We start from the raw sequence: 144,179 nt of genomic DNA, 5'->3' as shown, positions 1-144,179 counted from the left end.
TTTTAGGCCCTTAAGCGCTGTAGGTGGTGTTCTCTGTAAGGGTGCAATTTGGATTGGCCCAAGCATTTTTCACTGCTTTGGGCTTGGGCCCATTCAAATTTTGACAAAAAGCCTAACCTAATCCCGCTCAAGTTGCACCCCATCTATTTGTGACCAAATGAAAGTGGGCAAAAATTTGAAGTTCTGAACTACAGAAATGTGTTAGTAGATCGTAGCTCTTAGGATATAATGAGATGGTTTGGAAGAACAATATGAGCTCTTTTGGTGTTATAGGCATGCAATAAGAGGAGCATGAAGTTTTACTGGGGAGATGGGGGCAACATTATTTAGATCAACAGGTCCGCCAGTACTCTGGTTGACTTATTGGAAAGCTGTGATTTTTGGTAGAGGTAAAGGCGGCAGTCTGTATGCTATTCTGTCCTGGTTAATGGGGTGGTCAAGGATTTCTTTTGGCTAAGGGATTAAGAAAAGGATGCCCTCTCTTTCTTTTTCATTTTACCCTTAAATTGGATGTGTTTGGTAGGTTAGTTACAAAGGCTGACAATCATGGTTTGACTAGAGGATGGATGATTGAGACAGGGAAACAATGGTAACCCGCTTGTAGTTTCCAGATGATAATATTATTTTGTGAGGTTATGGGGGGGAAGTTAGGGCAAGAAATATGAAAGTCATAGTAAAGTGTTTTGAAAAGATTGCCAACCTGAAAGTTAATAAGAGTTGCACAGAAAGAATAAATTTGGAAGTGGAAGAACGGATAGGTACACATCAATCTTGGGGTGTATGAGAAGAATTCCGATTAGTTGAATGCACTAGCTGTGTAGCGGGATGTGGAATCAATGATAACGCTCCACACCAGTGATAAATTACATGGGGTCCACAGTAAAAGGTTGAATGGTTGTGCCCATGTATTTTATGACTGGTGTGGAGCGTTATTATTTGTTCCACACTTTCAGCTAAACCTATCTCATATGAGAATGGACTGGCCAATGAGGTACCTTGGGCTGCCCTTACCAGTTAATCCAAAATCTAGTGGGTTTTGGTATCCTGTTATTGATTGTTTCACAAAGAATTTTTTTTTTTGGAAGATAACGCGATATCACCTTAGGTGGAAAAATGAGCCCATAAAGTCAACCTTAGCAAACGTACTTGTTTTTCTTGTCTGTCTTTAAGATTCCATTGTTGTTGGTCAAAAGATTGGAGAAAAGCATGAGTGACTCTCTCTGTGAATCAGAACATGCTAAAGGGGGATCTCCTAATTAACTAGGCTATGGTGTATAAGAGGAAGGAGCTGGGAGGCTTGTGTCTAGGACTCTGGGTAAACTAAGAGTAAATAACATTGCTTTATTTGGTAAATGGCTTTGGAGGCTTCTTTTAGACTAGGATAAATTGTGACACAGGGTGAGGAGCATTTATTGTAGACATCCAAATGGCTAGGGCACTGGCTCTTTGGTGAGAATCGTGAGATTTATATTGGTTCCCCCTCCCCCCTGCAAAGCTATTCTTGTCAATCTTCTTTTTTGTCTCACATCAAGTATGACCTTTTCTCTAATGACAAGGTTAAGTTGTGGGAAGATATCTGGTGGGGTGATGCTTCCTTGAAAGATGTTTTCCTTTGTTTGTACCCCCTTTTTTTATGAGTAATAGTGAAGTTTTTTTAATTCAGAATCTGTTTTAGATTTTTCATCTTATACAACAATCCTTGGAGAGGCATGATCTGCAGCCTCTCCCAATAGATTACAAAGAAACTAGGAATAAAGTACAGAAATCACAGCGGAGCCCTAAGCAATTCTTCCATATTTGCCCCTTGCTTGGCTTACACATCAGCCAAAGCATTTGCTGATCTCCCACCCACTGTATAGAAACCAATATATTCCTTGTCAGCCAATTAAACTTCTTATTTTCATTCTTGTAGCACCATATAGTATCCTTGGAGTTTTTCAACCGGCTCACCACCACCTTGGAATCCCCTTCAATACTTATTTGCTCTACCCCCAATTGGTTTGCAAATTGCACCCCTTGTACAACAGCTAATAATTCTGCCCTTACAGAATCTTCGAATGCTTGAGGACCCGAGTAAAGCAGAACCTCTCCAAACTCATTTCTCAAAACCCCCCATTCTAGATAACCCTGGATTGCCCAAGCTATTCCCATCAAAATTCAGCTTCAGTGTACCTTCAGTGTACCTTCAGATGGGGGAAACCACCTTGTAACTACCCTATTCTTAATGGAAGAACACCCTGTTATTGCTGACCAGTTTCTCCAAAAGTTATTAAAGGAGAATTGGTGGAAAATTTCCAATGTCTTCAACCAATGTATTGCCTTAATCAACGCATGGTCCTTCAATTCCTTGCTGCTCTTTTCCTTCTTGAGAGATCCTAGCATCCCTTTCTTCCCATGATGTCCAAATAAAGGCTGCGCGAGCAGATCTCCAGCTATACTGAAACAATGAGAGTAGGCAAATCCATGACTCTGTAGAGAACAGACAAGATATTAGTAGATGGTAACAATCCTCCCCGTGAGCACTACAAAGGGTACACCAATTGGAAGAAATACGAAGGAAGGGTCTTCTCTTTTGTAAATTATCTAAAGTGTTTACTTTCCCATAGTACATTTCCCAACAAAAAGCCATAACCTATGGGGGGAACTCGCTTGCACCAAATTTCCTTTGAGGGAAAAACCTATTGAATAGAAGACTGAGAACTGGACTTAAAGTAAGAGGCACAAGTAAAAGTCCCTTTGGGCCTAGGAGCCAACATCCTTTTGTCTGGCTTGGAGGGATCCAAACAAACTTGACTAAGGAGGCATAGCAAATTAGATAGAGAGTCGATTTCAGCATCCCTTAGCCCCCTACAAAACCCAAAATCCCAATTTGGAGCCAAGGGTGTCCCCGAGGGTGAGATCCTTTAAAGGGCTATTTCCCACCCAAATGTCCTCCCAAAACCATATAGAATTACCCGAACAAACTTCATACTTGACAAACCTGAGAAATTGAGGAAGAGTGTTGTGAGTGGCCTTCCAAGGTGCTGCCGGATTAGCTCGCCTTTATACAACCTTGTCCCATCCATTCTCTTAGCTGCCATGAATGCTTCCCACCACTTCATGCCAAAATCTCTTGCCCTCCAACAGCCAATGCCACAACCATTTTCCCAACAATGCTAGATTTTTTTTGAACCATCCTCCCTATCCCCAAACCCCTCTCTTCTTTACTTCTACACAAAATTTCCCACTTAACCAAATGATCATTTTTTCCTTGTCTAAGTTCTCAAAGGAAATAGCTCATTAGCTTCTCCAGCTTCCTAGCTTCCCTAGGTGGTATCCTAAAATAGACAGACAAGAGGTAATTGGGTAAGTTCACCAATGTAGCTCTTATTAATGTGATCCTACCACCCAAAGAGATGTAATTCTTTTTCCATGAAGTTAATCTCTTCTCAAACTTTTCTAGCACTGGAGTTCAAAAACCTACTTTCCCTATATGATTTGCTCCTAACAAAGCCTTCCTTCTGTTTTAGTTCCTCCAATCCAGTACAAATCAGTTTCCAGATTCTATCCTCCTCACTTGTCCCCTTACTACTTCTACCACCTTCTCTCCAATCCAGTACAAATCTTTTTGGCTTCCCAGAAGTGGTTGGCTCTTTTTACTATAATTTTCCTTCCCATTTGAACTATCCAAACCCGGGTAGCTATGTAAGGCTTCTTCTTCCTCCTTCTCACCTCCCTCCATATGAGCCTCCTTCCACAACCATACTTCGATGGAGGAGGCTAGCCAAACAGACACAATACTCCCATCAGATCTTAGCTCTATATTTCGTGGGATATCTTCAGGCTTCACTCCACTTAGCAGAACCACCACAGAGTGAAGATCACCCTAGAAAGCTCCTTCTAAGCATCCTCCACACATCAAAGCTATAGACTCAGCCATTTATTGCTTCCACAGATGGAATGACAAGCCTATTACACACACCAAAACACCATCTTTGACAAAGAAGTCCTTGGAATTATATGTTGGATCCATTTAAATACTGTGAAGGATCCAGTCTCAGACTGAATATTGAGAGCAGATATTTCCACTTAATTTTCTACCAGGTCTAAGAGGGTTTTACATTTATCAAAGGGGGTTACTGTGAATAGCCCTTTCAACTTCCATCTTATGGAGTAAACAGCAACCCTCCTTCAATCACTAACCTGTTCCTTGGCTTGAATTACTATCTTACTGTCCCAATCTTCTCTCTTTGAATTAAAAATTTACTTGCTAATATCTGCACTTTTGCTGCTTGAATGTGTTCCATTTTTCCCTTTTTGGTTACATGTGCACTCCATTTGATGTGGTCAACGCCATTTAATCTACCCATCAAGGAGAGGAGGGAAGCTGCTTTGTTGATGCACAAGAGCAGCCTTGCATTGAACCATTTGGGAAGAAAGGAACGGAAGACTGTTTAGTGGCATGGAAAGGTCTAGAAGTGCTATTGCAGGAAACACCATATTAAAGTTGGCTTCTTGGGTCAAAGCAGTTAGGGACTTTGACTTTTTCTCCATTGATGATATTATTTGTGGCTGGTATTGGGTGGTGAATTCTGCAACATTAAGAACTCTTGCTGTCTCAAATTGGACACCACTAGAAAGGAATATGATAACTCTGAATTTTGATTGATGTAGTCAGGATTGGCAATCTGGGCCATCAAGTGTTGGTGGGACCTTTAGGGATTGTAATGGGTTCATACTGGTCATATGTGCAAGAAAAGTAAGAAGGCTTTAAACCATCCTTTCCTAATGTATCACATAACTACAGATATTTGTAGCTCCCTGCCCCCCACTTTCAAGGCAGCCCAGCAGATTTTCACATTATGGCCCCATGATTAAAGGTTGATCTTGTATGAGTATCTTTCTGGTGTATCATTGTAGTTGCAGTTTGTTGGGCGTGGGGTTGAAGGGAAGAATTGTAGGATCCTTGATGGGAGATAAGGGCCCTAAATGTTGTTTATTTGTCGCTCTGGGATCTCTTCTCCTTACTTGAGTTTTCTTTCTACTAGATTTTGAATTGGTGGACAGCCTATCTTTTGGGAGGGAGCTTTAGAATTTTTGAGGGTTGTGAATGATACTGTACAAATCTGGATTTTTTTAGATACTTTGTTCTCCTTTTATCCAAAAGGTATTTTCTTTAGCAGAATATTGGGTAATGCCTTTTTTCTCTGCTGAGCAACTGTATTTTTTTTGTCCTAGTATTTCTTTTTGATCTGTTATTTTTTTCTTGGTCTTTGTTTTTTGATCAGTTAATTTTTCGTCATTGTTCCTGAAGAAATTTTGAATGCCTTCTATTGAATATGTTTATAATTCGAACATACAATTCAATAAAATCTGTTGGGCAGATATTTTTGAACTTCTCTACTTTTCATATTCCAACTGCAGTAGGTGTGAAACAATTTTCCATGGCTCTGGCAGGAGTTATCAAATTCTAGAGTGTCAGCAAAATATTCTGGATGCAAGTTGGCCTCGGAGAGTTATGGGGATCTTCCAGTTGGTTACAGACCTGTTCGTGTTGATTGGAAAGATCTTGATAAATGCAGTGTCTGCCACATGGATGAGGTTGTAGCACAGTTCTTGGTGGTCTTTTACTTGTTTTCAATATTTGTCAGTTGCTTTACAAAAAACTGTTATTTTTTTGATAAATACAAAATAATTGTTATTTCTTTGCTTCCAGTGTACATCTTGATGTGTTTGTGTGCCTTTGTTTTAATGTTTGTTCTATTTTGGAGCTCATTTTTATGGACAGAATCGTGCTGATTAAATGTTTTTCTTTGCTCCTTCAGGAATATGAGAATAACTTGTTCCTGCAGTGTGATAAATGCCGAATGATGGTAAAATTCATGGCTTCTTTGACATGATTTTGATTTTTGAACTGACATATGCACCAAATGGGATATTCTACTGTTTCAGCGAATTGAAATATGAAATCTGTCATTGATCTAGTGTGTTTCATGATTTTATTTGTTTTCTTAGCTAAGTTGCTTTCTTTGTTCTTGCACAACAATGTTGTAGCTGCTTTATCTTTCTGGAGAATGGAATATCTATTTCAGTTTCTTATAATCTGTAAATAAATTTTTTCAGGTCCATGCTAGATGCTATGGTGAATTAGAACCTGTTGATGGTGTACTATGGTTATGCAACTTATGTCGGCCAGGGGCACCCAAATGTCCTCCACCATGTTGCCTTTGTCCTGTCATAGGTATTTGATCTCAAACACATTTATTCAGTTGTCAAGTGATCGTTTGTTGAGTCATTGGATCTGTACTTGGCTTTCTTCTAGGTGGTGCTATGAAGCCTACAACTGATGGACGCTGGGCACATCTGGCATGTGCTATGTGGATACCTGGTCTGTTGGCTTAAAATTTAAAATTTGGTGTTAATTTGTAATAATGGTCATATATATGGTTGGATGACTCATTCAATGTTCTGCAGAGACTTGCTTATCGGATATTAAGAGAATGGAACCCATTGATGGGCTGAACAGAATCAATAAGGTATCCCCTTGGTTATTTTTATTATGTTTGAGGCCCTCCTATTATCTTTGGTGATGCTTTTACTTTTTGGGGAATCTTAGGTCTTATGATAATCATTTTCATTCTTCACTATAAACTGTGAGAACCACAACATAAGACAATTCTTTCACTAATTCCTTTCTTTTGCCTCAAAAGTTAAATCCTTGTGTTTCCTGAACATAGGACCGCTGGAAGCTTTTATGTAGCATTTGTGGTGTTTCTTATGGTGCTTGCATTCAGGTAAGCTTTTAATTACTATACTTGCTATTATAACATTGACATGTTTTTGTTGCGATAGTATTTGAAGCCCCCTCATTGGTAATGCCATACTTTTCTATGATTATTACATTTGCTTATGTGGCAGGTTTTCTTACCTCCTTGTGATAAAGAAATTACTTTTCTAAATTTTTGTGGTCAATGTATATATTTTAAAAAGATGATATTGCAGAGTTTCTCATTGTTTCCAATTTAGTTGCACAATTAGTTTTGGTGAATTAGTCCCATTTTGTTCCCCTTCTAGAATTATTTTATGCATTGGTATGGAAGTAGATGAGGGAAACCATAAAAAACCATAAAATAAACTTTGATGGCCATAGTCTTGGCAATCCAGGGCCCTCCGGTATAGGGGGAGTCTTCAGAAATGAGAGGGGCAGATCGTGGCTTTTTTTTTTTTTTCTGGTCCTATTGGAGTAGGGAATTCTGTTAATGTGGTAAGTCCAAGCAGCTCCACAAGGAGTAGAAATTGCTAAAGAGTTGTATTTTCAACAATTGTTAATTGAAGGGGACTCAAAACTGGTAATCGGGTGGTTGCAAGAATCGGAGTGAGCAGCTCGGTCCTATGGGGGGCTTTGAGAAGGTTTAAATGGTTAACCACAAATGTAACAATTGGAATTCAATGGGAAAGCAACCCAAGAGCTGAATGGAAAGGGATGGGATTAAAATCCGGAATCAAGAAGTTGAACGCTTTGCAGTTCGGGAAGGTTGAAGAGAGGAAGCAATCTTTGATACACCAAATTGAGGAATTAGATAAAAAGGAGAGGGGTACCTCTGGGGAAAGAGAAAGAAACATTATGGCCCTTGAGGAAGCAACTAGAAGATGTTCTCTACAAGGAGGAAATAAGTTGGAGATAGAAGTCAAGGCATAAGTCGATTAAGGAGGGGGATAGAAATACAAAATTTTTGCATGCTTTGGCTGTTGGAAGGAAGAGGAGGAATGATATCTAAAGATTGGTAGTTGATGGTGTTTCCTTAACACATCAGAATGAGATAGCAGGGGCTCTTAAAGTACATTTTAGAACAATCTACAGAAGACCTTTGAGGGAAAGAGTTTGGCTTGAGGGGCTTGATCGGTTGAGGATCTTAGGTGAAGTGAAGATCTGGTTCGAGAGGAGATTTGAGCAAGGGGAAATTTGGGAGGCTATCTTCTCCATGCATAGATGCAAAGCTCTAGGACCTGATGGCTTCACAATGGCATTCTACCAAGATTGCTGGGACATTTTGGAAGATCTGTTGGGAGTGTTTGAAGAGATTTATGAAAGAGGAGTAATTAATCCAGACTTTAGCCTTTAATCCAACCTTCATTGCTTTGGTGCCAAAGAAAAGTGATGTAGCACATCCTCGTGATTTTAGACCCATTAACTTGGCGGCTAGTCTCTATAAAATTATAGCTAAGGTCTTATCTTTGAGGATTAGGGTTGCTCTCCTAATTGCTAATGAATATGTGGGGGATTTCAAAAGATTTGGGAAGGAAGGCTTTATTTGTAAGTTGGGTTTGGAGAAAGCTTATGTTGTGGTGGATTGGTCCTTTTTGTTTGGATGTTTTGAGGAAATTTTGGATTTGGGGAGAGATGGTGTAAATGGATAAGAGGATGTTTTAAGACCTGCCATTACTCCTTGTTGGTGAATGGAACTGTGGTGGACTTCTTCCCAACCTTAAGAGGGATTAGACAAGGAGGTCCCCTATCTCCCTTTCTTTTCACTCTAATTGTTGAGGTCCTCGGAATGCTTATTACTAGGGTGGATTCACATGAGTTGTTGTGGGGATGGAAGGTTGGTCGGGGTAGTGTTCCAATTACTCATTTGCAATTTGTAGACAATACTTTGCTTTTTTGTGAAGGAGTAAATATAAGCTGGGTTAGGAATCTCAAGTAGACAGTACAAATTTTTGAGCCAATTTCAAATCTCAAGGTGAACTTTGACAAGGGTTGCATTGTGGGTATTAATTTGGAAGAAGGGGAGATGTTGGAGTATGTAAATATCTTGGGATGTGGGGTGTCACAATGGCCACTGAAGTATTCAGGGCTTCCTTTGGGGGATAATTCAAGAAAGAGTAGTTTTTGGTACCCTATGGCAGAAAGATTTGTTAAGTGACTTGCATGTTGGAAGAACAGCTATTTGTCTTTACGGGGGGGGATCACATTGATAAGAGCTACTCCTGCCACTTTGCCTGTCTATTTTATGTTTGTCTTTATGCCGGTGAGTGTAAGTAAAAAAATGGAAAAGTTGATGAGGGACTTCTTTTGGGAACCAGGGGAGGAGAAAAAAGACCATAGAGTTTGCTGGAAAATGGTGAGTAGAAGCAAGAAGTTTGGTGGGTTGGGACTATGCAATTTACAAAAGAGGAATGCATCTTTGCTGGGAAAGGAGGTTTGGAGGTTTCCTATGGATAAGGACAAGCTTTGGCTAAGATAGTGATTGTCATTCATTGGGTAAAATCTACGAAGATGTTTGCTGATTTCTCAGCAGGTTATATTATGAACAAATGGAAGGAAGCGGCTAGTTCTGATTGCCACAAACCAAATATAAGCTCTGCTTGGTCTCCTCCAATGGTTGACTACATCAAGTTGAACTTTGATGGGAGTAATGCAGGGAATCCAGTTCCATCTGGTATTGGAGGGGTGTTTAGGGACAGTGAAGGTAAGACCATTGGTCTATATTCAGGCACAATTGAAATAAGTCACTCCCTAAGGGTTGAGGTTATTGCTGTCATGGAAGGATTGCAAAAGGCAAAAGATCTGAATGTGAGAATGCTGATTGTAGAAGGTGATTCAAAGCTGGTATTGGAGTGGTTGCATAAGGAAGATAAAGGTTTCTGGACTTTCAATAATGAAAAAAAAGAGATTCAAGTGGATGACTCAAGATATGGAAGTGCAGTTCAGTTGGGTTAAAAGGGCAGTAAATGGTCTTGCTGATGTCTTAGCAAAACAAGGGGTGGGGAGGAACCACTTGTTTTGGGCTCAATTGTAACTGTTATTGATAAAAAAAGGAGATCTGCAAATGGGTTATTTGATTGTCGAGCTAAGCAAGGGGTGCATAACAATCAGTTATTTTGGGGTCATATGTAATTCTTATTTTGTTTTATGCTGCATCTCTCACCTTTTTGTGGGAAGCAGTCATGTTGTACTCTTATTATTGTTCTTTAATAAAATTTCTATTACCTATAAAAAAAATAATGAAACTATAAAATAGGGTCAAACAGTGCAAAATATGTGACATCATAAAAAATTCTTGTAAAGATCCTTATTATTAAAAAGGGATCTTCAGTCAGATATGTGGGCAGTATTAGAGTCTGATTTGGGAAGAGTGAATGCTGTTTCTGGGTTGTTTTGCATTTGAAAAATGAACGTTGTTTCTGAGTTGTTTTTTCTTAAGATAGAGAGAAATCCCCATTTGTAAGTTTGTGCTGTAAGTAGGTTTCAGGTACACCATCCATATTTCATTTACAGTTTTCATCCATAAATAATTTCTGGTAATATGTGGCTGTGTAGAGTTTATCGGCGATCAGCCACAACATTACCATATAATTCTTGTGTTCATATTAGGTATGAGGGTGCAGGGCATCAAGTTCCATTACACTCCCTGTGATGGAAACCAATTTTCCTCTTCCACCAATGCTAATCCTCATAAATTCAGCCCATTCTAAATAATTTGTTTCCATGTAAGCCTAAGTGTAGTGATAATACTCGTATTTTTGAGGTCTCCAGTACCTTCCAGCAAGGTCTCGAACTCCAACTTGTTCTTCTGAGCACTTCTAATAGGATCCATCTCTTTCAATTCACAAAGATGGCTTCAAAAGTTCAAATGATGTCAAAGAACAATATTGGAGTGAATTCTTGATCTACAGTGAAAAACCTAGCGGAGGAATGGATATACATTGCAAGAGAGGGAAGATCTTTTCAGAAACAGGTAAGAAATAAAAAAATTCAAATCCTTTGGGAGCACCAAATCCTGACTGGAAATCCAATTCTTTTCAGTTGATCTTGTGGTTTTGTCCTCAGAAAGACACATGGAAATATATAAAAGAAAGGCAAATTCCTTTTGGCCCATCTCTTACCATTAAACCATAGTGACCGACATAGGCACTTCTAGATGCAATGTATAAATGTGTCAATAAAACAAGAATAAAAGAAATATTTAAAGACTAAGATACTTGAACATGCAATAAATATGATATTACCATTGGACACCCAAAATATATTATTTCTCTGTTGCAGTTTTCTTGCACTAACAGAAAATCCCAGATGTTCTAGCAACGCCTAGGGCTGACCATGTTAATTGAATTGATCAAGGGGTTTACGTCCGACCTTCCACTTTTATTTAGTTCATCTACCAAGGTTCCTTTCACTTGCTGACTATGCTGAGTGAGGCCAAACCTTGTTTCCAGCAATCTTTCTTCATTTGTAGATCAATTGGCTTCCTTAGAAGTTAGAAGAATCCACCTTCAAGTTAAGGATTATCCTTGTCCAACCTTGAACAAGTTGTTGCATCATATATATATATATTTTATCAGCAATTGGTAATGATTTCATTGATGATGGAACAATATGAAAGTGATCATCGAGCCTTTAGGAAATTCCTCATCTGGGAGAATGCTGGAGATACCTTAGAATGACGATGGTCTAATCTGGAGCATAGTTTTCAAGGTGCCAAGGCGAGGCTAGGCGACTGGGGGGCGCCTAGTCACCTAGGCGATGAATTTTTTTATGTTAAAAAATAGATCCTAGGGTAGTTCCCTAGGTACCATAACCATATTTCTTTAATAATTATTCATGGTTTTCATAAGAAAAGTATAAATTTCATATTAAAGTATAGAAAATCAACATATTCATGAGAATAAAAGGAAGGAGGAAAATAAAATTCAAAAAAATATAGGGGCTGAACCCTTATTTTTGTTATAGGAAAAGAAGAAAATAAAAAGTATTGGTAGTAGTAGTAGTAGTAGAAGAAGAAGAAGAAGAAGAAGAAGAATATATGGAAGAGGAAAATGTGCTGATTAGATAAAATTTTTAGTTCTTCCTTATTGGTTCAGGTTTTTAAGTCTTTGAGGGTTCAATACAGCATTTAGCAATGTTTGTGTTGATTAAACCCTAATAAATAAGAAATTAGTATATAGACACACAAAATGATTATTTTAGTTTAATAATATCTATTTTATAATTATAATCTCAAAAAAGAATGAATAAAAAAGTATTTTAAAGTAGGAAGTAGAAAACTGTTAGGCGATTGGGCGAGGTGAGCCTCAAAGGGTGCCTTGTTGCCTAGGCGTCGCCTTGACAACTATGATCCGGATGGTGAGTACATAAACTGGAATGCTAAGTGCTGAAAAGGGGAAAGAGATGATGCTCATCACAGTGTAATCTTGAGTTGAGTAATAGTCAGATGAACAGGTTTACCTCCTAATCTTGCTTTAACTGTAAGATTGTCAGCTTCCCTTGATCCACCTCTACTTTGGTTTTCACCCACTGGAGTATTGATACTGAATTAGAACTAGACAATGATATATGATCAAATGGGGAAGAAATATCTTCAGGATTGGAGGCAAAGCTGAATTTAGAGACCACTTCTGGTTCTTGGCCTTCAATTAGGTCATTGATAATCATAATTTTCATTGTTGAGTGACTACTTTTAGTAGTGCTTATGAGTCATTTGAGGCATGGTTCAAAGTATTGATACAGTGATACTCTGGATATGCAACAATTGTGTATCCGGAGTTTTCAAGATTTGATGCAGTTTTTTAATTTTTTTACTAGGATATGTTAACAGATGGATATATTAGGATGTTTAATAATGTTTTAAATCTATGATTTGAGGCATAAGCTTCCGGATCCTCCCTGGAGGTAAGGCATACCCGTTGTGCAAGTAAGTATTGGATGTGTGACATGCTTATGAGTGTGTGTAGTGGAAGTAGACCTCAACTGGGTCTCTTTTGTTTGATGCCTTTAGAGAGTTGCCTGAGCTTCATGCTCATATCAAATGGCTCTAAGAGCAATAAGAAATTTTAATAAACATGTTAAATAGTGATTGCTTCTCTTTCTTTCTTTTCCTTTTCCCTGTCATGCTTTTAATCTTCCTAGTCCAATGAGGTCATGTAATTTTATCTTGTTTTGACATAAAATAAAAAAATTCGTATATTTATTTATATTGATTATGTATTGCCATAGTTAGCTGATCCCATGTAAGTTTGAACAAGGCTTAGTTTAGTTGTATGTATTGCAGTCTTGCTCATGGGACTTTGGCATGGCAAGGCAAATGCTTCACCTCATGTCTTGCATTTTAGAAGTATTTGTTTTTAATGAAATGTATGTACTCCCTGGGTTTTAATGGAATACCTCCTCTGCTTTGTTTTTTAAAATGTTGTTTAGTTAATGTCACTTGTTCATTAGATGCCTGTGAAGAATGCACCAACTGATTAATAAATTTCTTTAAATTATCAAAAAAAAAAAAAGAATGCACCAACTGATTGGTATCTCTATTGAACTGATCGATAGATCAGTAATGCCACTACTTTACTGACCTTCAGATCAGTTGGTATGCCTATGAACTTTCACTGAGTGTGCTAATATATGTTTATCTGTATTCCATAATGAAATGCATGTTATACAAGTGCTTGCGAGTGCTTGGATTCATGCTTATTCTATAGATTCCTATCTCTGTATCCTATTATTTTAGCTTATATGTCTTGCTAGTCTGATTTATTTGTTATTTCATTTCCCTTTGACAATGAATTTACAATGGGCAACTTGCGTACAGTGTTCAAACAGTACTTGTCGTGTAGCATATCATCCTCTTTGTGCACGTGCTGCTGGTCTTTGTGTTGAGGTATCTCCTTGTCCTCTTTGCACCTCTTCTGTCTTTGAGATATCTGCGTTCTGTTGTCTGTTTTTTATTCCTTTCTCATATATTTCTCCCTCTCTTCACTTTTATGTAGTGGCTTTTTTACTTCATCTGTGATTTTATGACTCATGTATCATTATGTGTTTCATCTTTAGTTATCGATTTATTTATTAGTAATATATTTATTTTTAGCTTGAGGATGAGGACAGACTCCATCTAATGTCTATGGATGAAGATGATGATGATCAGTGCATTCGTCTGCTTTCCTTCTGCAAAAGGCACAGACAGCCATCCAATGAACGCTCACCTGGAGATGAGCAAATAGGGCCAATTGCCCGATGCTGTTCAGACTACATTCCTCCATCTAATCCATCTGGTTGTGCTCGTAGTGGTAAGCAATTGCATTTTCATTTCTTTCCTCCTATTGATGTAATATGGCTAAGCAAGCAATTACTCTACTTTTTATTCACCATCTACCATGATGTTATTTTTTAAATTCTAACTTAACACATTTTTTTGGGTAATTTCTCTTGCATTTATTAATCATAATAATTGGTTCTAGCAATGACAACTTGATATCTGGCCGGGATGCATGGATGGTTTATGCATTACCATCACCTATTTCTTTTGTTTAACTATTCTATATTATGTTTTACATCTTTATTTTGTATTGTTGATCAGAACCTTACGATTTTTTTGGGAGGAGGGGACGGAAAGAGCCTGAAGTCCTTGCTGCTGCATCCTTGAAGCGGTTATATGTAGAGAATAGGCCATACTTGATTAGTGGCTATTGCCAAAATGGTTCTTTGGGAAATGTGCCCTCTTCCAGTGAACCTGTGGTCTCAAGATTATCTTCTAGTTTTCAAAAGTTGAAAACTTCTGAACTTGAGACTGCAAAGAATATACTTTCTATGGCCGAGAAGTACAAACACATGAAGGAAACTTTCAAAAAGAGACTAGCATTTGGTGAGCATTCATATCTTATTGCTTATGTAGTTGAAATTTAAAATCTGCAATTTCTATTTGTGCTTTTCTGTGTGTGCTTTGACATGCTAAAACCAAACCCCTCTCTTCCTTGGTCAACCATGAAATTACTAATTGAAGATCCATCAAAGTTTCTGTTTATATTCCCTTCTGCTGGAGGTATACAAGCTTGGATTTGTGTGCGTGTGTTGGGGGGGGGGGTATGAACCAGCCACAGCCTACCATTCCCTATGAACAAGTTCATTATTACTCCTTTAGATTCCTAGAAACAAAATTAAGGGGTGGGATGAGGAAGGGGGAGAAGCGGAGGGACTGGACAAAATTGAGTGAACTCGGGGTTGGTGGGAAGACGGGGAGAGGGGGAGGAAGATGAGGTTTCTAGCTGGATTGTGAGGGGTTTGAGAGAAGGTAGGAGGAAGCAGAATAGGTGGAGCATTGAATTTTTGATTGCAGGAATGGGCATTTTGATGGCAGTTTGGGATCTCTGTCTTCCTGAGTTTGTTCAAGTGAATGAGTCTGATCTGTTTGAGAATTTCTGGAGGCCTTTGGAGTTGAATCCTTGTAATTTGATTCTTTTCAGTGTCATTTCTGTTTTGTAGTTGGTTTGTCAACTAGACAACCATCTTCTTGAGATGTTCGGACTTTTTTCAGTTTAATGAATTTTCCTTTGACCTTTCAAAAAAAAATTATTATTCCTTTAGATTCCTCTTTTGTTGAAATTTGATAAGTCATTCTTACTGCTAGAGGCCAATCAAATTACTAACTTCCCTTTTCTATTTTGTATTTAGTGGTATAAAATTTGAAGGAAGATACCTCCATTTTAATGTCAGTGTAATAGTGTTTTTTTCAATAGTGTAATAGAGTTTTTGATAGTAAATAAAAATAACTAAGAAAAAAAAAAGAAATGGACTGCAATAGCCTCATTATAAGATATCGGCTAAGAAAAGGGAAAGATGAGTCCCTTCATCTACACCCAAACAGAAAAATAATCCACTCATTCAACCTCAACAATTCAATTGGAGAAACCATAACAAGAAAGCTATGACCATGGCTGGACGCCACAAACCAAAAACCTAGACCCTCCCAATTCATCTGCTAACATAGTTTTCAAGGTGACAAGGTGAAGCTAGGCGACAAGAGAGCACCTTGTCACCTAGTGGCCTAGGTGGGTGCCTAGGCAATGTTTTTTTTTTTTTAATTATAAATCCTAGGATAATTCCCTAGGTTTTGTAGTAATAAGTAGTAATCTTTAACTAAAAATTACCATAATCCTCCTGATGTATAAATCGCATATTTAAGAGAAGAAAAATAAGAGGAAAGAAAATGTACAAACATAAGGGCTGAGTACTTATCAAAAAAAAAAGAATAAACATAAGGGCTGAGTCCTTGTTTTAATCCTAGGAAGAAGTGCTATTGATTGTTCATGTGTGTCAATTGGATAAAATCTTGTAGTTATTTCTTATCAATTCAGATTTTAAGGTCTTAAAAGGGTTCAGGACTATGTCATTGACTTGTGTGCCGATTGAACCAAACAGCTAAGAAAATAATAAAAAGAAACTAGTATAAGAATAATAATATTAATACTATAAACCCACAAAAAAATTGTACTACTATTAATCTTTGTCAAAAAAATTGTACTACTATTAATATCATAAAATAAAAATATAAAAATATTATGTGGTGCCTTACTGGTGATTTAAATGGCGTGCTTGGGTGCTTAGGTGAGGCACATTTTAATGTATGTGCCTTGCCTAGGCCCCATGCAATGCACTTTCAAAAGGTGCATGCCTGGTGCGCCTTGCGCTTCAGCCTAGGCATGCACCTTTTTTATGTTTTGCACTTTTGTTCTTTTTTGAACCTAGAGGCTGGGCTGGGGGCCTAGACCCCCAGCCAAACTCTCGAAACTCCGAGAACCTCCTATTTTCTAATGTTTGCCTTGAGGGGCTTGATACAAAAGCAGCTCGTAGAATCAAGAATGCAAGATGTTTTATATCACGTTAGCTATTTGAAATAATGCAATTGAGGAAAAAAAACAATTTGTGTGGTTTACATGCTTGAAAATGCTTCATATGTTTGTTTTTTTTTTAGATTTTCATTTGAATACGCTTTACAAGTTATGTTTATTTATTTTAATTTTAGATAATAGGTTTTTTAAAATATTTATTTAAAACTTTAAGGCTATATTTTTTTTTAATATTATGTTTAATATATTTTTAAAATTTTGTTGCTTTTTTTATTATTTTTTTCAATGTTTTGGAATTTTGGTATTTTGTGCCTTGCTTTGAAAAGGTGCCCGCCTCACCTTGCTCCTTGTGCCTCGGGCAGAAATTGCCCCTTGCGCTTTTAAAACACTGTCTTACATATAAATACGTAGGCCTTTGGGCAAGGCTACCCTCCAAAAGCACCTTTTCGCCTAGTGCTACCTTGACAACTATGTCTGCTAATACATCCTTTACCTCTTCACTGCAAAAACTCACTTTATAATCTTAAACACCCCTCTTCTACATATGCGATCTCCACCTCTGTGTTTGTTTATTTGAGGAAATATGGGTAGCTATATTTTCTTCACCTGAAATGACCCAAGCAACTTTTGGTTACTAGTTTTAAACATGTCAGATGGTCCTACTGAGACCTGAGACCTGTTGAGTCTCTCTGGGTGAAAGCATTAGGTCTAATTTTCTTCTGACAAAACACAAAGGGAGAGCAATTCCATTTTCTATAAACAGGGCATGCCCCCCTAATCATGAGATACGAAATACATGCTAAAGAAAAAAAAGGAAGAAAAGGCAGTAATACTCCATGTTTTGACTTTTACAAATAATGATTTCTTTGTCTTTTAACTAGCAACGTGGTGTGCCAAGATTATCAGTCAAAACAAAACCCTCATTCAAGAGGGCTTCTCCTTCAGACACATGGCTAGCCTCCTATTCAGAAAAATTGGTAAATAAATTTTAGTGGTGATTAAAAGGTTACCTCATATCCATTGTAACAATTCAAATTTAATGTAGTTTCCGAACTCAAATGAAAGGCCCAACACGAAGGCTTTCAGTATTGATATGGGACTCATTCTTTTAGATAAAGTGACAGATAAAATTTAATTTAATCTCCTAAATCAAATAGAAAATATTACCTAAAGTTACCACATTGATAGTGGGTCCAAAACAAAATATGTAAAATGGTTGTCCCTTACTCATTACAGGGTGGCCATGAGTTGGTTTTATTGATAGCTGTTCTATGTCAGATGAGGTGCATTGTGTTAAGTTCCTTCCAACTCTACTTATTATTTTGAATGTAAGATGATATCATGATTTCTTCTTAAGTACTATATCCAATGTATTGAAGGTCATTAAATATAAAAAATGTAACCGAGGTCATTTCATGGCATGTGACATTTTCCATATTCATCTATCTTAGCTTGTCAAATTTGTAAGCTTTAATTATCAATGTGCATAGGGAAATCTGGAATCCATGGGTTTGGGATTTTTGCGAAGCAGCCACATAGAGCAGGGGACATGGTAAACTGGTTTGATCGTTTACATTTTATTTGTTTTTTTTTTTGTTTCATATGCTTCAGATTGCAACTATTCATATACCTATATTTTTATACGTTGTAGGTGGTTGAATATACAGGCGAGCTTGTTAGGCCCCCTATTGCAGACAGAAGGGAACATTTATTTTACAATTCATTAGTGGTAAGTTGTAATGCCCCTTTGTGATAAATACTTTTAAGGCAGTACTTGGTTCAAGGTCTAGAAATTTAAATGAAAAACAACAGGTCTCCAGATTCCATGCAAGAGGAGGATTCCAATTGGTTACTTCCCAAGGGATTTAGAATTCTACTCGAGAGAATTGCAAAATTATTACTTTAAAGATTTCAAATCTGCCAAATTCTTGTAATTTTTGCTTTAAAATGCAGCAATTTCTGGGTTCCATTCTCATCTAATAACTGCAAGTAAAGGAAATGGAATCTTTTTTTTTTTTTTTTATAATTAACAGTATAAATTTCATTGAAAATGCAGCAAGGATAAAAGTACAACCCTGGTTCAAGGTTCAAAATTTTGTCCTTTATCGGTGACCCACTGATACACAAAATTAGTGTTTTGGGATTTTGACCCTTTTTTTCAAAAAAAAAAACAAAAAAAGAAATGGGTGGCCGCAAAGTTCAAAATACCGATACACTCCTTGTGCTGTATCGGGGTGTATCAAAAACTTGAACCTTGCTTTGGTTGTCCCAAGGGGAGACATACAGGTAGAAATAAATCAGAAACTATTGCAAATTACACCTTCTGTATTACAGATTGCAAGCTAGTCCTGGGCAACCCCAGACTAAACAATCCTTCCGAACCCCAGCCTTAGCCAAAGTATCAGCCAGCATGTTGGCACTCCTAGGCACTCACTTGAATGTGTTAAAGGCAGCACCTAGAGATTGAATCAACATGACAAGTGTTCTGAGTTTCCTCGGGAATTGATCTTGACTTCTCATCCATCTCAACACTGTTTGACAGTAAGCCTCTACTTCCATGTTGTTTATCTGTTGAAAACATTCTGTTTCTGAACCTGGTGCCAAAAACTCCCAACCTAAACACAGATTTATATTCTTGAAAGCAATCTTTGAGTCATTTTATGACCTCTATATTTTCCTTGAAAAAAAATTACAATGCCAATGATGGAATAATGCACATGAATGGGCAAGGAAGACAGGTGACAATCCTCAAAAGAGCTACATAAATACACCATTTTTTTTTCTTAAACCACCAGAGTGTACCAAGGATGAAGCAGCTTTCCTAGATTGCAAGGAACACAATCCAAAGGGCCTAGATTAACAATCAGAAGAAGCTAGATAAATGAAGTTGACCAAGAATGCCTTGCCAACTTTTGGAACATGAGGTATGCATACCTGAGTGAGGAAGGGAAATGGATGCTGATAGTAGATCTTCCATCTGTACAATATATACTTTAGAGCCTCAAACTCCTAATGGGAATCAATTGTAATTAAGAAACTGAGTGTGACTATATTGATATACTTGAATGGATCTGTGGATGTACTTAAATTTTGCAGAGTGGAAGTTCTAGTTGAAATTGAATAGATAGTACTATCAGCATCATATGGTCTTGGTGAATTGAACTTGGCTGCATGGCAAACTAAGGCAAAGTTTGGATAAGCTTTTCTAAATTTAAAGTACTAGTGCATTTTTAAAGTAAAGCTCAGTTAAAAGCACTTATTGCATTTGGATAAGCATGCTTTCAAACGTAAGATAGTAATAAATATAAATTTGGGTCTAGTTGGTCATGTGTGTCTCACATGACTCTTCTTTTTCATTTCTTTGACTATTCTCTTGCTCATCAGGCCCGTAACTGCACGACAAACTTGTGGATGCCATGTCACATAGTTGCACCCTATGTGGCATACATAGATGCCGCATGCAACCTCGTAAGTGATGTGGCATATTGAGTGTACAAAAATGATGCCATATGTGTCATGTGGCATATTTGATGCAGGCATGTGTAAGGAGTCAAGTTCCATTTAGGCTCTTGTTCTGCTTTTTTAAGGTAGATCTATAAGGATATGGTTGCCACTATGGATGGCTTATCCATATCAGGACTCGGGGGTTAACTAGAAAAAAAAGTATAGGGTGCTCATTGCAATATGTAGCTTCTATACCTGCATACTTGTATGGTTTTTTGCTTGTTTGATTTTTGATCTAATGCCTGTCTTGTACGTCTTACTTTTGTAATTTGTCCATACAATACCACTCAAAAGGTAAATGAAAAGAGAAAAGGAGAAGAAATTGGAGCAGCTATTATGCATGGAATTTAAATACTTATAAACTTTCCGTTTTAAATGTTTTGTCCAGTGAATCCGTTGATTAAAAGCTATGAGCTTTAACTGGTATAATTAAACCCTTTTTGGGCCTACATTTTGTTATAGAAAAAAATGTAAAACACATCAAAACTAGTTGCTTACTGGCTCTTTTCTTATACAGGGTGCTGGGACATACATGTTCCGGATAGATGATGAGCGTGTCATTGATGCTACTAGAGCTGGGAGCATAGCTCATTTAATCAACCATTCATGTGAGGTATATATGACATGCAAAATCTTGTTGCTTAGTTATTTATTATTGTAGAGAAGATGGGCCGAATGGCCCATAGGCTGTTTATCCTTTTTTATCTTCTTATGTTATGTCTTTTTAATTTTCTACCCAACTAGAGGCTTCTCTGTAAATTACTAAAGTTTAACTTAATGAAATAGAATTAAGGGAGTAAGAGAAGAGATTATGTTCGAAAATCTCTTTCTCTGAACCCAAGGTGCTGCCACCTTCTTCTTCTCTCCTCTTGAACTCTGGTTTCTGCTACTTTCTTTTGAAATTTTGCAACTTTCTAAACAGTCCTTTCTTCTCAAAAGGCTGTGTATGGAGAACTGAATCGTATGAATAGTTGAAGAAACCTATTTCAGCTCAGTTGTTAGTGGTTTCTGGAGAGAAGGGGACTAGTTTTGTCGTCCTCTTGACAGATTCAAGTGTGTTGCCCAAAACCCTAATTTTCTAGAGAAATCTAATTGCGGGCCCCACAGGGAGTTTGACCTGGGCGCTCAGTGACTGAAGGCCTTGTCATTCTTCTTCTTGAAGATGGAATCAAGTGGATTGGTGTTCTGTGAAGTCTACAAGGAGCGGCTGAGTTTTCTCTATTTCTCCCAGCTTCCGGGTGTGACGCAGGTTATTGGTACGGTTGCGTAGAGGTTGACTCACAACACAGTTTTTGTTTTGTCTTCATTTGTTGTTATTCGAAGTTGTTTGAAGTCATTTTTGATGTATTTAAGAAGATGAACTCCTCAGACTTTGAAAACAAGCATGTTGCTGAATCCGGACAATTTCCGGGAGCCTCTGTAGACTCTCTACTGGCTGTGACCACAATCAAGTTGGATGGAATTGATTATCTGGCTTGGTTACAATCAGTAAAAATTCATATTTATAGTAAAGGCAAATGGGGTTTTATCTCTCGGATCCAAAAGGCTCCTTCGGAAGATGATCCATCATATGAAAAGGGGATGCAAGAAAATTATACTGTTATTGGGTGGCTTGTGAACTCAATGCAACCACTGATTAGTCAGCACTATTTGTGGATGAATTCAGCCAATGAAATTTGGGATAGTGTTGCTTAAACATATTCCCAAAAATTAAATGTGGCCAGGGTTTACAAGTTGAGAAGTGATGTGAAGAATTTGAGACAGGGTGGGGAACCATTAGCTGTATACTTCTCAACACTGAAGTCTTTATGGCAAGAAATAGATTTGATAGAAGCTGTAGCATGGGACACCACTAAGGATGCTGAGACCTACAAAAAACTGGTTGAGAGAAACAGGGTGTTTGAGTTCTTGTGTCAAGACTGTTGGAACAGACCAACAGAAGGCAGTTAATCAGTTTTACAAGAGGAGGCCACATTAGCACAACTAACCATCCACTTGTAACAATTGTAACAATCAAGATTGTAACACTATATGTAGTAGAGCAGAAAAGGAATAGGAGATTGACTCTTTCAGCATTAAAACTCTCCCCCCCTCTCTCTCTTTCTCTCTCCTTCCAAGAATTCAGGAGGTTGGCCCTTCGAAGAGTCCTGGGTTAGGCAGGTTCCTAACAATTTGGTATCAGAGCCAGCTTGACCAACACAAGAAACACGTCAGTAGACATCCGAGTGGATCAGATCGAGGTCGAGATCCATCGAATGTCTTCAGATCCCAAAGAAATGAACGAAGGCTTCACTGCTCTCCTCCTTCGACAGGGGCGGCAACAAGAATAGCCAAAATCGACTTCCCCATCTTCTCAGGCTGCGGCCCAACTCCCTGGATTCTGAGAGCCGAAAGGTATTTCGATTACCATGAAACATTGGAGCAAGATAGGGTAGCTCTGGCTTCTGCGCATCTTGAAGGGGAAGCCATCCTCTGGTTTCAATGGTACCGAAGGGGGCACCCTCGTCAAACCTGGACAAACTTCACAGACGCCATGACTGTCCGTTTTGGATCATCTGGGTTCGAAGATCTTGATGAAAATTTGGCAAAGTTGTGGCAGGTGGGATCAGTAAAGGAATACCAAATGGAGTTCGAAAGGCTGGCTGTGAGAGTCCAAGGGTGGACGGAGAAGGCATTGATGGGAAGCTTTGTCGGCGGCCTAAAAGAAGAACTGCGAATGGAAGTGAAAGCGATGCAGCCCACTTCGGTCATCAATGCGGTAGCACTAGCAAGATTGTACGAGGACAAGTTCAGTCGAGCAAGAAAGGTGCAGCGACCATGGGGTCCAGGAGCAAGAAGGGAGCAAGAAAGGACGACAACACCAAACAAGGAGGAAGGAGTATTGGGCCTAGGCCCACTGGTTCCTTTCAAACGGCTGACCTGGGCAGAGATGCAAGCACGTAGAGACAAAGGTCTCTGTTACAACTGCGAAGAGAAATTTGGGCCGGACCATCACTGCAAGAAACAACAAGCGTTTCTCCTCCAAACAGATGCTGATGAGGAAGACGACATCACCAGTTGCGGAGAATCTAACCCAAGGTGGGAAATACAATCCAATGGCACGCCTGAAATATCCTTAGGGTCATCAGTTTGCGGTGGACCTATATCCTCTCCATCTCAGTGGAGCAGACGTGGTGCTAGGCATTCAATGGTTAAGACAGCTAGGACCCGTGGTCTGTGACTGGGCCCGTCTCACCATGGACTTCACATCAGGAAACTCTACAGTCCATCTACAGGGGCAAACATGCAAGGGCCCTAGGTCCATCAGTCTTGCAACACTGACAAAGCAAAGAGGAGATCCAGATCAGTCCATATTCATGCACGTGGACTCAAATTGGACCAGGCCATCCTTAGCTAACAACAGCTCAGATGGGCCTAGAGACTTCCAAAGCCGCCTACAACAACTCCTTCAGCACTATGGCAACGTGTTCAAAGAACCCCAAGGACTGCCGCCACGCCGGAAGCATGACCACCGCATTCCCGTCATGCCGGGATCAGCCCCGGCCAATATAAGACCCTACGATGCCCTTACTTTTAAAAATTTGAAATCGAGAAGCAAGTTCAAGATATGCTTAAGCAAGGGATAATATAGCCTAGTCACAACCCATTCTCTTCACCGGTACTATTAGTCATGAAAAAAGATGGGACGTGGTGGTTCTGTATTGATTATAGAGCCCTTAACAACATCACCATTAAAGACCGATTTCCGATACCAGTCATTGATGAGCTGCTTGATGAACTCAGTCAAGCCACCATATTCTCAAAACTGGATTTACGAGCTGGGTATCATCAAATAAGGGTACATAACGAGGATGTTCACAAAACAACTTTCAGGACACATGATGGCCACTATGAGTTCTGGGTCATGCCATTTGGGCTAACCAATTCTCCAGCCACATTTCCAGAATTGATGAATGACATATTCCGGCCATATTTACGTAAGTTCATCCTTGTTTTCTTTGATGACATATTGGTCTATAGCCCCAATTGGTAGGAACATCTGAACCATCTACAGGTCACCCTTGCAACACTTGAGGCCCACCAGTTGTTCGCTAAAGAGTCCAAGTGCTCCTTTGGACAAAATCAAGTTCACTACTTAGGACATGTAGAAAAGGGGACTGTAGCGGCTGACCCAGATAAAATCTCCAGTATACTGGGCTGGCCGCAGCCCAAATGTGTGAAAGAATTGAGGGCCTTCTTGGGCCTGTCTAGGTACTATCGCCGCTTCATCAAAAACTACGGCCTAATAGCTACCCCATTGACCCAATTGCTGAAACAAGACGCTTTTAACTGGTCAAGCCAGGCCCAACAAGCTTTTGAGCAACTGAAACAGACAGTTGCGAGCCCTCCAACATTAGCACTGCCCAATTTCACAAAATATTTCATCATTGAGTGTGATGCCTCCGGTCAAGGCGTTGGGGCTGTTCTCATGCAAGAAGGGCGACCACTAGCCTTTTTCAGCAAGGTCTTAACATCACAAAAGTGGGCCAAATCAGTTTATGAGCGAGAATTAATAGCAATAGTCTTAGCAGTCCAACGTTGGCGATCCTACTTGATCGGTAGACGGTTCACAATTCGGACCGACCATCAAAGTCTGAAGTTCTTATTGGATCAATCGGTTCTATCCCCGGAACAACAATACTGGATATCCAAGCTACTGGGGTACGACTACAGAATTGAATACAAAGCAGGGGTTGCTAACCGAGTGGCGGACGCCCTCTCACGGCACCCACAGTCATTTCAATTACTAGTATCTTCCCCAACTTCTCCACTCCTAGATCTATTGCGAAAAGAAGCCCAATCCCATAAGGAGTTACAGCAGTTGAAGGCCCAAGTATTGGCAAATCCCTCACTACACCCCGGGTACACAATTAAGAATGATCTACTCTTCTTCAAGGGACGCCTAGAAATTCCGGCAGCCTCTGCTCATCTCAGGAAGTTCCTGGAATTATTCCATGCCTCACTCACAGGTGGCCACATCGGCATCCTACGAACACAAAAGCGCATCGCCACACAATTTCATTGGTAAGACATGCGTACATCTATCCAGAACTTCATAGCCGGGTGTGCAGTATGCCAACAAAACAAGTCAGCCACTACAACACCAGCAGGCCTCTTGCAACCACTCCCAATACCAACCCAAGTTTGGGATGATATATTAATGGATTTCATCACGAGATTGGCCATTTCTACCGGCAAAACAGTTATCCTTGTGGTAGTGGTTTGATTGACGAAATACAGTCATTTCCTTCCTCGATCACACCCATTTACAACCGCCACAGTTGCTGAATTATTCCTCCGGGAAATTGTGCGCCTACATGGGCTCCCCAGCTCAACTGTATCAGACAGGGACCCTATCTTGATGAGCCGTTTCTGGGCTGAGCTCTTCCGCCTACACGGGGTTAAACTGTTCAAGTCAACTAGCTACCACCCCCAATCTGATGGACAGACAGAGGCGGTTAACAAGAGTTTCGAAACATATCTGAGATGCTTCGTAGGAGATCGACCAAGACAATGGGTGAAGTGGATCCACTGGGCCGAATGGTGGTACAACACCACTTTCCATAGCGCCGCGGGATGACACCCTTTAGAGCTTTATATGGTCGGGACCCACCCCCTCTACTTCTTTATGAAATAGGAACCACCACAGTAGCGACCGTTGAAGAACAGCTAACGCAACGAGATGAGGTGCCAAGGGAACTGAGACATCATCTCTTACAGGCACAACAATGGATGAACCACACCTATGATAAACACCGCAAGAATATCCAATATGAAGTAGGTGACTGTGTATTTCTCAAATTACAACCTTTCAGGCAGATTTCAGTTGCAAGCCGACAGTGGAACAAACTCGGCCCGCACTATTTTGGCCCATTTAAAATCCTGGAGAGAATAGGATCAGTGGCCTACAAACTGGACCTTCCGGCAACATCCAAACTGCACTCTGTATTCCATATCTCCTTACTAAAGAAAGGGCCGAAGTCAGGAGTCATTACAAGTACGACCCTTCCCATATTTTCAGAAGAAGGACAAGTGCAGACTGAGCCAACCCGCATCATTGATTTCAGATGGGTGCGCCGGGGTGGCAGAGTCATACCAGAAGCATTAGTTGTTTGGTCTAACCTTCTGGAAGAGGATGCAACATGAGAATCCTACTTAGATCCACAATCAAATTTTCCTACATTAGACCTTGAGGGCAAGGTCGCTCTAAAGGAAGGGGGGATTGTCAAGACTGTTGGAACAGACCAACAGAAGGCAGTTAATCAATTTTACAAGAGGAGGCCACATCAACACAACTAACCATCCACTTGTAACATCTGCCATCCACTTGTAACAACTGCCATCCAATTGTTACTCACATGGCAGTAGTAGAGCAGATTCTGTGTTATTTGAAGGTCTCCCCTGGGAAGGGAATTCTATGTGATAAGCATGGGCATATGAAACTTGAAGCCTACACAGATGCTGTTTGGGCCGGAAACATTGATGACAGAAGATCTACCTCTGTGTACTGTAGCTTGGTGGTAGGTAATATTGTGTCTTGGAGAAGCAAGAAACAATCAGTTGTTGCTTGATCTTCAGCCGAAGCAGAATACAGAGACATGGCTCATGGAGTTTTTGAACTATTGTGGCTTAGATCCTTGATGGAGGAATTGGGTATTGAGCATGATAAGCCAATGATGTTATACTGTGATAATTAGGCCGCCATCAACATTGCTCACAACCCAGTGCAACATGACAAAACTAAGTGTATTGAAATTGACAGACACTTCATTTGAGAAAGAGTGGCTTCTAGAGAAGTGTGTCTACCTTTCATCACCTCTGAAGGACAGTTAGCTAATTTCCTCACCAAGGGCATTCCCAAGGCTAAACTTCAGCATGATACTGGCAAGCTTGGCATGATTGACATTTATGCTCAGCTTGAGGGGGAGTGTAGAGAAGATGGGCCGAATGGCCTATAGGCTGTTTGAGGGGGAGTGTAGAGAAGTGTGTCTTTTTAATTTTCTGCCCAACTAGGGGCTTCTCTGTAAATTACTAATGTTTAACTTAATGAAATAGAATTAAGGGAGTAAGAGGAGATTATGTTCGAAAATCTCTTTCTGAACCCAAGTTGCTGCCACCTTCTTCTTCTCTCCTCTTGAACTCTGATTTCTGATACTTTCTTTTGAATTTTTGCAACTTTCTAAACAGTCCATTCTTCTCAAAAGGCTGTTTTTCTTCTATTATAACCACTTGTTTGGAATTTATATGGAAACAAGACATCTTAAACATGGTTTAGATAAGGTAATATATTTTTCCATTCTCGTACAGTATATGGTAATTGATTTATGCCATCAAGTATCATCTTGGTTACCCAATTTGGCATTCTATTTTTTTTTTAAATTAAAAATATTTTATTCAAGAGAAAAAAAATAGGGAAATAGATAAGGTTTGCATTTTAGCTTCATGGGTTATGATAAATAGATGTTGAAGATGATCTCAAGTGGTGATTGGGTGGATGAGGGATTTGAAATCCGGTTAGGGGTGACCATATGTAGCCCAACCTGGCCCAGCTCGGAAATTTTCATGCTTGGGTCTCTAGCTGTCTAGGTTTGTTCAATGCTTTAAAAGGTGTTTGAGGCGTATGCTTAGAGCCGTGCCTTTTGTCGAGGTGCACTCAAAATGCCCTGAGGCGTATGTTGGAGGTGTGGCGGATGGCTCTGAGGTATATGCCTAAAATGCATGAGGTGTATGCCTTCAACACCTTTTGGATGAAGCGTATAACTTTGGTGCACCTTATTATGTCTCTTGCATACCTCAAGAAAGAAAGAAAAAAAAAAGAAAGAAAGAAGGAAATGAAAGGAAAGAAAGAAGGAAGATACGAGGAGTATGCCTCATGCCCTCATGCATGAGGTGTATGCCTCAAACACCTTTTACTTGAGGTGTATTGCCTTTGGTCTGCCTTTTGCATGAGGTGCACAGCTTGGTATGCCTCATGTGCACACCTGGGCCCAGGCTTAGCCTGGCTCACAAATATATTTATATGTCGCAATTTCTATGTTGCCGGAAGGGTATGGTACTGGAAGAACTTTGACCAATCAGAACCTTTTTCTTTAAGTTATGTTTATGACTTATGTAGTAGGTAGTGGGCTTTAGTTATGGGCCTGTTTTTTTTTTTTTTGTTTTTTTTCTGTCTTTAGTGATGGGTGCCTTACTAAGGGCATTCATGTAATTGTCTTTATTTTTTACAACAGAAGAATAAAAGAGATCATTGGGGGGCTCATGAGAGGTTTGGAACTCTCTTTCCTTCCTTTTCTTCCATCTTCTTCCTCCTTTACTTTTATCTCTCCCATCTTTTTCAATCTTCTTCTTCTTCTCTTCTGTTTTTCTTTTCTTTATTTCAGATTATTGCAAGTGTGTTTCACAACTATTAGTTACCACTTTTTTTTTTGATAAAATAAAATAAAAATTTTATTAAAAGAAAACAAAAATACAATCTGAGAAGGTGTTGAGGCAACACCTTGATTAATTCAAACACAATGCAAACAAAATAAAACTAAACAACACTAATTTTCCAAATTACAACTTGAAAACCCAAACGCTTTCCAAAGACCATCCCCAATGCCTCCTTTCTTGATTTGAGCAACATCAATTATCACAACCCTGAATCAAAGATCTCCAGTATTGTATCTTGCAGCTGCACCATATCTGGAACTAAACTTACTCATCACTCTCTTTACTAAAACCTTTCTTCATCCATGTCTCAGACCCTTGATCATAACAAGACAGCAATCTCCTTTCGGAATTCAACCTCTGGCACCTTTCTTTTCTTTTACTTCTAATAGCCCCGTCACTCTTCTTCTACTATATCATCTTCCCTTTCTTCTCCTTCCTCCCGCTCTCTCCCCTCCTGCAAGACCTTTTTCTTGTTTCTTTCTTATCTCCTGCTCCTTTTGAACTGTTCAATTGCCCTCTTTACCACTATCTCCTCTCCTAAGAAAAATAAACCAAGTGATTTTCCCACCTCCACTTGTCTTTCCACTAGCTTCTCAATATCTACCCTTTTCTCCTAGATCCCTCCTCCTTTGAAACCTTCACCCCCTCAAGACCCTTGGCAATCACTCCTTCCTCCCTTAACTCCACTTCCAAGATCTGCCCCCCCTTTCACCCTCCACTTCTTCATTTTCCTGAAATATAATTCTTCTCTTTCTATTATAGAACTACTATTGCTTCTTGCTTCTTTTTTTCACGTTAGAAAGTTTTCTCATGACTTTGTCTCCCCTCCCTAACTTTTCTTCATCGCTGAAACCCTGTTTCTCCATTTCCTTGTTACATCATCCACTGCTTTTGAAGAAAAAAAAAAAAGTTCTAACTCACCTCAGTATTTAGGCTAGCAACAACCTCTATAGTTCTTGACCCAATCAGTCCATTCACTGAGCTTTCTTATGCCGCACCGGAGACGTCCTCAACCTCAATCAGGATTCTTGCCTCATCCTACTTCTCCCAAGACCTGTTCTTATCATCCTACTTCTCCCAATAGCTATTACCTATTTCTTCAAAGGAGGATACTCAACACATGCAAGGGGATGCCGATTACCCCAATCCACACTTCCCATCTCCATTGAACTTCAGACATTTCTCCTGCTGCTGGGAACCACCAATCAAGCCTCCGGTCAAGGCATCTCTTTTTTGTTTTCTCATTTTCCAAAGCCCACCCTACTCCTTGCCTATTGTGTAACATGAAGAGCAGCGGACATCCATTTAGCTTTCTCTCCCCCATAACCCATTCCTTTCCCCACTCACCTCCATTTCTCTCCTAGCTACTCTACCAACCAGGCTTTCATACGTCACCCTCATTCTTTATTCCAACTTGCTGATCCCCTGACATCATCGTTCACCACCACCTCCATCTCAGACTCTATGGAATTTGGGGAGTGGGATTACGGCTTGCATGCTCCCTAAGGCACTTTGGATAAGAGTCACCTTGCCTCCTATTAGTTACCACTTCCTATGATACCAGTTGATTGGTTATCAGTGTTTTAGGGTGTCATGCCTTTTTGGTCCAGCCGCACACACACACACACACACACATATATACACACACACACACACATATATATATATATATATATATATATATATATATATATATATATATATATATGGCTGTAACCCTTGTTTAGATGTGCTAATCCCACTTTGGTCCGGCCCAGAACCACCCCTAAATCAAGTTAATGGTTGAACATTCATTCTCCTCATTTCATCATTCCTAGTTGTCAAGGACTCAAGGCACTATGTTATGTCTAGGTGACAGGGGAGTTCCTTGTTGCCTGGTCTATGACAGGGGAGTGCCTTATTTCTTATGGAATTAGTTTGTTTTTCTAGTTAATATTATTAGGTTGAAACATTAATAGTGGCTAAGGCATGGATGGCGATCTAACATGAAACATTAATAGTGATCTAGCATGAAAGAATCAAACATTAAACGAAGAATTAAAACAATATTAGAAAGCTTGTAGGAAAAGGGAACCAGGGCGTGGAGCTCTATTTTATTAATGCAGTAGGTGATTTCAAAGATTGATGGTGATTACAAAGGATTAAAGAAAAATAAGCTTTTAAGACCACTGAAAGGAAGTCAGCAAAGTTCCGGGCTCATCTGGTATAGGAGGTGTTTTCAGAGATAATGAAGGCATGATAATGGCTCTGTATTCAGGTCCAGTAGGAGTTGGAGATTCCTTAAGAGTGGAAATCTTGGCACTACATCAAGGTGTAAAACTGGCCAAACAATTGGGGCTACAGCAGATTGAGATAGAGGGAGACTCCAAGTTGGTAATTGGGTGGATGCAATCAGGGCAGCTGGGATTTGGCAATATAGACAGGTGATAAGGGAAATTCTTAGCATAACAAGGGAGGTGGGTGTTTGTTTCAAGTGGGTAAGGAGATCAGCAAATGGTTTTGCTGACGCCCTAGCAAAACAAGGGACTGTATGGGAGAGACTTTATTGGGCAGTGCTTTAATGTTTGATGTTTATTGGATGAACCTTTTCTAATATGGGTTGACTTCTGTATTTCTGTTTAATTTATCTCTAATGAAAGTTATCGTTTCTGATTAAAGAAAACATCTTTCAAACCTTGTTTTTGTTTCCACTCAAGAAGAGGAGAAGATTCTAAGATGTACTAGAGCAGACATCTTTCGTTGGTTTAGGAAAAAATGCTAGATTTCAAAGAGACAAAAAAAAGAAGAATTTTCAGTGATTACTGACAGACAAAGGAAGCTGTGATTGAGAAGAATAGTATCAAGGTTGCACATTAGGTAAAAAGTAAAAGCTTGTAGATCTTCACCCCTTTTTTATTGAGTACATCATGAGAGGCTGGCAAATTATTGTGAACTGTGTGTTTAGGGTGTGGACCCCCATCCAATGTAATCAAATTTAATTTTGATGGCTGTAGTTTGGGGAATCTAGGAATGTCAGATATAGGTGAAGTTTTGAAAGACAACAATGAGCATGCATTAGCCATATGCTTTGGGCTGTAGGAGTGGGCAACTCAATAAGGGAAGAACTATTATCTCTATTACAAGGTCTGATATTGGGAAGGTCCCTCCACTTAGCAACTTCTGGTAGGTGGCTCCATAGTGGTTATAGTGGTGGTGGCTTCAAAACATCCTAGGTCATTCACAACATCACCATATGAAAAGTAAAGCAGCTTGCTGAAAGATTAGGTACGACCTTCCATTGGTGTCTACAATCAACTAATAGATAGGCTAGCTGATGAAGTAGCCAAACAACAAGCAGAAAGGGTTCATCTCTTTTGGGAAAATATCCCATGGGGTTTTGGCTGTTAAATGGGAAGGGATGTAAAAGATGAGATTTGGGATAGACGACCAAAACCCCATGGGATATTGATAAGGACGGGTTTTATTGAAAATATATAATTCTATATAGAGGAATTGATAAGGACGGGTTTTATTGATTACCTACCTTGGTGGGATAGGCCAACTTATAGGGGTCCCATGTGCTTTGGTAATTTTGATTGTTTGGTTCTGTGGCCTGGTTTCAATTCTGTGTTTTAAAAGCGGCCAATTTTTGCCTGAGGCGTGCGCCTTTTTGAAGCAAGGCACAAAAATGCAAAAAAATGCTAAAAAATCAAATGAAAATACATATTTTAAAAAACCTATTATCTAAAATTAAAATACATAAAAATAACATGTAAAGCGCATTCAAATGAAAATTTAAAAATACATAAACATAACATTCCTGATTCTACGAGCCACCTTTGTTCCATGCTCCTCGAGGCAAGCCCAAACAAGTCCATGTTAGGGTCTTAAATTCTTAGTTCTTGCACAAAGGCAAGGCGAATACCCTAAAATGTGCCTCGCGTGTGCACCTAGGCACACCTTTTAAATCACTGTTCCAGTTAGCTTAATAATTCAAACAAGACTAACAGCTTTGAATTTACTTTTAATAATTCCTATTTTTCAGAATTTTGCATCAATTACCCAAAAAGAACAAGGGAGAATTAAAAGAATATCATAGTCCCAGGATTTCAATTACCCTGCCCTGGCAATCCATTTAGCTTTAGAACTTAAAGATTTCAGGACTACACCCCACAAAAATTGGGAAACAAGGGCTACAACCCAGAAAATATTTGCCAAAAGACTTCAAGGAGAAAGAATATAAAGGATATCATTTGCCAAAAGACACCAATCCATGTATGTGTTTTGCTACTTGAGCATTGTTAAGGTATGCATTGTGCTAATTTATGTTTCTGTTTTTCCTTTATTTGTGCAGCCAAACTGTTACTCAAGAGTAATAAGTGTCCATGGTGATGAGCATATAATAATATTTGCAAAAAGGGATATTAATCGATGGGAGGAACTGACATATGATTACAGGTTCCTACCAAGTTCTAATACTCTATTTTATGGAGCATCTTGTTTTTGGAAATACAATTCAAGATGGGGTCTGGAGCATGCCTTACTTGCCACCTGTTGTATGTTGAATGGTCAGGACTCAGCATTGAATAGGTCCCAGCTTAATTATTGGCCTAAGTCAAAAATTGGCATAACCAGATCGGAGAGAAGTTTCTCTCCGTTCTGATTAAATTCATTAATTTCAGATTGTCACAATCATCTCTGATTGCTGAATTTTGAGCCAACTAATCTACTAGGTAAGGTCCATCAATGGCAGATCCTGATCTTTGTAACATAGGCTGGAATGTTTTGCTGTCACAATCCCATCTATGGATCTTGTGTTCTCACACCCAAGATTTAATTTACATTTTGTTCAATTGTTTGTTGGTACTAAACTTTCTTGTGTTGTATCTGAAGATTCTTTTCGATTGATGAACAACTGGCCTGCTATTGTGGCTTCCCAAGATGTCGTGGCATAGTCAATGACACTGAAGCAGAGGAGCAAATGGCAAAGCTATGTGTACCTCGTAATGAATTGATCGATTGGTCGGGAGAATAAAAGTAAGCTAATACAAATTTATCTGTGTTTTTATTTTCTTGATTTTTGTTCAGTGTCTCATACAGTCTGGTCATTGTTTTTTATTTTTGGTTTGTCTGTTTACTGGTGAAAACTAGTTAACTAACACAAAATATGAGGAGGAATGATATAACAACTACAAATACAAATACTAAGCCATTGTGATGGGGGTGGGCCTTGGCGGGAGCCTCCTGCACTGGTTGCCCTTTTAAATACAAATACTAAGCCATCTGAGGTAATGACATTGCACAGTCGTGGGCCCAAATCAGAATTGTTTATTTTGTTTTTATCTAATATGAAAGCAATAGTTTTTAATATGCTTTTTTATGTTCTGTTTGTTTTAGGAAATGAAAACTTGCGTCTTGGTTAATCATGTTTTTTGAATTATATTTGTTATTTCTGCAGGTATGTATGTATGCATGTTATTTGGGCTTTCTAATTGGGTTAAGCCCAATAGAATGGCCCAAACAATATTAGAAACCACACCAGACCATTTTATTGTGGTTTGGTTTCTATACTAAAATGGTGTCTTTTCTGAGAATTTCTCAGACTGTAACTTTCTGGTGTGCTTTGAGATCTTCTCAAACCAGACCAGACCGGACCGTCAGCACCCATGGACCCTAGTAGTAGTGTCATGAGGCATGAGGTATGTGCCTCGGAGGCATCCATCTCCAGTGTTTGCTTCGTGACATTTTGTGTGTGCCTCACCTGGATGCATGTCTCTAACCGTACACTTAAAGGCCCTTTTAAGACATTGGAGGAAAGATGGAAATGCATGTGTTAGAATCTTTAATTGTTACTGTAAATGTTGAGGGATTTGTGCATATTTATTGATTAATTTGTTTAGCTAGGGAATGGGGACCAGAACACCTGTTGGGACCCTTTAGAGTGGTGTTTTTTGATAGATAATGATAATGAAAATTTTATTAAATAAAGAACTAAGTATTCATCATACAATTCCCCCCAAAGAGGCGCGAGGTGCAGTCTCCAAACTACATCATAAAGCTTACAATTGAGCCTAAAAGAGCTGATTCCTATGTACTCCTTGTTTAGCTAGAAGGTCTGCCAGCCCATTTGCCAATCTTCTTTCCCATTGAACTGTGACTGAAATATTTGAAGTCAGCCACTTAAATCTTCTCAAAGCCCCCCTGTACGGCGAGGCTGCCGTCTCAGGTTCTTTTAGCCATCCAATAACCAATTTGGAATCACCTTCAATCATTAAATGCTCCACTGCCAACTCTCTTGCATATTCTGCTCCTTGTAACACAGCTTGGAGTTCTGCATTTACAAGTCATCATTTCTGAAGACTCCCTCTATTCCAGATGGTCCCGGGTTGCCCAAACTACTGCCATCAAAATTTAGTTTAATGACGCCTGCATCAGGAGGCTTCCAATCCACCACTGGCTTGCTTCTGATTGCAGAACTTTTAGCTTCTTGTTCCCAATTTCTCCTTGTGTCATTGAAAGTGTAGGTGGAAAACAGATCCAAGGATTTTACCCAACTTATGGTCCTACATAAGATACTTTCTAACACACATGTTTGATCCCTCTCCTTGTCATTAAAGATTCTAGCATTTCGTTCCTCCCGCACAGTCCACACCAAAGCAGCTCTAACTCACCTCCACAAAACTCTTCCTCTTCTCTTTGGCCACCTGAAAGTTGTAGGATCAAAAAGATTGTAAATCTGCACCGGTTCTGTCCACCTGCACCCAAAAAGATCAAAAAGCTTTTCCCAATGGCCTACAACAAAAGGGCAAGTGATTAGTATATGGTAGCAACTTTCCTCGTGAGCTTTGCATAGGGTGCACCAGTTAGGAGAGATACAAAGACTAGGTCTTCTTTGTTGCAAAACATCCAAAGTGTTGATTTTCTCGAGGGAGACTTCCCAACAAAGGGCTCCAACTTTAGGAGGGACAGGTTTGGACCAAACTTCCTTATTATGAAAAGGTTGAGGCAATGGAGAGGAGCACAAGGAAGCAAAGAAGGAGGCACAAGAAAAAGAACCCAAAGGTAATGGCTTCCAAATATGGGAGTCTACAAAAGGAGGGTCCAAGCAAACAGAATCAATAGTTTTGAGGAGCAAAGCAGCCTGGTCAAGCTCAGAATCTCTCAAACCTCTTCTAAAATCCAGATTCCAGTTTATGCCAGAAGAAAAGGATGATGATACAAACCTTTGAATTGGCTCGTTTTTAAAACACGAGATGGAATACAAGGAGGGAAAGAGGTCCTTGAGGGCACAATCACCAATCCAAACATCCTCCCAAAATAAAACCCTATCTCCACTACTAACATCATACCTGATCAGGTTCAGGAAAACGGGAAGAATACTATGAATAGCCTTCCATGGGGATTTCAGCATAGCACGCCGAGATACACCAGCATCCCGTCCATTGTCTGCAACACCATTCACACTCCTTACCACTTTATGCCAAAGTCTCTCCCTTTTTAGAGGCCACCTCCATAGCCATTTACCTAATAATGTTGTATTTTTCTTCCTTAGATTGCCTAATCCCAATCCCCCCTGCTCTTTCCTCCTACACACTATTTCCCACCTAACCACATGATCCTTCCTCCCTTCCTCTGACTCCCACAAGAAATCCCTCATGACTTTCTCTACCTTCAAAATCACCTTTTGTGGCATTCTAAAGACAGATAGAAGGTAAGTTGGCAAGTTCGCAAGAGTAGCTCTAATTAAAGTGATCCGACCTCCAAGGGAAATTTAGTTTCTCTTCCAAACTGCCAGCTTCTTTGTGCATTTTTCTACGATCGAATTCCAAAATCTTCCTTCTCTTGGATTATCTCCTAGAGGCATACCCAAGTACTTCAAGGGCCAGCTAGATATAAGGCAACCTAAGGACTCTGCTACCTCACTCAATTCCTCCATCTCCAAATTTACCCCTACTACACAACTCTTTTCAACATTGACCTTCATGTTCGGCACACATTCAAACAACTTTATTACTCCTTTCAAGTTTCTAGCCTTTGAAGGATCTCCAGACTCACAAAAAATGATTGTGTCATCCGCAAATTGCAAGTGTGACACCACAATACCCTCTCTTCCTACACTCCATCCTCTAAACATATCGAACCCATCAGCTCTCGAAATGAGCCTACTAAATACATCAGCTACCAAGGTGAAAAGGAAAGGAGAAAGAGGATCCCCTTGTCTCAACCCTCTAGAGGCTGGAAAGAAGTCTCTAACCACTCCGTTAACTAAAACTGAAAAATGACAAGTTTTTAAACAAGCCTCAATCCAGCCACACCATTTCTCTCCAAACCCAAAATTCCTCAGCTTCCAATAGAAAAGACCAATCGACCATGTCATACGCTTTCTCCAAGTCCAATTTACATGCAAAACCCTTCTTCTCCCTTCTCTTGAAGTCCTCCACATATTCGTTTGCTATCAAGATTTGATCTATGATCTGTCTACCTTGAATAAAGGGCCCTCGTGATTGGCTTATTAAAGTTGGCAGGGCTGATTTTAACCTTAACGACAACACTTTGGCCAAAATTTTATAAATGCTAGTCACTTTCGGTTGAACAACCTCTCCCTTTTTAGGGATCAAAGCCAGGAAGGTGGAGTTGATCCCTGGACTTATAAAGTGGGACTCTGCAAACTCCTCAAATACTACCAACTAACCTAACTTGATGATATCTCGACAATCTTGAAAGAAAGCCATAGTGAAACCGTCAGGTCCAAGAGCTTTAGATCTACCCATTGAAAACACGACTCCCTTTATTTCTTCCAATTCAAACTCCTTTTCCAATTGACTTGCCACCTCCTAGTCCAATCTAGGCCACTCTAACCCATCCACTCTAAGCCTCACATCCCCCTGTCTTTTGTAAACTACCTTGAAATGATTCGTGAAGACATTAGCAATCTCCTCTTGATCATACACTACTTCACCATTAATCTCTAACTTCTACACGAAGTTTTTTCTCCTCCTTCCATTAGCGATTGCGTGGAAAAATTTAGTTTTACCATTCCCTTCCTTAATCCATTGATGCCTTGATTTTTGTCTCCAACACATCTCTTCCCTTAGCACTATCTCTTCCAATTCCTTCTTCAGATTCCATCTTAAGGTCCTTTCTTCTTCTGAGATTGAGTTGTGTCCTTTTTCATCCAAAAGTTCAATTTGGGAAATAACACTTAATTTCTTCTCCTCCACTCTCTTGAAATGCTCCCTATTCCACTCTTTAATCTTACATTTTAGCCTTTGAATTTTCTTGTGAAATTTGACACCCCTCCCAAGGGTACCCACCACTCTTTGACCTTTTGGGTAAAGTCTGGATGTGTTAACCACATATTTTCAAATCTGAAAGGTTTAGGCCCACTCAGGAAATTCCTAGTTCCAATGCTTATCGGCCAATGGTCTGAAGTGACTCTTGGCAAGTCCCTAGCTGATAGACCTAACCAATGCTCTCCCCAATCTGAAATAAAGATGAACCTATCCAACTTAGAGCATCTCGGGTTAGATTGTAGGTTGGACCAAGTGAAAACAACTTGTTGGAGGGGGATTTCTAACAAACCACACTCATTAATAAACTCATTGAATTTCCTCATCTAATTGTGATCGCTTGATTGGGGTTATTGGTCTCATTTGTAAACCTAATCACGTTAAAATCTCCACCTAAACACCATGGACCCTCCCACAAACCCCTTATATCATAGAGCTCTTCCCACATTTCGCCTCTCTCCATATCTATTCAGGCCATAGACATTCGTCATCACTCAGTTAAACTCTTCTCTCACACCCTTAAATTTCAAAGAAACTGTAAATCGACCTATTAGCTCTTCCATTGGCTTCACTACCTCTTTCCTCCACAAAGTCACTAAACCTCCTGAAGCCCCGCAGGACGGCAGAAAAAACCACCCTACTCCTCTAGAACACCACACACTTCTTATCCCAAACTGCCACTTTTGTTTCTTGAAGCAAGACTATATCCGAGTTTTCCTTTCTAATCAAATCCTTGATTACCCTCCTTTTCCTAGCACTACCCAACCCTCTAACATTCCAGCTCAGTATCTTCATTGGATTACTTAAATTTCCACCCTAGACACCACCATCCCTTACTTGGTTCCTTTCCTTCTTTCCCCCCTTGTACTGAATTCTAAGTCTGCTGCCACATTTGATTTTAATCTTTCTACCTCCGAAAGCTTCCTCTTTCTTGGACGATCTTTTTCCTTCTTTCCCTTCTTTTTGGAATACGCTATGACACTCACTACTTTCAATTTCAGGCCCATCTCTTCAGCCACTTGTTTCATCGGTTGCTTCCCCATTCCCTCACCCTCATTCCTTTCCTTCCCTTTTCTCTGGCTAGCCTCCTATAGATTCAAGTCTTCTTCAATGTATCCAACTTCTGCATCCCTCCTAGTCAGCTCCTCAAAGGAATCACAGATTAAATCCCTGATTTTATCACCTTGTGCCTTTCATTCAGCTTCCATACTCCCTCCATTAAACCCTTCTTCCTTATCTCTAACCGGAACCTGCTGGATTGTGGCAGACAATGGAAGGGTCTAGATGAAATCTGTTGCACTCAAAGAAGGCCCATTAGTATTCTTAAAATCATAGACTAACATACCTGGGGAGGATGGTTTTGTTGAGGGACTTCCAAAGAAAGTTTTTGTCTTGGGACTAAACCTACAAGAATCGGTTTCCGGAGGTTCGGTGTTAGACTGAAGTTGAATGGGTGGCTGAACTTGAGAAATCGGTGCCCCCTTACTAGTTACACCCATACTTTGTTTAGAAGAACAGTTAGAAACCAAAACCGCAACACCCTGCACCTGTTGAGACCTTGAGATAGCTTCTGGATCCCCCGGGCAGTGTCCAATACCCTAGCTGGTTGGCATATCTTCTTCCCTTCCCACCTCGAAGGCGGCGTCAGAGGTGATGATAACAATCTCACCGTCATCTTTTTTGCCTTCGTCTTCCTCCAAGAAAAGCAGCTCTGTGTCAAAACTTTCATCCCCTCGAAACCCAAGGGATTTCTCTGGCCGAACACTCCCAATACTTGAAGTTTCAGATTCGTCAAACTTAGAATCTTCCTCACTGAGTTCCAGAAAATCGTCCTCCTTTGCTACACCCTCTGTTAAACCAGCTCTCTTCTTTCTTGGATTACGTCTTTCCGGCGAGCCTAGCTCCGGCGCTAACACAGGTCTCCACTGCAACGAGCTGAAACTCCCAGGACCTCCCCTCCCTGCGTCCCTTCGTATTAGAGAAGATGATGGACCAAAATTAGAGTCCATCATCTGTCCCTTTAGTTGGCCCACGTGACCACTTAAGTGGTCACATGACTTAATTTTATGTGGGCTGGCTGGGCCAGACCCAAACACTCCTTTAAGGACCTGTTGACAATCAGCCTTGTGGATGACTCGGCCCATCCCAACTGCCCTCTTCTGGGCTGCAGTAATCCCTTGTGCCCACGTGGGCCCACCCCACCTGCCCGCTTTAGGCCCATTAGAACAACTTTCCCTGTGGCTAAGACAAGTTCCTTTCTACTTGTGCCCACGTGTCCCTCTACTCTTACCATCTTACCCCCTTGCTTTTTTAAAGAATGTTTCAGTCCTTTCTCTCCACCTTGACTAGAACCACTCTTATTTGGTGAAACCTGTCGAATAGCCTTCTCCCCGCTCCCTCTTTTTGTCAGAACCTGAGCATAAGACCTATGGCTCACGACCCTTTCCTCTTCTCCTAATGGCTCTTTCCCCTTGGTTGCTGGTAACTTTCCTTTTGAGTTATCCTTTCCCAAGAATACCATTTTAGTGTAAGTGTCAGCCAGATTTGAATACACCAATCCCTCACTTCCACATTGCCTTTCTTCTTCAACCTTCTCATCCTCTTTCCTTCTCCCCTCACTCCACAAGGCAACTTCAATGGCTGTAACCAGCCAGGCTACATAGAACACTCCATCAACCATCAGCTTTACTGAACGAGGGATATCTTCTAGATGCACATTACTCGAGCAATCTGCAGCTGAATGGAGGTCTTCCACAAAGGAACCTTCCTGTCTTGCCTTACACAGAGCAACTATGGAATCAAACACCTCTGAGGTCCAAAGATGAAATGGCAGACCCAATATCCGAACTATTACTTTGTCCCTTGCATGCAGATCCTTAGAGTTTGAATGAGGGGTCCATTTTGTGATAGGTACAGAAGCTGAGTGCAATTTACAACACAAAGCATATAGTTGTAACTCCTCTCCAACTACCTCAAGCAAGGCCTTACAAGACTTAAAGGGGGTTAAGATGATAGTACAGTGGTGTTTTAGTCTTTTATTGAGTGGTGTTTTTAGTCTTTTATTGAGTTTTTTATGTTAGCCACCCTATAAGGGCATATTGGTCTTTGTAAGTGTATATAACAATAAGGGGGTGGCCACATCTGATTGCTTTCTCATTCTTTTCTCCATTCTTCTTCTCTCTTTTCACAATAACCTCTTATTTTCATCTTTCTCTATAGTTTGTGTCTGCAGATTTCTACTTGGTATCAAAGAAGGATTTGAGCTTTTCTGTGCCTTCCATCATGCAGCCCTAGATCAGCTGGCTGCATGATGAGTTAGAGGGCTGATCAAAGACCTTAAAAGTAGGGGTGTACAATTGGTCGGTTCAGTTTGGTTAGAACCGAGGACCTAACCAACTATTCGGTTTTACCATTTTCTCTAACCAAACCGAACTGAACTAGAGTTCAGAATTGAACGAAAATCGAATTCAGTTCGGTTTTCGGTTCAGTTGGGCCCTAATTCTACACTAATGAAAAACATTGATCAACAACTAATAAATAATTTATATTTAATAAATGTTATTAATTAATAGTTAAAATGGCCCCAAAACCCAATGGTTTTAATTAATTGACTATTATTATTAATTAAAAGTTAGAATGCCCCAAAGCCCAATGGTTTTTATTAATTAGCTATTATTAATTAAAAGCTATGCCCAAAGCCCTATGCCAATGGGGAATTGGTGAATTTGTCATTTTTCAAAAACAATTAATAATCAATGAACAATTAATGATTACTCTAGGTTTTAATTGACAATTATTAATTAAAAGTTGTTCACAAACAATTAAAGCCCAACGGGAAATTGTCAAATTGGTCATTGGGAAATATAATAATTAATTAGCAGAAAGTATTAAATAGATCACATTAAATATTTAATATGCTTCATTAAATAAACACTAATTTGGTTTTTGGTTTGGTTCGGTTGAAAATCTCAACCAAACTGAACCAAAACCGAAAACCAATTTAAAAAAAAAAAAACTGAACCAAACCGATATCCGAATTAATTGAACCGAACTTGCTTATTCGATTTGGTTCGGTTTTTGGTTTTCGGTTTATTGACCGAATTTGAACACCCCTACTCAAAAGTGCCTAGCTTTTGGATTTTCTTGTGGATCTAGAACCCCTTGTAGTAGATCTAGGGTTGATCACCAAATCATTGTGGACTCTTCTGGAGCTCTTACCCAAGCCAAATTGGAGTCCATTGCAATGGCAGCAATTAGAATTGAGTTGGAGAAGTACGAATAGCTTATCAGTAAAAGGATTTAGTTGGTTCTAGTTCTTTAGGCAGGCAACATAGTGCAAGAAACCCACGAGCCAATCACCCCTACTTTGCTCAGATAGGTAGTTCATATGCGGTTCCAAATTATGCATCCACCTTAGGTAAGGAGGGACCTCCTTGGATTATAAACTCAAGAGCATCTAAGCACATGCCTAATATGTCTACCCATTTCAATTTTTACCAGTTGTGTTTTGGTAGAGACAAAGTCTCTACAATAGATGGTTTTCATATTCCCATTTTTGGGAAAGGGACAATTAGGGTGACTGGTTGCATTGCTTTGTCCTTTGTCTTACATGTTCCTAGACTTGATACTAATCTTCTTTCTGTGAGTAGTTGACAAAGAATTTGAACTATTCAGTGGCTTTCCTTCGTGGTAATTGTGTTTTGCAAGATCTAGAGTCAAAGAGGATAATTCTGGATGAGTTTTTGAGACATCAGAGCCACCATGTTAGTAGTAGTAGTTGTGGATCTAAGTCAGTGAGTCAGATTATGCTTTGACATAATCATTTCGGTCATCTTTCTTTCAATTCATTGAGTTGATTCTTTCCAAAATTGTTTGAGTTTGTTTAGTTTTCTAGTATGGAGTCGAAATGCTGTCATTTGCGAAAGCTTTGTAGACATTCTTTTAAACCAAGTAATAAAAGAAGTTCTGTATTGGATATTGTTCACATTGATGTATGGGGACCTTATCATATTTTTCCATGGGTGGTTACTGGTACTTTCTTTTGTTTGTGGATGATTACAGTTGGTATTATTTGATATATTTGATGAGATCGCGTGATGATGTATCTATTTTGGTGTAGAAGTTCTAGCATATGGTTCTCACACAGTTTCGAGTGAGGACTAAGATTTTTAGATCAGACAATGTCAGAGAATATTTTGAGGAGGATTTGGCCACATTTTTTGAAGCATGGGGTGATTCATTAGAGTAGTTGTGCTTATACACTATAGCAGAATGGGGTAGCAAAGAGGAAAAATAGATACATTGTGGTGGTGGCAAGAAATCTTATGGTGTGTGCTTCAGTTCCTATTCGGTTTTGGGGAGATGTAGTTCTCATGGTTGTGTCCATGATCAATTGTGTACCTTCATGTATCCTAGGGTTTAAGGTGCCATTTAGTCTTCTATTTCTAGATGGGGAGATATTCCATATACCTTTGAGAGTTTTTTGGTGTATTTGTTTTGTTCACATTCTTGGTCCTCATCGTAGGAAATTGGATCCTAAGGCCAAGAAACGTGTTTTTCTTGGGGATGCTCAAAACTAGAGGGGGTATTGTTGTTATGATGCAGTGTCGGGGAGCGGGTTAGCCACTATGGGTGTTAACTTTTTTGAGTTTACATTCTTTTTCTCTGGTGGTTCTCCTCGAGGGGAGTGTTTTGGGGAGGAAAACTCACAGTTTGTTCCTCTTCTTGGTCTTTTATTTGGTCCATTAGCTCCACCATCAGTTCTATCTGTTGCTCCACCATTAGCTCTTCCCATCCAATTGCCTGTTCCACTACAACTTGCCTCACAATTTTTTCCAGTGCTAGTGCAAGAGGTTTGGCTCCACATATGCTCCAGTAGAACCTAAATCACCCTCCATTGGTCCATCTGAGATTCTAGGTTTGGCTGATAAAGTTCCAGGTATTTACCTTTAAGCCTGTTATTCCCTATGATTCCATTGATGATGTTTTTGTTCCTGAAATTGATGCTACAACTGATCTTGATCTTTCTATTGCGATCTACAATGGAATGAGAAAGTTTATAACCCATTGCATTTCACACCATCTCTTCTACAGTGCCCTTTCACCTTTCTATTGTGCTTTCTTTCCTTTTGAGTTTATACCCATGAATGTTAGTGAGGCTCTCTCTAAACCTGAGTGGAGAACAACTATGATGGAAGAAATGAGACTTTGATTAAGAACCGGACATAGGAGGTAGTTAATGTTCTTGCAACAAAGGAGACAATGGGTGTAGATTGGTGTTCACTATGAAGTACAAGATCGATGGCAGCATAGAAAGATACAATGCAAGCTTGGTGTAAAAGGGTATATACAAACCTATGGAATTAGATTATCTGGTGACCTTTGCACCAGTAGCTAGGATGAGCTCAATTCGGATCCTCTTGTCTTTAGCAACTACTTACTCATGGTTGCTCTTCCATCTTGAAGTTAAAAATGCATTCCTTAATGGTGATTTGCAGGAGTTATATATGGACAATCCAAATGGTTTCTATGAAAATGTTGGTGAGGGAAAAGCTTGCAGGTTGAAGTAGTCTTTATATGGTTTGAAACAATCACTTAGGGCATGGTTTGACAAGTTTAGGGGGACATTGGTCCGTTTTGAATACACATACCCAGTAGATCACTCTCTTTGTGAAGAGGAGAGAATCACTTGTGACAGTACTACTTGTGTATGTGGATGATATAGTTGTTAAAAGGGATGGTTTGAGGGAGATCAATGCACTCAAAAAGTGACTACAATAGGAATTTGAGATTAAGGATGTAGGTGAACTAAAATATTTTATGGGGATTGAGGTTACAAGATCCAAGCATAGGGTATTCATCTCTTAGAGGAAGTATGTATTGGACCTACTACAGGAAGCTAGGAAGTTAGGAGTTAAACCGGCCAATACTCCTATTGATCCAAACCACATAATTAATGCTCTGGATGGTGAGTTGATTAAGGATGTGAGGAGATATCAGAGGATGATAGGCCGGCTACTGTACTTGTGGATGAGATGCCTAGACATTTCCTATGCTGTGAGTCAGTTATGTATGCTCCTTGGGTTCACCACTAGGATGCCATTCATAAGATACTTGCATACCTAAAGAAACATCTTGGCAGAGAAATTTTATTCACAGATCATGGAAATTTGAAACCGGAGTCATATACAGATGTAGATTGGGCAGGTTGCCTCGATGATAGGAGATCCACATCAAGGGTATGTACCTTTGTGGGGGAAATCTGGTTTCATGAAAAAGTAAAAAAAATAGTTAGTGGTAGCAAGGTCAAGTGTTGAAGCCAAATATAGATTAGGAGATTATGATAGATGTAGTGGAGCTCATGATGTTGTATTGTGATAATCAAGCTCCAATCAATATTGCCCACAATCCAGTTCAGCATGGTAGGACAAAACACATTGAAGTTGATAAACACTTCATAAGAGAAAGGGCGATAGATGGAGAAGTCATCTTGCCTTATGTCACCACTAAGTTACAGTTGGCTGATGTCTTCACCAAAGGGGTCACAAAGAACAAGTTTGAACATGACCTACGTAAGCTAGGGGATATTTGACTTTTACTCCCAATTTGAGGGGGACTGTTGAGGAATTTGTGCAGGTTCGTTGGTTAATTTGTTTATTATTTGTTTAGTTGGGGAGTGGGGATGACAGTACACTTGTTGGGACCGAGTGATGTTTTTAATTCTTTTAGAGTTTTCTTGTGTTAGCCACCCTACAAGGGCATATTGGTATCTTTGTGCATATTTTTTACTTAAAGTATAAATAACAAAGGGGAGGGGGGTATCCAGATCTGATTGCTCTCTCATTCTTTTCTCCATTTTTTTCTCTTTGTTCTTCTCTTTTATCACAAAACCTTTTCTTTTCTTAATCTTTCTCTATAATTTTTGTTTCTACAAATTTCTACTATAAACAATCAACTTTTCCATATGATATTTTCTTGATTGTCTAAGAAATAGTGAGAAATGTTCAACAACCCAACCTCCCATCTATGGGGAAAAGAACAAGAAAAAATGTCTTCATCTTTGATATTGCTAACAATTATATGATTCAATGGACTAGTATATTTGCTATTTTTTATATTTCCAGTGTCGTTATTGCTTTTAGTTGTCTAACAAGAAATCATTAGAATTTTTTGTTGTATCATTCAAGTCAAATTTTATGGGAATCGAAGCTTAGAACGTTTTTAGAGGTTCGAACGTGGGGGTGGGGGATAGAATGTTGGAGGTGAACATAGTTGTCAAGGTCATGCCTAGGCGACAAGACACCCTTGGAGTCTCGCCTCGCCTAATTGCCAAGTAATTTTCTATAGCGTATTATAACAAACTTTTATATTCTTAATTTTTTTATTTTGTAATTAAAAAATTGACATTTTTAAACTAAAATATTCATTTTGTGTGTTTATATACTAATTTCTTTTTGTTATTTTCTTCAGCTTCATCCACTCGAATTTTCGATATTCCTTTTTATTTCTCATCAAACAAATGGGATCTTCTTCTGGAAATCCTAGCTATTCTTAGCATGATATTGGGGAATCTCATTGCTATTACTCAAACAAGCATGAAACGTATGCTTGCATATTCATCCATAGGTCAAATCAGATATGTAATTATTGGAATAATTGTTGGAGACTCAAATGATGGATATGCAAGCATGATTACTTATATGCTGTTCTATATCTCCATGAGTCTAGGAACTTTTGCTTGCATTGTATCATTTGGTCTAATCAACACAAACATTGCTAAATGCTGTATTGAACCACTTCTCTTTTCTTCTTTTCCTATAACAGAAATAGGGGTTAAACCCCTACATTTTTCGAATTTTCTTTTCTTTCTTCTTTTTCTTCTCATGAATATGTTGGAATATGTTGATTTTCTATACTTTAACATGAAGTTTATACTTTTCTTATGAAAATTATGGATATTTATTAAGGAAATATGATTATGGAACCTAGGGAACTACCCTAGGATACATGTTTTTACTTAAAAAAAATCCATCGCCTAGGTTACTAGGCGCCCGACGCCCCCTTGTCGCCTAGCCTCACCTTGGTGCCTTTAAAACTATGGAGGTGAATGAATCTAGAAAAAAGATTCAGTGAAGGAAGAGATTATTAAATTTTTAAGGTCTAAGTTTGATATAGAAAAGATTGCTGAGTAATTCATGGGAATTAATAGATTACTATACCTCTTGTATGTATTTTTTAGTTTTACCTATAGTTTTCAAGGCGCCAAGGTGAGGCTTGTCCAATGATTTAAAAGGTGTGCCTAGGCGCGCAAGCGAGGTGCATTTTAGGGTAGGTGCCTCGCCCAGGTCCTAGGCGTAGCCCTTCCAATAGGCACATGCCTGGTGTGCCTGGGTGAAGGAAGAGATTGTTAAATTTTTAAGGTCTGAGTTTGATATAGAAAAGATTGCTGAGTAATTCATGGGAATTAATAAATTACTATACCTCTTGTATGTATTTTTTAGTTATAACCATAGTTTTCAAGGCGCCAAGGCTTGTCCAGTGATTTAAAAGGCACACCTAGGTGCACAGGCGAGGCGAGTTTTAGGGTAGGCGCCTTGCCCAGGTCCTTGGTGCAGCCCTTCCGAAGGCGCATGCTTGGTGTGCCTTGTGCCTTAGATCAGGTGCGTGGCTTTTGAAAATTTGACGTCCCTCGAGGCAAGCCCAAACAAGTCCATGTTAGGGTCTTAAATTCTTAGTTTTCACAGAAAAATAATGACTTTATAGTTTTAATTACATTTTAAGAAGATATTCTATTAGGATGAATGAATGAACAACATTACCAAAAGCGGCTTGTAGAATCAGGAATGTAATATGTCACATTAGCTACATGAAGTAATGTAATTGAGAAAAAAAAGAGATTGTGGGTTTTACATGCTTGAAAATGTTTTATATGCTTGATTTAATTTTTCAATTCTCATTTGAATATGCTTTACATGTTATGTTTATTTATTTTAATTTTAGATAATAGGTTTTTTAAAACATTTATTTTAAAATTTGTTTATATTTTTATCAATATTATGTTTAATAATTTTTTGATTTTTTTTGGCATTTGTTTTTGAATTTGTAGCACTTTTTTAATTTTTGCGCCTTGCTTAAAAAGGCGTGTGCCTCACCTTGCGCCTTGCGCCTCAGGCGCAAATTGACCCCTGTGCCTTTTTTGCACCTTGCGATTTAAAACACTGGGCTTGTTAATAGGGGGCACCTTGTCACCTAGTCACCTAGGCAGGTGCCTAGGCAATGAATTTTTTCAAGTAAAAACCATATATCCCATAACCATCTTTCCTTGATAACTATCCATAATTTTCATAAGAAAAGTATAATGTTCATGTTTAAGTCTAGAAAATTAATATATTTATGAGAAGATAAAGAAGAACGAAAAGAAAATTCAAAAAATATAGGGGCCGAAACCCCTATTTTTGTTATAGGAAAAGAAGAAAAGAAAAGATGGAAAGAAGATATGAAGAAGAAATGTGTTGATAGGAAAAAAATTTTTAAGTTCTTCCCTTATTGGTTCAGGTTTTGAAGTCTTTGAGGGTTCAATACTGCAATTAACAATGTTTGTGTTGATTAAATCCTAACAGATAAGAAAATAATAAAAAGAAATTAATTTATAAACACAAAAAATGAATATTTTAGTTAAATAATGTCTATTTTACAATTATAATCTCAAAAGGTTAATAATATAAAAGTATTTTGTAACGAAGTATACAAAACTGCTTGGCTACTGGGTGAGGTGAGCCTCCAAGGGTGCCTTGTTGCCTAGGTGTCGCCTTGACAACTATGGTTTTACCTTTGATTTCTTTTGTATTTTATTCTTATTAATGAAATAAATGCTAGTATATTTCATGAGAAGTACTTCACATTGAAACACAATTTAGTCTTCAGGAGACTGGAGATGATGGAGGTTATATAAATATTCTGGTGATGTGTGTGTGCCTTTTTTTTGGCAAGAGGTTGTGACTGTAATCCAATTTTTGGCTAATTTGGTTACCATTTTATTGCGTCTTGCAAATGAAAAGAAAGGGGATACGGAACCATGGGTAGAGGTTAGATTTAGGGGGAAATTGGTTTGTTGGGCCCACAACCCCAGTGGTCACTTGAGCATTCCAATCTTGTTGCAATTCATTCTATCTGAGCTTCCGATTTTAGATTTTAATGGGAGATCAAATCTTTCAAAATAAAACACCAGGGGTGTTTTTCTTTTGTAATATTTCTTAGATTGTAGTTTGTTGGGGTTGAGTCCGTTTGGGTATTACTCTGTTGGTTATATTAAAACTGTTATATTTTCTTTTATTAATTAGTTTTTTTAGTAGGTTAAAAAGGCAAGAAATTAATTGCTTTGAAAGCAATTCCTAAGAAAGTTACAAGTGATGAGGTGTCATATCTATTGTCAAAAGAAGTTATTTACTAAATGAAATGTATGTAAATGACAGGTGTCATGAGATTTACTTGCTTGTTATGGTAGTGTTTTCTGCAGTCCCCCTATCTTTCATGGTCCCTATTCAGGACCTATTTCCCTTTTAAAACTTCCACTGCTGCCAATCATCCATGCTTACCTGGACCCTCTCCTGTGAACAGTCACCATGATTGGTGTTAGGGCATAAAAGACCTTGGATCTGAAGATCCTGTTTCCAAACTGATTCGATATGGGCCTTATTAGGTTCTGATCTTGGTCAGGCTTGATTCTATTATTAAGATCCCTTAGTCGCTTTCAACTGTATGGATCAAACCTCAAGAATTCTAGATCTACACCAGGATCTAATCTGATCTAAATTATATTTGGATGTATATAACGTGGTTCATATCCAATTCATTAGGAAGTGAATTTCTTTAGGTGATTCAAACCTGCCAAATATGGATTTCTTACCTGCTCCATTACATTCTTCAATGAGTCTGGATCTCCTGCCCACAATAACTCTGCCCATGTCTACTCACATAACATCGCTGCCACACATGAGAACATTTCATCCTCCTACATAGTATTATGCACGGGGAGATGTTCCAAATGCACGGGGGTAGTGTTGTGGGTAGATGTTGGTAGAGTTCTTGTGGGCAGGAGATCCGCAGTCGTTTTCAACTGGAAATTTTATGGTGAAACTTGTAAGTTTGTTCTGAGGATTTTTGACAGAAACAAAATACAAACTTCATGCTTTTTACGGAAACTCTATTTCTTTCTTTTTATTGTCTGGTTGGGGGAGGGTAAGCGCTGATCAGAGTATATGATAATATTGATTTAATTAATACCTGGATCATTTGTAGCTACCCCGGGTAATGTGCAATATGTAAGAACAGTTCCAAATGGTTTATAGAAATAGCAGTTTGATTTAGGATTCCATTGTTTTAATTTACAGTTGTCAGTGATTTTTAATCTTGTCTTCTGTTGAAAACTAGATGACAAGTATTTTTCTTCATGATTACACTCACTAGACTTGATTTCTGTTGCAGTTAGCTGAGAATATACCTGCATTTACACCATCAAATGTACCATAAAATTACAACCTTGTAGGTCTTTTATCAGGAAGCCTTTGAGTTGGACAACATTGATTTCTTTTTCTTTAGATGTTCTTGTGGCTGACAAACTTCACGTTTTGCAGATTTTTTTTCTTTTCACTTGGACAACATTGATTTCCTCCACTTGCATTGATCTGGGAGCAGTCCAAAAAAATCTTGTATGGGTTGTCTCCTTTACTCCTCACCCTTAATTTAACAAATGGGATTGTATAACCTTTATGTGCATCACAATGAGGAAAGCAAGTATGCCTATACGAGAAGAGAACTAGCGGAAGTTGAATTAATGTATACTGTACAGTTTTTGACAATTACCTAAAATCCGATACCTGTATTTATTTTGATACTTCTGAGGCCAATTGGCATCTGTAGAATGATTTTCCTAATTATATATTTCAGACTTCAGTGTGAGTTGTATCACACTTTCATTTGTTCTATTAAATTCTATTTTCCTTCACTCCTGAGCCACACTAACAAGTCTGTAGATGAAGCCACTATATCTACAAAAGGTTAAACCCAAGTTATTGGATATGATTTGCAGTCTTAACATTGTCAAGTGTAGATGCTAGAAACTGTTTAATGCTTGAGAAGAAAACACTAAAATGTTTTTCTCTTTATTGTAGCCAAGGTTCAAAGCATCGTTATCTATCGGCCCGTATCAGCCGATACGTATCGTTCCGGGACCCTTTCGATACACCCCTACAGTGGGTGTATCGGTGGTCTGACCAGTTCAGGGGATGGAGGGGTCCTAGACCCGCTCCCCTGAACCAGTTTTGAAAAAAAAAATAAAAAGGTAAAAAAACAAGTATCGAAATGCCCAATACGCCCATACCAGCGTATTGGGCATATCGATATTTTGAACCTTGATTGTAGCAACGTACCATTATTTGTTGTCATTTGCCATAGAATCTGAACTGCCTATATGGGAATTGCATTATTCGGATAATATTTTTCCGTGATGTGTAGGATGCAACCTTAAGAGAACTCGGAATACTATCAGATTCAAATTCTGGTCTTCGAATCTCAACCAAGGTTCCAAGCATATCTTTATCATTAAGGCTATGTTTGGTTTGAAGGAAAGGGTAGGGAAAGGAAGGAAAAGACAGGGGAAACATGGCCTAGAGTTTTGTAGCTTTTGGGATACAATTGGGAAACATGCGTATATGCTTAATATACTATGTACATACCTATGCATTAAAATATTAAATAGAAAAGTATAGGGAAAATCCTGACCAGTACGCTGTACTTTGGCTTGAGCGATAATTTAGTCTCCGAACTTTAAAATGCGACAATTTATTACCCGAACTTTTGAAATGTGATAATCCAGTATCTGTTGTTAACCAGTCTGTTAATCAGTCTTTAAGTGACATTTGAAAAGTCAAAAATGTCTTAAGAATGCCATCTAATTCTCTTTATTAACCATCCAAACATTGACAATAAAATGAACAGTCCTAGATTCTACATTCTTCTAAATAGTTACCAACTTTTTTTGAATAGAAGAGGCTAGGGTTTGGGACTTCAGTTTTTATGTCAACGTTTGGACGGTTGATAAAGAGAATTTGAAGGGCATTTTTGACTTTTCAAATGTCACTTAATGACTGATTAACAGACTGGTTAATGGTAGATACTGGATTATCACATTTTGGAAGTTCGGGTACTGGATTGCCACATTTTGAAAGTTCAGGTATTGGATTGTCACATTTTAAAGTTTGGGGACTAGATTGTCACTCGAGCCAAAGTACAGGGTACTGATCGAAAATTTTCCCAAAAATATATTATAAAGTTATAATTGACATGTGATTCCCGTACTAGAGGCTAGTATGCATAAAAACTATATAATAAATTTTACACATCAAATCATCAACTTGTTTGCCATGACAAATAACGCATTGTAACAAGGATCCAAATTAACATAATGTGCTGGAGTAGTGGAGATGTAATGTCTTCTTTGCAAATAAGTTGATTTCCCCAAAATTTGTTATTTCAATATAATATGGTCTTATTTAAATTTGGATATTACATTCGGTGTGATATGCGCTCTATGAGGAGCCAGACTCCTTTGTATTGGTCTCGCACTGTTTTTCTGGGTATCGTACAATATCAGCCAATACATTATAGATTATGATTGATGAGTTAATGGCAATGAATGATTTCTTATCGGTCCAACTTTTTCCTTTCCTCTTCTGTTATAAGTGGGATTCTGCCTGTTTATCATTCTTGACATTTACAAAAGAGATTGCAATAATTATTCTTGAACTGACCGGATAGAAGTTTGTTTGGATTTGAAAAGCATGCCGTGTTTATAGTCGTCATCCAAGTAAATAAGTCATTATTAGGAATTCAGTTGTCCATGTTGTTATTTACTTCTGAGAAATTTTATATAGATGTTTAAATGACCATCATATTGGCTGTACAGGCCTTTTGGTTTATAAGTTTGATCTAGAAAAATTTACTGGACAGTTTTTTTTGTGATCTAACCTCCACCATATTTTACACGACATTTCCATTTGAGGAATGTGATCTTAGTATTAGGGATGAGCATGGGTCAGTTCAGTTTGGTTCCATCGCAGAACTTGGAACCTACCTTGTAAGGATCGATTTTAGGTTTTTGAAACTGGAATCTACCTTGTGAAGGCTGGCTTCAGGGTTGGTTTTGGCCTTGGCAGTTACAAGGTCAGTTTTAGAGTCTACTCATGAAACCTATTCTTTTTTTTCTCTTCCCCTTCAAATAAAAAAAAAATGAAACATGTTCTTTAAAAATTTAATTTTTAATAATGATAATATATAATTTAAAACTTATATTATCTTTATTCATCAAATTGAGTAATTTAATATGTAAATTATCACAATATATTAATATATGGTTCAAAATGTGTCATGTTTCCTTGTGCTTGTTGCCCTCTCCTACTCAGAATGGATACTGGGTTGAACTGTTTTTCCTCTTTCCTGTTCTCTTCTGGGCTTGTGGTTTTGCTATTTTATTTTTATTTTTGAGGCTCTTTTTCTTCATGATCTTGTAGATCATTTTTCTATGACCGTTTGATAACAAACAGTGTATTTTGGTCTCAACAAGAAGTTACTCTTTGGCTGTTTAGTGTTGCACATCCTGTCACAAGTTGTCACATAGTTAGCTTTGGCAGATGTAGGCAACTAGGTATCACATCTATCAAAACAATGGGTATAATATTACAAGGTTAGTTTGTGCAACTTTTCTATTCAAATAATGATTCATTGTACTGGTTCCAAAAGCCACAATTTGATGTCATCTAATTTGTGCTTTTTACAAGATCCAAGATCATTTATATTGATAAAGATGAGAAAAGCAGAAAAAGTCTTCTCCAATTGCAATTGGAATTTGAATTATGTACCATCTGATGGTTACAAACCAATTTAAATTATTTGTGTCATAGAAAAAACAGAGGTGAGAAGCATTATATAAATATTGGTATAAGGTAAAAGCATCCTTTTCATGATAATTGAATCCAAGGTCTATCTAAGTGAACTAGGCAATGATTGATAAACTTGTGACAAATAATATACTGTGACAATGAGCATATCACTGGATGAAAGGAAAATCAATTGGAGCCAATATGAGCAATAGGAAAGTAAGAATTTATGATAAAACATAGAAATTAACAGGAAAAAGAAAATGAAGTTATCTAACCAGTAATCTCATGCCTTACTTTGATATCTTGCAAAAGTGCTAATGGAATAGCCAGTAACCTTTTGTGCCACTGATCCTGCTAATTCGCACAGTTAGCCAGTGTATCTAATAGTTTAACTGTTCTGTCTGATAGCTAATCAGAAGCTGAGGCTAGAAATAGGCATTGGTAAATGCTCTGCAGCTTCCAAACAGATTTCTAATTATAGGTTTAAAAATACATTTTTATCCTATGTTTGAACTCTATCAAACAGATCTCTTTTGATACATTCAGTATTCTGGTAATTTCAATCCCAGGCTAATTAAAGATAAATCCATATCCATCTAGTTTGGTGCTTACAGGTTACACCAGATTAATAGCCTTCTTACTTGTCTGCATAGAATGCAATAGGAGAGCAATGTAGTATAGAAGAAGGGATTACTAGAATTGAGAAGAGATGGTAGTCTGGAAATATAATATCAGACTATAAGGGTCTCAGTATAACCTCTAAAAAACACTTAATGCTGCCAGTCTGGTCCCAAGAAACCACAGTAAAAGTGTTTTGCTATACATTTTAAGTGTCTACATATATACATGTAGAAATCTACAAGTTCCTCTAAAATGGCATAATTCTTACATTTCATAAAAAACAGTGTTTTCAAAACTGGCTGGACTGGAAAAACCAGGAATTGGTTACCTGACTGGTTCCATTTTACCCCAAAATTGCTTTTTGGCCAAAAACTATTAATTTGGTCAGTAAACCGTTGATCCGAGTGATCGAACCATCGACTTGGACAACGGTTTTTAGCCTTTTTTTTCAATTTTTTATTTTTTGTCAGAGCGGACCATCTGTTCAGACCGGACAGTCGGAACATTTGACCCAGGAACCAGACCCAGAACAGTTCCCTGTCCGGCCCGGTTTTAAATACCTCGATTAAAAAACAGAAAATCAGAAGCAATAGCTATGTTCCGGCACATGCAGAAAAAAGAAATAAATGAATAAAGCTTTATCTGTTAAAGTGTTTTGAGCTAAATCAGCCATCTGACTCCTTGTAAAGTGTTTTGAGCTAGAATAATTGAAGATGCATGAATTTTCCTCACCCAAATTAACCATTTCATGGGAAAAAGAAATATATTCCCTTGGACTTTTCTTCTCTTGCTCAGACCTTTGACCTACCAACTTCTAAAGGTATTCATGATTGAGCTAGGAAAAAGCATCATTCTACTTCAAAGAATTTAAATAAGAAAAGATAAAGAATAGAGGAATTGATTAGGAAAAAGCATGTAGAAGTTGCAGTGCAGTGGCAATCGATTAGTTGTCTCTTCTTGAAATGAAAATACTGGTCAATTTATCTACTGTATTAAATTTGCAGAAAGAGACTATTTACATAAAAAAAAATGCATTCTCTATAGGCTTGGTTGAACTTCAAAACTGTTTGCAGGGGCAGAGGTTGACAGTCTTATGTCATGTTGAAAACCAAATTACTAAGAGAATGTAGTGATGGGTCATATAAAAATTAATCAGCAAATTCTGTAGACTGAACACATTAATAAAGATGTTTAACCCTTGAAATCCCATAAGTTGTTGATGGAAGGAAGAAAGAGGATTTAAGGATAATGAGAAGCTTTAAACATTGATTGCAGTCCAATAAATAAATTCCTAGATCTTTATCTATTTACGAAGGTATGCATTGCCCCCTCCCCAGAAAGTCAAATCAGCCTTCTAATTCTAATTCTATTATTGTATAATTCTAAATATATCCATGCATGATTGACAAAGAGTGCAAAATATATAACTTGGATGCAGGATTGAGCCTTTAGGCTGCGTTTGGAAACGATGCAAATATGTGTGAATGCAAATATGTAGTGTCAAACGGTTCATATAAAGTGCAAAGTTGGGTTAGCTTTGCATTGACAAATTTGCCTTCTTACCAAACAGACTTTTAGCTGTAACGGATGCAAACACAAATTTCAATAAAATATATGTTTTTCTTTTATCAAAAGCACATTTGAATATAAATTTACTTATTTTTTATTGATGTACTTTTACATCTTATTATCAATGTAAATATACATTAATCTGTCATTTGTCAATGCATAAATGTAATGTTGCTAAACACAAACAAAAATGAACCAGAGTACAAAAAGAAGCTAACAGGGGGAAACCTTTATGTCGAGCATTTGTGCATTATTTGCTTCTTCCTTTGTTCGTGTTATACAGCAGCATACGCTTGGGTAGATAGTTTGAGCCTCTTTGGAGGCCCAAAAAGAAGCTAACAGGTTTGAAGGAAAAGATGGTCTGAAAAAGAATTTTGGCCTCATTGTCATCATGATTCATGTAAGAAGTTTACGGGAGGTAAACTAGCAAAATCTGAAAGTGGAATCTACTTTAGTTTTCCTTACTTTGAATATGTTAACTCTCAGACTTATCATTTATATTAATTCTTGTAATCATTATTTTTGATAAACTTGAAATTTACTATTTTTAGTTTCTGGTGCCTTTGAATCAAGTTAGTTTCAGTGGGATTATGAAAGTGTTGTTAGAGTTGTTTAGGAGTTGGAGTCCTAATGGATTACTCATGAACTTGTCTTAGTTTTAGAACAATTAGGAGTTGTTTTGGGTCAATTTCATAGTCCAAATTGGAATCTGTAAAGGAACATCCAAACTAATAAGTTGAGTTTAAATAGAGTAATTGTAATTGGAGTAGTTCAAAGAGTGATTTGATAAAATAAAGATGGGTTTTAGTCAATTGATTGTTGTTAGAAGTTTCTCTCTATTTTTTCCTCTTTTGTTTCTTCTTTTAAGCGTTCTCTCTCTCTCTCCCCCCTAATTTCTTGTTCATTCTTTGGTGGATAGAAGTTGTCTTCTTACTTTTCCATCCGTATCTTTAATAATTGAGAAATTGTCTAAATCTCACCATGAGTTTTCAATATTTCCCTTAAACTCACTATAACTTTTCAAAATGTCTAAAACTCACCATGTCAGTAAAGTTTTATTTTCTAAAACTTAACTTCCGTTAGTGCACCGTTAATGCTTCTTAACAGAGGTGTCCATGTCAGCATAAATAATAATTTTCATGACCAAATTACCCTTGAATGATGAGTTAGAGGGAAAATGGTTTTTTTTAGTTTTCAATTTTCTTTTTTTTTTGCATTTTGCTATAATTTCCAATGTTTTTTTTATATTTTCTGTTTTTTTTTTAATTTTCTATTTTCTACAATCTATAAATTTTCTTGTATTTTTTGTTATTTATTTGTAATTTTTGTGTTTTCTATAATTTTTGGTTTTTTTTCTACAATTTTTATTTTTTGATTTTGTTTTTCAATTTCTATAGTTTCTATAATTTGAAAATATTTTTTTATTTTGTTTGCAATTTTTATAATTTTTTATGTATTTTATATTTGAAAATATTTTTTGAATTTTTCCTTTTTTTCATTTCTAAATATTAAAATGGTAATATATTAGCACTCGTTAGTTTGTTTAACATCAAATTAGTGACATGATGAGATCTAGACATTTTAAAAAGTTGTGATAAATTTAAGAGAAATGCTGAAAACTCATGGTGAGTTTTAGACAAATTCCCTTAATAATTTGATTACTTTCAGACCCTCCTTCACCCCCACAAAGCCACCTTCAAATCCAAGGACCCCTACCCCGTTCTACATCATCATGTTCTTAATAATGCCATTGTATCTATTGTACTTTTTCCTTCGTTCTTATTCATTACTTTAATGGATTTTGGCCCTAGTGACCCTTGAACTTTGGGAAAATGCTAGTTTTAACCTTATATTTTAGAAAAAAATCATTTTCGACCTTGAACTGTTGAGAAAGGGCCTCCATAAGGCCAAAATGGACGATATTAGAGACGTGTTGACACATCCGTTAGATATCTCTGCATCAATTAATGGCAAAGATAAACATGCATTGAGGTATTCACCTCTTAAAGTTAAAAATGAACTCAGCTAGTGACCTAACACCTAGTGATCCATTTGCTTGAACCATCGAACCTTTTGACTTGTTCTAGGTTATAGTTTTGATTAAATCTTTTTTTTTTTCTTTGTTTGTGTTTTTATCCATTTTCATAATTAATAATAAAACCCTCATTTGCCATAATTATAATATAATAGCATAGACATGGCCAACTTTTTGTTATTAATTCCAAATGGTAGTGCATCCTGTAATCACTTGAAACTCTTCTTCCGGGGCCATTTATACCTTCTATAAGATGGAGCCCAGAGTTGTAGATATGTTGGCGCTGAAGTATGAAACCTCCGTGGGCATCCCTCTAACATCATTCTCTTCAATCCTCACCTCTACCAAAGTGCGAGTAAAAATTACATTTTCAAAATTGCCACGATCAAGTTTGACTCGTCTCGCTGTTACATACAAGAGTTCGACTAGTTTTGCGTTAAGAATATTTTTATACTTATGTGCTTTATTTCATGGAGAGATATTTCTAATATAAAGTTGCAAGAGATTACTCAAACAGAATGAATACGAGCTTGCACTGGGTGAAGCTGAAGTTATGCCATGAATCTTCGACCAGCATATCTTCACGGCCCAAAGTAACCTCCTTTTCTACTCCTTCCTTGCTCTGTCTTGTTCCTACTAACAGCCTTCACCTCTTTTGTTGTATACAAAAAATATGGGATTTTAAAAATGCAAAACTCTTCCCATGATGGTCACTTTGGAATGTTAAATGTGTGATTTTTATAGGGAAAAAAAATATTATAATGTATTTGATTCATGGAATGGTAAAGTGGGTACAATGTGTGTGAAGTTCTCCACCACTCCCCCTCTGAATTCAGTATAATCCTAAAAATAAGAGGGCTGTGTCTAATCTAGATGTATATATTAAAATGGAATGGTTTGGCATGGCCTAAATCTTTTCTCTTTTTTTTTTTAGTTTTTATGTTTTTCTAATTCTACATAATTCTATGTTTGTGTTTAGCGAATGAAACTTTCAGGGTAGAAAAGAGATTAATGGAAATTTAATTAGGGTATTAGATGACCCATTTTTCTTAGAATTCCTTTAGGAGGTATTCTTTTTTTGGATTTTGAGAGGGTGGAAAGTTGGTCAATAGGATTTTGATTCCCATTGACCAAGAATCCCATGTTCTTTTTTCAGATTTATGTGGGGACTAGGGAAAGTTTATTTTCTTAGGTATCACTTACCTGTTAGGTGGATAAATGACTTTCCCACCTAGGGGGAAAAATATAAACATTTGAATGGAACAAAAATGCTTCTTTTAATAATGGATTTTTATGGCTAAAATGGTCATTGCCTTATTTACATTGGAAATAAAAGAACATGGGTAAGTGCATTTACTCGGATATGTCTTTCCTAAAAAACACTTACTCGAGTAAATACATTAACCGAAAAACAAACGAACCTTAATGTACCAGGGGGTGTCTTTTTTGGGTTTTGTATGATGGGTGGATGTTATTTTTTCAAAAACTCATTATTATGCGTTAGAGGGTAGTAATAATTACTTTTGTGGTACAAGGATAATTTATTAATCATATATAATCAAATCAACTATTATTAATAAGTTGCATATATTAAACATATTGTTAATAAAACATAATATGATAATTATTATATTTATAAACAAAGTATATAATTAACTATAACTTAATTAATCTTAACTAATTGATAATATAACATGGATTATTAAAAACTTTTAGTAAAATTAAAATTAAACAAATTTGTTAATTAACAATTAATATTTATTAATTCAATTAGCTTTAGGGGTGAACATTTTTTAGCTTGGCCCTGTCCGGGCATGTATTAATACAACAAACTGTGAGGCTGGGCTTGGGCCCAACATTTCAAGCCTGGTCTGAGCCTTATGGCTCACACATGTTTATATTATATATGCATACTTATAGTAATATAATATATGATATTTTATATTATTAAATGTATAAAAGAATTTTTCTATACATATTATATGACATATAATATAAAACATTACATATATTCACCATTTTATATAGAAAATTAATAGGCTCGAATAAGCCCGACCCTATCCAGGGTTAGCCTATAGCCCTTATTACAATTGCTAAGCCTAGGCTAAGCCCATGTAAGATTAGGTACAAACTTATGTTTTTGACTTAAAACCCAGGTCCAACTGAAGCTTGGGCTATATAGCCTTTTTTTTTTATAATAACAATAAGCTTTATTAATGATGCTTTGTGAAATTTTAATTAGGGAGAGGTAAAAAGTCTTAACTCCCCCGGAAGAAAATTAAAAATTAGTTCAAAACAAAGATTCTCTATTCACTTCTTGTCTGGCTAATCCATTGGCAATTGAGTTAGCAATTCTCTTCACCCAGTTGTACTTCACCTCAATATCCCTACTCATCTATTTGAATTTTTTTTTTTCATTGCTGTAGTTCCACAAATCACTATTGTCTCCCTTTAACCATCTAATCACTACCTCAGAATCACCTTCAATTCTCTTGTTCTTTAGATTCCTTTCAGAACTGCAACAAAAATTTCAGCCCTAAGAGTGTCAAGCCCATGTTTTGTGAATCTGTGGGTTCACGGGATGCGATAAATTCAAATGTTAACGGGATTTTGGCTATCACCCAAGGTGTTCGGTTGAATCGGATGCAAAAAGACAAAGAACCCGAGTTCACAAACTCCTCTTCCTCCATTCCCTCAAGCCCAGCAGCACCGGCGTCCTCACTCCACACCGATAGTCATGAATGTGGAAGCCATCGGCGGCGAGCGCATGGGCTTATTACTAGGGAGCAGAGAAAGCGTCCTCTAAACATCTCTCCTCCCGGAGGAAATCATCCATCCTTCTCAAAAGGGGCGAGTTTAAGAGAGCGTGTTCCTGAAAGTGGCAGATGCACTGAAGAACGTCATCTTTGTCTAGAGCTTCGGAGGTATTAGAGGGTTTTAGATACAAGCAGGTTGTGAATGGGTCCTTAGTCTCGGGATCTTGTCGATCTCCGAAGTAGTTGATCTTCTCCGACTGTGAGAATGCCAGATGGTTTTTGGAAGAGATCATGAAATCCATTTCACCTGAGGACGAAGGAACAAGCAAATTAGAGACAATAAGAGACTAACAAACAAACAAAGAGAAACAGAGAGCTAGAGAAGAGGAAATGAAGGTTTAGAGCGGTGGATATGCGGGGTCTTGATCGCGGTTTTGCGGCCTTAATGGTCGAGTACGTGGTCGGTGAATAATTTTGACGAGCAGTTTGGATTTGTTTTTGTAAGAAAAATGGTCTTAATGAGAGGTAATTAATGATTAATCAAATATTACTTTAGCTGATTAAAGAAACAGGAAACAATGTTATCTAAGCTGATATATGCTCTTGCCACCGATGGCTTCTGCATTCACGATCAAGTTTTTAAAACCGATCCGGACAACTAACCGGTCAGGGTCCGGTTCCTTGGGTTGAACGGTCAGCCCATTCTGACAAAAAAATAAAAAACGGTCAAAACCGTTGAACGGTTTGAACCACCTGGGTCAATATTTTACTGACTAAATCAACGTTCTTTTGGTAAAATTCCAGTTTGGGGGAAAAATGAAACCGATCACATGATTGGTTCTCGGTTTTCTAGTTCGATCGTCTGATTTGGTCCAGTTTTGAAAATCATGTTCACGACTGCTGGTGTAGAGTGAGGATGCCGGTGTTGTTGGGCTTGGGTTTGGTAGAGGAGAATCTCAAAATATGGGAGGGAGTGAGAAATGAGGTTCAAAATGAGGAAGAGGAATCTGTGAACTCCGATTCTTTGTCTTTTTGTGTCTGGTTCGACCTAGACACCACTAGGTAATGGCCAAAATCCCGTTAACGTTTGAATCTCCCGACATGTCCTTCTCTAGTTGGTGGGTTTACGCATCCTATGCACCCACAGGTTCATAAAACGTGAACTCAAAAAAGTGACCTTCTCCAATTGGACCTGTAAACATGGCAAAAATTACTCCATCCCCATCCCTGAACACTCCAATTGGATTATAGCTTCGCCTATGATCATCGCTACTTAGCTTCTGTCCATTTTAATTATATTTAATACAAGTTTATTAATAAAACAAAAAATATTAGTAATAAATTATTAGTTCTGAAATTAATTTCTATAATTAAATATCCATTAAATTTGTATTTAAAAATAATGATAAAATTAATAAATATAATAACAATAAATTAAAAGTTATAATTAATAATGATAATAATAAATATATTTTAAAAAAATTTATTAACTTTAAAATCAATTTAAAAATAGTAACATTTAAATTTCTAATATAAAATAATAGAACTTAGTAAAAGTTAATAAAACTAAATACTACTATAAATTTATTAACAAATTAATAATATAAGAAAACTTTTAATTATATTAACAAAAAATTAATTTTAACATCAATTTATCCAACAAAATATAATAAAAAATAATGTTTGAATTGTACTCGACCTTACTTGACCAAATTGAGATGGAAATGATTGCAAGGTTGATTTTGCCGAATTCACATTTGCGCCCCGCATAGGGCGCCCCATTCGGGAGATGTTCCAAATGCACGCTGAGATGTGCATGTGGGGGCGCAGATGTGATCTCCATTTTGCCACAATCACTTTTAAAAATGTTCGAACGGGTCCCAACTGGTTTATCCCTTATTTATTCATTTCTCTCCACTCCCGCCTTAGCTTGCTATATTCTTACTGTATTAATCCGTGGAGTTTCTCTGATATAATTATGGCTTCTACCTTGTTGTCGTCTCTGCAAATCGTAAAGGTTTGTTTTGCTAGTCACTTGGTAGTTCATTTTTTTTTTAATTGTTTTTTCTACTTCAGGAACCATTAATTGAATAGTCTAATTCTTCTCTCCTTTTTCAGAGTTCCTGCTCAAGTTTCACTGACAATCAGAATTTCAATCATCATCGTAGAAGGAAGACTTTCTTCTGTCTGGTGAGCATTTTCAGATTCCTTTCATGTAACTTCTTTGTTTAACTCTATATTTTTTTCCTGAAACATATTCACTATGGATTATTGAAGATAAAAACTCCGGACCTTCTTATTGTTCTAATTTGGGAAATTTATTCAAGGAGATAACAGGGTTCATGGTTACTAAATGCCCATATCCATTTATTCTTCTTTTCACCTGTTGAATTTGGCTTTAGAACATTCTTAAAAAAACGAATAAATAAAACTTGAGTTTGTATCATTTTTTTCCCATCTAGTGTAGTTCTGAGATTATTGATTTTCTTTCACTAAAATTTCGGATATTTTTCTATGAATTGATTTTGAATGGGCAAAGTAAAAACTTCCTCCTGGTGGGCAGAAATGGGGAGATGTTAGTTGACCTCTAATGCTTATAGTCAAGTGCATTTGCTTTCAAGTGTCCATCCAAAATTTCTTTGCGTTCGTTTTATCCTCACAAATTTCTCAACTTGAATATTCTCATTATGGATTTAAGCTGCTGCTGTCTTCTCGGTGATTTAAAATTGGAGGAATTTTAATGCACTCGGATCCTTCAGCTTTCTTATGGGCATGGAACAATAGAAGGAACGGCTTAAATCCCATTAATATCATAACTGCTTTTAAGTTTATCAATGACCAGAAACTTGGTGTTACAAACTATATGGTAACTGTATTCTAGGGCTATCTTAGAGTCTTGGACAAGTAGAACAATGAAGGCTTCTTAAGCTAGAAGCATCACATTATTTACTTACTAGAGATGGAAAGTGAAACTATCTAGTATGATGACAAAAGCCACTGTGAAATGATAGATGTACAGGTTATCTGTTTTCAAAGTGATGGTGCCTAATGGATACACAATTTAAGGCAGTAGACAGAGGAATTAAAGCCAAGATGTATCTACTTTATATGAGACACACATCTAAGGAAGAAAACCAGCACAGCCTCTTAATATATTTGTCCAAAATTTGACAAGAGAGTCAATCTCTGCTTTTGATTCCTAAAAGTGTAGCTCAACAATGACATCAGATTTTAAGAGATATAATTGTATTAAAGATTGGGGGCCATTACTTGGTCATCATCATCATCATCACCATCCAAGCCTTATTCCAACCATATGGGGTTGGCTACATGAATCCTGTTTTGCCATTTCATTCTGTTTGGTGCCATTACTTGGTGCAATGGTAAAATCTCAGTCTGACATGCTTGAGAATGTGGAGCCACTTTGTGCCAAAATATAAAATAAAAAAAAAGCCAAAGGTTAGGACTGTATCCAGTCTACCCCTTCCAAGACCCCAGAAAGCATGGACCAACATTGATAATGGCCTCTTTTTTTTATAATTTCCTTCAAGATGAGTTGCACTTGGACATTTCAACTGCAAATTAAATCAGGTGGGAATTACATGTGCACCAGGTGGCCTCACGTGGAAGCACCATTCACATGCACCGGTTGGATTCCATGTGTCTGGAAAAGTTCTGCACTCTCAATCTCGCAATTCTACTAATACCAATTCCTTGGAAGAGCACTAAGTGTCCCTCAGATTAACATGGAGGATATCAATCACCTTATGCCTTCTTGTTTCCCCGAACCTACACCCCAATTACACTTCCACTCACTTCTTGACCTTGGTACGCTTCTACCCAGTTGTCAATATAATTTTGGCATTCACAAAATAAAGTAATTTAGAATCATTCTAATTCACTATGGATTTCTGTTTTTACAAACATACATTTTCATAGATATTTCATGCCCAACCTTTATTGGGGACAATCTGGAGATAATAAAGCTCAACTGTTAATTAAATTTGGGCTATCAAGTTCATATTACTGTTAGGAGCTAGCAAAGGCTGTTGTCATATAATGGGAAGATTTATTATAATCCATCCTGTGAGCAGGTTGATTAGAAGTTGAATGAATTTTTGGTTTTTCAATTGGCTACTATGAGGGCTTGTGGGGTGGTACTGGTTATCCTTGAGAAAATCTTCATAATCTGGACTGAACTATACATCTAGGCTTTGTTAAATTGTTGCACCAGCCATATATACATTCTTAGTTAAGGCATCTCAACAGGAGTTAAGGTTAAGGCACTCTAATAGGGGTTAAGGGAAGACAATGGCTATTGAATACCTTTCCTAATCAATGAGTTGATGTCGTTCCTTGGCATGAAATCACCACCAAGAGTAGGAGATCTAGCTGTTGCTTGCTGGTTGGTACACAACATAGAGCTCTAACTAGTAAAGTTGCATAATATCATTTTACACCCTATCTTCCCTGAGTCTCTTTATTGCTAGTACCATCATCTCTAATCCATAAATACTACCATACATGTTGGAAAATTGAAACCATCCAGAACAATTGGACTTTTCTTAGTCAAATAAAATCTCCCTTATATGGCAATTGTGTATCATCAGCGCTCTGCCTTTTCCTCAGGAGAGTGATTGATCTCCTGATTCTCACATTTAGGATACATTTGCAGTATGTACTATGGATGGATGTTGAAAGGAAGTCTGTAGTGAAAGATTCAATTGATGAGTCATAGATGTAGTATGACAGGAAAGCCTTATAAACTCTCCATTATGTAGGCATTGTTTTACCTGTACTAGTGCCAGTGTTGCATGGACTCTACTTAATGAACGACATGTCCATTTTAGACATGCATCGGAGTTGGGAACTCCTTGGATTCTTGAGGGCATGTCCACGTAAGATTTCCTTTTTTATCTCCTAACCTATTTGACATAAATAAACAGATAATGTTCAAAGATGAATGCATTTTACCTATCAAATGTAGCAAAGGCAACATTATTTGCAGGTATGTAATTTTTTTATCAGCAACACAGATAAGATTTCATTAAATTAGATAAAAGGGGTATAACAAGAACTTTTGAAGAGATATAACAGACCTAAAGGGACTGAGGCCCCGTTTGGTGCATCTTTCTGCGTGGTCAGTTGGCTATTTACAAGCCTGGCAGACCGCATCTGCATCTTTTCCCATTTGGTTCGTAGTAGATCTAGCTGCCAAAAGCCGAAGCACCGAAAAGACGCGAGAAGCCCATTTTGGGCGATTTTCAGAAGCTCCAAATGGAGATTTTCAGTATTTTTCAATTCATCTTCGCATGGGAAGACGTGTGGAAAGACAAGCCTGAACCAAACGGTCTTTAGGCTGTCAAGATCTTAATGCAAAAGCTCACTGCGTCTTTTGACTGTCAGAGCTACCAGAAGATCTTCCCAAAAAGACTTGCCAAACGACCCCTAATTTATCCCAGAAAATTACAAATGAGCCCAATGCATAGACTGTCTCTAAACCCCTTACTTAGCTAGACCATCTGCCAAATTGTTTGCAGATCTCCTTACCCAATTGACTTGAATTATCATTTCTTTTGAAAGCCATTTGAACGATCTAGAGTCATTCCTTAAATTCCAAGTTATTTCTTCTCCCTTTTTCAGCTAGCTCACAACTGTTCTTGAGTCACCTTCAATAATCGATCTTTCAATACCCAATTCCTTTGCTTTCTCCATCCCAAAAACTGATGCCAAGAATCTGATATGAGAAAATCACCTTGCCCAACCAGAATACAATGAGAGTATATTTCCTTTTTCATCCCTTATTACCCCACAAATGCCTAATAGTCTCAGATTTCCCACACAACTGCCATTAGAATTCAGCTTCTTCCAACCACAACTTGGTGGTGACCATTTTGTAGAGGCTTTTTGTCTTCTAGAGGAAGAAACAACTATTGCACCCTAAAACTTGACAAAATCATCAACCTTGAACCCAAAGAAAAGCCTAGTGTGCCACTCTTGGGGTAATTACCTTTATCACATAGTTTTAGATTTCCATCAGAGAGAGTGTTAATCGGGATGTTTTCTTTGTCTGACAAAGTGGCTGATCTTATCACAATGATCACCCACTTAAGTGATATTTCAAACTACTCTAAAATACCTAGGTATTTGACCCCTCGAGGATCTCATTGTCACTGGTTGGTACATCAAAATCAGACTAGTTCATCACTTAGTGTAGTACTATTATCAAGTCTAGGGGTTAAGTGCAACTTTCTAGTTTTGTCCATCTATCTCCAAGGTCCAGGACATAATTGGAAATGGTCCATGTTCAATGTTTCAAGAAACACTCACTAATTGTACCTTGGGTCTAACCCTGGCAGTTGAGACAAACTGCTCCACCAATTTAGCAATATAATAGTGTTAGCCTTGGCAAGATGAACTCCCCAAGTTTATCCAATGGCTAGAAACATTCTAAACTAACATAAGTCTCATAAATGTCCAATTTAAGGGGAAATTCATAGAAACATACCAAAGCACACATGAAATAATAATGATATGATTTTATTCAATAATAAATGTTAAAATATATCAGTGTGATTGAAACTGAGGGCATACACTGTTTAACACCAACCCCATAACGAATCTCCACACAAAGTCTGCTATGATGTAATTACTATCAGATGACAACAAATAATGCAATAGCTTGCTCAACAAACACCCCTACTTTCAGGTAGTCCAAAGTAAGAATGCTGTCAAGAGAAATTAGCTAAGAAAACACTTTAAGTCTTGGTGGAATTGGATATACTTTTTTCCACTTTGAGCACCATGAGCTATGACCATTTCTCGCCTAGCTTGGAATATGCATATATATTATATATAATATATGAATACATGTATGTGTATTATGTATTATATAAGTAAATGTTTAAATATGATACATTTAATATATGCTATATTAAAATTTTATGCCATATTAAATATAATATACTTAAAATTGTAGCCTGAAAGACCAACCCAACGGCTCCAACCCGTGAGAGTGGATGAGCAGAAATAGTTAACATGTCTTTGCACTTGGGCAAATTTGTAGGCATCTATTCCACTACCTGTTGTCTTCTTCCACTTCCCTTCCTTGCTCTTCTTTTTTTTTCCAAGATCTGCAACTCATCATATATGAGAATTAGCACAATTAATGTAGGGGAAATTAATATCAACCTCTAATCTTGAAATTTAGATCAGACAATAACTTCCCCACATAAAACTCTTGTTGTGTTTCTGTTGTGGTTGCAATTTGAGATCATTACAGAGAAAGCTTAATGCATACTTAGTGCTTCCCACAAGGTTTAGTCCCTTTGTTGTGCCAAGACATATTTTCCAAAGCTGATGCATATCTTCGGTAGAATATATTTTGCAGCGCTACACTTGCTTGGCAGTATCAAGGATAATAATATCTATACTCGACTTCCTGAGCAAACAAATATTTGGTAATCATCCCTTAACCATCATAACTATTTGTTCATTTTGTATTTGGATCATCAAGAAACTATTATCTTTCCTGGCAGCAATACACACTCACAGATTGTGCTCAAAGGATATTAATTATCACTCTTTTGTCTCATTAGTTCATTTGAATGCCTGAATTTTCTGTAGTAGTCAAATTGGACTTTTAACCTCAGTAGTTCTTCCCATGCTACCATACCAACAGTTCAAGAACTTGTAGGAATGAAAACGAGGAACATACAGGTTTTTAATAATAAGAAATTGCACTATGTATAAGCTGTGCATGATATTGGGAAGGACTAGATACCATCCTTATTAAAACGGAACCTTCTACATGGACTTCTCACTCAAATCCACAGAAAAAAATCCCACACTTGTATAATTTTTCTGCTTAATGAAATTGCACTCGTATTACAGCCATTGATAGTTTACAGTGATGTAACAAGATGTGTGTGGTCAATTCTAAATAATTGGGATTAGGTCTGAGCTAGGTTGAGTTGAACTGTACATCACATTTTCTTTTGTCTATGTCTTTAAGAAGTATTTAGTACACATCTGCAGGCATGTGATCAATCCATAGTGGTTTATGCATACAATATAATTAGAATTATGGGGTCTAATAATAAAGAAATCATAACCTAGGATTTATATTTTTATTTTGGAATGGTAGAATACTGATGTATTTCATTCTATTGCCAATCGGCATATTTATACAGTAAGCTGTTGCAATAAATAGAAAGAAGAAAAAAATAGAAAGAAAAGAAAATAGAAAGTAGAAAAATAGAAAGAATAGAAAGAAAGAAATAGAAAGAAAACTTTCTAAATCAATCCTTCCACAATCCTAGGAATATATACAATTCTATTTTTACACAACTACCAAATATAGATCTGCACCAGTAACCCCACGTTTTCCAACACTCCCCCTCAAGCTGGTGAATAGAAATCCTCCATTCCCAGCTTGGCTATAATTCTTCGAAAGTCTATACTATTGAGCCCTTTAGTAAGTACATCAGCCAGTTGTCCTTTTGTAGACACATAGGGAGTACAAATCAACTTGCTGTCTAGTTTCTCTTTTATAAAGTGTCGGTCAATTTCGATGTGCTTCATCTTGTCATGTTGAACAGGATTGTGAGCAATATTGATGGCTGACTTGTTATCACAATATAGTTTCATAGGCTCTTCTCGTGGAATCTTCAGGTCTTCTAAAATTATCTTCGACCAGAGTAATTCACACACTCCTTGTGCCATAGCCCTGAATTCTGCCTCTGCACTTGATCGAGCCACTACATTTTGCTTCTTACTCCTCCAAGTGACTAAGTTTCCTCCCAAGAAGGTACAGTGACTGGAAGTGGACCGTTTATCTACTGGAGATCCTGCATAATCGGCATTTGTATATGCTTCAAGAGCTAGTCCCCCATTTCTTCTGAATAAAATTCCTTTTCCTGGATTGGCTTTCAAATAGTGCAGAATTCAATGAGCAGCCTGCAGATGAACTTCTTTAGGATTATGCATAAACTGACTTATTACACTTACAGCGTATGCAATATCTGGCCGTGTATGTGCAAGATAAATGAGTTTTCCAACCAGTCTTTGAAACATCTCCTTGTCTACACTTGCATTCTCGCTGGCTTCTCCAAGTTTATGGTTGTGATCTATAGGTGTGGAAGCTGGTTTACATGCCATATTTCCTGTTTCTCTGAAAAGATCAACATACTTTTGTTGAGAGATAAAGATGCCTTGTTTAGAATGTGCAACTTCAATTCCGAGAAAATACTTTAGTCTCCCCAAGTCTTTTATCTCAAATTCTCTGGAAAGGCAGTTTTTCAATGCTTCCTTCTCCTTTTTATCATTCCCAGTAACGATTATATTGCCCACATAGACTAATAGTGCAGTAACTCCCCCTGAGGCTGTGTGTTTGATAAACAATGTGTGGTCACCTTGACTTTGCTTGTAACCTATACTAAGCATCACCTTTGTAAACCTTCCAAACCATGCTCTCGGAGATTGTTTGAGGCCGTATAGTGCTTTCTTCACCTACAAACTTTGTTCCCCTTAATGCCTTCTCCAAAACCTGGTGGAATGTCCATGTATATCTCCTCTTCTAGATCACCATGGAGAAATGCATTCTTTACATCAAACTGTTGCAAATCCCAATTATAGTTAGCAGCCAAAGACAACAACACCCTTACTGTATTCATTTTAGCTACTGGGGCAAAAGTTTCTTGACAATCTACCCCATAAGTCTATGTATATCCCTTGGCTACCAGTCGTGCTTTGTACCTTTCTAATGACCCATTAGATTTGTACTTAATTGTGAACACCCATTTACAACCTACAGTCTTCTTGTTTCTTGGTAGATCCACAACTTCCCATGTGTTGTTCTTTTTTAGTGCTTCCATTTCCACTCTCATGGCTTTTCTCCCCTCCTTATTAGAAAGTGCCTCGGCTAGAGTATTAGGAATTGGAATGGTGTTAAGGCTGGCTAGAAAACTTTTATGGGATTTAGAGAATCTTTGGAATGACACAGATTTGGCTAAAGGGTACAATGGGCGTTTGGTACATTCTCTGGTTCCTTTTCTCAGTGCAATAGGTAGGTCATACTCAGACTGTGAAGGTACAGGTTCAGGTTCTGCATATCCCTCAGTTCCAAGATTAGGAGTTGAATCTTGGACTTGCACAAGTTGAGGATCTGGATTTCTTCTCCTAGAGTAAACCTGCATATATCTCACATCATCATGCACATCACTGGTGGGGTTAACAGTGTCTGAATTTGGTTCAATGGTCGGGTTGTTTGACTCTTGTTGAGACTTGGGAATGTGGGGCTCAGAGGATTGTGACTCAGAGGGATGTGATTCTTGACGGTTGGATGGCTGTGAGGGGGGTAATACATCTAAGGAGAGTAGATCCGAGGCCTTATCTTCTATTAATGAGGGCTCCCCCTGAAGATAAGGTTGAGTGGAAAAGGATTGTCCCTCCTCAAATGTGACATCGATGTAGGTGTAGAATTTTCTAGTGGTTGGATGATAACATTTATAACCTTTCTGAGTTGGGGAATATCCCAAGAAGACACACCTGATTGCTCGTGGATCCAATTTTCCCTTATTATGGACATGAACAAAGGTAGTGCAGCCAAAAATTCTTGGTGTGAGATTATTTGAGGTTCGAATATTAGGGTAGAATTGAGAAAGGACTTGTATTGGGCTTCGGTTGTCAAGAACTTTTGATGGTAGTCTATTTATGGTGTATGCAGCAGTAATGACAGTTTCCCCTCAATATTGTTTTGGCACCCGGTTTTGAAAGAGAAAGGCTCGGGTGGTTTGCAAAAGATGGCCATTTTTCCTCTCAGCTATCCCATTCTGTTGGGGAGTGTTAACATAGGAGGATTCATGCACAATGCCTTCTTTCTGAAAAAATTGGGACAAATTCTAATTAAAATAATCTGTAGAATTATCAGATCAAAACCTTTTAATTCTCACACCAAACTGAGTTTGGACCATGTTATGAAAGTTGGGAAGAATGATACCCACGCCAGATTTAGACTTAAGAAGAAAGATCCATGTGACCCTAGTGCAATCGTCAATAAAGGTGACAAACCATCTAGAACCAGTAATGTTGGGAATTTAAGAAGGGCCCTATATATCCGAATGAATCAAATAAAAAGGAGTTGAAGATCTTTTATTGCTGATTGGGAAAGAAACCCTTTTGTGCTTAGCAAGTTCACAAACATCACAATGAAAGGTTTCAACATCAACTCCTTTAAACAAGGAAGGAAGCATTGTTTTTAAAATAGGAAATGAAGGATGATCGAAACGGAAGTGATGACGCCAAATTAAATCTTTATTGGAGGTAGATAAGAATGACTCGTGTGTGACATGCATAACAGTGTGAGATGGTTTGCTGGTTGCTTCAAGGTAGTAGAGTCCATCCCTTTCCTTAGCAAGTCCAATCTTCTTCCCCGAAACCTGGTCCTTGAAATACATAGTAAGAAAGAAAGAACACAACATTGCAGTTCACATCCTGGGTGAGTTTATGTATAGAGATAAGGCTAGTGGATAACTTAGGAACATGAAGCACATTTTTAAGCAATAGGGATGGAGTAATTTGAATATTCCCAATCCCTGCCACTATGGTGAAAGAACCATCAGCAACAGAAATTTTTCTATTACTAGGACAGGGTCTATAGGTGAGAAAATGTAGTGAAGAGGGTGTCATGTGGTCAGTAGCTCCAGAATCAAGAATCCATGGAAAAACACTAGCCGAGGCATGTAATCCTAGAGATAAAGGCTCACCTGAGAGAGCAAGAGAGGTAGAACCACTTCCTGGTTTCAAGGATTTCAGGAAGTTCCTTAACCTTTCAATTTCTTCATCATTAAATGGTCCCTGACTTGAGTGTTCTTGCTGCAGGATTGTGGAGACATTATGGGCCTGTTGAACTCCTTTTGAAACTCCTCGATTTCCCCATTCCTTGCTGGATGTGGGAGGTTTCCTATGAAGTTTCCAGCACTGATCTTTTGTGTGTCTGGGCTTCTTGCAATAAGTGCACCAGAGGTTATCGTTAGAGTCACGGGTAATTGTGTCACGAGCCAAGTTGTGATTGTTCTCACCCTTTGAACCACTGTAACTTCCTCCCCTTGCCACCATGGCTAAGCCTTCGGGATCTTTAGGCTCAAGCATGATTCCACGACGGCTTTTCTCAGCTCTGACAAGGGCTACAACTTCATTCAATGGAGGCACTTCTTCTTTGCCAAGAATTTGTATTCGGACCTGATAAAATTCAGCATTCAGTCCGACCAAAAAATCATACACCCTATCTCTTTCAATAAAATTCTTCAAGATCATAGCATCATCAGGGCACTTTGTCTCAAGAACCCGATAATGATCAAGCTCATGCCATAAATTTTGCAGTAGATTTGCATACTCTGTAACACTTCTGCTCCCTTGTTTGGCCGCCACTGTCTTCACTTTGACCTCATAGACACGAGCAGCATCATGGGCTTTGGAATAGGTTTGTCGGACAGCATCCCAAATAGCCTTTGCAGAGGGAAGAAACATACAAGTATCACTGATCTCGGGTGTCATTGAACTCCACAACCATGACATAATCATGGAGTCCTCTTCGTCCCAAGCATCAAAATTTGGCTCGCCCAACTTTGGCTCTGTTCCAAGAAGGTGACTAATTTTTCCTTTTCCCTTCAAATAGGTACGCACTAGTTGTGACCACTTCAAGTAGTTCTGGCCATTCAGTCTATATGTTGTCTGAATATTCTGCAAATCACCAGTGTGAGGATGAGAATTTGTTGCTCTTTCATCGGTTTGGATGGGAGCACTTGTTGCAGTCATGTCGGACATTGTTAATGGAGAAAAAATAAGGCCAGCGGGAAAGGAGAATAAAGGAGAGAAGAACTGGCCGGAATAAAGGAGAATAAAGGAACACTTCTGGTTATAGATCAACACTGAAGGCTAGAAGAGAAAAACACAAAAAACTGGCAATGAAGGCCGAAAAAAATCTCAAGGTTGACAAACCTAGAGCTCTGATACCATGTTTTGGAATGGTAGAATACTGATGTATTTCATTCTATTGCCAATCGGCATATTTATACAATAAGCTGCTGCAATAAATAGAAAGAAGAAAAAAATAGAAAGAAAAGAAAATAGAAAGTAGAAAAATAGAAAGAAAAGAAATAGAAAGTACAAGAATAGACGGAAAGAAATAGAAAGAAAACTTTCTAAATCAATCCTTCCACAATCCTAGGAATATATACAATTCTATTTTTACACAACCACCAAATATAGATCTGCACCAGTAACCCCACGTTTTCCAACAATATTCAACAAGAGAAATAACTAGAAGATTAAAGACTCGAATAAGAAGATATTATGTTGAAACAATATTTATTGTAAGAAGATACAATGAAAGATGAGCAAAGAGACAAATTGAGAAGTTGCACACCTGCAGATTTTACACAAGGTGTTAATAATATATATATATATATATATATATATATATTAACAAAAAGAAAAAAATTGAATTGATACTTTATTATTATATAGTTTTCATTATATTAACATAAAGAAATGCCAAGGGTAGACTCATACATAACTAAATACTACTTAAATGAGAAAAAGAAAATTAAACATCTGTCTCAAAACATGGAAGTTCAGTTTCAGTGGACTAAGAGGTGTGCCAATTCTTTTTCAGACTCTTTGGCCAAGCAAGGGGTGGGAAGAGATAATCCTTTCTGGGCAGTGTTGTGGTATGAAGTAAACTTACAGGGAGGGTTAAGAGATTTTACCCCTCCCTCCTGTTGTATCCTTCTCTTTTAATCTCATTCTTAATAAAAGTTTCTGTTATTTATCAAAAAATAATAATATAGGTTTAGGCATTCCCACTATAAGATACCACCAAATCTTAATAGTAATTGTGTAAATCAAACAGGAAACTGTCGTTTCTGATTCATGATAAATCAGCTTGACCTGCTTAATTATGGTTATCATATGATTTAGCTTAACATCTAGAAAACTCAAATTTATATCAAGAAGAGGCATGTCTTAGCTACATTTATCCTCTGAAATTCAAGTGAATGCAAGTGTAACACTTTTTCTCCTTATGCAGAATGTCTCAGAGGAAATAAGCATCACTGAGCCAGGGACACAGCAAGATGAAAGGAAGTCCATAGGGTGCTTTGAGAAAGTCCCACACACTGATAACCTTGTCCTCAAATCCCCGGGACCACCACAACATGCAGGCCCTCTGGTTAGTGCACTAGAAACTTCTTCCAAACAAGATGCTGCTAGCTTTCACTTCCCTGGACACAATAGGGGGCGTGCTGCACCCCCTCTGTTAACTCGACTTATTGGTACCAGACCATTCCTGCATGACTTACCTGAGCTTCCAGAGCTTGACAATCTCTTTTCTCCAGAGGGCCCCATTTTATATGCACAGAGGCAAGCAGCCAAACTTTTTGGATCATCTGAAACATGGTTTCTTGTTGGTGGTACCACGTGTGGGATCCAGGCAGCTATCATGGCTACTTGTTCCCCTGGCAATGTCCTCATCCTCCCTCGGAATTCTCATATATCAGCCATATCTGCTATGGTATTATCTGGTGCACTACCAAAATACATCATTCCTGAGTACAATATGGAGTGGGACATCACTGGTGGGGTTACACCTTCACAGGTAGAGAAAACAATAAAAGAATTGGAGGCGGAAGGTCTGAAAGCCAGTGCAGTTTTTGTTACTTCTCCTACTTACCATGGAATTTGCAGCAATTTGAGTGAAATCACACAGATCTGTCATTCCTGTGGAATCCCCATAATAGTTGATGAGGCACATGGGGCTCACTTTGGATTTCATCCTAAGCTGCCTGGTTCTGCCCTTAAGCAAGGTGTGGACCTTGCAGTGCAATCCACACATAAAGTTCTATGTTCTCTTACGCAGTCATCCATGTTACACATGGCAGGTGATATTGTAGATAGAGAGAGGATACGCAGCTGTCTTCAAACACTTCAAAGCACCAGTCCCAGTTATCTCCTTCTGGCATCATTAGATGCAGCTACAGCTCAATTAGCTGAAAACCCCAAAACTGTTTTTAATGAAGCAATAGAACTAGCTATTGAAGCAACACAAATTATCAAGAGCATTCCTGGCATTTCAGTCCTTGACTTTTCAAGCTTCTCTAACATTTCTACCATTGATCTCTTGCGGATTACCATTGGTTTGTGGCAGCTTGGCCTATCTGGTTATGAAGCAGACAAGATCTTATGTAGTGACCATGGGGTCATTGCTGAGCTTGCTGGGACTCGGTCTTTGACATTTGCTATCAACTTAGGGACCTGCAGACGGGACATTGAGAGGCTTGTATTTGGACTAAAGCAATTATCAACTACTTTCTTCAGGTATGGTGGCAGTGAGAGGAAGTTGCTAAACACTGATTGTGCACCTTTTGCTGATTTTGGCACGAGACTGAGTCCTAGAGAGGCTTTTTTTGCCAGTAAAAGAAGAGTAAGTGTAGCAGAGAGTCTTGGTGAGGTATCTGGGGAAATTATATGCCCATATCCACCGGGGATTCCAGTGGTGATCCCTGGTGAGGTTATTACAGCAAGAGCTTTAGATTATCTCTTGGGGGTTAAAAATAATGGTGCTGTTATTAGTGGAGCATCTGATTCTCAACTGTCTTCCATGCTAGTCTGCAATTTGTAATCGTAGAGCTTAAGAACATTGATACTTGTATGAGCAACCATGTAAGAATGCTTCCTGCCATTACCTGGTAATATAATTGCAGGTTGTGGCAGCCTACTCTACCTTCTTTAGCTGCAATATATAACTTAGGTTACTAAAATAATTGTGAAGCGAAAAAATGCTAAACATGCAAATTTGTTATTTTTTTCTATGCCATACAAGTGTACTGTAAACAACGCATCTGGAATATTGTAAGGGACTCAACAGACAATGGTATTAACAGAGCCACTTAAAATGACGATGTTTCAAATGGGTGCTATATGGTGCATTTCTAGGGCGTTAAGGTCCAAAATACTGGTATCACATATCACGATATCATTTGATATGCATGGATGCCCGGATATGGCGGAAAGATATGAATACATTTGGATACACCAGGGAAATTCTCACAATTATATTAATAAAGATTTTAGGTTGAAATAATAATGAATAAGGTATAAATAAATAAATAGATGCTTAATTTAATAGTTTATATGAAAAAATACACTACTATGGGTGCAAGTTGGGCAGGTTGGGCCCGGTTTATGATCAACCTAGGCTCATTCTTAAAATTTGGGTTTAAGGCCTGAGCCTGACCGAGCCAGAGGTCAAGCCCGATCTTTCCAACTCAAGCCCAGCCCACATTGTAATTTGATGTATTCAGGTTGGGTTGGTCAATGAACCTGCTCCAAAATTATAACATATATACATATGTATGTATGAATGTGTCAAGTGGGTTGGGCTCGGGTTGGGTTTGGGTTACCTAAGGGCTAGGCCTGAGCCCAGCCCGAGGACTGAAAATCCAAACCCAACCTATGTAAAAGTTTGGGCTCAGGTTGGGCCTGCCCAAGTTACACCTATATATATGGATAAAGTTCGAAGTATTGACAAGCTGTATTGAGCATGTGAAAACACTTGATACTCTTTATTTCTATAACTATTTTAATATGAAATTATGCAAATTCACACACACACATATATATATATTGAAATTAAATTACCCCTACTGTTCATAAAATTGACAAACTGTATTGTCTTAAGCTACCCTTAAGTTTTCTGACAATTGTCTAAAATCTCCCTTGTCACACTTTGTTCACAGCAGCTGTTGGAAATTGCAGGGTGACAGTGTCGGCTTTGAGATTTCCTCAAGCTCCACCTCATTCTTCAACTCCCTGAATTGTTGGGCTACAACCTACTACTTGGCTTCGAGCGTCTCGATCTCAGTCTTGTGAGCTAGGATCTTGAAGTTCAGCGATGCGTTCATGGTCACTTTTCTCAGTCTTATGAGCTAAGATTACAAGGAGCCACCACCAGCTCTATCGTTTGAGCTCGAGGAGTTGAAATCGTGGTCGTTTAGGAGAGCTAGAATTGTAGAGTTCATGGCCACTTTTCTCTTCTTGAGCATAGCCATTTTAACCGTGACGGGTGTGGGAAGGGCTCCAATAAGTGTGCTTCGGTGGGTATTCAAGGGATTTCCTGGGCTTTTGGAGGCATGATCTTTACCCTCGTCTAGTTCACCGCTAGCTTCTTAAGTTTGCAACATGTTTCCTTTATTTTATTCTTGAATTTTTCTGTTTGCCATTCCAAAGTTCTCCTTTTAGTTTTATCTATGAGCTGGAAGATTGGTTCAAATAGTATTATTTTGAGAACTGGAAGCTTCAGTTGACATTGGACTTTCAGGTATACTCGATGATGCCCTTTCTTGAATCTCATCAAACATTTTTTTTGCATAAATTATTGTTGGGTTCTTAAGATCGGACATTGAGGACAGGTGGTGGTCTGATTACGAAGCTTGAAGTCGAGATTTTATGGGAGACTGTTGTTAGTAAAATGTGTTCGGGAATAACAGATGTGAACGTTTCCTGGAAAATGGAGATAAAGACAGACGAAAAACAGAGGTGGAGACGAAGATGAACTAGCAATCTGCTTCCTTGACATCCCACTGTGTGCGATGGAGGTGGTAGAGAGGAGAGAGAATTGATTTCGAAGAGATTTAACGGAAGGGTTGTGTGTCCCCTCTGCAAAACCCTTGTTTGCAATGGGAGAGACGAGGGGTTTTTCATCAATTAGGTTTTAATTTGAAAATTTGATGAATAGTGAAGGACAAATTCGATATTTCATTTTTTTTGTTAGTGGCATGTCAATTGTTAGAAAACTTAAAGAATAATTTAAGATAATATATAAACAATAAGGATACAGTTTATCAATTTCATGAATAGTAAGAAAAACTTAAAAGATTTACCCATATATATTAGTTTGACTATAAGAGTGTGGGAATGAAAAAGCCCACTACATAGCACGAAGGGGAGATGGAAACCATTAGAGTGGTCTCGAGAATGTATCAGATAGTGTGCATGAATGATGAACACGACTTCAAGAGCATGATACAATAAAACTAAGGACATAATGGCCTAGAATAAAGGACAATGAAAAGGGGGACAATAACTAACTCTCCCATGGGACACATGTCGGGAAAAGGGGGGTGTCCTAGGTGTCACAGTTTCTTTGAGAACACTCCTCCATTCTGACATAATTTCTAATGAATCTCCTAAGTGAGTATAAGGAGTCTGGATCTCCTGCACATATCGTTCTATACATCTTCCTACCATAGTTTTCAAAATCAGATTGGATCGGGCGGTTGGACTGGAAAAACTGGGAATCGGTCACCTAACCGGTTCCGGTTTTTCCCAAACCCGCTTTTTTCCCCAAAACCGTTGAACCGGCCAGTTAACCGTTTGAACAGTTTTGACTGTTTTTTAATTTTTTTAAATTGTTTTATTTTTTTTGTCAGAACAGGTTGGCCGTTAGGGTCGAATGGTCGAACCGTTCAAACCGGTAACTGGACCCTTAATTGGTTTGGTCACCAATTTGGTTTTAAAAACCACAACCTCTTGGATTGTGCCATGCCAACATCATGTGAGTTGAAAAACTTATATGTGCGATAAACTTAATGGAAGTTCAAGAGACCCCATTTCTTTACACTCAATTATTCCAATCTTATGAGGAAAAATATGGCCGGAAAACAAAGCATAGACAGAGAGAAATTCCTCTAAGAAACCCAACCCATAATTGTTTTACTGGTGTATCTCATGTTCTTCTGCAAAACTCTCTGGTGCCATAATAGTGTCATTTTAGGTTTATACAATATTCAAAAAGGCATCGATATAGGAATGTTTCTGACCTAAGAGATTTTTTGCAAAGCTGAAATAGAAGTTGAGCAGATTAAACACGAGAATATAACCTTCAGGAATTTTGATCTTGAAACTTTTTGTTTAATCTTGTTTTTTGAAATAAATCAAAAGAAAATTGACTCATTTCTTGTACATAAAGATTGATCTAAGTGAAATTCAAGGGGTTTTTTTACTGCTTTGGTCGTAATGTAGGGGTCTATAATGGTTCAGAAAATTACAAAACAAGTCTTAAAATATAGATAGAGATATAGTTTCAACGATTTATTGATTTTGACTAAAGTTATTAATAAAAAAATTATTGAATGAGGTATTCAACTCTAGGGATGAATCGAAGAAGAAATATTTATTATTTCTACCTCCTATTTTTTATGAAAAGAATGAATCTTTTTATCAAAAGATCAGAAAAAAAATGTTTTGGATCTCTTACTGGAATAATTTGGAAGATGCAAAACCAAAAAGATTGGTATTTGCTAACAACGTAATGAAAGCAGTCAATCAATACGTAATCTTATTCAAATCCAATATAGAACCTATGTATACATAAGAAATGTATCAAATGAATTTTCACCAACTTCTTGTAACTTAGTTTATTAGCAAACTACTAATTCAAGCCTAAATTCGATGAAAAATCTTTTCAAAGACGTAATTCTCTTCCACCAAAGTTTCAAATGAGGACAAAGATAAAGAAACGAAGGTCTCTTATATATCTATTAAGTTACTCACACATATAAACCATTTAAACTGACACTGACGTGTCGCATTTTAAGAGGTAGCGGAGGAAGATGTTCAAGAGAATATGTGCAGGAAATCCGAACTCAAGTATAAGGGGTAGCAAATTGGTATGATTCCCAAACTCCCTAGCATAACTCTCGGATGTGATGGCCAAATAGTAACCTTGTAAGGACAAAAGATTCTATAGCCATCCAAGCACAACAATGGCAATAAAACACTCAACCATGGAAAGGGAAAGGACACCACTGTCACCGAGTGAACGAGACTACTATCCTTCTGTCCAGCAAACTTATTCCCTTAGTGCCATAACCTACCCATCCACACTTAGAATCTCTAGATGCTTGTTTGATCATAGAGATGCCACTTAGGAAGATGAGAGTCCCAACAAAAACTAACCTCTCTCCCATCATCGAGGAGACAATAGGAGAATACTCACAACACACACTCTTATTATGAATATGAAGATGGTGGTAACGTCAAGATCCTTGCTGACAAGGTTTATAGCCTCAAAGATCGAGTTACTTATATTGAAACAAGCTAGAAGATGTTGTCACCACTCTCCAGAAAGTACAAAAGATCGATAAGCTCAAGCAACAACAAGAGAATATTAAAGAGATGATTCCTCAACTCTACCACCAGCAACGAGGCAAGAACCTTCTGCACCCAACACCTAATCGTTGGAGAATGCGACCCAAAATAAAACGTCAACATCATTTCAAAACTGGATTTAGTTGGTGCAAAGCCCATTCGAACAGTCATTATAGCCTTACATTGGGAATATCTCTCCATGAAATAAAGCATAGAAGTATGGAGATGTTCCCGATGCAAGGTTGTTCCATCATTTCCCCTGGCATACCTAACGCAACCACCCTCAGTCTGATTCACACACCTCTTTTGGATTGCATGCCCTCTAGCCTCTACACTAGTCAACCAGGAAGAGTTGTATGTAGACTTATTCATGGCCCCCGGACGGACTTGAACGTGGTTATAGGCCCGCAGGCTTAAATTCGGGCCAAAAAGCCTGGCCCGCAATAAATTCAAGCCGGGCTCGGGTTTTGTCAAAATAGCTCGGCCCGACCTAATATTAGACTTAAAGTGAGTAATGTGATTATGTCCATTTGAATAAATTTTTTGATTTAAGAATGTAAAACTGTGTTTTAAAATATATAAGAAAGGGGGAAAAAACCATCTTGTAGGCCCATTGTTCATTTAAATAGGAAAAAAAACTATCTTAATTTTTAATTCTAATTTGAATAGGGAAAATTGTTTTTTTTTATTAGGTCGGGCCTTGGGCTCGGGCTCGGGCTTCGGGTTTTTTATCAAGGCTGGGCTCGGGCCCAAGTTATAGGCCCGTTGGTCGGGCCGGTCTCAGGCTCGGGCCTAGCATATTTCCCTTAATGATAAGTGAAAACCCGGCCCGACCCGGCCCATGAACAGGTCTAGTTGTATGAATACATCCAAACTCTGGTTGAGGTGAGTCAGAGTAAGACATGAGTTGATGCGATGATGTAGCAAGCAGCAATCAGGGTGCTAGTTGAAATTTTTAGAGACCCCAACAAATACTACACCATGCATTGGGGGACAATTGAATTCACTGAGGAAAACATACATGCTTGTCGATGATTCAGACCACGACAAATCTTTGCATATAGCTGCACACATGAAAGGATATGAGATGTGATGCACACTCATTGACCCGAGTAGTTCAGTGAACATTATCTCGGTACACACTCTTAAGTTGATGGCATGCCAGAGGAATTGATCATTGGGCTACCAATGGAGGTAATCATTTTCAATGGGAGCATGTCCGCTACTGGGGGTTCAATTATTCTCACCACCAACATCGGACCATTCATAGAAGAGCAAGAGTACTAGGTTGACTCGATAAGGACAACATACCACATCCTCCTTGGTAGACCTTTCATTCACAAGTTATGGCTCATGCCCTCCATGTACCACCAAAGTTTTCATTTAATAGTGACTCCATATCACCCAAATGAGTTGTTCTTTGACGCTCACAACCAATGCCTCAAAGGGAGGCATCGCAATAGAGTTATATGCATACCCACCACACCAGTGCCCTTCGAGAGATTTGAGGTCCATTTCTGTGATGCTATTTACTACATAAAGTTGGAAGGATGCAAATTGACTATGGAGGGGGATAGTTATGTCACCCCTATTCTTGAGGCATTGGAGAAGAACAAAAGAAACGATGCATTTGAAAGATTAACCCTTTATGGACCATATACTATACACTGGTTGAGGAAGAAGAGGAGGTAGACAAAAACTCCGCACCCAAGAAAGGCAAGCCAAATGGGGAGATAAATACAACTAGTTGAAGGATTAGTGTTGCTTTTGATCTACTATCATTAATATTGTATGCATGCAAAATATATGTGATATTTCTTCTTTTTTTTTTTTTTGCTTTTTGTTAAATAAGGAAATGTAGTGAATGCAATATTTTCCTTTTGATAAGTTTGATTAAGAAATATACTATTTTGAACAATGTTATTTTGGAATGTGAAAATGTAATCACTTGAACAAAGACCTAGAGAAAACAATGTGTACAAGTGACCCCTAATAGGCAGCAAATCATAACCACCATCGCCCCAATACAGATATAACAAAAGGTAATGTAAAACATATCTGAACATTGGACCATGTAACATTAGGGGTGAGACTAATAAATAATGTTTTAGGTGGGCGAACTAATGGATGGGACATAACCCCCCTCCTAGACATTTACAAGAAACCAGCTCTACTATAGAGGGGTTGTTGGACGAAATCGATCTAGGAGGGGTGGAGGCCCTAACATATATGCTAGATTGCAAGGGGAATTTAAAGATGATCTCATTACGTTATTAAAGGGTAGGGTAACGAAACCTTAACAAAAAAACCCATAGTGTGAGTCGCTAGTGCCATATTAAGAAATTCGTTGTTTCATGTTTTTAAAATTCCAAGATGTCTTCGCTTAGTTGTACAAGTAGATGCCTAGTTTAGATCTAAACCTTGTGAAGTATTCTTTGTACATAGATCCTTTGATGAAGCCTATCAAGCAACCGCAACAGGCTTTCAAGCCTAACATTTCCATGAAAATCAAGGAGGTAGAGAAGTTTTTGTGGGTAGGCTTCATCAGGCTGATTGTAGTGAACATTGTCCAGATTAAGAAGAAAATGGACAGTTAAGGTTAGGATCTTGAAGACCCTTAAAGATTGTTCTTAGCACTACAATTTGATTAGGACTCATATTTAATCACCCACTATGCAAGTGCTGCATGGATTTCCATGATCTAAATAGTGGCTATTTGAAAGATGAGTCCCCTTTACCAATATGGAGATTTTCATTGACACTACTTCCAATAACAAATCATTCTCTTTCTTGGATGTGTGTAGTGGATATAACTAGATCCTCATGGACTCCATCGATGCCCCACATACAATCTTTATGACACCCATTGGAAATTTTAATTACAAGGTCATGCCTGTCGGCTTCAAGAACGTAGGAGAAATTTACCAGAGGGTGATGACTTGCATATTCCACGATATGATGCATAGAGAAATAATTTTACGTGGTTGACATCATAATAAAATCTAGAAAGAGAATCGGCCATAGTAGTCCCATGCAAGATGTTTGTGAGGTGCAAGCAGTACAACCTTAGGCTGAACCCCCTTAAATTGGCCTTTGGGGTAGAATCAGGGAAGTTCATAGGCTATCAAGTTGACAAAGAAGAGATATGTCCAGATGATGCAAAGGTCAAGGTAGTGCTAAAGTTACCTCATCGAAGAATAAATTATAGCAAAATACATTATTGAAAAGGTTTCCTACCTTAGAAGGTTCCTCCCAAGGTTATCTCTCACCGTAACTCCATTGTTCAAATTAAACAAAAAGGTTGCCTCGTTCAAATGGACTGTTGAGCATGAAAATCCCTTTGAGTAGATTAGGTGATCCTTGGCAAGAGCACCTACCACGTTTCCACCACTATAAGGGAAGGAGTTAAAGATTTATATCATAGCCACTATAGAATATACCCACCCTAGAGTATGGGTGATTATGGATAGGGCCTGGGCCAACCTTAGTGCCAATGATAAGGGCTTTAACCTAGGCCGGGGTCTGGCCCGACCTGTACTCTAGGCCTAGATTTCAAGCTTAGGTCCAACACGGGCCGGGGTTAGGCTTACAGGCTTTCTAGGCCTAATGACTAATAACTTTGGGCCCATTACATTGAATGACAAAAGTATAATTATTTAGATTTTTTAACTTAAATAACATGCGATTCATGCAAAAAAAAAAAAAAAACATAAGTGAAAGTTAAATTGGGCTTGGCTAAACTTTAGGCTTATGACACAAGAAAAAAGGCAGGGGCCCCATTTTATTACTATGCTTAATTTGGCTTGGCTTACTTATCACTCTATAGGCCTTCATTCATATTCTTGAGTAATGTTGACTAAAAACAACACTCAATAATTAGTGGAATCATTGAGTGTTTTCCAAAGTCCCACATTACTTAGTAAATGAGAATGAAGGCTTTACCTTCATGTATATAAGGCCTTTCTTAGGAGGACAATTCTCATATTTGAATTGACTCAAGTGCTAACAAATGTGTTGACACATGTTAATTCATAAATATTTATTTATATGTTAAAGTAAAACCTAAATCTGCAATATAGCAAACCATCCTTCATGTAAAACCTTGTCGCACTAAACAACAATCTCTTCCTTGTGATCATATCTGCCTATAGGGCACCTATTGTTAGATATACAATGTAAAAATCCCTCCAGTTAGCTATATCCATTTCCAAACACTCAAAGTTGTCGACCTCAAATATACACTTTCCATAGTCATTTTGTATCTTCATTGGATCTGCTTTTATATCTGATCAACAGTAACCCATTTATTATAATTTCCTATACAATGTGGTAGTGATGTTCCCACTACATGCCTCATTTTTTTTCCTTTAACACTACTTTGCTCTCCTCAATACCCAAGCAATAAGTGCACACTCCGTTAGCTATTTTATAATTAAGGATCCCATTCACTAATTGATATCGGATGAAGACTTTATTTTCTTGGGGTGAGGAAGTGGGGTTTTTGAGTTTTTGGGTGATGGAATATCTTTAATCTCCTTTATAAACCCAATGTTATGTCTCTACCCATTAGGATAATCTGTCATGGGATGGTTCCCTTTGCATCTAGATGCAAAGTAGCATGTTTTCATCATAGGATTGGATTTTGGAACCTAGGGTGGCTAAGGCATTTGTATAAAGATTTTTTGATCGGTTGCGATGTTAGTAGATAGTGGTGAGATCTTTGGTTAATTTCTGGATGAGGTTTCTATAAGGTAACAAGGAGATCTCCTTTACTGTTGTCATTCCATCTATCTATCCGATTATCAACTGTGAATCACCCACCACTAAGATCTTCTTCACACCTAGGTCTCTTACTATGGTCAATCCTAAGATAAGAACATCATGTTTTTGCGACATTATGTGAGTAGGGAAACTGGAGTTTAAAAGAATAGGTTCTAGTTGCACCAAAGGGTAAAGTTAGGGTAACTTCTGCTCCTACAAAAGAATTTACACAACTTCTACCAAAAGCTAATTCCCATTCTCCATCTTCCACCACTATGATTAGGGGTAGGTCTCTTGATATCTCTTTCAGAAGCCTCCAAGGGGTCACTTGTTGGCAAAGCTACTAATATGTCAGCTTTTGCCTGGCACTTTATGGATCTAGGTTAGGTATATTCAATGGTGTACTCATTGAGTTGCATCAACCACTTCACCAATCTACCTAATAGATGATGTTTGTCTACAAAGTATTCGATCACTTGCACATGCTATGATACTTACTTGGGTTTCTAAAAATCTCAACCAATGCCCTTATTGTCAATTGTTGTATCACCACATCTACTCCCTATTTCTAGAAGAACTTCAACCAGATCTTCACTCTGTTGAAGCTGCAACACTAATGTGTTAAGAAACACAAACTAGTAGTTGACTACCATGACTATGTTCACACTCCCCCCTTTAGTGTAGTTAGGCAACAAGTTGTTCTCAACCCCTGTAGGCTTCCTATGTATGTAGTCGTCAAGCTTGACCTTTGCTTGGAATATCGACATAAGGTAAAGCATTCCATGATGTTGTGGGTGGGATCTCCTATCGATGGCAAAAGATTCATGGTCTTGCAATTTGCTTTATAACAACCACCTTTTATTGAGGTCTAGCTATTTGATTGTCTTTGTAGTTTGCTTTATGCATTCCCAAAGCTTGAAAAAGCTCTAGAGTCCCAAGTTCTCTAACATTCCCCTATACTAGGGCCCTCTATTCCATGTTTCAAAGGTTTGCCACCATTAATCTTCTCTCTATTACAAAACACTTTCTCACTAACTTCTTGACTAGCTCATCCCATGAATCGATGCTTCTTGACGCAAGGTTAACAAACCAGGTATAAGCTAAAGTGGTCAATGATTCATAAAGTTCCCTCACCTTTAGGTCTCCATCAAGGGCAAATGGTCCGAGTAGGTCATCAAACTTGCTAATGTATTCTTGCAAACTCCTTAACCAACCATCATATAGGTGCCACTTTGTGGTGGGTTGTAACTCATATGGTAAGTTTGCCTCCTATATAGTCTGGATGTAATTGTACAATTTCTCTTACCTAATTGCTAGAAAGGGCAGTTGAACATGATTCACCTAGTCCAAAGGGGGTGTGCAATTTGTTGCTAAAGGAACTTGTAACGGATTTGGCAATGGAAATGGTGTTGTTGCCATGTTTGACGTTGTCATCTTGGGTCTACTTGGGTGACCAGGGGTGGAGTGATGGAATGTCTCACCTTTCTACCATTGATAAAGTTGATGGATCATCTCTTTCATCTCATCTTGCTTTTCCTCGAGCTTTTCAATTTTCTTAATTTTTTGGAGGGTGGCGATGATGCCCTCTAGCTTGTTCTAAATGCGATTGACTCAGATGTTGATGCCATAAACCTTGTCGGTGAGGATTTATACATTGCCCTATCCTCGTACTCGTATTGAGGTTTAGTATCTTGTAACGAATCCTCCATTGGATATTGGATGATTAGGGGAAGGTTGCTTTTCCATTGGAACTCTCCCTGTTCTATATGTCATTTTTGTGATCAAATAGGGAACCAAAGATTCCGAATGTGGGTAGGTAGGTTACGACACTAAGGAGATATGTTTGAAGGACGAAAGGATGGTAATGTTCATCTCATCCTCCCTTCATATGGTTGGGTATTTATATATGGTTATTTTTTGCACTTGAAAAACTACAAAATCTCTTATTCTTAGAAGGTTCCTGATGAGGGTGGATTTGGCCCTCCAATGACATTATGACACCTGGCACCTCGCCACTTACAGGCAGCTCGTCACCATGCAGCACTCGCAGGCAATAGGAAGCTCGCCACCAAGGGCACTTACAGGCAGCTCGTCACAGTCAGCCTGACACCTCACAGGCAACCCAACACCTGGTTAGCCTGGCACCTCACAGGTAGCTCGCCACTAGGCAACTCGCCACCCAAACAGCTCAGCACTTACAGGTAGCTCGCCACCATGCAACACTCACAGGCAGCTCGCCACCATGCAACACTTACAGGCAGCTCGCCACCATGCAGCTTGGCACCTTACAGACAGCTCGCTTCCTAGTCAGACTGACCACCACATGACGACCCCGAGGAGCTCACCACCGTACCCCGCATTTTACGGGATTATGACTTGTAACGGCTATATTAGCTCATCCACTCCCCGATTCAGGCGGAGATGGGCAACCTACCGGTTGGTGGCTTTATCCCCACCTAACACGAAAGCAGGTCCCATCACAGCGGGAATCCAGGACCTGCTCCACCAAACCCACGAGGACTCCAGTATATAAAGACCTCAGGGGCGAAGGTATGCAAAAAAGAGAAGGGTGATCTCTGCCCTCTAGCTCTCTCATTCTCTAATATCATTTTTAGCTCACTATTGAGTGCTGACTTAGCCATCAGAGTATCCCCGCCGGGTAAGCCACCCCGGGTTCTCTGATTCAGTTCTTGCAGGCAACCAGTTCCCATCGTCTACAAAGATGAGCAGATCATCTCCTGCAGGGAGCAGCCGGGTTGCACTACACTAGGGAGCTCTACTTCAGCCTCTGAGTCACTGGCCACTTAGGAACAGACGGGATGACGAGGTACTTAGCCAAAAAAAAATGATACGTGACCAGAAACCGTTACATCAGTTCCCTGGTTGCTTGTCTATCTAGCAATCATTCTTAGAAGTTTGGGATTGTGTTGATCTTCTACTGGTTATGTCCATCATGATGATTTTTGCCACTTATGTTTGTGGGGATTCACCACGCTCCACAAGGAACTGTTGTACTTAGGCCTTCTCCCCTTTCCCGACACATGTCTCATGAGGGTGTTGGCTACACCCCCTTTTTCGTTATCCTCTTTTGTAGACAATTATGCCCCAAAACCATTTGTGATATGCATTCTATTTCCTATGCATCTTGTCTGATGTGGTCTCGAGGTGGTTGTGATAGTTTCCACAACTGGGTTTCCTATGTATTTCCTATTTCCTATGCATTTCACAACGCTCCTATGTATTTCCTATGTATTTCCTATGCATTCTATTTCCTATGTATTTCCTATTTCCTATGTATTTCCTTTTTCGTTATCCTAGTTTCCACCACGCTCCAAAATGTATTTCCTATTTCCTATGCATTCTATTTCCTATGCATCTTGTAGACATACTGGGTTTTCTCATTTCCATGCTCCTAAAGTTATGATGCACTATTATATCCATTGCACCTGTTGTGATGTGCAATTATTTCCTATGTATTTCCTTTTTCGTTATCCTAGTTTCCACAACTGGGTTTCCTATGCATTTCACCACGCTCCTATGTATTTCCTATCTATTTCCTATGCATTCTATTTCCTATGTATTTCCTATTTCCTATGTATTTCCTTTTTCGTTATCCTAGTTTCCACCACGCTCCAAAATGTATTTCCTATTTCCTATGCATCTTGTAGACATACTGGGTTTTCTCATTTCCATGCTCCTAAAGTTATGATGCACTATTATATCCATTGCACCTGTTGTGATGTGCAATTACCGATCACATACTCTCGGCCTTGTTTTCATTACCTAAGCTTTATTCCTCCCTCCTTATCCCCTATTTCTATGTCTTTTGAAATTATCTCCTACAATCTTCTCCTTTTTTGGTTAACCCCATACCACTGGATACTCACCATAGGGTTGGTAGTATTATTAATACATTTTGGCTCAACAAAGGTCAAATCACCCCGAATTAGACTTAAGAAAATCTACCCAAACTAGTTCTTCAATCTCCACCTCTATACTTTCCTAGTTCAGCCTTTGGGTTAAGTCATTTCCTAAAATCTAGCTTTCCCCTCCTTTCTATTATATAATAATAAGTGGACCCCTTCTAGCTTGATTCAAGGATGATGCATTTCTGTCCTATGCATAATTGCTATGTGGCACAAGCTATTGATTGACTAGAGTTGATAGTCTTCTAGCACTATGGTTCCTCTAACCTTCACCTCTATCGTGCCACACATTCTCCCTTGCGTGCATCCTCCATCACAGGATTGTGTGTCTTGCTTTCTTGCTCTCATATCAACCATACCAACGTCCACCTTTGCCTCACCTTCCTCCCTATCGTTTTCAAGTGTTGCTTCCTTCATTGGTTCTTCTACTCCCTCCTCCACCCTCCACAGGTGGCGGAACCCATCTTGAATGCTCTTCCTAGTTCTCAGCCCTTTGCTAGCTAGTGTTCATATCTTGACACCTCACACTATCCCTTCTTTCGTGTCATGGGTTATCATAGATATATTTATATTATTATAAAGCGAATGCTTGTTTTGGTTTGGTGCATGTCACAAAGATTAAATTTAATTATATGATGTTTTACCTTATTTTCCATACATGTATAGTACGTGCCTCTACACTAATTAATATATATATATATATAGTTTAAAATTTAATCATTATAATTTAAATTTTATAAATATTATCTTTTAAATTATTTATTATACATATTCAAATATTAAAAATTAAAGAAAAATAACCAAATTGATTAAGTGACTAAAAAGTTAAGTGAGAAAGTGATCTTTTTATAACCATACATTTGATATTTATAACCATTTGTTTTTTGGGTTCAAATCTTCACATCTTTAAAATCTTTTTAAAATTGATTTTAAGGCCATTTCCACTAAATCCAATCAAGGTCAGTTTGAGAATGATAAACCCTAAACCTTAAAAAATCGATTTAAGCCGAAAAAAAAAGAAAGGAATCGATTTAAGCCCAATTCAAAGACGCTGCCATCTGTTCATCTCTATTTGGGGTCTATTTTAAAAACCAAGATAGAGAAGCAATCCATTAGATAAGAATCATAGATTGCTCCATTCGTTACGTGGGGCTTGGATGGTTGTAATCGAACGGTTACGGCCTGTGAAGCTGGTGTGAGGCGCGTTTTGTAAGGAGCGTATCCCAATTCCGCTCAGCATGCTTTCTCCGTGTTTCTGAAACCATTTTACCTTATAGATATTCTGATTCTGGTAAGCTATTTACTTGAATTTTTATTTTTTGGTCAAACAAGAAGCTCTGGCATCTTTTTCGTTGAATGCCAGAATGAACAATTGAATTGATAATCAAAATCAAATGGCTCTTTTATTGAGATATACAGTCTTTATACCCCCGAAACCGAACTCGAAATCTGTAAGAATGTCTCAAAGCATTACAAGTTCATTGCCGTCTTCAGAGAAGAGAAAACTACCCATATTGCTGTTCGATGTCATGGACACAATTGTTCGGGATCCTTTCTACCAGGATGTACCAGCTTTTTTCAGGTATTTTTAATATTATTTTTCTTTCTTGGTTGAACGATTATTCATTCTTTGTTATTATCTTGTCGGATGAAGTTCCTGAGTACTTTGTCAGAAGACTTTTAGTTCAGAGATGGGTTTCTAGAATTATGTGATTTTTTTTCTATTGTTTAGTTTCCAAAAGCTGGGGTGAACTGAAAAGGATGTAGGAAATTCTTCTCGTATTGCAATGGGTTCTGGTTTCTGTTTCGTGTGAAATGGGTTATGGATTTTGAAAGATCTTTTTATAATGGTTAGTAGTACCAAGGAGAAACTGCTTTTCTATTTAACGTAAACTCGGCAACGAGTTCTTCACCTTTTTTGTTATTAGCATTATCTTGGAGGGAGTTGTTGTAGAATTTTTTATTGGGACTTGAGCAGTAATTTTCTGTTACGGTCCTAAATGGTTAAAGTGTTCATCAGTCTTAAGCTTTTGATGTATTGGTCAAGTCTCAAGTAAATAACATTTGGTATCAAAACTTGCCATCATCGAATCACGGATAATGCTACTGGAAGGGCTACCTAGTAGAGTGAAAACTGTCATGTAAAGGGTTACCTAGTAGAGTGAAAGCCATCACTGAAAGGGCTACTTGGAGCAGAGTGAAAGCCGCTGAAGGGAAAGGGCTACCTGCCGCCATAGTGTGAGACGTCGTGGAAAGAGCTACCCACTGCCAGAGTGAGAGTCATCATGAAGAGGGCTACCTACCGCTCGAGTGAGAGCTGCCTAGAGTGAAGCCGCCGAGACATCGACTATGGAAGCGTGGTGGTATGTTATGGTTGGTTAAATGCTTGGCTTGATGTGTTCCATCAGTCTTAAGGCTTTTGGCATATTGGTCAAGCACATAGCACATTCTGTAGAAAGATTTGTAGGCTTTTATGAATCGAGAGGTTTTAGTTTTAAAAATTGAAGACAATGGAAAGTACTTGGAATGATCTAATGATCTTATTCTGGTGATAAATGAAGTTGAATTAAAGAAGAGCAAAAATGCAGGAACATAAACATATAAAGGAAGATTCCCCTCACAACATCTAAAGGGGGATGAATCAACACTATTCTAAACTAATAACAGCTAAAGACAACCTTAAAACTCTGACAAGAAAGCCACAATTAAAGAAATCATTGTTTTGAAGAGACAAAGCAGTTACATGTTAGGGGGTTAGGGGATGAGAGAAGGAATTGAGTCACTTTTGAAGGTCTTAGCAAGAAATAAGAGATGGAATAGACCCCTTTTGAAGGTTTTTTTAATCTATGTTGCATCACCTTGCAATGATCTGATTTGATGAGAACCATGTGATGATTTGTTGCACTGAATGATAAAATAATCACTTCCATGGTTTCCCGACTAATTGCCATCCCAGGCATGGCCTTCTAAGCAGATTCCATCCACTGTAAGATCTATCCTAAAATGAGGTGCTGGAAGGTTGTAGTTTGTCACTTCTCAGGTAAATAAATTCCTCAAGCCTTGATTAACTGCAAGACAAGGAAACAAGGACTCATGGGCACGTGTAAAAAAAAGTATAAACGGTTGACACTGTCCATATTCTATTTTGAGTTTTATCATAATAAACCTATAGAAAAAGGTTTAAATGACATTTTTATTACTAATAACATTTTGTAGGAAAAATGACATCCATGGATTGTTAGAGTCTGACACATGTTTGATACAGACACTTGATCCATTTAGGTGAATCCATGTAACACTGGTTATACTTAGCTGCATGTATTCACCTCTTAACTTCCTTCTCATCCTAGATATGAGCCAACTATAGTGTTAAATGCAATTTTTAACCTTCATTACTTTGTTCGTTGTCAACTATAAGGTTCACATATTCAATTTCAGGGGAAATTTTGATGATTTTGAACAAGGAAATTTCTGGGAAAATTTGCAGGAAATTTCTAAATGTTTTTTTTTTTTTTTTTTTTTTTTTTATTGAAGGAAATATTGGGCAAGACTGGAACTTAACAGTGAACTCCAGGAGTTTTCAAGATAGACCCCTGTACAACTATCGGCTGTACAACGGGAAAGTACAATAAAACACTAATTTGCCATTGCTATGCTTCAGTATGTTTTTCTGTGGACTACTAAGTGCATAATGTAATGCCATTACCCAATGTTAGTCCCAGATAACTCTGGTCTTGGGAATGATAGACTGGATACATGCTTGAATTTTGGCCTTTTTTTTGCAGAAAGTGGCTACTCTTAGAAGAAGCCTGCATTCTAATGGTTGTTGGGCCGAGATTTTTCTATTACACCAAGCAATGTCCCCCTTACTAAATGCATAATATGCATTTATATAAATAAAGCATTAAAATCATTGTTTAAAAGGTATTCCTTGAGCATGCCTTGCTTGTTGCTAATTTTGATAAATTTATCTTGATTTAATGTTGAATAAATAATTTATATGCTGTTGGTTGTTCCTATAATGTTTAGACTTAAAAACAGTTTTGGTTATGTAGGATTTGGAAATACAAGGCTACTTTCGTGTTATAATATGATTACCTAACCAATTGAGCCTATAGACTTTTTGAAATATTCTATTTTAGAATTTATATTTGCATGTAGTTGTATATTAAGTTATTTTTTGATAATTATTGTATATTAAGCTTTTCTTCTGATTTTCCTTCAAAAGTGGTTCCTCACTTTGTTAAGGTGTCTACACTTCACCTAGTGTCTTAGGGTCTATGAATCCCTTGTGCTTCTATTGTGTTTCTCTTTTTAAAATACTGGTTAAAGTTCTTCAGCACCAAACATCAAATTGAAACCATATAATTGGATATGACATAAAGGCCTGCGTGGTGTTAAAAAATGAGTTTAACTTATCTAGCTGTTATGTGGTAGTTATTTCTTGTTTCTCATATCTTACCATAATGTGACTGATGGCTTAGTGTTAGTTCTTTTCGTGCAAATCTTCACACTATTCTGACTTTAAGTAGTTATAATCTTCTAACTTGAGTTTACCTTGTTCAGAATGCCTATGAAAGAACTAATAGAATGCAAGCACCCAACTGCATGGATTGATTTTGAATTAGGGCTGATTAATGAGGTATGCTTAGCAATGATGTGGCAAGGTTTTTTCAGTAAATTTTATTATTTAAGATGAAGTATGAGAACATGGTTCCAGTAGAAAGCTTGCTGAATTGAAAAATATGAAATAAAAGAGTTTCTTGAAGAAAGAAGGAAGAGAGATGGAGAAGAAGAGAAGTTGAAAAGAAATGAGAGAAATAATCTGGCCGCCCCCCTTCACTTATTATTTATACTAAAAATAATAGAGCAGTACAAAGACAACTATGCCCTTATAGGGCGGCAAGACATAAAACAGCATATATAAGACACAAAAACATAATAAAATTTGGACTCACATAACTACTGTGGTCCCCACCTCCTATCTAACAACTAACATAAAACATCTACTCATAAAAAACATCATAAAACTGATTAATCTTCAACACTCCCCCTCAAGTTGGGAGTAAATGTCACACATTCCCAACTTGCGTAGATCATGTTCAAGCTTGTTTTTTGCCACCCCTTTAGTGATAACATAAGCCAACTACAACTTTGAAGAGACATAAGGCAAACACACTTCTCTGGTTATTATCCTTTTCTCTTATAAAGTGTCTATCAACTTCAATGTGTTTTGTCTTATCATGCTGAATTGGATTATGGGCAATATTGATTGCAGCCTGATTGTCACAGTATAACATCATAGGTTCTTCTACTTTCACCCCAATTTCATTCAAAAGAGATCTAACCCAAAGAAGTTCTGAGACACCATGAGCCATGGATCTATACTCAGCCTCTACATTTGACCTTGCCACAACTGCTTGCTTCTTACTCTTCCAGGAGATCAAGTTTCCACTTACAAAGGTACATACTCCTGATGTAGACCTCCTGTCATCTAAGCATCCTGCCCAGTCTGCTTCTGTATAGGACTCTAGCTTCAGATTCTCATGATTTGAGAAAAGAATGCCTCAGCCAGGGTGCTTTTTTAGATATGCAAGTATCCTCTCAATAGCTTCCCAGTGTTGAACCCGAGGTGCATGCATATATTGACTCACAACACTGACAGCATAAGAAATATCTGGTCGTGTCATACACAAATACAGCAATCGGCCCACCATTCTTTGATATTAATTCTGTGATTTGGATCACTAGGAGTGTTTGCTGGTTTGGTCCCCAACTTCCCAGTCTCCCGCAATAGGTCAAGTACATACTTCCTCTATGAAATGAAGATCCCATGCTTGGACCTTGCAACTTCAATCCACAAGAAGTATTTGAGCTCACCAAGATCTTTGATCTCAAATTCTTGCTGCAATGATTTTTTGAGATCATCAATCTCCTCCAGATCATTTCCTATCACCACTATATCATCCACATATACAATCAGAATTGACACCAGAGCATCTATCCTCTTCACAAAGAGAGTGTGATCAGACTATGTCTCTGTGTATCCAAAACAGATAAATGCCCCTCTAAACCTGTCAAACCAAACCCTAAGTGACTGTTTCAGTCCATATAGAGATTTTCTGAGTCTGTACACCTTTCCCTTACCAACATTCTCATAAAAGCCTGCTGGAATGTCCATATATGCCTCTTCCTATAAATCACCATTGAGGAAGGCATTTTTGACATCAAGTTAGAACAAAGGCCATGAATAGGTGGCTACTAGAGATAAAAAGGATACGAACTGAACTCATCTTAGCTATTGGTGCAAAGGTTTCCAGATAATCAACACCATAGGTCTGAGTATACTTTTTTGCTACCAACCTTGCCTTGTACCTCTCTATCTTGCCATTAGCCCTATACTTCACTGTGAATACCCATCTACATCTGGTTTGGGGGGAGATCAACTATTTCCCAAGTTTGATTTTTAACCAAAGCATCCATCTCATCTTGCATGGTTGTTTTCCACTCAGGTTTGGAGAGAGCCTCAGTAACATTCCTGGATATAGACACAAAATACAGGGAAGAAAGAAAAGCACGGTAGGAGGGTGATAAGGCACTGTAGGAAAGATGGTGTGAAATGCAATGGGCTGTACACTTTCTCTTCCCCTTACGAAGTGCAATGGGAAGATCAAGATCAGTGGGATCAGTTGCAACAATGGTGTTAGGGACAGGAACATTATCATCAGAAAGCATAACAGGCTCAGGCTTAAGAGGAATACGTAGAATTGTATCTGCCGAATCTGGAGTTTCAGAATGACTAATAGAGAGCGGTGTGGGTTGAGGATGTGTGGAGTCAACCATCATCTGCTGGCGCTGATATTTCTGTGAAGCTGCCCGTAGTGGCTCAAGTAATGAAACTGGAGGTGCAGGTGCTGGATGAACTGATGAAGGCAACAAAGAAACAAGAAGAGGAACAAATTGTGAGTTACCACTCGAGAAGAAAAAGGTGGATTCAAAGAAGGTAACATCCATTGTGACAAATTTACTCCTTGACACTGGGTTATAATAGTAATACCCCTTTTGGTTCTAAGCATACCCAAGAAAAACACATTTCTTAGCCTTAGGATCCAATTTCTTGCGGTGAGGGCCAAGAATGTGAACAAAGGAAACACACCTAAAAACCCTCAGAGGTATATGAAATATCTCCCCATCTGGAAAAAGCAGACTAAATGGCACCTTAAATCCCAAAGTTCGTGAAGGAACACGGTTAATCAAATGCATGGCTGTAAGAACTGCATCTCCCCAGAATTGCACAGGAACTGAAGCACACACCATTTGACTCCTTGCTATCTCCACGATGTGTCTGTTTTTTCTCTCAGCAACTCCATTCTGTTGTGGTGTATATGCACAACTGCTCTGATGAATTATCCCATGTTTTAGGAGATATGTGGTTAGGTTCTTCTCAAAGTACTCTCTGGCATTATTTGATCTAAAAACCTTCATTCTCACTCCAAATTGTGTGAGAACCATCTGGTGGAACTGTCGTACCACGTTAGGAACCTCATCACGTGATCTCATCAAATATATCTAAGAATATCGTGTACAATTATCCACAAACAAGAGAAAGTAACGGAATCCTCCCATGGAAGGGATATGATATGGCCCCCATACATTAGTGTGAACAATATTAAAAGCAAAAGTACTTCTTTTATTACTTGGTTTAAAAGACTGTCTACAATGCTTTCCTAACTGACAACTCTCACACTCCAAAGTAGACAACTGAACAGACTCAAACAACTTTGGGAAAAGACATTTCAAGGAACTATAAGAAAGGTGCCCCAAGCGATTGTGCTAGAGCATAATCTGGTTTACTGACTATGATCCACTACTACTGCTACTGCTAACATGATGGCCCTGATGTCTCGAAATCTCATCCAGAAGGTAGACTCCATTCACCTTACGACCACTTCCAATCATCTTCTTTGACTCCAGATCCTGCAAAACACAATTAACAGGAAGAAAGGTCATTGAACAATTCAAATTTTTTGTCAAATAACTAACAAACAGTAGGTTGGTATGAAGTCTAGGAACATGTAAAATAGAAGACAGTGTTATTATCATTGGTGACTCTAACTGTCCCATTTCCAGCAATGGGCATATGTGAACCATCTGTTGTAGAGACTTTGTCTCTACTAGAGAACAACTGATAGGAACTAAAATGGGTAGGGGCATTAGTCATGTGCTCAGATGCTCCTGAGTCTATAATACAAGGAAGTCCCTCCTTACCTGAAGTGGATGCAAGATTTGTAGTTGCATATGAACTACCTGCATGTGCAAAGGAAGAGGTGTAGCTGGCTCTTGCATTCTGTTGTCCATTTGGAAGGCTAGTGCTAGGTGAATCTTTCTTACTCATAAGCTGTCCAAACCTCTCCAATTCTATCATCACTGCTACTACTGCAATGGATTCCCAATCAGTTTGGGAAAGAGGGGCCGAAGAGTCTCCTGTAGTGGCTACATTTGCATTTCCCTTCTTGTTCCTTATTCGGGCAGGCATAAGATTTGGATGAAGCTTTTAGCAAGTGTCCCTGGTATGCTTAGGCTTCTTGCAATAATTAAACACCAAGTCCTTCTTATCTTCCCTTCTAGTCTCACTACTACTCCTATCTCCGTTCAGCTTAGGTTTTGTTGTACCAACCATAGTCGACTGGTCAATCCCAGGCTGTTTCAGCATTAAATTTCTCCTACTCTCCTCTCTAAAGACAAAGGCATAGGCTTGAGAGAGTGTCACACCCTCCCTAGAAAGAATATGCTACCTAGCAATGTCGAATTCAGGGTTCAGCCCTGCCAAGAACTCAAAAACCCTATTCCTTTGTACTAGTTTGTGATAGGTTGTTGCATCATTTACACTTTCCCATACCACAGTTTCTAAGTGATCTATTTCCTGCCATAGGGTTTTCAGCATGGAGAAATACACAGCAAGAGGTTTTTCTCCCTATTTCATACTTATCACCTGATTCCTTAATTGATAGGCTCTGGCTTCATTTTGTTTCTAAGAGTAGGTTTCAGTTACTCCATCCCAAATCTCCTTAGCAGTATTAGCCCATAGGAAATTTTCTACAATATGAGGTAACATTAGAATTACACAGCCAGGACATTACCATGCAATTCTCCTGTACCCATCGGGAAGAGTCTGTATCATATTTCTTCTCCTCCCCAGTGAGATACCCTAATTTTCCACGGGCACCAATAGCCATCTTAGTTGATTGTGCCCACTCCAAATAATTTGTACCATCAAGTTTTACTGTAGTAATGATCCCAAACCCAAAAATATCACTACTACCTCCAACACCTAGTCCCATAGTACCGGTAGATTTCATCTCGGTATTCCAACTCTCCATCTTACTTCAAACAGTTCAACAGTAAGAAAAAATAGATTGGAAACCTTTCAAAAACAATTTAATATCACACGCACAGAAACAAACCCTTCTGGAAGAAGAAAACCCTAGCTGGAGAGAAATCTCTCTCCTCCCCATGCCTTCCAACAGAGAGAATAGTGAATTGATCACTCCAGGAGGCTCAGAAAAATCCAAAAACCAAACTGCACTCTTCAGAAAATCAAAAGAAAGCTAACAATACTTAGCCGCCCAAGATCAGATCAAAAACAAAGAGTCCAACTTTTATAGGACTCTTCCCCATAGTCCAGTTCTTCTTGATTTTGATGTCGAACAGTAGATCACCTTCCTGATGACTAGATCCCACAAAAAAATCCAAGAATTGGGCAATCTACAACAGATCGATCAGCCCTTTATTACTTCATGCAGTTGGCTGATCTAGGGCTGCCTGAGAATGCTTTTAGAAACCCTAGCTGCCGCTCTGATACCAAGTAGAAAGCTTGTTGAATTGAAAAATATGAAATAAAAGAGTTTCTTTAAGAAAGAAGGAAGAGAGAAGGAGAAGAAGAGAAGAAGAGAAGTTGAAAAGAAAGGAGAGCAATAATCTGCTGCCCCCTTCACTTATTATTTATACTAAAAATAATATAGCAGTACAAAGACAACTATGCCCTTATAGGGCAGCAAGACATAAAACAGCATATATAAGACAAAAAACATAATAAAATTTGGACTCACATAACTACTGTGGTCCCCACCTCCTATCTAACAACTAACATAAAACATCTACTCATAAAAAACATCATAAAACTGATTAATCTTCAACAGTTCCAATCTGAGAGTGGCCAGTTTGTGCAAAAAATGCCAAAATTTAGGTCCGTATCTGGTCCATCCCTCCCATTATCCCATCTGTCTCAAACGAACATTGGATAATGGTCCTTTTTTCTTAATCTTGGTAGCAAGCTATGATAATACAATAAATAGAAAATTTTGATCAAATTCTTGAGTCTTCTAAGTCCAATTAGATCCTTTTTTTTTAGAGAAGGCAAAGTAGTAATTCATTCAAAAAAGAGAAGCCCTTGTACAAGTGGCTGTACAAAGGGGAGTTGCAAAAACCAACTCCCCCATTTTCTATAACAGTACACATCCCTGATTGTTTACAAAACGAGAATCAATCATATACAAAAATTGAGTTTTTGCTACTTCCTCTGTAATGCTTGTGAACAGCTAACCATGAATACAATCTTCCAACAATTTTCTGCCCCACCCTTTTTTGGAAAATCCTCCTATTTCTTTCCTGCCAAATATCCCAGAACACAACAGATGGCAGTATGTTCCATGCTGCCTGCCTTTCTTGCTCAAACCATCCACCCTCCACCCCTTTGAAACATCCACCACCGAAACTGGCCCATATATCTACATATCAAGCTGGCTCAAAGTGGTAATCATGTCTATTAGGTGGCCAATAACATTACTATTCCACATATCTACAATATTGTCACCAATTTGTGTTAGAATACTATATCTTGTACTTGTAGTGATGCAACATACCTCTTGGAAGAAAGAGGAAGAAATAGGAGGAAGAAGAAGAGAGTTCGAAAATTTCTACTCTTCAAAACATAACATAATACAACCTTAACATAATGCAAGTTTATAAGAAACCTAGAAACTACAAATTACAACTAAATCCCTACCAAATATGAAAATTAAAAATAACCCCCTACTAAGAAGAAATTTTACAATTAAACCCGAATTTTGCATTAATCAAAGTAAACTCTAAACTAATGTCATCTATGCTTAAAATAAGTATGAATTCTATGTCGCACTTCAATCTCAAAGTGATCTCCATCAATTCTCCCTGACTGAAAAGAACTCTCCTCAGGAGAGGCGATTGTTCCATTTCACAAGAACTAAAAACCACCTAGTTCTGGAAGTGACAATTTCATCTTGGAGAATACTCTTGATCTGGAAGCAAATCCTCCACATTGAAAGTTGAGATAATTCCCATGTTCGAAGGTAAGTCAAGTTCATATGCATTAGGTTCTATCTTTCAGATGATGCAAAATGAGCGATTGGCTCGGGCCTACAACTTTTTAAAGAAGTGCTTTGGGTAACACTCAAGATGCACACAAATCGTGACATAATCTCCTTCATTGAATTCTTGGTTTCCGCTATGTGCATTTGTAGCAAGTCTATAGTTTTCATTACCTAAAGCAATTTTTTGTCTTATACTTGCATGCAAGTCACAAATATGTTAAGCAAAAGAGTGAGCAAAAGTAGAAGTATGGGCATTAGGAGGTAAGGGAACGAGGTCAACAGGTGTATGGGGGGTAAAGCCATGGACAATCTCAAAAGGTGTTTTGTCAGTTGATCGACTGAATTGTTATAAGCAAATTCTGCAATGGCAACATCGAGTCCCAACTACTAAGTGCTCATGAACTACACATCTAAGCAAATCTCCTAAACTTCGGTTAACAACCTCAGTTTGACCATCAGTTTGTGGGTGACAAGCTGTTGAGAATTTCAACTCGGTACTCGAGAGTCTGTGGGCGACACGTCCAGATATCTCCTATGTAGTTAGTGTGGTGAGCCAGTACATGCATACCCCACGAGCTCAACACTGGGAAGCCATTGATTGGATACTTGCCTATTTGAAAAGGCACCTAGGTAGAGGGATATTGTTTGTTGATCATGGACACATGAAGTTGGGAGCTTATATAGATGCAGATTGGGGTGCCTAGATGACAGGAGATCTACATTAGGAGTTTGCACTCTTGTTGGAGGTAATCTGGTTTCATTGAAGAGTAAAAAACAACCGGATGTAACTACTAGCTAGGTCAAGTGAAGAAGTAGAATATAGATCTATGGCACATGGTGTTTTAGAGCTTCTCTGGGTTCGGTCCTAAAGTCCAAAGATGTTGCAGACAAAAAAAGGCAACTGTAACCGGATGCCATCCAAGGAAGAAGATCAGAGCTCCTTCAAAACTTCACCAAGCCCGATGCTGTTTGTAGGGTAAGTAGATCAGGTCTAGGTGAAACTAGATCTGAGGTTTGGCCTTGATTTAATGTCTTCCAAGAGAGATCTAATAAAATCTCTCCTTCTGGTTACACAAAACAGACTGGACAGAAATTAGGGTTAATCAAAGTAGACCTAATCCCTTTCACTGAATAACGAGGGTAGTAAATCCTAATAGATAGGGTTCCTGCTTTCATCAAGGACCAAAAGAGGAGAAAATGGATCAGAGAGCAACCTGCTCTGATACCATGTCAGTTCTAGGCGAGAAAGAGAAAAAAGGAGAGAAACAGAATTGTGTGGTGTGGTTTGAGTGGGAACCACACCCAAACAGAAAGATATTTATATTAATATGTGAGTGGACATTTCTATCCCTACAATAATAAGAGAAATACAATAATGTACATGAGCTGTGATATACAGAAATTATGATAGAAAAGAGAAGATAAAATTACAATATTAACCCCCATCTTCTCTACAATAATAGTGTTGTGTACAAAATACCTTGGCAATTAAGCGAGGTGACCCTCCATAGTGCCTTGTTGGCTGTTGCCTAGGCATCACCTTGACAATTATGTTAATATTTTGGTTTTCTCTATCTGATTTTGAGCTTCCAACTAAAAAATGTTCCATGTAAAATGAGGGAACTCCATCTTACATTGTGTTGTATGACTTCTGTCTGGGAAATATAATTCTTGATAGATATTATTGTGCGGTCACAAGATCCTGGTTTTACATGACAAGGTGGATTTTGAAGGTATTTGCGTTGGTTGAGATGTCATTTACAAAACTTCTTGGCTTTTGATAGTTCAGGAATAGCACTTCAGTTTAATGTGGGATTTCTCCCCTTATCTGCCTTGAGCTCTATTGTAATCGATACAATTCTATTTCTATATGTTAGTGTTGTGATGTGATCATTGGCCATTCAAATATGTTTGGTGTTCGATGTTCCATATAAATTATTGGTTTTTTTCTTCATCTCTTGTTCGTCCATTATAATATTTGTATCTTTTTCATTTTTTGCCCTTCAGACAGACCTAGCTAGAAAGTTTTTCAAAGATGGAAGAACTTTTGATTTGGAAGGTAATACTTGATCCTCGAGCATCATATTTTCAAAGATAATTAAACATTTTTATATGACAAAAAAATTATTTGGATTTTAGAACATTGGCTTGTTAGGTTATCATTTGTTTACTAGTATCATGCTATATCAATAATGATTACTGTTTCAACAATATCTGCAGGAACTTGTGAAAATTTGTTATCTTATTTTGTCATGTGGTTGGAAATCAATCTGAAGCCTATTCAGTGTTAAATGTTTATTGTGTGTGGTGTCTAATACATCTTTTACTTGGAGTATTGTTGCTTGGACACATTTTTTGTTTTGACATAATTGTTTATTCTTGATTTTGATCTTTGTGCATGTAATAAGAAATTGAAGGAGAGAAAAAAAAGAATGGAAGGATGAGAAGAAGAGAAGAGTGAAGTTCTGCTTTTAGGAGAAGCAAAAACATGAGACATGAATGTGGTGAATACAATAAACTAACCTTTACCAAGTTGCCAACCTCCATTTATAACCTAACAAGAAAACAAAAGCAACACATCTGCACAAAATATAAATAAATTACATAAAATCAAGCTCCTACTTTAACCCAAACACCTCAAATAGATGGACAACTCATTTTTCAGGATTCCCCGTCAATAGGGGTGGATTCGAGCCAAGCGAAATAGCTAGCTATTCGATCTCGGCTCGCCAAGGTAGTACGAGGCTCGAGCTCAAGCTCGAGCTCGGTTTGAGCTAGAACCTTGAGCTGGAGCTCGGCTTGAGAAAAATGTTTTATAAAAATAAAAATAAAAATATTATATGTATAATATTTTTATTATATATATATTATTTTCTATAATTTTATATTATTATTATTATATGTAGCTATTCGAACCGGCTCACAAGCCGAGCTTTATTAGGCTCGAGCTCGGCTTGATTAATAAACGAGCCTATAAATTGGGTTTGAGCTCGACTCGAAGCTCGATTGAAACTGAGCTGAGCTGAGCTTTTCACGAGCCAAGCTCTTCTCTTGGCCACTCCTACTTGCCAAGAACACCATTCGGCTTGGATTTCTGAACTCCTTTTGTAAACATGTTTTCCAACTTCCATTCTTTCATCAAAAAAGGAAGGCAAACGTCACCAGGCAGGACCCTTTCCTAAAATGTGACCATCAACCTTAATATGCTTAGTCCTGTCATGTTGAATTGGGTTACTAGTGATAGTGATTGCTACCTAATTATCACAGTACAACACCAATGGCTTATCAACCTGTACTCTTAACACTTCAAGACTTGATTGTAACCATAGAACCTTAGATACACCATGTACCATGGTTGTATACTCTGCTTTGCACTAGATTGATCTAGTGATTGAAAAAATGCGTCTGAGGCTGCATGCCTAGGTGCACAGACAAAGGTGCATTTCAAGATCTGTGCCTTACCTAGGATCAGGTGCAGCCCCTTTAGAAAGGGGCATGCCTAGTGTGCCTAGTGTGCCTAGGAGTGCACTTGTGCCTCAGCCTAGGCACATGCCTTTGTTAATTTTTTTTTTTGCTTTTTGTAGTTTCTTAAGCATGGTGGCTCGGCTAGGGGCTTTGCCCTTGGACCCTAACTAAGTCCCTTGAGGTAAGTCCAAATAAGTCCATGCTAGGGTTTTAAATTCTTAATCCCTACTTAAAAAATTGGTTTCTAATTTAATTTTAATCCCTTGTATTTTAAAGAATGTCTTATATTAGGAATAGGGGTGGCAAATGGGTTGGTTGGGTGAGGGTTGAGTACTGACCCACCCATATTGACCTTCTAACCCATTTGCCACCTATATTTATTGATGTTAGAGGGTCATAATCCACCCATATGACCCGTACTGACCCACCCTAACGGCCTGACCCAAACTAAACTTTTTCCTTTTTACTTTTTTTTTCTATTTCAAGTTCATAAATGCAGTAATAAAAGATATTAAAAAATTGAAAAATATTTTTTCAAATAAAAATGAAAATGCATAAAAACAATAAAATTGATAAATATATTTCATACAAAATAATAATAAAAAATATGAAAGTGATAAATATATTTCATGCAAAACATCAGAAATTATAAAAAATAAAATAAAAATAACAATAATAATTTAATCCAATGTACCATTTCACATAAAAACTGCAAAATTGTAAAAACATAGAAAATTGTAGAAAATGCAAAAAATTACAATAAATGCAGAATTTCAGAAAAATATAAAGAATGAACAACAGAAATTTCAGAAACAAAATGAAGCAAATACAATTATAAAAACACAAAAAAAAGTTGAAAATAAATAACAAAAAATACAAGAAAATTATTAAAAACTGAAAATTACAGGAAAACATGAAAACACAAAAAAAGAAAATTAAAAAAATACATAAAAAGTGCAAGACATTCAACGAAAAATGGTAAAGCAAAAGCAACTACATTCAAACAACCATAGTAGATTAAAAACAAAAAAAAAATAAAATAAAAGAAAATTTAATATCAAATTTTTATACATGTTCAATTGCTGAAAGTTTAAATGGGTGTTGCATATGCTGGTTTGGGTAAGAATTTGATGGACGAAACCATAATCACCAATCACCGTCGATGGTGAAACCAATGCAGCGGCAAGAAGAGCCCTTGATGGAGATACAACTAGCCTTGGGACCCAGGATCCAATTGATGTCATTGCGGTTGTACAATTTGTAGTCAAAGTCATCAGGCACGTGGATGGTTTTGGTTGGATCTCCGTCTTGGATGATGATCAAGTGGTAGGGCTGGAAAAATGGCCTCCACATGCATCACCATGAAATCCAGGTTTCTGATGGTCGGTATCACAATGTCCAACTCCAAGCTATAACAAACAATAGACGGAAAAAAATAAGAAAAAAGAAGCAGGGGCAGAAGACACAAGCGGCGAGAGAGCTCTTGGTGGCAATGAGCGTCGTTGCATCGACATATGAAAGTGACAAACGGTGAAAATGATAGAGAGACGACTGATGCAAGAGACAAAAATAAAGGCCGGTGACTACTCGTTCCTATTTCATATTTGGTATTTCTCCTAAAGCTCAATGTGACGGCGGACGAAGGCAAGACAACAGACAATTTGGAGCTCCTTTCAACTTCAGGTTGAAATCTCCATCTAGTAATCACGACCGTGCTCAATGTCGGCTGTCAGGAAGAAACAATGGTGTTGAAGCTTCAACAACAAAACAAAGAAACCCTAACTTCAATGACCGAACAAAGAAATACTTCCATATATGATTCCATTTGATTGTTTTAATCCTCCCTCGACCCAACCCACCCTGACCCTCTTCTCCTGACCCTAATGGGCCACTTGGCCCATATGACCCATTGCTGGAATGGGTGGGTCAAGATTGCCAGCCCTAATTAGGAAGAATGAGGTGAACAATATTAGCAAAAAGGGTGTTCTACTTTGCTCTAGCTAACCTTACCTTGTGTACAAAAAAAGCCCTTTGTGATGCTAGATTGAGTTACAACTATCTACTCATCCATGAAACCAGATTTCTACCCATTGAAGTGCAGTAACCAAAAGTAGACCTCTTATAATCTTCAGGCATTGTGCAACCAACATTTGTATACACCTTTACCTTCAAATGATCATGTCTTGAATATAGTATCCTTTTATTTGGATTACCTTCTAGCTGTGTTTGGTTTGAAAGAAAAGGTAGGGAAACCTATACAAACACAGCCTTTCCCTTCCTTTTAGCTATGTTTGTATAGGTTTCCCTAGTGTTTTCAAGGCACAAGGCGCAATGGCCTAAATGTGATTGAGGCCGCAAGGCGAACACTATTTGCTTAGATAGAGAAATAGCCTTGTAGGCTTTGGTATCCTTCACACTTCCAAGCAATCAATTGATAATGATCTAATTCCTTCCACATAGTTGTAAAATGAAACAAAAGTAGAGAGATTCCATTCTTCTTTACACACAATAGACTCTCCAATAACTGATAAACTTGAACATGGCGCCTTTGTTCGGCATGGATGGCCTTGGCTTGTTCCTGAATCTCCTTAGCCATGTTTTCCAACATAAATTTTTTCCTCAAGGAATACTGAATTGTGGAAAGGAGCCATGACATAATCATATAGTTCTCCTAGACCCGCTTGGTATGGGTTGGACCCTTGTCCTTAGGTCCTCAATATCTCCATCTAGGTGTCTTAACTTCTGTCTCCATCCTATGAACAACTTTACTCCCTTTGACCACACTAAATAGTTGAATTTGTGATCTGCCCCGAAGCAAAGAGAAGAGCAAGAGAAAAATAGGGAGGTGTAGAATTGTTCTAGTGTGAGATTAGAAGAGAAGAGAACAAGAGGGAAGAAAATAGGGCTGCGGTAGAGAGGAATAGAAAAACTAACTTCCTCTAACTGTCGCCCCACTTTTATTATAATAATAAATAAGAGTACAATGTCTAAAATAGGCTTCTTTCAAGCAACCTAACTTAGTGCATTTGTGAACACAATGTAATTATTTCACAACCACTTCCTTCATCAGCACCTAATGCTTTTGCCTGTTTGAAATCATATTATGGGGAACTGACCATCCTGTTTCTGAGTGTAGCTACTAGTCAGAACCATTTGTAGATCAGATTCTGACTAGTAAATGCTAGAGATCATTGGAACCATCTGTATAAAATCATTGCAAAGGTGCTGTCTCGAAGAATCAGAGTTGTGCTTCCTTTTATCATCTCCCCAAATTAAGGAGCTTTTGTAAAAGACAGACGGATTATTGATCAGATTTTAATTGCAAATGGGAGTGTGGAGGATTTCAAGAGGGGTAGGAAGAAAGGAATATTGTGTAAACTTGATTTGGAAAATGCCTACGATTTGGTGGATTGGTCCCTTTTGATGGAAGTCATGAAACATTTTGGATTTGGAGAGAAATGGTGTAAATGGATTCGAGGTTGTCAGAAAATTTTCCACTACTCAATTCTAGTGAATGAGACTGTAGTTGATCGCTTTCCATCCATTAAAGTGATTAAGCAGGGTGACCCTCTATCCCCCTTTCTTTTAAACTTGGTAGCTGATGTGTTGGGAAGATTAATAAAAAATAATCAGATTCTAGGGAATTGGTTAGAGGTTGGAGAATGGCAAGGGATAGAGTGCCTATTACACATTTGCAGTTTGCGAATGAGACAATCTTATTTTGTGAAGGTGGTGATCTTAGTTGGATGAGAAATTTGAAACTAGCGGTCCAACTCTTTGAGCAAATGTCAAATTTGAAAATCAATTTTGATAAGAGTTGTGTAGTGGGAGTGAATATGGATGAAAGGGAGATTTCAGATTGTGCAACTATCTTGGGTTGTGTAGTATTGCATTGGCCTATGACTTATTTGGGCCTTCCGTTGGGAGACAATCCGAGAAATGCCAATTTCTGGAATCCAGTGGTGGTGAGAGTCACAAAGAGGATAGCCTCTTGGAAGAGAAACTACCTGTCCTTAGGAGGGAGGATAACCCTAATTAAGTCAACCTTGGCTAACCTACCTGTTTATTATCTTTCAGTTTTCAAAATGCCAATTGGGGTTTCCAAAAAACCTAGAAAAAATATTTAGGGATTTCTTGTGGAAACTAGGGGAGGAAAGGAAAGATCACAGGGTCAATTGGGAAACTGTAACTAAGAGTTTGAATTATGGGGGCTTAGGAATTGGTAATCTTCAAAAAAGAAATACGGCTCTTTTAGGGAAATGGTTGTGGAGGCTGCTAGTTGAGAAGGATAGCTTATGGGCTAAGGTGATTTTGAGTATCATGGGCTGATGGCTGAAGGCTGGGATGCCGGAGTGTTGACTCGAGCTACCAGTGCTTCTCCTTGGAAGTCAATACATGCCATCTTACCTTCCTTATCCTTCCTTCCTTTTATCAGTTATAATCTTTTCTCTGGAAACTTGGTAAAATTCTGGGAACATTTGTAGGTGGGAGAATTACCCTTGAAAGAGTGATTTCCTTCTTTGTTTGCCTTGTTTGACTACAAAAGTGAACCAGTTTCTACCTTCCTTTCATCGCCTGTTGAGGATCTTGAGATTGATTGGGATTTGGGTTTCAGAAGGGGAACCAGGGATTCAGACCTAAATAGCCTTCTGTCTCTTCTTCATATCCTTTGCTTGGACCTTTCAAAGTTGGAATCAAGAATATGGATTCCTTCTCCCTCTGGTATTTTTTCCTGTGCTTCATTCTTTAAAGCTTTAACAGTGCCTTCTCATAGTGTTGGGGCAAACCTTTCCAGTTAAAGAAGTATGGGGTAAATCTATTCCACCTAGGGTTGGGGCTTTCTGTTGGGAAGCCTTCTTGGGAAGGATCAACACTAGTGACCTCCTTCAAAGAAAGAAGCCTTTTTGGTGCTTATCTCCTAGCTGGTGTGTTTTTTGTAAAGCTGATTGTGAGTCCTGCTTCCATTTATTAATTTCCTGTCCCTTTGTTTCTTCTATTTGGGAATGGTTTTCTCTTTGTTTGGTTGCAGGTGGACTCCTCCACCAGATGTTCGAAGTCTCTTTGGTCCTACTGCCGGTAACTGTACAAAGAAAAGGGGGAGGGCTTTATGGGGATGTACAAGGGCTGCTGTATGCTGGACAATCTGGGAGGAAAGGAATCAAAGAACATTTGCTGATAAGATCTAGAGAGGCAATTATTGAAAGTAATTATGACAAGGGTAATACAATGGGTGAAGTCCTTGAAGTTATTTGAAGATATTCCCACTTCAGCTTTGTTGAACAATTGGAAGGAAGTTGCTTGTTCAGCCCCTAACAAGGCTGTTCCTCATCTCGTGCGGACTCTTCCAGTCCCCGGCTTTATAAAGCTGAATTTTGATGGTAGCAGTGAAAGTAACCCTGGCCCCTCACCCTCAGGCATTGGAGGGGTCTTTGCTGAATGAGGTGGGTGTGATTGTTGCCATGTTCTCAGGCCCAATTGGGGAAGGAGACTCCCTCCGAGCTGAAGTCTTGGCAATCTTGGAAGGTGCCAAAAAGGCTAAGGAGCTTAACTTAAGACGGTTGATTACTGAGGGAGATTTGAAGTTGGTAATAGACTGGTTGCAAAAGGAGAGCAGCATGTGGAGCTACCTGAATGAAAAGAGAGTATTTAAATGGCTAACTCGGGATATGACAGTGAGGGTACAGTGGGTTAAGTGATGTGCCAATTCCTTTGCAGATGCGCTAGCCAAACAAGGGGTGGGAAGAAATCATTTGTTCTGGGCTTGTTTGTAATCTCTTAATTTTAGGGGAGTTAAGAGAGTTTATCTCCCCCTGCTTTTGTGCGTATCCCTTATTTCTCATTAATGAACTGTTTCTGTTATTGATAAAAAAAAAAAAAAAACATTGGAGCCATCTCCCTCTTAACAAGATGATGACTTACTTGTCAGAATTTGGTTTCAATAAAAGCAAAACGAGAAATCTCAGTGACACAAGGATCCATGTTGTAGAGAAAATGATAACAATTGCAATCAGAATTGCTAGTTCAGGCGGATACCAAAATCAGCAATCAGCATATCTGACTCAGATCCCCTTTTCACTGCCTACTATAGCCAAAATCTTTTTCATTTTCTTTTCTTTTCTTTTCTTCGAGAAAAGGTAAGTATAACATTCATTGATCAAAATGTTGACTTGAGATAAGTGAAGGCAGGGGTTGATGAGACCTGAGAGCAGGCCTAAAGGAAGGGGGCGGTAAGAAGTAAGGAGGGGCTTGATCTCGATTGACGATGGAAAAAAAAAACCTGAAATGGAGGGGAGGGGGAAAAAGATGTGGGGGGGGGGATGTGGTACAACCTAGGCCAACTTAAAGCTTGGTTAAGAAGGAACCTCTCTTTCAAGAAAGTGGTGATGGCAGGTGTCTGGCCAAGCTTTGGGGTGTCAAAACCCAGGAAAGTTGCAGAGAGATTAGTTTTAGAAACCTTGGAAGGAGTACGTGCAAGAGTTTCCTTCCTGTAGAGATGTCTGGTGGACTGCTTTGACAGAAGAGTTACGGTAGAGGAAGCGGAGTACTAGGCGGCAGGGTGTTGGAGTGAAGTGGGAGGGGTGAGGATAAAGAAGCTAATCGAAAATCTGTATTTATTTATTTTTCCATCCAAGGATGAGGTGGAGTGGGTTCTACCAAATGAACCTTGGTGTCTTGGTTAGAATAGACTAGCGCTAGACTGGTGTGAATAGATGGTGGTGAGCTTTACACCGGAGAAAATGGGGGCACCCAATGAGCCAAAGGAAGTTTGGATTAGTCTTTGGACTTCCGCTGCCTCTTAAGTGTCTGAGTAAAAGGGAGGGGATTGGAAACCTCTGTCGGGGCTTCCTAGGGGCTGATGACTCAGTTGAAGAACAAAAGACCTGTGAGTGGGTAAGAAGAATCAAGGTGAAGGCAGGGGGAGAGATCCCAGATAAGGTGGAGAGTCTCAGGGGATCTTTCTTTTGGGGTCTGGGTGTGGATATGGCAGGAAAAAAAGGTTGTAGGTGGGTTGAAGGGAGATGAGAGGGTTGGGATTAGGAGAAAGGGGTCTACGGAGAGAGGGGGATAAGGAGGAGTTGACGGTGAGTAGGACAGTAGTTCTGGTAGATGATGAAGAAGAAAGCTGTGGGGAGGGGAATCGTCAGAGACGGGGGAGACAAAGGGAGAAACAGGGGTGCGAAGCTTCAACCCATGCTGCGAACGGGTCCCATTGAACCCTCTCCAAAGTTGTGGGGAGGGGGGGATTGACTCCTGATCACTCTCCTGATGGCTGTATGATGGAGTTTCAGGAGTTGGGCAGTAAAAAGAAAGAGCTTCAAAATTCAAATATCAGTCAAGAGGGGACACCTTGTCGTTCAAGGAGAAACCCTAGTAACCCCTTGAGAGCCTTACCCCATATGATAAAAGTCTTCCCTGACACCACAGGCCAACTATCTGTCCTCTAGACAGGTGGATTGAACTTAGCATGTTCAAGGGATTTGTCATCCTTCTTTCATTCCACAACTTTGCTTCTTCATGGCATCTGCATCTTTCTCTATTAAGCCCAACTTCAATTGTCAATTATTAAATGTGATAGTCTTTTAGGTTTTCTTTTAATTGTAATGGGTTGGTTATCGAGTGCTTTTGATTGATTTTTTGTGTTTTGGGTTTGGGGCAAGGCAGGCCATGTCCTCCCTTGTTGTTCATCTATTTCCTTTTGATACTAGTTAATAAAATTCTCTCCACTTAGGTTAAACTTTGGGGTCAGAAAAAAATCATGTAAAAGAAAAACAAATAAAGGAAACACGATAAAGTGGTAGGGGTGCAACTTGGGTGGGCTTGGGTTGGGATTTTGTTAAATTTGAATGGCTGGCCTAAAAGTCTAGGCCCAACATAATGTAAACTCTTGAAATTGGGTAATTGATTTGCACAGCTATGTAGTGGTGGATATATTACCTTTCAACCTAAAGACCTAGCTTTAAATTATCCTATTTGTGGTTTATTTCAATATTTTCAACCTGCGGTTGAATTGGGCAATTTGATTGATTACCTGTCACCCAACCAGATTTCTGGGTTAGTTTAACCCCAAAACACTTTTTTTTTCACAAAAAATTGTTAACTTGGTTAGAAACCTGATAACCTGACTCATGGAATTGTTTGACCTGGTTAGTGAGTCATAGGGTAAACATTAATTATCATTTGTATTATTATTATTTTGTTCTATTTTTAGCCATTCCTTCATTAGTAACAATAATTATTTTTTTTCAATACTTATTTTTGTTTAATACGATGAATATGTAATATTAAAGACATACCCAAATTTTCTATAAATTTTATGAATTTTTTATTTATATTTTATTAATTAATTTATGATATTACAAGTTGACTTGTTTGACCAAGATAGTTGAACTGCTGATTGACCAAGTCAGAGGGAAATATTCTTCCAATCAGTTTTTAGAACATTAGCTTTTTTTCTTTCTTTATTTATTAGTGTTTTTCAACCTATAGTTGAATTGGTTGATTAGATAGATCGACCATCCACCTGAGTAGGATTAGAGGTTCATTTCACCCATCAAACTGCTTGCTTACAAAAAGCTATGTCGATGACCTGGTGACCAACTAGTTGAACTATTTGATAAGGCCAATGGGATCATGGGTTAGATATTATTATTTTTTAATTATTTTATATTCCATTTTGATCATTAAGAAAAATAATTTTTATTTATCACACTTATTTTTGTTTAATATGATGAATATAATATTAGTGGGTTTCCTTTATTTTTCTATGAAGTTTCTGTATTTTTGTATTTCATTCTTTTTTTTTTAATTTGTATTATTTGGCTTTGATGTCATGGGTTGACCCATTGGACTTGGATGATTGAACTGATGACATGCTTACCTAGATGGAAAAGCACTTCTGTTTCTGGGTTGGTCTTAAAAATATTGGTTTTTATACCATTTCATTATTATGTATAAGTTAATTAGAGGAATTTAAGGGTAAGAAACAAAAATGCCTTAAATATATGAGTTAATGAGAATCAATACCTTAAATATTGTAGTTAATTCAATGTTTTAAAATTTTCAGGCATGACACAAAACATTCCACTACCAGAGGCATGAAGTTTAGTTTTTTTTTTTTTTTTCTTATTAGAAACAATAACTTTCATTAGAGATAAATTAAACTGAAATACAGAAGTCAATCCTTATTAGAAAAGGTTGATCCAAAAACATCCAACATTACAGCACTGCCCAGTAAAGTCTCTCCCTTAGAGTCCCTTGTTTTGCTAGGGCATCAGCAAAACCATTTGCTGATCTCCTTACCCAGTTGAAACAAACACCCACCTCCCTTGTTATGCTAAGTATTTCCCTTATCAGCTGTCTATACTGCCAAATTCCCAGCTTCCCTGATTGCATCCACCCAATTACCAATTTGGAGTCCCCCTCTATCTCAATCTGCTGTAGCCCCAATTGTTTGGCCAGTTTTACACCTTGATGTAGTGCCAAGATTTCTGCTCTTAAGGAATCTCCAACTCCTACTGGACCTGAATACAGAGCCATTATCTTGCCTTCATTATCTCCCAAAAACACCTCCTATTACAAGATGGGCCCGGATTACCTATAGAGGCATGAAGTTTAGTTCTAGAATGGAATAAGCATAAGCCTCTTAAGCACAAGGAAGCATAAGTAGGGGTGAGCATTCGGTTTGTCTGGTTAAAAACTGAACCAAATAAACCGAACTTTTAAAAACCGATTAACATTTTTGAAAACCGAACAACCCAAACTGAATTTTTTTTTGTTATTTCAGTTTGTTTGGTTAAAATCGAAATCCATTAATTGTGATACTTTACTAGTCTTAGAGAGAGAGAATTTTCTGCCAGTAAACTGATACCTTAGCTACAGTGTGCAAAAACTATAGCAACTTTGGTTTTGTAAGATTTGAGCTGGCTTAAGCTCCCTTTTGGAATACCACTCCTATTCGAGGAGGGGAAAAAGAAACTAAGAAAGAAAACTCTTCTTTGTTAAACTAGCTAGTGAATAGTTTCGAAGTGGGTGCCTATTTAATCACTTGATAGGTGGGATCAAATATTTGATCTATCAAAGATAAAAGAAAAAAAAAACGATGGATGTAAGTACTTGAGTGATGTGGTTTAGACATCATACTTGAACCAAATTCAGAGATTTCGTTTCACCGGTGCTGAATAAGGTAGGTCACAGTCACAATTGCAGGCTGGGCTCTGGAGCAGTTGAACTGGAACTCGCCGCTGCCACAAGGCTAACCGATGTTGCCGGTGGTAGGAATGTAGGATAGCGGAAGACGAAGCTCAAAGGTGAAGGTCACCGACAGCCTGACGCTAGAGTTTTAGTTTTACAGAGGGAACTGGGAGTCTAGGAAGACGAAGGTTGAACAAGGCGAACTTGAAGGCTGAAGTGAAGCAGGGGTTTTGCCGCCATATTGGTTTTGGCCGCCTAAGGAATAAGGATCGAGTAAGTATTAGAGAGAGTAGAGTATTTGTAATTTTACCTATTTACCCTAGAATTTCGGTTTAATCGGTTAACCGAACCACTAAGTGCCCTAACTGAACACCGAACTCTTACAAACCGATATTTACACCCGAAACCAAACCGATTCCCCGAAATAACCGAACCAAAAACACTGAACCCGAAATTCGGTTTGGTTATTCGGTTTTAACCGAACTATGCTCACCCCTAAGCATAAGCCTCCTCAACAGGACGGGTTTCTTTCTCTGTCTTGAGGCATACCACAATTATATTCCTCATGCAAAGGGCATTTGATGTGTATTGCTTCAAAGGCATCCACACCTTCAACATATGCTTCCAGGTGTTTTGAGCGTGCCTTGCTTGGAGGTGCACCTTAAAGGGTACACCTCAAATGCCTTTTAAAATATTGAGTTAGAGAGAATAGGATGAACTGAAAAGCAGTAGTTCAAATTTTTTTTTCTGACCGTACAATATGGGGGGGGGTGCAAATTCAGAAATAGAGGTATTTTAAGTCAAGGAAAATTCTGGAAACACTCAAGATCAATTCCAACTTTTTATAGTAATAAATATAGATATGTATATATATATATATGTGTGTGTGTGTGTGTGTGTGTGTGTGTGTCTATATGGAGAGAGAGTAGGTTTGCAACACTCTTGCTTGAAAGTATAAAACAAAAATCACAAAATTGCCATTCTCTGACTTCAGCTTGAAAGAACTGAAATAAGTAGTAAGTTACTCAAGCTAGGAGTCTGAAATTTAAACATTAACCAACTATTACAACATTAATCAGACTCTTAGGATGAGTCCACATAAAACATGCAAACTGACCAAGGTACCCCTATAGTCCAAAAAAATTACAAAAATAAATAAATAAATAAATAGATAGATAGATAGATAGATAAAAGCCCAGTTTTTGGGCTCTGGTATCATGGAATAGGGATCAAGAGAGTTAATATGGTGAGTATTGGGAGATGGGTGTCCCACTCAACATAGATGAGAGAGCTACTTAAAAGATGAGTAAGATTTCCTAGTTGAATGAATCTGCACCAAGGATTCATGTTGTGCCTTGTATCCTTTTGTATTCTTATTGTCACGACTTGATCGTTCCCATTGGCTAAGTTGTGTAGCACTCACTTGGCCCTCCAAGCAAGTCAGCCAAACTGCACGCCCAAGACCCTTCTTGTCCTTCTTTGAGTTGTAAGCTTTCTTCTAGTGTAGTACAATCTCTTCCTCTTACAATACTTGGTGTGCTCTTGTGTGCCTTGGTGTGTGTCCTCAGCACTTAATCAACCTAGCAAGAAGGGTCTTGGATGTGCAGTTTGGCTGACTTGCTTGGAGGGCCAAGTGAGTGCCACATGACTTAACCAGCGGGAACAATCAGGTCGTGACATTATGGTGTGGTTCTGTGGTTTGTGTTCTTTGCAGATGAGGTAGCTTAACGGAAAAATGTTTTTTGTTTCCAGGTTAGTTTTAAAAATAATGATTTTTTATACCATTGAATTGTGGTATAAAGAGTTAATTAGTGGAATTTAACTTATTTGCAAAGAAAAGACCATATTAAAAGAAGACCCAAAAATTTATGCTTGAAAAGAAAATTTTGTTTCCTAAATAAAGTATAATGGTGGAGCAGGATCAGATTAGCCGAATCTTAGCAGTTAGGTGATTGCTCTGGCAATGATGATAAAGTTTCACTGATAAAACTTTTAGTTTATCTTGAACATGTATATTTTTGGAATGGAGATTTATTCTTCAATTCCTTTATGAAAATTGATAGTTATGATGTACTTGAATGACAATCTATGATACCTCGAGAACTCTACATGCCTAGTGTATTGGTATTTGACATAATAATTATTGGACACTTCTAGATGTACCTCTAGCATAAAGACTCCTTGGTATGTCTTAAGAAATTATATTAAAAGAAGAATCTTTACATGTTAGAAATTTAATTAAATTTGGCAAGAAATGAGTCCTGTGGAATGATATTCAGATTAAAAAATCTAGATATAGAAGAATGATATAAGCATATTACATGGAATACGTCGTTTTCATATCCTAGATTTTAGGAAGATTGCAAAGGAGGTTGAGGCTGAATTTAAATGGGTCCGAAGAAGTGCAAATGAGCTAGCTGATGGTTTAGCAAAATAGGGGGCATTGAGACAGCAATTGTTTTGGGCTGCACTGTAATGGGGGATAGAATAGAGTGATTAAAGGGGATCAACAGTCCCATCACCAAGTTGTATAAACTGTTTACAATCTGAATTTTAATAAAATATGTTTACTGATAAAAAAAATGTCCTAGATTTTAGGAAATGGAGAGTTGTATCCCTGTTTTCCATATTCGAGTCTGTGTCCATATCCATATTGGTTTCTAGTCATCATCGATCATAATCTGTTTGGATGACTATTTGCCAGTTCTTGCTTACAGGAACAGGGTAGATGATTGTAATTATGTAGCATTCATCAAGTTCTTTTTTTTTATGATTATCTACAATTTTCTTACCTTATGTTACCTTTGATAGAGGCAATGAATTCAGCTATTGTTTATGCAGGCCTTAAAGAATGCATGAGAAGAGGATATTCCTACACAGACGGTGTTGAAACATTACTTCGTAGGTTGAAGCAAAACAACTATGAAATGCATGCTTTTACAAACTATCCTTCCTGGTATGATGATTATAGTTTAATGATTTTTTACTGCAAAGAGTTCCAATAATTTTCTTTTAATTGTTTTTGCAGGTACACAATTATTGAAGACAAGTTAAAGATCTCAAAATATTTATCTTGGACCTTCTGTTCGTGCATAATAGGTAAGACTTCTAGTTTGTTTTGGTCTTGATATTTTCTTTTTTTTTCATTTATCTTTCATTAATTTTTTATACATAAAATATCCCTTAAATATCATGTCAACTATTTTTCATGTTCGATCATCAACAAATAACTGTTTTATATGCCACAAGTCTGTTTAGCTTCTCTTATTCAAACTGCACTGACACCAGGGGCATCTTCCATTATTGTAACTTAGTGGATCATCATGATTAATTTTCGCAGTCATTGTGTCTATGTGTTTTGATGTAATCACTTTTGGATCATATCAACAAAGCAGTGATTTTTATTTTCCATATGAACATCTTTGGGCTGGAGTAATCAATATATGGGGATGGGATGTATCTGGACTTTTTGAAGAAGATAGCATGCTAGCTTTGTAATATTAACCAAATATTTGGCTTTATCCAAATATTGGGCTGGATGGGACTTAGTTTGGTTCAGATTTTGTTTATAATTCTTTTGTCTTAATGGGCCTTAGCTCTTGTGGGCCTGTTAAGTTTTCTTCTTTAAGCTATAGGCAGCCGACCAATTAAGAGTATGGATGTAACTATCCATTGTTTAATCAGAATTAATAAAGATCATTAGGAGCAGGAGAGAGTGCGATTGACTCATCTCCTTCCTTTCTCTTATTTTTCTCCTTTTCCTCCTATTCTGAATTCATATTCTCTTTCTTCTTTCTTTCTTGATTATTTCTACAATTGGTTTTATACTTGGTATCAGAGTAGTTCAAACTTGTTTTTCTTTTTTTCTCTAATCCCATACGCAGTGTGTGTGGAGAACTAAGTTGGTGATTGATTGAAGATTCGTGTGGCCTAGTTGGTAGAGGTTTTCTGGAGAAATACTCTCTCAAATTGGTACCCATGAGAAGTTTTGGAGATTTTTACCCGAAACCCCTGCCAATTAAAGAAAACCAGTTAAGGGTCCAACCTAGCGCTCAAGGCTTAAAATGAAGCTTGTGCATCACCTTAGAGATTGATCCAAGTTTCCCGGAGTTCTGGAATTCCTACAAGGAGCGATTATGGTTTTCACTTTTCCCTCAGGTCCCAGGTTTTGTGCATCCCTAGTTCTAAGACATATTAAGGTCAATATTTGGTTGTTTTGTGTTCCTATCATCCCTATTGGTTATTTGAAAACACTTTCTCTAAGTTTTAGAGTAATGGAGAACTTAGAAGTAGAGATTAAGCAAACCTCAGTCCAGACTGGGTCCAAGATCTTCTATAGACCCTCTTTTGACAGTGACCACTGTGAAGTAGAGGAAAGTGGGGTTACATCTCTGGTAGCAAGAAGAAGACTAAGGAGGATTATCCCTCCTATGAGAAATGGATGAAGGAGAACTACAACGTCATAGGTTGGCTTGTGAATTCTATGTAGTCCCATATCAACCAACATTACTTGTGGGTGGACTCTGCAAAGGAGATTTCAGATAGTGTTGCAGAGACATACTCTCTAAAACTGCATAGATTTGGGTTAGAGACTACTTTATGCTGAAATCTATTTGGCAAGAAATAGACTTAATGGAGATAGTTGTTTGAGAGAGTACTAAAGATGCTGAGAAGGCTTGTGGAAAGAAATAGGACATTTGAATTTTTGATAGGGCTAAATCTAGAATATGATATTATCAGGCAGAACACCTTGGCCTAGGATGATGTGACCTTGTCTCGGGCTTATGCTATGGAATACGGATGGTAGCAAGGAAGATAGAAGGCAGTTCAGGTTCAGGGAACAGCTCCAGTAGATCATTTTGCTAATGTGATGGTGAAACTTAAGATGAAAGCAGGTGGGGAGAAGAATACATCATTTGCTAGTATTGCAAGAAACCGAAACATACAAGACACTTGTTGGAAGTTACACCCGCACCTTTTGCAAGCTCGATTTATAAATTCCAACAATAATAATGCTGGAAGTGGAAAGAGTGGGACTGCTAATGCAGCCATTGCTCCAGATGGTGAAAAGGGTCCTTGTGATGAGAAGATAGCTATTGAGCAGTTGGCAATAGTGAAATCTGAATTTGAGAACTATGGGAGGTTGATTAATCATCTTGAGAATACAATTGCAGCTTCAAACTCTTCAGGGAATTCGATTTCCATTGCCTTTGCACACTCAGGTACTCGTGCTATTGTCAACCATGCAACTCTCAAGTAATCCTAGGATCCATTGGATTATTAATTCCTGAGCTTTTGATCACATGACTAGTGTTTCTACCCTTTTTGGTTCTTACAACTTGCTTTCTAAATGACATAAAATAACTCTAGTCGATGGCTCTCTTGCCCCCATCTCAGGCAAGGGAGACATCAAGACCTCAAATAACTTTACCCTCATCTATGTCCTTTATGTCCCTAAACTTAACACCATCCTTTTATCTATTAGTAGCCTAACCAAATTCTTAAATTGTCGTATTACTTTTTTCCTTGCATATTCTGTTTTTTAGGATCTGCAATCACAAAAAGTGATTGGGAGTGGTGATGAGGCAAACGGGATATACTTGTTGGATGTTCTTGAGCGAATCCAAGAACCACCTCTAAAAGTTGCTTTTGGTTCCATTACCTTATCATCCATTAGTCATATTATGTTACGTCACTTTTGTTTGGGTAATTTGTCCTTGTGAGCCTTGAGTCATTTGTTTCCAAGTTTATTTAAAGAAATAAGTCTATCAAGTCTACATTTGTGAGTCTTGAAAATTCTCAAAGTGTAAGTACATGGATTTAGACATGATGGGAATTGAGATTGAAGTCATGCAAACACAACACGATGGGACCACACTGTAGTCTAGCCCCATCCTCTCATTGCAACTTGTATTTAACTCTGCAATGCGAAATAAAACCTCATGATTGCATCACAAGGCCACCGTTAGCCCTGGCTAGAAGACCTTGTCACTACGACTCTACTCCACGGATTGACCTTGCATCACACGGGCCTCTTGGCTGCAATGGCATCCTGCCTTAGCGCCACATCACAACAATACAATAGTACGGTCCTTCCATACTCATCTTGCAATGCCACACCAACATTAAGGCATTTTAGAGAAAGAATTCCTACAATGTAACCAGCCTAGCTTTTAGAAGGGGGTAGTAGTTACACTAGTGCTCATGTGCAAACACTGAGGAGAAGGATAGGAACCCAAACCCCGAGATCTCCACATGGACGCGTGACGACACCCCAATTGTCTTGCCTGTTTTAGATCTAACATGATAACAAGCTTTCTTGCTTGGGAAAGTTTCCTTCCTTTAAATGTCTCATGTCTATAAATAGGAGACATTCGAGGCTCTCCTTACCTTCTCCAGAGCTCTTGTGTAAGCTCTGCCAAACTGAAACCATATCATTCCCAAAGCCTACAACTACCTCCCTCCTTTACCCTTATCAGAGCCATCTATTGTCCTTCAAGTAGACCTCTCTACAGCCTTACCCTCCTTGCTTACATTAGAATCATTGGTTCTTTTCCTAATCACAGAGATGGCAGCAAGGAGAATCAATCTGACCCCCATCCCTGAGAACTTCACTAGAGGATCTAGAGCAAAACAACCCAATTCGACTTTGGAGATGGCGGCAAACTTGAGATCCAAGCCAACAAGGTCTACAACCTCATGGATCAGGTGCCAGTATTGAGAATTGACTGGACATCATCCATGCCAACCGTTCATAAGGTAGATCAGATCGATACCTTGGAATGCCAACAGGCTGAAATCAAGGAGTTGCTCATGTAGGTGCTCCAACACCCTCAGGTTCATCCTTGCTTACATTAGAATCTTTGGTTCCTTTCCTAATCACGGAGATGGCAGCAAGGAGAATCAATTTGACCCCCATCCCTAAGAACTTCACTAGAGGATCTAGAGCAGAACAATACATCGAGACCCAATTTGACTTTGGAGACGGCTGCAAACTCGAGATCTAAGCCAACTGTTAGACAGTTATGCCCTTAGCTCCAATCAGATTGATGTATCTTTTGACATTTATTGTAAATGAATAAAGTACATAATTGATTCATGTCATTGCGGTGTGTTTCTGTGTAATACCCTTAAACTAGAAACTTATGAGACTCGTGTTAGTTTAGAATCTTCACAGCCGTTGGATAGATCTGGGGAGATTTATCCTGCCAAGGCTAACATTGATGTACCGCCAAGTTGGTTGGGGTGGCTTGTCTCGGCTACCAAGGTGAGACCTGAGGTACATGTAGTGTGGGTTTTCTTGAAACCCTGAACTGGACCAAATTCCAGTATTGCCCTGGACCTTGGAGATAGATGGGAAAAACTGCAATGTTACACCTAACCCCTAGACTCGATTATGGTACTGCACTAGGTGTCGGATCGGGCTGTCTTTGATATGCCAATTGGTGAGATCCTTAGAGGGGGTCAAAACCTGGGTATGTTGGGATAGTCCGAGAATTCATCTCAGTGGGTGATCATAGTGACAAGATCAGCCCCTTTGTCGGACAAAGTGAATGATCGGGGAATGCACTCTCTCTGATCGAAACCTAAACTGCTAGCAGTTGATTTCAAACGTTAAAGTTTGTTTTTTGCAAAATATGTTTATATAGAGATATACATATATATTATGGTTTCAAAATATTTGCAAAAGGTTTTAATTCCCGGGATCCATGTGAGTAGAGAGTCCAACACTGTTCCTTGCAACCGAGGGAGAGGTCCTCTCTTGTCGGGCAGTGTTTGATCATTATGGGCTGAGAGGTTAAGTGTAAGACCATTGAGGGTAATACCTGATGGGCTAATCTTGCATCTGCCCATAGTCCTTGGATTTTCATAAGGTGGCTGGATCCAAGGACCATTTAGTGTAAATGTTGGGCCCATTAAGAGCCCATGGTGATGGACTCAGGGGTTCACTATCTCCTACAGTGAATTCGGCCAGGCCTTGTAACAAAGGCTAGGCTGAACCCATGTGGCTGATGTGTAGATCAATGTTTGGGTCCCACGCCATACAAAGAGAGCCAATTGGGCAACAGGTTAAGGGGTAAGTGAGCACATAAGCTTAATGGGTCTAAAGCCCAATTCGAACTAGGCTTAAGTTAGTTAATTAAAAGGAGGCAAGATAGGATTTATAATCTGATTAGGATTAGGTGAAGGATAAGATAAGTCTTATCCATTCAAGAGTCCAGACCCAAATATCAGATTTGGATTAAGGAACTCTCTCCTAATTAGATTAGGAGGCTGATCCTAAGAAGGCTATAAATAAGGGGGCGAATTCCTCAATTACATAACACAACCTATAGAATTCTTTCCTATTCTTGCCATCTCTACCCAGCTCAATCTCCTCTTGTGGAATTGATCAAGAAAGGTTCTTGATATTGTTTCTTGGTTGAAGAAACAATCTGAAGTCGGGCCACCCGGCCCATGAACAGGTCTAGTGCCATGTGCCCCAGCACGACCCGTTTTACAGCTCTATCCAATAGGCTATCACCCTCCCCAATAGTGGTCCTTGTACAACAGCTAGCATGGCAGCCCTTAGGAATGAATTAGCAAGTTCGAGGACTCCATGGGTCCCTTTGCCTTGGATGGACCTCAAGGTACGTGAGTTTTCTAAGTCACTAACAAGGTCTGATACTCTTGGTTTGTGAACTTTGACAACAGGCAGTATAAACTCTTGTGACGAGTTAGTGAAGAAATTCGTCACCAAATGGTTTACCTTAGAGAGGCGCATGACCATGGCAGACCTGTGCAACATTCAACAAAGACCCAAAGAAGACTTGCTCAACTATGTGTAGCAATTTTGGAAGCCACACATTCAATATTGGGCGAGTGTGTGACCGAGAAAGTGTTTGTAGAGCAGTGTTTCAGGGGCATGCGGTGCCTTAGGATCAGGATAAAAAATCATGAGATACCCAGATCCGAGGTATGAAATGCCCTCTGCAACCTCTCTCAACGTTCCCCAACCTCCTTTACAATGCCATATGACATCTTCCAAACAGACCTTCAATGCCAAACTCCACCCATCCATAGCCATTTGTAGGGTGGGTTGGACCAGATTTGGCATCCCATCTTATTGGGTTAGGCTCAGATTTTGAACCCAACCTGAAAGCATCCCTATCTATGACTATGAAACTTCACATAATAAATGAAATATATCTAGACAAATCAGATGATAAGGCTGAATACTATGGATATCTTGTAAAATAAACAAACGACCCTTACTTCCAATAAATACAAAAAGACACAAGAGATTTAAAACTTTCATTTTGACATTTTTGCTCTTATGTTATGCATTCTCTCATTTTTCAGTTGAAGTTCAAGAAAATGTACTTACCATGCAGCTTATGATGCTAAGCACTTCCTGTTTTTAACAAGTTCCAGTGTGGATTAATCATCAATATTTGGTAATATGGGAATTCCATTATAAGAATGACATTCCCTCCCTCCCCCATTTTCTATCTATATAATCACAATACTACATCAATGACATATATTTTTTCTTCCCTACCTTTGAATTGATATTCACTCAACATAAACATTTAGATTATATGTAAGCTGAGAGCATAAAATCGACCTTTGAAGCTCATCAGGAAACTTATCAACAATGCTGCCCTCTTTCGCGAGAACCTTAACTTTCAAATATTTTTTATTTATTTATTCCTTTTGATTCAACACATAATCTGTTGGTAGACCTAAACAAATTAACAGGTGGTCTTCTGAATGCAAATTTTAGTTTTTGGAGTAGGAAATCTGCCATATAGATTATCTATAGGTTGTTCCTGTGTATAGGATAAGCTATCTTCTTTTTATTACAGGGAAACGGAAGCCTGCAGTTGATTCTTACTTGGAAGTACTGAGGCGTCTCAAAGTAGAGCCATCAAACTGTATTTTCATTGATGACAGGTCTTCTAAATTACATCAGTTAAAAACCATAGATTACTTTTTATTTGGGGGGTTGGGGGTTTGGAAGCAGGTCGGTGTCACTCTTTAACGACCAAAAAATGGTTGCTCCTTTCTAGAATATAGTTGTCTCAGACAGGATCAAGGATTATACTATTTCCTCATTGATCATTATCTAATTTATTCTTGGGTGATCATTACCAGAATGCTAAATGTTGAGGCAGCGATGAATGCTGGGATTGTTGGTCTACATTTCAAGGATGCAGCTTCACTTGAACAAGATCTCTCTTCACTGGGAATTGAGACCAGTTTATCAACAGATGACTACAAAGATGAGGATCTTCCCAACCTCACATGAAATTTTGTCTTAATTTGTCCGTCACCACATGATCTGTAAAGCTATCCCAAAATTTTGATTTTGATATATTCTTCATGCTTGAGTGATTATAATTCTTGGTTAAACACTTAATATATAATGTATTTTACATCTCAGCTCTTGGGTTAGAATACTAGAGCAAGAAACACACACACAGAGATTTAGAGAAGAGAGAGTGAGAAGGTGGCTGAGAGAGAGAGAGAGAAAGGAAGGAAAGAAGAAGAAGAAGAAGAAGAAGAAGAAGAAGAAGAAGAGGGGTATGTGGCGGCAATAGTGACTAGCAATGGCGATGGAGATGGCAACAATGATTTTGTTCACCATCACCGGTGTTGCAACTAGAGGTCAAGTGGGTCATGCTGTGCCAACATGCAGGCCTAAGTGGATCCTACATGCCTTGCCTAGAACCCCAGAAGGTCGGTACTAGCATGGCTCACAGCACGAGCCTAGGTGGGCCCATGTAGGGCATGGTTGTGCCACATGCCTGGTCTCGGTTGAGCTATAGACTGAGCCATGGGCCTAGGCCGAACCTGGGCTAGGTCTTTTTTTGTTTTTTGTTTTTTTTTTTCATTTTTTTTTCATTTTTTGTAAAGTCTAAAAATGACACAAATTTTGGGAAAATAAAAAATTAACAAAAAAAACACTTAACAAAATACAAAATAAACAACAAATTGTAAAAAAATCAGAAATTTTATTTCATTTTAATTTAATGAATACAAAGTAAAAAAAATAAGTTGAAAAAATACAACAGAATATTGGATTTGGGATAAAAGATAAAATAATAATGAAATTGAAAATGAAAATTTACAATGGTATTGAAAAAAATATAAATAAGTAATAACTATTAAATAAAATTGAAAACAAAATTTACAATAGTTTTTAAAAATGCAAATACAATTACTGAGTATACAAAAAAATATTGACTTTAGTATTTTCTTCAACCCACCTCTATCTTCTTGACCTTGATCTACATCATCTGCTTTTGGGGAAACATTAGGTGAAGTGTCATGTCCTTGATCTTGTAGTATATCCTCAATATCCAACCATTTCTTCAAGCATATACATATCTCCTAACTTTCATCATCCATGCAGCTTCTCTGTTGTCTAGTGCTCAAGTACCTATATTAAAACAAGACTCCGATGGAACTATAGACACCGAAGGGGTTATTAAATCATGTGCCATGACAACAAGAATTGAATAAGTTTTTTTTTTTCCATGTTCACTCCATCTGGCTAAAATATCAAAATTATTTAATTCCTTTGAATTGAGGGAAATTGTTAAATTAGTAAAATTAGCTTGTAGATAAAAATTAAGTTCAACAAATGAACTTGATGATGGAGTGATAACTGATTTTTTCCTTCTTATTTGCACATGTACAAGTTCTCCTATGCCTTAATAATGAGATTCATATAAATTGTACATTTCAAATAAGAAATTATTAATTTCATCTTTTTTATTCCAATTTTAGTTTTTATATTTTCACAATAGGATTTAAATTAAACATCTAAACTATCTTTTGAAAACTAATATTTTTTAAATTTAACTTCCGTTACATCAATTATATTTTAAAATTTTAAATTACTTTTATATTTTGAAAATTAATCATAAATAAATGATTAAGTAAAATACAAGAAGTTGGGAAATAAGCATCCAAAAATTGATTAGTTGTATCATAAAAATTCTAAAAAAAATCTTCTGTACAAACTGCAATTTCCCAATCATCAACGATTATAAAAGTATGGGGCATTTTCTCATTGTATAAATTAGTAAGAATAACTTTATATAAAATACAACTCTCTAACATAAAATAGGCGAAATTCTACCTATGTTGAACATCTAATACAAAATTTCTATATTTTTACATAAATATTTAAATTCTTGTTTTCTTGTATTGGAATTTTTAATATACATAATGCAATTTTTAATTTTAGAAATATAATGAAAAATAATATTTAAAGCATGTTGAATATATAAATTCAAGATGTGACATGGACATCTATCATTTAAATATAGCTTTAGATGAGATTTTAAAATATTTATTGTTGAATCATTATTACTAGTATTATTGATTCCATAAATAGGTAAAGTATTTTATACACTTACAACAATTACTAGGCAAGTATGTGATCATTCAAGTCTTGTATAACTTAATTTTTTTTTTTTTTTTTGTAAAAGGCAATGTTCATCAATAAAATGTCCTCTAACAGAAATATAGTTTATATTATATTTGGAAAGTCAAATATCAGATGTAAGTATAGAGTTGACAAAATAGAAATTAATTTTTATTTATATGAATAAAAAAAATTAAAACATTTGCTCTAATTATATTTACCTTTGCGATGCGATGTGATGCCATCTTTTCTCTAACCTCACCCCTTGCCTGGCAATTCTTTCCTCATCACTAACAAAGGAGATAACCTCCACCCATTTGTACCCCTCACCCCTCGTCACAATTCTAACATCTTTCATGGCCATGGTTTTTAAAACCGACTCGGCAACCAAACCGGTCAGGGGTCCCCATTCTGACAAAAAATAAAAAAAAAATTAAAAAAATTGAAATGCGGTCAAAACTGTTCGAACAGTTTGAACAGTTAACCGGTCGGTTCAGTGGTTTTCTGACCAAAATCAGTGGTTTTGGGAAAAAACAGAATCAGTCCTGATTTTTTCGGTCCAACCATCCGGTCCGATCAGGTTTTAAAAATCATGTTCATGGCTTCTCCAACGCTAGCCTCCGCACCAACAACACTTTCAATCACGTTTGCAGGTACTATAGCTAAGGCCTCCTCAATAACACGTGCATTGATCGTCTTTGTGGTGGGCATTTTCATTGTCGTGGGGCTGCTTTGTATTTCCTTTATCAATAACAACAAACTTTATTGAAACTATGAAACTTTAATTACAAGAGAGGGATGCTTTGTATGCTATGAGACTTCTTACTCGGGTTTCCTTTTCCTCTACGTTGGGGGCTACTTTCTCCCCTAGGTTTAGCTTCAAAAGCTGCTTGAGGAGGCCCTCTTCTTCTTTTGTGTTGGGGCCTACTACTTTATCCCCCATATTTAGCCTCCCATGTCTCCTTTTCCCACAACTCAATCATCTTCTTCACAAGGTGCTCTATGCCCACCTGCTCCAAATAAGTCATGAGCCCATGTCTCCTTTTAGATCTCCATTTTTTTTAAGCCTTTTTAGACCTCAAATTGAAACCTTTGTATATTGGAATTACTTCCAAACTGACACCTATGATAAATTATACTATAAAGACATTATCACATTGTATGTTTTTAATAAATTATACTATAAAGACATCTCCACATGCTAGAAATTTAGTTTAATTTGGCAATACATGTCTTAAGTAATGATACTGAGCTTCAAATTAAACCATAAACACGTGATATAATTGAGCATATTACATGGGATATCCGTATCCAAAATTTTCGGAAATGGAGAGTCGTATACCTGTATTCATTTTCCATGTTTGTGTAATAATTATGTTTATTTGTATCTGGGCTTTATAGTCTGATACCAATCTACTGAGTTGAAAGCTCCTACTCTTGTGAAGGAGCACTTTTCTGAATCTTAACAAAAAAATGCCTAATTATAATTTCCAGCCAACTAACTTGACACCAAAATGATAAAGCAATTTGTATAAAAAAGATAATGAATGAAGGCAAAAAGAAAAGGAGAATAAAGATAACAAGTTCACTTAATGTTTCAACGATTTTGGTTTTAGTTCAATTTTTAAATTTTAATATTATCTTTCTTCATCAGGCTTTCAATATATGTCAATATTTTATTTAGAATCCTTGTATTTAATTAGTTCTAAATGAGAAATTAAGTGAAGAGAGAATAGAAGATGATTTTCCCACATTTTCAAGCATAGTATTTGACCAAAATGTGGCATAAGTAATAACAAGGTACTACAATGCAAGCAATACATGTGTGCACATAAACTCCAAACTTACAAATTAGACATGAAATCCACTGATTATCATAAAATAATGGTTTTATTGCCATATCCTTGTTAATAAAGTTCTAGGGGCCAGTACTAGTGTAATGGTAAAATCTTAGGTTGACAAACATGAGAGCACTGGTTCAAGTATGAGAATGGCCACTTTGTGCAAAAAAAAAAAATGCCAAAGATTGGGACTTGTTCAGTCTAACCCTCCCAAGACCCCAGATAGCTGGGACCAACATTGGGTAATAGCCTTATTAATGAAGTTCTCTTAAGACATCACAGAAGATGGAAATAGAAGTGGAAAGCTAGGGACTAGTGCACTGCCCCCCCCCCCAAAAAAAAAAAAAGAAAAAAAATTTTCAAAAAAGAATTTTTTTTCACAGTTTCTTTCATATTGTTTCTCCTTCCAACCAACGGCTATAAAAGGCTAATGCTTCTTGTGGCTTGTACTCAGGGACAGTATGTCCAGATCCCTGCACCAATAGAAAGGAATTTAATCACAACATTGGACGATAAAGGCTCAAAATTGGACAAGAGACTGAATTACTTTAGCATTTCTAAATAATGATATATTTATTCATTTCTTTATTGTGAACATGCAGAAATCTACTTTTCAGTTCTTTAAAATGTTCGGTCAGTGGTATTGCTTATAAATATGCCAATAATTCCAAAATATTTCCTTATTTTCAGTAGAAATTTGTGAAGGAGTCATTGTTTGGTGCAATGATAAAATTTTGGGCTAACAAGCATGAGAACATGGGTTTTAGTTAAAGAGTGGCCACTTAGTGGATAGCAGGTATCAATATTGTAACCTTATCTGAGAGTGGTCCCTTAAATCTTTGGCCATTAACCCCTACTAAGACCCCAGATAGCAGGGACCAATATTGGATAATAATCCTTTATCTGCCGAATTTGTAACCTAATCTGAAAACGGGAAGTCCACAGTTCTCTCCAAATTTCCACATAAAGTACATTGACCCCTACTCTAAAAGAGAAGATAATACCTATATCTAGTAATATCAAGCAGAAAAAAAGATATCCATATTCAATGAAGACACTAAATGCTAGAATTTAATTCTTCTATGCTTAAGGAGAATCATATAAGGGGCCTATGCTTGATGTAATGGCAAAACCTCAATGCTAGAAATGCCAGAGGATAGGCCTGTCTTCAGTGATTGCTGGGACAAGCACTGAGAAATGGCCTTTTTTATGGAGAATCAATATAAGATAATGAATCAGGCAATTTGCATGTACAGACCTTTATTGTGAGAAATGTAAGGTTTTTATCATAGCCTTGGATATACCTGCAAAAGATCAAATATTCTAATTGTTAGAGAACCTAATCATATGAATTATCATAGGCAATTAGCATAATTTCTTATGAGCATACATTGATTTGGTGATCAAATTTAAACTACAAGCACAATTTGACAGTTTTGATATGATACAAAGTGGTTCAATATGAAAGCTATTGTGCACCATTTTCATCTTTCATAATTAAAGAATGAACAACTCAATTTTTTATAAAGAGGAAGTGATAAAACATACCCAGCAACTTGTTCATTAAAAGTCCAAGGTCGCCATTCATCCACAATCTCATATCCTAGTGATTTGGTCCATGCTTCTGTCCCAGTGAATGGAATACACATATCATGGTCACCACTGCCAATTGCACAAACAGAGACGATCTCAATTTGATATATTAGCACAGGAGAATACAAGCCAAAATAAAAGGCACTACACACATGAAAAAAGGCTTTTATCATCATGCTCTCAATAGCAATAGGACAAGTATGGGATTCTTGATAATAAACACTTCCAAAGGTGTACTGCAATGAAGCATAACAATCACATAAGCAGTAAAGCATGCCCAAAGGTCCCAAACCAGAGGAAAGGTTCAAATAGAATAATATAAAAACTCTGATGCTAGGTGCATATCTAAAATAGCAATCACAAAAAGGTATTGGCGTGGAGTACATTCTCTAGAAAATTTTCTCTCAGCATGTTTCAGAACTAAAATGAATTAAATAAGGTAACTTGATCTATACTTGAAGATTAGTGTTGGCAGTGTTTACATAATAAAAATAGATAAACTAGTCCTCTGAAATCAACAAGGATGGGGTATTTATAAGCAGAAGCACATGAACATGTCCAGTACAATTTTAAATATTTAATCTCACCATCTCACCAAGGAACATTAACTGAAAGATCAAACTTCCGTATTGAAGCCTTTATCTCCACAAATAGAAGACACATTATTCTCTTCCCTTGTGGTCAAGTGGTCAAGTACTTCTCTAATAAAAGAAAAATTAATCCTCTGAAATCAACAAGGATAGAATATGTATAACTAGAAGCACATTAACATGTAAGTATAATTTTAAATATATAATCTCTCCAAGAAGAATTAACTGTGAGATCAAAATTCTGTATTGAAGCCTTTGCCTCAACAAATAGAAGACAAACTCTTCTCTTCCCTTATATTCAAATCTTCAAGTACTTGTCTAAAAGTATGAGTCACTTTATGTCAATTCTTTGGAGCCGTTGGTTTGTCTTTTTTCATTTTCTCAGTGTTTTTGACAGTTGTTCCGTTCATATTTATTGGATTTCTAAACATCTAGACCCATATACCAGTTAAATTAATATAGGCTCTGCTCACCATTTAACATAAGGGGGTTCATTCATGGTATTTTAACCCAATTTACAGTAGTAGTGGTATAGCTAAGAAAAGTTAATAGTATGTGTCTTGTGTGTAACTCCATATAGGATTTATCTTCCTGTTATCAGGCTTTATTTTTTATCATCACATTTAAAATATAACCAAAAATTCAATTGATTTTGATGATGAACAATGAAGGAATTATCATACATAGCAACTGTCTATGTAAACATGCAATATGGATCCTTCTTCCCAAAATATGGTGTGGCATCTGGCATGGATGCTGTTTAATTCATCATTAACTAGTAATATGCTAATTCAACTAACTAAACTAAGCTTTGTCGCAACTATATGGACATGAATCCTGTTCCGCCATTCCACTCTGTTCAATAGGATGAAAATAGTTATATATTCTAATTGGATCTTTCTTCAGCTGTGCTATCATCTAAATCACTTAGGATAAGTAAATTGGCTTTCATGGGTATGACCATAGCAGTATAACAATTCAAAGATGGAACACCTTGTCGCTGGTGAAAGAGAAACTGACATTGTGTACAAAATTAAACAAATTGGCATCAGGAATTCTGCTATGGATTTTCTTTACAAGATACCTGAATATAAGAGACCGATATCCCCCAGCAGTGAGGCTTTTATGATACTTGATCATGCTTCCAGCATCATGAAAATATTCAATCTTCCCTGTACATAATTCCCATGTGACCACCGATACCTGAAATAAACAGAAAATCACTAGATATAATAACTGCTTTCAAAATTGATGTGTAGATGATGAAACGGAGACGAATTACTATTTAATATTTAACTCTACCTCTTCAGCATGAATTGCTTTTCTGACTTCTTCATTGTTTAACCATGAAGTTGCTACTTCATCGTCCTACATTTTAACAATTCTTGATGAAAATTTATAATGTTAAGAAAATATAGAGAGAGAACAAACAAATTCAAGAACCATTTATTCATAATCCAGTTGACTAAAAATAAATTCATCATAGATTTCAAGAATGTAATATGGAGCTAGGGTTATTTTGTTAATCGGCAATCCCTATTATCAATAAATGGGGCATTTCTAAGTTGGGTTAATAGCCAAGTCTTTTCACATATACACTTGCATGCCTAGTTGAAAAGGTGTCGAGAAAACACTTGAAACCCAATTCTGGAACAAGGAAATGAAAATCTAAGTGGTTAATATACTTAAATCTTTCTAGTCCAGCTTAATTTTCACTAATACTAACTACAACCCAGAAATTATGTTTATGCCATCACAAATAATCTAAAGCAGCCAATAAGATGAAGTGGTTTCATGGAAACAAAACAAACACCAGTAAGCAACTACTCATGGAAGACCAAAGGTTCACAACTCTAATCCAATAAATGGATGAGTCTAGGCCTTGCAAATATATATGGAAGATAAAAGATGCCAATGTTTCTAGTATGGTAGAAGGATAACAATAAAATGCACCCAAAGGTGTTCTAGTGTCATAAATGAAAAAGGATCTCAACTTAGAAAAGGTTTATTGTAAAAGCAATTGGTAGTACATAATATGGATGCTTGATATATGAGACTAAGATTTGAAGCATTAAATAATGACATGGGGAAGATTCCTGGAGATAGAATAAGAGCAACTATATCAAGTTTTCTCCAACAAAAAAAAATACAAAGAAAAGGTACAAAACTCATGATTTGATTCACCATGCTAATCAGATAAAGATTGCAGAATAACCTATAAACTGTGCATGGTGTCAGTTTTTCTATTTGGTTTAGCACTTTCTGGGTTCTTAATCCTCTTTTAGGAAAATTAGACATCAAGGCTCAGTTTGGAAGGAGTACAAATACAAATTTGTAGAGTGCAGAACCTTATATTTTGTATTATTTTCTATGTATTTGCATAGTACATATTTGTATTTGTACTCCTTCTAAACTAAGCCCAAAGGAAACTCTTGTTTACTTTCTTCTAGAAAAAAAGATTGAACCCACTGTCTTGAGTTTGAGTTCTTTCTTGTGACATTGAAAGACTATAGAATTCCATTAATATTTTAAGCAACCAAAAGATATTAAATATAAGAAACTTACAGTGCATGGAACATTTCCACTGTCCATTAGCTGTGGCCACGTTGGAACATATCCATCTCTTATGGGAGCTCTAAGTGGCCAAGCACGGCCAAACATCCTTTTTCTCACAGCAAGAGGCTTCTCAGTCTCACCTAACTTCCGGAAGCTATATGGCAACCTGATGTTGCCAGCTGCTTCATCTGCTGCCTCTGGACTGTGGTAGCAGGGTTCAAGGATGTTATAGATATTCAGATCAGCAATAGCCTGGATATAAATCAGATATTAACACTCTGTACCTCAATGAAAGATAAAGTTGTTTTGAGCTCATGGAAAATTTTTGACAATTTAAAAAGAAGTCACCTTATCAATTTTTTCAAGCTTTTCTTCACAGATTGCAGTGGCCGAATTCCAATAGCTTCCATTACAGGCATTTTTGGCCTCCTGCACAATTGTACCGTCAATTTGTTCATGACTCTCAGAGCAACAGTCATAGTTCTTTAGTAGGTTACATATAGTTATTATGGTGAACTAAGAAGTATATAATAAAAACTATGTCATAATAATTGTTCTACCCACCTCATAAAATTCATCTGAGATAAGGCCCATCCCATGTGCAAATGGTACAAGAGCATTACCATCAAATTCATTATCACAGACCCCATTTCCCACCATGTAACCCTGTATCAAATGAATGTCATTCAAGCTGACTAAGCAATAACCAGATTTGATACTAAAGATGCGTAGTAGACAAAAGGTCATACCTTGAAGTTTAGGATCGGCTTTGATCCTTTTTTCATTCCTGCAAGAGTGCTAAAGTTATGCATGAAGTTTTAATTCAAACAAATAAATAAATAAAATAGAGTGGTTCATAAAATCAGCTTAAAGAATAAGATACCTTTCACAACTTCAGAAGCAAGAGTAGGCACATACACTCCAGCATATGACTCACCAGCAATAAAAAATGGGTTTGAAAGGAACTCAGGGTATTGCTCAAACCACTATATAGAAAGTCACGGAAATATATCCATTTCAGGTATGCATTATGTTAGTAAGCAGGACATAAGTGTTAAATGCAATGTATAGAGCTGTCCAACATGTTCAACCCACAGATCAGAGAATACAAAGGCATGGCTATGTATAATTTTAATACCAATTTCCAAATTTGTAATAATTGTTTAATCAAAATGCATATCTTAACAGTATCTGTCTCAAATTAACCACCCTAAATAATGTTTCGTCAACTATGCACTGAAAGAATTGAAGGATATGGACAGGGTCCAGCCCACCCCCCCCCCCCCCCCCCCCCCCCCCCCAAGAGCATAAAACTTCACCATTTTGTTAGAAGAGTACCTTGAGGAGAAATGTGTGTGTATCAGATGCAGTTTTTAAGTCTCCTGTCCGGTAGTCAGTCTTATTTCTGGAGTAAGACAATCCAACTCCAGCAGGTGAATCCAAATAGATAATATTGGAAACCTGAAATGCAAACATCCATGAGGAGAGATTGGAAATTCTTTAGATTGTTCTAGTATAGAAACAACAGTTTCCTAAAACATGAACTCTTTTTTATCATCAAGATCAAACACAGATAGTTCATGAAGTCTGACACTCATATTTAATGGAACAAACAAAATGAGGTTAGTCTAAACAAAAATAAAATTTTAACCTTTGACCAGCTATATGGATTAAGATGCAATTTTGGAAGGCTTGTAGGTGTACTTCCTGCTTCAAAATTGAATGGACCTGCAAAATTAGAGCAGACACTATGACAAGTCAGTCTGATCTTTTGACAGAAAACAACCTCAATTCTCCAAGTAAAGGATTGGGACATAAAATGATGTGGAAAGAAAGGTCCTTGCTAACAGATAGATCAAAACCAGCAGGGTAAACCAAAGCGGCCCAATGGTTTCTCAGTTCCAGTTTAAGGAAATCCCAGCATGTCTCAACTATGCTGAATTGCAGCACTGAATTGTACAACCCAGATGCAAAATCAACTCAAGTTTAATCATAAATGAACAGTACCGTCATGGATTCATTTTCATCATGTTATCGTCAATCTAAGAAGACTTGTAAGATTAAAAGGGATCTTCACCAATTCTCCCGAATCAGATTAACAACCCTTAAACAACTAAGAAAGCATACATTACTTGATGGACAGAGGAATGGTAAATTTGAGCATTAAGGACCTTCAGACTACAAATAAAACAAAATTCCAGTCCAGTTTCAAAAATTACTAGGAAACAAGAAAATTGTCAAAGAATGATTACCATGCTCATACACAAATCCATCGAAGCTAGAGCATCCCGGTCCACCATTAAGCCAGAGAACAACAGGGTCATTCGACGCATTCCGTTCCGAAACAACAAAATAGTAGAACAGCTTTTTACCATGACTCTCGTCTATGGTTATATACCTTCAAAACAAGAATTAGAAAAAAAAAAAAAAAACCACAAATTTCACATCAACAATTTAAAACCCAAATAAAACAAAAGAACAAATGAAATTCATCTTACCCCGAGTAGTGCTGGGAAGGAAAAGTGCCCTCAAAACCAGGAAGTTCTGTGATGAGAGCACCTTCAGGAGCTGCTCCAATGAGTTCAAATCTCAGGAACACGCAAACTAATACAAGACAGAGAAAGACTTTATCCGTGGCCATGGCCAGAGTCCAAAAGATGAAGAGACAGAGTCAACTGGACAATTGGTGGGGTTCAGGGCTGAAACAGTATATATAGATAAAAATCGATGATGGGTTCAGTGGATTGTTGCTTAAGGGTGCAAAAGGTGAGTCAAGAACACGCAATTTGATGTGAAAGAATGGAAGCACGAGGGTCCCTAAAGGACCTTTTGAGGCAATTTCTAACGAAAGAAACTTGAAGATTTACTCTGAAGTTTGAAGCAACAGGAACAGCACCATCACTGCAGATGGTTGGGTCGTAACTTAATTACTCCAATTAATTAGTGATGCGTGCAAGGTAACACAGTGCGATAAGTACCCAGATGGCCATATCATGCTTGGATTAAATTGCAACAGAATGAAACAGAAGAAAGGAATGTCGAGTTGTTCTGACCTAATTGGATATTACAGAGTACAGACAGACCTTTCTCTTTCTCAACATCATCCTTCCCTTCAAGGAAGGTGAGAATTTCCTGTCTTCATTGCGGAACAGACAATCACGTTTTGGATTGGGGCTGCATCTCTCATCCATTGACCACCCGTGGCTCGTGGCCACATGCCTGGATGATGAGTACTCGGGTCATAGACTCAGAGGACCACCATTGTATTGAGCTTGAGTGACAGAATGAGTCCTTCAGCCAAGAGATGCCATTTGTGATTTGTCTGAAGATCAGTAATTCAGTATCTTATCGTGAATTCGTGATTCGTGGAGCCCTTTAAGCCTTAAGACACGTTCAGGACTTTTTGATGCAATTTATGATAAAAGGCGTACATGTTTTTTCAGTCATTTGGACCAAAACCCACAATTTTAATGTTAAAAAGTATGTATGGTTCAAAATATCATATACCCACCAACTGCCACTCCGGACCTGCTACTCAGCGACATTTCCTACATTTCTGTCCACAGAACACCATCATCATTTATTGGGAACATCTCCCGTGTTACGGCAAGGGAGATATTGTCTTGTCGGTAGCAGATCTGAGCCCAGGTGGTGTAGTTGATACCTTTGTTGTTGGAAGATTCTTGGGCGAAAAGATCAGGTCTCTGTATATGGTTCATAACTCAGTATTGTCACTAAAGAAATCTATCAATTTTAAAACAAAAACATCCATTTCCTGATCCTCATATAATAAATATAAAACAAACCAGTATCACAATAAATATAATAAGAGCCATCACTATTGATGATTCCGAGTGGTCGGTCATCTTTCTACATCAGCAAACTCAAGAATGCGGAAGGATTTAATGTATTGGAAGGAAATTAAATACACATGGATTTAGAATTTGGTTAACCTTATGTAATACCCAAGACCAAGGTTTCAACAAGGAGTAAAACAAAACCTCATTTTCCGCCTAAGTGAGGAATTTATAATTTTCCTGTTCATCATTCAATAATATACCAAAAAAGAAAGAAATGAAATCACCCATTCAAGTAAACTGGGCACTACAATCAGATATAACTCCAAAGACTAGCAAATAAAACAGCCCCCCCTGCAAAAGAGGCAGTAAAAAAAGAAATGACACAGATCGATTCAGATTCCGCACCACATAACACATAATATTACTCTTTATATACAATTCCAAATCTAAACAAACTTGTCTCTAGTTCCTACAAAATCTCTACATAACCTCCATCCATTCATCAAAAGGCACTTCACATCTCATTCAAAAGCAATGCTTTAAAAAATCACCCGAAACCTGAATCATCCGGTTCTAATGGATGGCCCATTCTAACAAAAAATAATTAAAAATAAAAAATAGCCAAAACCGCTGAGTGGGTCAAACAAGTCGATGGTTCAATCGCTTGGGTCAATGAATCATTGACCAATTCAACAGTTTTTTACTAAAGACCAAATTTAGGATAAAATGGAACCAGTTGCCTGATGGTTCCCAGACTAAACAGTCCTACCATCTAAGTCAGCAGCGGTTCAAAAACATTGTTCAAAAGCAAAGACCCAATGCAGTTAGACACATCAGACCAGATCATAGAGGGATCCTGTCGAACTCGGGTTCAGTCATCACAAAACAAAACGGTGCCCACACTGTTCTCACAGCCATTGTCCTCACACTGTCCTGATCAATTTCTAATTGAGTTTCAAGTAAAAGTTGAGAGAACCTGCAGTTTTTGTTGTCTCTCCAGTCTCCATATTAGCCTATCATTATCTTCCTCCAAAACTATAGATTGAGTTCATTTTCTTCTGGTTTGCCCACTTCAGGAAGTCCTCCACAACATATTCTACATTGACATCTCAAGCTTCAGACATCCTTCGATCAAACTTAGTTCTTTCATTTTTTTTCATCTTTTTTTTGTCTTGTTTGCTAGGTTTATGGTAACAAATAGAAATTATTATTTCTAGGTAATGATTCAAAAGTTTTCAACATTAATGAAAATATTAATTTCTTACAAAAAACGTCGTATGTTTCTATTTAGAATTATTATTTCTTTGATAATGTTTTTATTTTTATTTAAAACATGGTTTTGAAAATCAGATCAGACCGAATGGTCAGACCAATTGACCCAAGAACCGGTCAGGCAACCGGTTTAGTTTCACCCTAAAACTGTTTCTAAGCTAAAAAAACGTTGACTTGGTCAATGACCCGCTGACCAAGGTTGTCAGACCATCGACCTGTTGACTCAAACAATAGTTTTTGGCTATTTTATTTTAATTCTTTTTTAAATCAGAATGGATTATCCACTCAAACCAGAGGATCAGACTATTTAACCCAAAAACCGGTGGCTAAAACGGTTCCATGTCCAGTCCAATTTTTAAAACCTTGATTTAAAACATTGCATCCTTTTTTCTTAGGATATTACGATTGCGTTTTGTATTTGGCCCATTGAGGCTTGGGTGAATTGCTATTTGATAAGATGGGCCTGGGCTTATTTATTTGGCTATTTCCTATTTGTATTTTAGCTGGCTGTTGTTTTGTTTGGCCCGTGGATTTTGTATTCTTTTCTTTTTAATTAATAAATTTTTTATTTTATAAAATGGAAAATACCTGTAATATTATCAAAATATTACTTAACGGGAATGCCTAATGTTAAATTTTGGGTTTTGAACACAAGAAGAAATTAGGCTGTAATTTTTTTTATTATATAAACATATGGGTTGTTTCAGCGGTAGTGCGGTTTTGAATCCCGCTATTAACATTTCTGTAAGAAAAGAATTATGTGATTACTTGAGGCTGTTGATGTGATATTGTATTGTTCAATTAATAGAGTAACGACCCCTCCCTTATAGGGTGTTAGACATTGATTAATACCAAAAAAAAGTTTAAAAAGAATATAAATACAGATGTATAATACAAATGCATACAAAATACAAGGTTTTACACTATAGATATTTGTATTTGTACTCCTTCCAAACTGAGAACATTTTAGAGGTTGAGTACGTTTCATTCTATAAGAGATCAGCCAGTTTCTCGACAAGCTAAAACAAACAACAATTGAATAAACCAGTAAACATGTTTTTTTAATTGTTAAAAGAAATTACAACATAACATTTAAAACAATGTTTTGTTCAAAAAGTTTGTGTGTTTTGCTATAATTAGGCTTCATTTGTTTGTAGTGCAAATCTGAATTGGCTATAATTTTGTACCTGGTTCAGTTTTGCATTTTTTTAACTATGATTGGCACTCCTATTTGATACAAAATTTGTATTTTTTATCTCATTTCCATTAACTAGAAGTGAAAATTAACAACATTCTATTTCACTTCTTACAAACAAATATGACAAAGGCAAATATGAAGCAAAAGTTACCAGAATTTATATTCAGCCTGATGCTGCTTGATCCGAGGTAGCTCTTGAACCAAAGTCATAGTCAGATAATCTTGCCAACTGAGAGGAGCCAAGGTGGAAGGACGAAGCCGCGCTCCAAGATCTGAAACCAAGAAATCGGTCAGAGGCCCGAGGAGTTATCTTCGGGTAGGTATTCTGATGCTCAAGTTAGTCAAGAAAAGTGGGCGATCAGGCCGAATAGTTAGAGAACGGTGCTGGTCCGATTAGAGTAACAGTATGGAAGTAGAAAGTTGGATTCCTTACCTTGAGTGGGAGGTACCTTTTTATATCCGAAGATCTGTGTCCTGGTCAAATAAGGCTTCCGGGGTTGTTGGGATGAGGTTGCCTGTCGAGGTCTTCGGGATAAGACCTAATCCCCAACGGAGTTGTCCTCATCCGCATGACGTTCTCTTCTCTTAGCCGCGCTTATCCATATGACGTGGTGCCAATGTGGCCGAGGTGATAAGGTGACTGCAAAGGTGGTGTCACCTGGGGCCAGCTCAACCATAACCAAACATAGTCTATTTGCACTCTCATGCATTTGATAAAAGTGCAAACTCAAATATGTTTAGTGTAGATACAAATACTTAGGGTTCATAAAAAGGCAAAATTTGTAATGGGAACAAATACAAACAAAGATTGGAATCTAGCTTTTTTATGTTGGCCAACTTTAAGTGCAAAGTTTGCTTCCGTTTTTTTGAAGCAGCAGAGTTTGCTCCTATTTTTGTACAAAAATGTATTCTTGCAAAATACCTGTAAAACTGAATCAGGTGCAAATTCGTTTCAATCCGGCATTTGCACTCTTACCCATGGTTTTTAAAACCAAACTGATCAGGGGTCCGGTTACCGGTTCGAACTGTCCGACCATTCGATCCAAACGGTTGGCCCGTTCTAACAAAAAATAAATAAAAAATTTTAAGAAATTGAAAAACGGTCAAAATCGTTCGAACGATTAACCGGTCGGTTCAGCGGTTTGCTGACCAAAATCATCCGCTTTGGGGAAAAACAGAACCAGTCAAGTGACCGGTTATCGGTTTTTCCAGTCCAGTCCAGTTTTGAAAACCATGCTCTTACTAAATACAGGCTAAAAATCTAAAGGCTCAATTTGAAAAAAGTACAAATACAAATATACACAGTACAAATACATACAAAATACAAGATTTTATACTCTACGTATTTATATTTGTACTCATTCCAAATTGAGCCAAAGTAAATGCAAATTTTACAACATGGTGGTAAGATTTGCATTCAGTAGTCTTGGACACTCCCACTCATTACTTGCCCCATTTTACAAAGGAATAATCTGGCTGCATATCAACCTTAATCCTATGAATCAAAACAAATATCTCAAGTTGTTCATAGAAAAATATCAAAGTGTTCCAAGTCAAATGCATCAAATTTCTTAGACAAATATTCTATTTTGAGCTGGACAATTATGGAATTATAGGAGACAGCTCACAAGCAATTGCTTGTAATTTGAACAAAGCATGAATCATGCCACATAAACAATTGAAAAAGTAATTTATTTTTCTTCATTTTCAATTGGGTTTGATTTCGCTTTTTTTGGGTCATTTTGAAATCATGACTTGTTCTCAGCTTTAACAGTATTAATTTAGCTTTGAAGGCAATTCATCATATTTTAAATTACAAAATTATAAGATACCTCACAGCTACAGGATTACAAAATTATAATGGTTGCCTCACAATTCAATAGATTCGTCACTTTAAACAAAATGTCAACCACATCACAAAAATAATTTTTCAAATTGATCATTTTTTAATCTTATGTCTTCAACTAAATATATATCTCTGCTTTTTTTTTGGGTCTTCTTCAAGTCATGACTTGTTTTCAGCTTTAACTGATTTTATTTAATTTGAGGCAATGCATTACAATCACATTTACAAAATTATATGATACACCTCACAATCACAACTACAAAATTATAATGCACACCTCACAATTCATAAAATATGTTACTTTAAGCAAAATATACATCATAAAAATAATCATTAAATATAAATTTTTAATATAAGTTGGGTTTCTTTCAATACTTTTGTCTTCAACTGCAAGATATTCCATTGAATCTCCTATTCTGGATCACAAGGAGAATGATGGATGTTGACTAAACTTGTGAAATAACATTTTTTAAAGAAAAAAAAATCAGCATGAAATAGGGTTGCTACTCTTATATGGCTATCTATTAATTGCTTAATGAAATTTTCAATTGATGCTTTTATAAGTAATGGTTGTCACATCCAGATTCCAGAAACAGATTAATGGTGTATCAGATGGGTTGACTTTGCGTATTACAATGTTACAGTGTTTACTGTAGGGAATAAGAGATGATGTAGGTTGTTATCAGAATATTTTGACCACAATATTCATGCATTGAACCACTTGACTTTGAAAAAAGATGATTTTATAATGTGATAATTTAGGCATACCCCATTTCTGAGAAATGGGAACCCTCAATCAATAGTCAAAGACTGTATTCTACAAACACAAAATGCCCTTGATTAATTTTGTTATTTATCATAGATGGAGGAACCTTTTGGTTGTTTCACAAACCATTGTTAAGAGTTGAATATGGGGTGATTCTGAATTCAGCCCCCATTTTGTAGAGCTGCCTATTTTTGACTATTGCCCTGTTTTGAGCGATTCTGGTATTAACCAGTGAATCAAGATTTTTAACTAAAGAAAATAAATAGCAGATAGTTCAAAATCAGTGGGCCGGTATACAAATATACTAAGCTCATTTTCAAGTATCACGTGCACGCATTTGATGAGGAAAGGGAGAAAAAACGAAAGTTTTAAGTAAATATGTGTGGCATCGATGTTACATATACAGCACTGTTTTCTGAGAAAATGGAGAAAATGGTGCTGCTGATGTATGAGTTGGAAGCATAGTTTTCTGAGAAAATTGTATCTTTTTTTCTATTTGGAAATGTTGCTGTTAGGTAGGACGTTTCTTGGAGCAACAACAACACTTTCTGTTTAGTACTAGTGCTTCATATCTGTCTTCAGCACAGGTACCCATTATAGTAAGTCCACATCATGTCCTTGTTGGTAGCAACGAGCTGCAATCTAAGAAAACGTCAAATTCAGCATTGCTCCAAACCACGCCTTCTCAATTTTCAAGGCATGGCTTGGAGCACCGTTTTTTATGGAAAAACGGTTTCAAACATATTGGCATTTCCTGGAACATCGTTTTTTCCGACGTGGCACTGATGTATCACCATTTTCTAGAGCAATGGCATCGATGCCAAACAGACACTAAGATTGCAAGTAACAAGAAGACATACAACGAAAAGGGTTAAATTCATTTGGACCTATATGGTCAATGCAATTGTCTTGGTTGAACGGGTTGACAATTCAACCACCCAGGTCAGTGGGTCATTTACCAAATTAACAATTTTTGGCAAAAGACCAGATCAGGGGTAAAACAGAACCGGTTGCCTGAATGGTTTTTCTGGTCCTACCGTCTGGATTAACAACTCAAAAACCATGGTTGATATAGTATTTTATAAAAATCGACTCAGAAGCTGACCTGTTTTTTTACTTCTGAGTGGCAGGTCAGCGGTTTAACCATCTGGGTCGAATGTATTGATCCGTGTGCTACCCACAAGTTTTTCCCACATCCCTAACCATAGAGCATCACCACCATGTATTGGAAACATCTCCCTATGAATGACAAGGGAGATATTCCCAATGCGCAGCTGTAATGTCTGTGGGTGGAGATGTGGGAACAGCTCATGGGTAGCAGATCCGAGCCCCAATTCAATCACCCGGGTCAGTGGGATGCTGACCAATTCAATGATTTTCAACAAAACTTCGGGTTTAAGGTTAACCCGGACCGGAATTATTATTGGATCTGCTATTGAAATTTTAATAAATTCAACCCAACCCAAATTCTATACTACATACAACAGTACAATAACAGAGCAGCTGATTTAACAAGCTACCTTCAACGTCATATGAAGAAACTTTGGTGTAGTTTTCTACTCCCTTGTATAGTCATACCTGATCTA

General features: G+C 37.8%; 4 protein-coding genes across 6 annotated transcripts in view; 3 read left to right on the top strand and 1 right to left on the bottom strand.

Annotated features, from left to right (window-relative positions):
* Positions 1-50,841, top strand: part of LOC104589356 (histone H3-lysine(4) N-trimethyltransferase ATX1-like) — a 73,993-nt gene extending 23,152 nt beyond the window's left edge. The window contains exons 11-26 of one of the 2 annotated variants that reach the window (XR_016080658.1): positions 5,437-5,580; positions 5,805-5,852; positions 6,103-6,220; positions 6,302-6,367; positions 6,454-6,515; positions 6,717-6,773; positions 13,563-13,631; positions 13,839-14,037; positions 14,328-14,612; positions 18,084-18,145; positions 18,245-18,322; positions 20,615-20,710; positions 32,903-33,006; positions 33,442-33,585; positions 50,322-50,378; positions 50,471-50,841. Coding sequence is in view for 1 of the 2 variants with exons in the window: in XM_010247652.3 (XP_010245954.1) it covers positions 5,437-5,580; positions 5,805-5,852; positions 6,103-6,220; positions 6,302-6,367; positions 6,454-6,515; positions 6,717-6,773; positions 13,563-13,631; positions 13,839-14,037; positions 14,328-14,612; positions 18,084-18,145; positions 18,245-18,322; positions 20,615-20,710; positions 32,903-33,006; positions 33,442-33,583 (1,530 nt within the window). In the remaining variant the exon portion in view is untranslated. The remainder of the gene's footprint in view (positions 1-5,436; positions 5,581-5,804; positions 5,853-6,102; positions 6,221-6,301; positions 6,368-6,453; positions 6,516-6,716; positions 6,774-13,562; positions 13,632-13,838; positions 14,038-14,327; positions 14,613-18,083; positions 18,146-18,244; positions 18,323-20,614; positions 20,711-32,902; positions 33,007-33,441; positions 33,586-50,321; positions 50,379-50,470) is intronic. The other variant, XM_010247652.3, reaches the window with a different exon arrangement.
* Positions 50,842-62,528: 11,687 nt separating this feature from the next.
* Positions 62,529-76,623, top strand: LOC104589355 (uncharacterized). The gene is made up of 3 exons (XM_010247650.2): positions 62,529-62,771; positions 62,873-62,944; positions 74,844-76,623. The coding sequence occupies exons 1-3, from the start codon at positions 62,544-62,546 to the stop codon at positions 76,431-76,433; spliced, it is 1,890 nt and encodes a 629-aa protein (XP_010245952.1). The 5' UTR covers positions 62,529-62,543; the 3' UTR covers positions 76,434-76,623.
* A 14,323-nt stretch (positions 76,624-90,946) lies between these two features.
* On the top strand, positions 90,947-125,133 carry FHY1 (Haloacid dehalogenase-like hydrolase (HAD) superfamily protein). Of its 2 annotated transcripts, none has more exons than XM_010247648.3 (7): positions 90,947-91,231; positions 94,216-94,291; positions 103,065-103,116; positions 117,555-117,618; positions 117,742-117,812; positions 124,562-124,649; positions 124,851-125,133. In XM_010247648.3, exons 1-7 carry the CDS (start codon positions 91,044-91,046, stop codon positions 125,002-125,004), a joined length of 693 nt encoding a protein of 230 aa, XP_010245950.1. In that variant the 5' UTR covers positions 90,947-91,043; the 3' UTR covers positions 125,005-125,133. The 2 variants fall into 2 exon arrangements, with proteins under 2 accessions (XP_010245950.1, XP_010245949.1); XM_010247647.3 differs by having other exon boundaries at positions 117,555-117,669.
* Positions 125,134-128,985: 3,852 nt separating this feature from the next.
* Positions 128,986-137,104, bottom strand: LOC104589353 (serine carboxypeptidase 1). The gene is made up of 14 exons (XM_010247645.3): positions 136,210-137,104; positions 135,964-136,109; positions 135,363-135,439; positions 135,050-135,172; positions 134,595-134,697; positions 134,461-134,498; positions 134,276-134,377; positions 134,060-134,140; positions 133,721-133,963; positions 132,458-132,523; positions 132,240-132,358; positions 130,521-130,634; positions 130,231-130,276; positions 128,986-129,445 (listed from the first exon to the last, which is right to left on the bottom strand). Exons 1-14 carry the CDS (start codon positions 136,350-136,352, stop codon positions 129,362-129,364), a joined length of 1,485 nt encoding a protein of 494 aa, XP_010245947.1. The 5' UTR covers positions 136,353-137,104; the 3' UTR covers positions 128,986-129,361.
* Between the last annotated feature and the right edge of the window lie 7,075 nt (positions 137,105-144,179).

The sequence above is a fragment of the Nelumbo nucifera genome, chromosome 1, assembly GCF_055504915.1.
Source record: "Nelumbo nucifera cultivar China Antique chromosome 1, China Antique-T2T, whole genome shotgun sequence".
Classification (NCBI taxonomy): domain Eukaryota; kingdom Viridiplantae; phylum Streptophyta; class Magnoliopsida; order Proteales; family Nelumbonaceae; genus Nelumbo; species Nelumbo nucifera.
This window is presented reverse-complemented; position numbering and strand designations above follow the sequence as displayed.

Bases quoted from the DNA above. Each gene is read 5' to 3' on its own strand.
- LOC104589355 (XM_010247650.2), top strand. From the start codon at position 62,544: ATGTTCCAAATGCACGCTGAGATGTGCATGTGGGGGCGCAGATGTGAT. The intron at 62,772-62,872 runs GTTTGTTTTGCT...CTCCTTTTTCAG, and splicing joins CGTCTCTGCAAATCGTAAAG to AGTTCCTGCTCAAGTTTCAC. The intron at 62,945-74,843 runs GTGAGCATTTTC...CTCCTTATGCAG, and splicing joins GGAAGACTTTCTTCTGTCTG to AATGTCTCAGAGGAAATAAG.
- FHY1 (XM_010247647.3), top strand. From the start codon at position 91,044: ATGGCTCTTTTATTGAGATATACAGTCTTTATACCCCCGAAACCGAAC. The intron at 103,117-117,554 runs GTAATACTTGAT...TTGTTTATGCAG, and splicing joins AAGAACTTTTGATTTGGAAG to GCCTTAAAGAATGCATGAGA. The intron at 124,650-124,850 runs GTCTTCTAAATT...GATCATTACCAG, and splicing joins TGTATTTTCATTGATGACAG to AATGCTAAATGTTGAGGCAG.
- LOC104589353 (XM_010247645.3), bottom strand. From the start codon at position 136,352: ATGGCCACGGATAAAGTCTTTCTCTGTCTTGTATTAGTTTGCGTGTTC. The intron at 134,141-134,275 runs GTGGGTAGAACA...ACAATTGTGCAG, and splicing joins TCTCAGATGAATTTTATGAG to GAGGCCAAAAATGCCTGTAA. The intron at 129,446-130,230 runs GTCTGTACATGC...CTATTGGTGCAG, and splicing joins TTACATTTCTCACAATAAAG to GGATCTGGACATACTGTCCC.